Here is a 123,392-nt window from a genome sequence, read left to right as displayed (position 1 = left end):
GTGTGGGCTTCCCACAGGCAGCAGCTCTTCCAGAGCTTCTCCAGATATGGGTCCTTACTGTAGTGGGTTTACGTGGCAACGTTTTGGTAGCAGGGGGCCATAGGGGTGGTTTCTGTGAGAAAGATCTAGAAGCTGCCCCATGTTTGGGAAGGGCCCCATTGTTTTCCAGAGCTGAGCCAATAAGCGATTATTGTTTTGCGCCTCTGTGAGAGCATATTTAAGACAGGGAAAAAAACGTAGCGCCACACAGCAGCCGGGAGAGTGAAGGGAGTGAGGAATGGCACCAAGGTCAGTGCAGAAGGAGGGGGAGAGGTGCTGCAGGCGCCGGAGCAGAAGTCCCCTGTGGCCTGTGGTGAGGACCATGGTGAAGCAGGCTGTCCCCCTGCAGCCCATGGAGTACCATGGTGGAGCAGGGTTCCTCGCTGCAGCCCGTGGAGGAGACCACGGTGGAGCAGGTGGTGCTGCCACCTGTGGAAGACCCCTGCCGGAGCAGATTCCGGGCTGGACCTGTAGCCCGTGGAGAGGAGCCCACGCAGGAGGAGGTAATGGGGCAGGAGCTGCTGCCCGTGGGGGAGCCAGGTTGGAGCAGTTTGCTCCTGAGGGATGGACCCTGTGGTACAGACCCATATCTGGAGCAGCTCTGGAAGAGCTGCTGCCTGTGGGAAGCCCACACCGGATCAGTTCATCAAGGACTGCATCCCGTGGGAGGGACCCCACAGCACAGGGGACGGGAGTGACCGAGAAGGAGCAGCAGAGAAGTGCTGTAGACTGACCATAACCCCCATTCCCTTGTTCCCCTGCGCTGCTTGGGGGGAGGAGGGGGAAGAGGGTGGATGGGGTGGGGGGAAGGTGCGTTTGGTTTCTTTCCTTTGTTTCTCACTTCTCTAGCTTGTTAGTAATGAGCAATAAATCTTCCTATCTATCTTCTTATGCTGAGTCTGTTTTGCCTGTTACAATAATTATTGCGTGATTTTCTCATCCTTATCTCAATCCTTGAGCCCTTTTCACATATTTTCTCCCCATTCCTCTTGAGGAGGGGGAGTGAGAGAGCGGCTGTGGTGGAGCTCGGCTGCCCACTAGAGTGGAACCACGACACTTACCACGGGGTCCATCCCTCAGGAGCAAACTGCTCCAACCTGGCTCCCCCACGGGCAGCAGCTCCTGCCCCATCACCTGCTCCTGCGTGGGCTCCTCTCCACGGGCTACAGGTCCAGCCCGGAATCTGCTCGGGCAGGGGTCTTCCACAGGCTCCGTCGGTGCAGGGCCACCTGCTCCACCGTGGTACTCCATGGGCTGCAGGGGGACAGCCTGCTTCACCATGGGCCTCACCACAGGCCGCAGGGGACTTCTGCTCCGGCGCCTGGAGCACCTCTCCCCCTCCTTCTTCACTGGCCTTGGCGCCTGCAAGGCAGTTCCTCACTCCTCTCACTCTCCCAGCTGCTGTATATATTGCAGCGTTTTTTTCCCTGTCTTAAATATGCTCTCACAGAGGTGCAAAATAACACTGTTGTTGGCTCAGCTTACTGGCTCGGCTCAGGTCAGCAGTGGGGCCCTTCCCAAACATGGGCCCTTCCCAAACATGGGGCAGCTTCTAGATCCTTCTCCCAGAAGCCACCCCTAAGGCCCCCTGCTACTAAAACCTTGCCACGTAAACCCACTACACCAAGTCACAGCTCTCGTGGACACTGGCAAGAAATGGCCAGGTTGGCTGAAACCCCTTGGAGCGGAAGCCAACTGCTGTACTAAACGTGCTTTGATGCGGATTACTGGCAAAGTCTAAATTCATGGTGCTAATTGTTGGGGTGCAGAGGGCTGTGCAGACTGCATTATTGTCTTCATAAATCTGGCCAGTACCAGTTCTTGTCTCTCATCCAGACCTCCAGCTCTTTCTGTTGCTTCGTTAACACAGATTGATCCTGAAAAATCCCTGGCAAGAGCTGAGGCACTGCCACCCAGGGCCAGGCAGTGACACTGGGGGATGCCAGTGCTGGAGAGGAGCTGGGGGAGCAGCCCTGATGGGGGGAGTAGCGGTCCCAACAGAGGGACAGAGGGGAGCAATGGCCCCAACAGTCCTGTGCGGTGCCAGAAAGTTCCTGGCAGGTCCCAATGGCCCTAACAGGAGAGGGAACGTTCCTGACAGGCCCCAACGGCTCTGAAGGGACGAGGAACGTTCCTGACAGGCCCCAGTGGCTTGAGGAGGACACTCACAGACAAAGTGTTTGTTCAAGCAAGACATTTATTGGAATCTTTGCAGAGGCCAAGCTCCCAGTGAAATGGACAGGCCAAGAACCAAGCCCACTTGGTATGAGGAGTCTCTGCGTCAAGCGTCCATGAAGCAGCCTCTGGAGCTGCATGGGGTCCAGCTCCCCACAGGGTGCTAGCAGGTCATCATCTGCCATCAGCAGTGCATGAAGGTCTCTGTCATGTCCGTAGATCAGCAGTCTTTTCAGCTGATCTCGCACCACCTCGAAATTCTGCAGCTTTGGCATATGGGTCCTGCTACAGATGCTGGAAGAGGTTGACCGGGCCAGACAACTGGAAGGCTGGTGGCAGGACAATCACATCGGGCACCATCTCATTGTCAAAGAAGTGGTTGAGACCTTTCCCTTCGAAACAGCAGCAAAGGTACCTTTGCTGCTGTGTGGAATGAGGGAGAGATTTCCAGGATAATTTCGCCAGCTGCTGGAACCAGGAGGAGACTTTACGCACATCCAAGTAGGAGCGAGTGCACATAGTTCGTAGGAGGCTGGGTTCCTGATTTCTTCTCAGCTCCTCCACAGGGTTGTGGAGGAAGCACAGCATATTCCCAAACTCCTGCTCCCTCCAGCACGTGCACTCCAGCTTCACGCGAATACGAGACACCTTTGATGGCAGATTCCATTTGGTGTTCTGCTCCACGTGGAAGGAGTGCCCACGAGGAGCTGTCATGGGAATAAGGCAGCGGTAGACCGTATCACCCTCCCGGGGACTCCAGCCTTCAAAAGCACTGCCCACTCCAATGGGTGTCTGCAGCACTGGAGAGAAAGTGTCCTTAAAGACCCAGTCACAGGCACGGCAAAAGCCACGCACCATTTCCTCCACAAGCCGGTAGTAGTTGGTCAGGTTTACCTGCTGCCGCTGGATGCTCTCTGCAATACAAATGGCTGCATTCGATTCAGCGTTGAGCGCTGCTTCTTCCAAGTCCTCATTGCTGCTGGAGCTCTCCTCATCGCTGCTGTCATCAAACACCTCGAACTTTTTATGAAGCCAAAACAACAGCCAAATTAAGAGGAGAATAAAACCAAGACCGGCCCAGAACTGCCAAGATTGCATGGCAGATGAGAGCAGGGCTCCCATATGCATCGAGCTCTGCTGCTTCTCTAGCGCCTCAATTTCCAACAGGAGCTGCACCATGCGTTGTTGCATCTCCTCCGCATACTGCCGCATGCGCTCATTTGTAGCTTCATCCAATTCATCCCCGACTTCCTTTGGGCTCTCGACTAAGCCCTGCGAGGAGATTATCATTGCTGGCTTGAAGCCCAGCTGGGACCAACACAAACCCAGACACACGGGTGCCGTACCTAGCTGGCCCACGAGGCATTGCCGATGGAGGAGGTGGCTGCAAGCACAGTAGGACACTCTGCTCTCATTTGCCTGGGTGCTACTAGGAGTCCACCTCCGGCTTGGCAGAAACACGCAGAGCTGACTGTGTAATATCGCCCAGCACTGTGTTCCCTCACGTTTGCAGAAGCAACTTGCAGCTGTGAGAAAAATGTTTTTTTCTAATCTGTATTTACACAGAACGGAGATAAAGAAATTCCTCAACAATCACTTAATCTCTCTTTGGGCTGACACCACCATCTTTGCTCAGCCCAGCTCCAAAGCAGCAACACATGCAAACACAGCACATCGCTCTGCAGCCCGGGAAAGGACTATCACGTGAAAAACGAGGGCTGTACCCAAGTCCTCTGCACTGCAAACATCCACTGACGCAGGCAGCGGGATGCTGAGAAGAAGGGCAGCCCCATCTTCTGGAAGCTGGCACATGTTTGAAGCTCTTGTGTGTTTCTGGCATGTGATTTGAAGCAAGAAGCCTGCTCTCAGCTTGCAGACATGTCATCCCTGCCACAAGCCGCCCTGCTCGTGCAAGCAAGCTCTCAGCAAGCTCTGCATGAACTAACCGCCTGGCCCTTAAGGACTGGGAAAACAGGAAGCCCTTTCAAAGGTGTCTATGGATTTGATGTTGACGTTTGAATTTCTCTTTCATATCACGGAAACTTTTTTGCCCACATGCTGTATCCCTGCACTGTGAATTTCCAACAGGAGCTGCATCATGCACTCTTGCAGCTCCTCTGCACACTGCAGCATACATTGTCACGTGTCTGTACCTAATTCATCACTGACATTCTCCAACTTGTAGATTAAAGCCAACACCATCAGGGTGAAAAAAAATGCCAAAATTACAGTCTGAAAGAGGTGAGAGAGAAGCAGGTCAGTGGGCCCTGGTGGGAGCGGGCTGGCGGCTGAGGGAGCTGCGGCAGGAGCCTCAGGCCCCTGGGGTCAGGTAGGAGAGGGGGCGAGGGGGCTGGGAGGCAGCAGGGACTGTGGGCAGTGCCAGCGGGGTCAGCCACGAGCCCTGCCCTGAGCGGCTGGGCCCTGGTGCAGGCTTAGCAAGGCCTCGGGGGGCAGCTTTTGTGTTGCCCAGCCTTCCCCCTGCTGCTGCACTCGCCTCACAGATGGCTCAGGCCAGACTGCAGCATGGCCCTGAGGGGAGCAGGGACATTCCTGACAGGCACCAGGGGCCCTGAGGTGGACAGGGATGTTCCTGACAGACCCCAGCAACCATGATGTGAGGAGGGACATTCCTGACAGACCCCAGAGGCTGCAGTGTACTTTAATGCTGTCAAACTACATAGGGGCAGAACCCATCCGTATTTATGGGGTGACAGGGGGATCCCAGCAGTTAACTGTACTGGAGGATGAAGTGAGTCTAACTGGAAATAAGTGGCAAAAGCAGCGTATTGTGACAGGCCCGGATGCTCCATGCATCCTTGGCGTAGACTATCTCAGGAGAAGATATTTCAAGGACCCAAAATGGTACCGGTGGGCTTTTGGCATAGCTGCCTTAGGGACAGAGGACATTAAACAGTTGTCTACGTTGCCCAGTCTCTGGGAGGACCCTTCTGTTGGGTTGCTGAGCGTCAAAGAACAGCAGGTGCCGATTGCCACCACAGCTGTGCACCGGCAGCAATATGGCACCAACCGAGACCCCCCATTCTCATCCATAAGCTAATTCATCAACTGGAGAGCCACGGGATGATCAGCAAGACTCACTCAACCTTTCATAGTCCCATATGGCCAGTGCGAAGGTCTAATGGTGAGTGGACTGTCGTGGCCTGAATAAAGTCATGCCACTGCTGAGTGCTGCGGTGCCTGACATGCTAGAACTCCAGTACGAACTGGAATCAAAGGCAGCCAAGTGGTACGCTGCAATTGAGATAGCTAATTGATATAGCTAATTGAGATAGCTAATGCATTTTTCTCCATCCCTTTGGCAGCAGAGTGCAGGCCACAGTTTGCTCTTACTTTGAGGGGTGTCTAATACACTGGGAATCGACTGCCCCAGGGGTGGAAACAAAGCCCTACCATACCTAGACTACATGATGTGGACACCGTTTGATTTGCACACCATGGAAGAACTGCCTGTGTTCTGCAGTGTATGAGTGCAAAGAGGAAGGACCCTGGGCTTTTAGAGCACTGGGACATTTATATCTCTCTTGGTATGACAGTTACAGAACACCTCTCAAGTGTTTTCCCATATTGTGTAGGGTGTGGAAAAGGCTCAGAGCCAGCAGAGAGAGGAAGACTGCCACAGACATAGCATGGGGGAGCTGAGAGAGAAGAAGCTTCTTGGATCAGCTCCTCAGCAAAATGCTCCCCGATGCTGTGGCAGCCAAGCTGTCAGCATCTCATGCCTGCCTGTCCTGACCAAGAGTGATACAGACACTCACACACAAATTGTTTGTTTAAGCAAGAAATATATTAGGGTTTTGGAGAGGCCGAGCTCCCGGAGTGAATGGACAATGTGCAAGAGCTAGATGGTCACTGTCCAGCTGGTAACAAAGCCTCTGCTTCAAGCAGCTGCATGGGGTGTGCCTCCCGCAAGGGTGGTTTTGCTGTGGAGAGAACACGGAGGAGCAATTCCCACTGCCAACTGAGCAGCATCTTCTCCATGTCCAGCATGCTCAGCTCTGCAGCACGTGGCAAGCAGTTGTGGTTGTAGCCACCGTAGTCATCAGTGGTTACTACGCTTGGTAGATTGTCCATACGGAGATCTTGCCACACTTGGCAGTGGGTTGCTGCACGGAGTTTTCCCATCCTCTTCTGCGTCCTGCATTCTCCCCTCTTCTTTCTGTGGTGGGAGGTCATTGCCTGCTGTCAGCAGAGTGCCCCGGAGAGCTCTGCATGAAGGCCTCTCTCAGTTCCTAAAGTTCAGCATTTTCATGAGCTGCTCTTGCAGCACACGGAAATCAGTGTGCGCCTGGGTGTATTGATCCGGGTCCTTTGCTAAGTCCTGGAAGAGGTTGGGTGGTCTGGATGTTTGGAAATCCAGAGGCAAGATGAACTCCTCAGGCATTTGCTCGTTTCCTAACCAGAAGTGGTCCAGGCGCTTCTTCCTCAGGCACGAGCGCAGGTACTCCACGATGTCATCCATGCACTGCAAAAACTCCCTCCTGTGCCATCTTTCCAGAGGGATGGTGTTCAGCAGGTGCATGACGACGGTCTTCATCATATAGCTGGTAAAATAACTGTCCATCGCGATACGGGCACAGAGCTGCATGCATCCGAGGTGGAAACTGTCCTGCTGGGCATTCGCGGCTATGTTCCGGAAGAACTTCATCTCTGCCACTGCGCAGCTCTGTGGCCATACTGTGTCCGGGGTAACGGGAGCCTCAGAGTAATCGCTGCTCAGAAAAATGTCCGTATCGCCTTGTTGTACCCCAAACATCATCTCAACGAACACGGTTGATCCGGTGTCATCAATCAAACGAAGCATGCAAGAGCGTCTGGTTTTCAGTACTTTAACTAGCCATGAAGATGAATGAGGCACAGATTTCCAGGATAATTTCGCCAGCTGCTGGAACCAGGAGGAGACTTTACGCACATCCAAGTAGGAGCGAGTGCACATAGTTCGTAGGAGGCTGGGTTCCTGATTTCTTCTCAGCTCCTCCACAGGGTTGTGGAGGAAGCACAGCATATTCCCAAACTCCTGCTCCCTCCAGCACGTGCACTCCAGCTTCACGCGAATACGAGACACCTTTGATGGCAGATTCCATTTGGTGTTCTGCTCCACGTGGAAGGAGTGCCCACGAGGAGCTGTCATGGGAATAAGGCAGCGGTAGACCGTATCACCCTCCCGGGGACTCCAGCCTTCAAAAGCACTGCCCACTCCAATGGGTGTCTGCAGCACTGGAGAGAAAGTGTCCTTAAAGACCCAGTCACAGGCACGGCAAAAGCCACGCACCATTTCCTCCACAAGCCGGCAGTAGTTGGTCAGGTTTATCTGCTGCCGCTGGATGCTCTCTGCAATAAAAATGGCTGCATTCGATTCATCGTTGAGCGCTGGTTCTTCCAAGTCCTCGTCGCTGCTGTCATCAAACACCTCGAACTTTTTACGAAGACAAAACAGCAGCCAAATTAAGAGGAGAACCCCAAGCCAGGCCCAGAACTGCCAAGATTGCATCGCAGATAAGAGCAGGGCTCCCATATGCATCGAGCTCTGCTGCTTCTCTAGCGCCTCAACTTCCACCAGGAGCTGTGCCATGCGTTGTTGCATCTCCTCCGCATACTGCCGCATGCGCTCTTTTGTAGCTTCATCCAATTCATCCCCGACTCCCTGTGGGGTCTCGACTAAGCCCAAGAACGCCAGGAAATTGAAAGTTGCCGAAACCATGGTCTGAAAGAGAGAGAAGCACGTCAGTGGGGCTGGGTGGGAGCTGGATGGCGGCTGAGGGAGCTGCGACAGGAGCCTCAGGCCCCTGGGGTCAGGTAGGAGAGGGGGCGAGGGAGCTGGGAGGCAGCAGGGACTATGGGCAGTGCCAGCGGGGACAGCCACGAGCCCTGCCCTGGCCCAACCCAGTCTTCCCCCTGCTGCTGCACTCACCGATGGCTCAGGCCAAAGTGAAGCAGCGCTGCCCGCGGCTGCCTTTAAAGCCTCCCCCCCATTGTGACACGTCCTCTGTGATGTCACCTGCGCCCACACCGCGTCACAGGACCCCTGCCCCGCCCTCAGCGCCCACCGAACGTCCCACTGCCAACTGAGCAGCATCTTCTCCATGTCCAGCATGCACAGCTTTGGGGCTTGTGGCTAGCAGGGTGTCTGTCAGGCATCTTTGTAGCCGCCACAATCGTCCCTGGCTTTGGGGCTGGAAGTCCCTCCTCTGCATGCTTCTCAAAGGGATGGTGGTCAAGAAGTGCATGACAGCTGTCTTCAAGGCATGGGTGGCAAAGTTGGCGCCTAACATGCTGGAGGTAAAGATGGCCTCTGTCCTCTGGCTGCTCAGAATCGCCTTGCTGCACCCCAAATATTATCTCAACGGAGAAGTTTCTCCTGGCAGCATTTGTCAGCTGGAGCTTCCACGTGTGGGTGGAGGACAGCACTTTTACATTGTAAACCTGCGACTGAGGCATAAGCACCCAGGCTGTTTTCACCAAGTCCTGGAACCACCTTGCAGTCTTCTCCGCATCTAGGTAGGAGTCGGTGCAGAGGGTGCTTAGGAGGCTCGGCTCCTGCTTTTTCAGCTCCTCCTCAGAATGGTGGAGGAAGCACAGCATGTCCCCAAAGTCCTGCTCCCTCTCGCATGTGCACTCCAGCTCCACACGGATAGAGGACTTCCTCGCCAGCAGATCCTCTTCATTGCCCAGCTCCAGGTGGAAGGAGTGCCCACGGGGGGCCGTCATGGGCACAAGTAGGCGGTAGACAGGATCCTTCATGTGGGGATTCCAACCTTCAAAGGCACCGCCCACTCCGATGGCTCGCTGCAGCTTCGTAGAATGACTGAGTCAAAGATATGCAGGAGGTCTCCCACAATCTCCTCCACCAGTGCGCATCTGACGGTCGGATCCGGGAATGGCAAGTAGACGCGCTCAGCTATAAATCTGGGCAGATCTCTTGCATCATTGGGGGGTGGTGGTACTCTCACTTCCTCCTCTTCACTGCTGGAGCTCTCGTCATCACTGTCATGTTTCCGGGTATTTTTAAAGAGCAGGCATACTTTCCAAAAGAGCAGGAGAGCAACACCAACACAGGCCCAGAACTGCCAGTACTGCATGGCAGATAAGAGCAGGGGTCCCACGTGCGCCCATCTCTGTGCCTTCTCCGCCTCCTCAATTTCCAACAGGAGCTGCATCATGCACTCTTGCAGCTCCTCTGCACACTGCAGCATACATTGTCACGTGTCTGCACCTAATTCATCACTGACATTCTCCAACTTGTAGATTAAAGCCAACACCATCAGGGTGAAAAAAAATGCCAAAATTACAGTCTGAAAGAGGTGAGAGAGAAGCGGGTCAGTGGGCCCTGGTGGGAGCGGGCTGGCGGCTGAGGGAGCTGCGGCAGGAGCCTCAGGCCCCTGGGGTCAGGTAGGAGAGGGGGCGAGGGAGCTGGGAGGCAGCAGGGACTGTGGGCAGTGCCAGCGGGGACAGCCACGAGCCCTGCCCTGAGCGGCTGGGCCCTGGCTGCAGGCTTAGCAAGGCCTCGGGGGGCAGCTTTTGTGCCCCAGCCCTGTGCTGCCCAGCCTTCCCCCTGCTGCTGCACTCGCCTCACGGATGGCTCAGGCCAGACTGCAGCATGGCCCTGAGAGGAGCAGGGACATTCCTGACAGGCACCAGGGGCCCTGAGGTGGACAGGGATGTTCCTGACAGGCCCCAGCGACCATGATGTGAGGAGGGACATTCCTGACAGACCCCAGAGGCCGTAATAGCTCTGAGGGGAGCAGCAGTGTACCTGATAGGAGGCACGGCTGCTTTTCTGGGGGTTGTGAGGGCCCAGGTAATGTTCCAGCACATGGCAAAGTGTGGTGTGATTATATCCATTTTGCAGCAAAACAAGCATTTGTTAAAAAAAAATATGGGCCATGGATGGCAAAATGCTGGTATAGAAGATGTAGGGAGAGCATCTGATTTCAGATTTCACTTATGATTCCCAATATAGAACCATAGAATCATAGAATATCCCGAGTTGGAAGGGACCCATAAGGATCATCAAGTCCAACTCCTGGCACCGCTCAGGTCTGTCCAGAAGTTTAGACCATGTGCCTAAGTGCACAGTCCAATCGCTTTTTAATTTCAGACAGGCTTGGTGCAGTGACCACGTCCCTGGGGAGCCTGTTCCAGTGGGCAACCACCCTCTCGGTGAAGAACCTCTTCCTGATGTCCAGCCTAAACTTGCTCTGCCTCAGCTTGACACCATTCCTGCGGGTCCTATCACTGGTGTTTACAATAGGTCACCTGCCTATTCGCTCCCCCTAGTGAGGAAGTTGTAGACGGTGATGAGGTCTCCCTTCAGCCTCCTCTTCTCCAGGCTGGACAGGCCCAGGGCCCTCAGCCGCTCCTCATACATCTTCCCCTCTAGGCCCTTCACCATCTTCGTTGCCCTCCTCTGGACACTCTAACAGTTTAATGTCCTTCTTGTACTGTGGTGCCCAGACCTGCACACAGTGCTCGAGGTGAGGCCGCACCAGCACAGGGTAGAGCGGGACAGTCACCTCCCTCGACTGACTAGCGATGCCGTGCTTGGTGCACCCCAGGGTATGGTTGGCACTCCTGGCTGCCAGGGCACACTGCTGGCTCACGTTCAACTTGCTGTCAACCACAACCCCCAGAGCCCTCTCCGCGGGGCTGCTCTCCAGCGTCTCTTCGCTCAGCCTGTACGTATAGCCAGGGTTGCCCCGTCCCAGGTGCAGGACCCAGCACATCACAGATCCCAGAGTACATCAGAGAATCACATTATTGAAGAGGTTGGAAGGGACCTCGAAAGATCATTGGGTCCAATCCCCCTGCCAAAGCAGGTTTCTTAGAGCAGGCTGCCCACGTAGGCTTCCAGACGAGCCTTGAGTATCTCCAGAGAAGGAGACCCCACAACCTCCCTGGGCAGCCTGTCCCAGTGCTCCGTCACCCTCACTGTGAAGAAGTTCTTTCGCATGTTGGGGCGGAACTTCCTGTGCTCTATCTTCTGACCACTACCCCTTCTCCTGTCCCCGCCAATCACTGAAAAGAGGTTGGCCAAATCCCTCTGCCTCCCACACCTCAGCTATTTATACACATTGACGAGCTTCCCCTCTCAGTCTTCTTTTCTCCAGGCTGAACAGACCCGGGTCTCTCAGCTTCTCCTCACAGGGAAGATGCTGCAGGCCCTGTATCATCTTTGTGGCCCTCCACTGGACTCTTTCCAGGAGCTCCCTGTCTTTTTTGTAGCGGGGAGCCCAGATGATGTGGGCATGATGCGGACACTGTTTGATTTGCACGTCATGGAAGAATTGCCTGTGTTCTGCAGTGTATGACTGCAAAGCGGAAGGACCCTGGGCTTTTAGAGCACTGGAACATTTACAGCTCTCTTGGTATGACAGTTACAGAAGACCTCTCAAGTGTTTGCCCATATTGTGTAGGGTGTGGAAAAGGCTCAGAACCAGCAGAGAGAGGAAGATTGCCACAGCCATTGATTTGCGGAAATCAGACTCTATAACCTTGGAGTAGTTATAAAGCAGGTACGTTTATTTGGCATTGCGCACACATGCCAGGCACAAGGGGGATAACTCTACGTAGCTTGCGCACCAAGGGTTACTGGCAGTGTGCTTGTATTAGTGGGATAAATACATATTCATTTCATTTCCCATGGTTCTCTTGCATATTTGTCAGGTCTCCGAAGTGTCATTAACGCAGGTTCCCGCCCCTATACGCATGCATACTGGAGTCCTTGGATGGTCGTCCGGCATACTCTGGTGGTCTCTTGATGAAGGCCAGAAGTCTTCCTCACTGCTAAACTTCTGACCTTTCCTGTCTTTAACAGACTTCAGCAGCCAAGCCAGTTTATGCTGGTTCCATGATCTATGCATACAGTCTTTTATGCCCTTGTCTTTGGGTTCTTAATTGTGGTAGCTAAGACCTACAGAATCACCATTCTTTATCTTGTTCCCTGTCTCAAGTCCCCCCTTTTCTTTATCCTAAGGCAAATTCTTTTGCTTACAGCACTCACGGATTCAAAGTTTTCATAAAATTCTTACCACTTTCTACATGGTGCTTGACTTGGTTACACTTTCAGGTTTCATAATCATCTAGTCCTTTTATACAGCACCAAATGCACACTGTACTAATAAACAGGTTAAGAATACTAGTAAAAGTGAGAGCGCTATTCCTATAAACAATTGCTTAAGCCATGAAAAGTTGGGTAACCAAGAGATCAGTTTGTTTCATAGTTCTTGAAAACCCCATGAGGTGTCATCTTGAACTACCTTATATAAGATCTCGGTCTTTTCCAAACTTTTTTTTTAACCTTTTTTTTTTTTTTTTTTTTGAGATCAGTCTCAATTTGTCCTGCCTCATTTACATACGTACAGCAATACAGCAACTAATATTTCTTAAAGTGCATCCTCCCTCTTGGGAGACTAATAAAAGGTCTAGTGCCTACAACGTTCTAATTGGTGTTATAAATGAAGTCTCAACTCAATCTGAATTTAGTAATATTTATAAAAGACAAGTAAACGGCACTGGGTGTACGGGGAGTCTATGTACTACCAACACGCACATATGAACATCGAACATTCTAAATATACAGAACATTGCTTTTACATACTAAACCCGATGTCCAATCAGAAAAGGCAACAAACAATGCTTTAAGTCTATTACTATCAATGTCCGTGACTGGGGGAGCACAGTTGGTCTGGTTGAAGTGCTCCCATATCTTCCATGACTTATAACAGTCTCTATTTTCTATTCCTTTTCTTGATTACAAACACCGGAGAATTCCAGGGCTAGTTGTGGGAACAATATGTTGTGCTTTAAGTTGTTAAGTAACTCGGCCTTCAGGTCTCATGCATCCCAGTCTTCCCGGATTGAAGGGAAACAGTTCCAGCTCCCTTTCAAGGCCAATAGGGCCTGGATCAAAAGGCACGTCCAGGTCACCAGAGGGTGTAACAGCAAAGTCATGGCAGTAGCGGTGGGGGAGCCGATGGTGTAGCAGATGGATCTGTGGATGAGCCCGCAGCTCCCTCGCTGTCTGGCAAACCACACGTTTCTGACTGTGGTCCCATGTGTCTCTTTAAGGCCTCAGAGATTGCTCGCCAGGTGCCGAGCAATCCCACCGCAACCTGGTCGATTTTATTAGCAGAGTCCCACACCTTGACCTCAATTTGGTCCCGTGTTTCAGGATCATAAACTGTCTGATTGTTAATAAAGGGAATAAGCTGTAAGGTTACCAGGACAGTCTTTGTTTCTAAGGACGTATGATTCCCCGTAATGCGCAGCTGCTTACCAGCGAGGGGCAGTTGTGTGCTCGGCTCCGCTTCTCTCAGCTCGAGCTTCTTCCCAGCTGCGGTGCGCCCATTTCCAGCGACTTCCTGTACGAGCTTCTTTGAGCGGTTTGCTGAGTTTGGCCAAACCTATCTTCATGAGGCGATCAATGTGCCTGTTCCTGTCTTGGTCCCTGTTCTGCTAGCCTGTCCCTATTCAATCCTTCTTTCTACTTCTTTATTGATGAAATAACTTCATTGTGTTGCCTTCTTCATCTTGAGGACAGGCTCCCCTCTTACACCCTTCACCCCACAGCAGTCCTTTTCAAAACAACTTTTCACTGGTCAAACAACTTTGCCCGGCAACAGCAAACACCCAGCAACTTCCATGCCTTAATGGCTGGAGAACAAGCAACCCGAGAGGGCAAGGCATCTCCCGAATCACCCTTCTTTGTTCCCTCTAAACTCTTTACATTCCTGATGGCCTCATCGTTGAGAGTCTGATGTAATCATCAACCATGTGGCTTGCCGACCCCCATGGCCACACTCCCACATCTCCCCCTTCTTTATTAATATCAACCATCTTCTTGACACAAATCATTACTCCATATATCACATTGATTTGTTCTAGTTGCTTGCCCAAAACTATATGTTGTTGTTGTTGCAAATATTGGTTTCCTGCTTGGGTTAGATCTTCTCCTTTGTATGGCATTTGGTAAGGACTGCCATAGAATATCTCTAAGGGTCTTAGTTTTACCAATACATATTGATTTCTAGACAGATTTTAGCAATCTGCTCTTTTATCAAATGATTCATTTGTTTCCACTTGGCCTTTTGCCTGTGGCCCATACGGAGTGTGTTGTTGCCAGTCAATCCCCAGCACTTCGCTGACTTGTTGGGTCAGTTCTGAACTGAAGTGTGGTCCCCTGTCAGATGACATTACTGAGAGTACACCAACTCTCGGAATAATGTAATTCAACAATACTTTGGACACTTCTCTGGCTTTGTTAGTTCTACATGGGAATGCTCCTGGCCATCTGGAAAAGGTGTCTGTTAGTACCAATAGGCATCTGAACCCCCCTTTCCTTGGGAGTTCTAAGAAACCAATTTGCCACTGTTTCCCAGGAACATATCCCTTCCCTATTGTTCCCATTTGGGGGTTGATTCCCGTCTGTGGATTCTTTTTAAGACATATGACACCTTGTTGCGATACTTGTCTGACAAATGAGGGCCAATCCATTTTCTACTTAAAAACTGTTATAATATTTCAGCTCCCCAGCATGCTTTACTATGTTCTCCGATAACCATCTAATACAACGTGGTATCACAACTCTCCCATTATTTATTTGTGTTAAACCTCTAGGTAACATTTTCCATTTACATCTTCAATTAATTGCTTATAAATCTTAGAGTATCCTACTTCATTTTCTAAGCTTTTGTTAATGCCTCAGAAAATGTGTTAGTTAATGCCTTTGATACTGGGAGAGAAGAAGCTTCTTGGATCAGCTCCTCAGCTAAATGCTCCCCGATGCTGTGGCAGCCAAGCTGTCAGCATCTCATGCCCGCCTGTCCTGACCAAGAGTGATACAGACACTCACACACAAAGCATTGTTCAAATAAGCAATGTATTGGTATTTTTGCAGAGGTCAAAGCTTCGGTGGTGAATGGACGCTTCCCGAGAGGCTGGGTAGTCGCTGTCCAGCTGGTAACAAAGTGTTGTCTTGCTGTACCCCAAGCATCATCTCGATGGAGCGTGAGCTTGCAGAAGCGGGTGGAGGGCAGCACCATTAGCTGGAGTTAGGATGACTGAGGCGCAGCCACCCAGGCTTCTGTCACCAGTTCCTGGAACCACTTTGCTGTCTTCAGTATGTTAAGCAGACAAGGGGAAGCTCCCACTGTCCCAAAATAAGGAGGATCCAAGCCCAGTTGGTATCAGGAGTGGTTGGTGTCAAGCCTCTGGAGCTGCATGAGGTCCGTCTCTCCACAGCATGCTAGCAGTTCATCACTGGCGATCAGCACGACGCCTTCGCCGTGCACGATGTTTTCTTTCATGTCCGTAGGTTATCAGTCTTCTGAGCCGCTCTCGCACCACCTCGAACTTCTGCAGTGCATCAGCTCTGGCATATGGGTTCCGCTTCAGGTACTGGAAGAGGTTGATTGGCTCAGAATTTTGGAAGGATGGTGGCAGGACAATCACATCGGGCACCATCTCATTGCCAAAGAAGAAGTGGTCGAGGCGCTTCTCCCTCACACAGCCATGCAGGCACTGCATTATATTATCCATCCGAAGCAGAAAATCCGTCTTGTGCCACATTGCCATGGGGATGTTGGTCAGGAGGTGCATGACAATAGTCTTGACGACATAGGTGGGAAAGACGGTGCCCTCCACCAAATGGGCACAGACCTGCATGCACTTGAGGTGTATGCTGTTGAACATGCCTTCTCTGGCCACGTGCTGGAAGAACTTCCTTTCTGCAGCTGAACAGCTCTGTGGCCATGTTGTGCTGGGGATGGAGGTGTCCTTTCTCATCTGGCTGCTCAGGAAGATATCGGAATCCTCTTGCTGCACCCCAAATACTATTTCAATTGTGAGTCTTCTCCTGGCAGCACCTGTCAGCTGGAACTTGCACGTGCGGGTGGAAGGCAGCACTTCTACATTGTAAACCTCCGACTGAGGCATAAGCACCCAGGCTGATTTCACAAAGTTCTGGAACCACCTTGCAGTCTTCTCCGCATCGAGGTAGGAGTCGGTGCAGAGGGTGCTTAGGAGGCTCGGCCCCTGCTTTTTCAGCTCCTCCTCAGAATGGTGGAGGAAGCACAGCATGTCCCCAAAGTCCTGCTCCCTCTCGCACGTGCACTCCAGCTCCACACGGATAGAGGACTTCCTCGCCAGCAGATCCTCTTCATTGCCCAGCTCCAGGTGGAAGGAGTGCCCACGGGGGGCCGTCATGGGCACAAGTAGGCGGTAGACAGGATCCTTCATGTGGGGATTCCAACCTTCAAAGGCACTGCCCACTCCGATGGCTCGCTGCAGATTCGGGAAGAAACTACTTAGGACGACTGAGTCAAAGATATGCAGGAGGTCTCCCACAATCTCCTCCACCAGTGCGCATCTGACGGTCGGATCCGGGAATGGCCAGTAGACGCGCTCAGCTATAAATCTGGGCAGATCTCTTGCATCATTGGGGGGTGGTGGTACTCTCAATTCCTCCTCTTCACTGCTGGAGCTCTCCTCCTCACTGCCATGTTCTGGGAGATCTCTAAGGAGCAGCCACACGTTCCAAATAAACAGGAGAGCAACAACAACACCGGCCCAGAACTGCCAGTACTGTGTGGCAGATAAGAGCAGGGCTCCCATATGCATCGAGCTCTGCTGCTTCTCTAGCGCCTCAATTTCCAACAGGAGCTGCGCCATGCGTTGTTGCATCTCCTCCGCATACCGCCGCATGCGCTCATTTGTAGCTTCATCCAATTCATCCCCGACTTTCTGTGGGCTGATGACTAAGCCCAAAAACGCCAGGAAATAGAAAGCTGCCGAAACCATGGTCTGAAAGAGAGAGAAGCACGTCAGTGGGGCTGGGTGGAAGCTGGATGGCGGCTGAGGGAGCTGCGGCACGAGCCTCAGGCCCCTGGGGTCAGGTAGGAGAGGGGGCGAGGGAGCTGGGAGGCAGCAGGGACTGTGGCCAGTGCCAGCGGGGACAGCCACGAGCCCTGCCCTGGCCCAACCCAGTCTTCCCCCTGCTGCTGCACTCACCGATGGCTCAGGCCAAAGTGAAGCAGCGCTGCCCGCGGCTGCCTTTAAAGCCTCCCCCCCATTGTGACACGTCCTCTGTGATGTCACCTGCGCCCACACCGCATCACAGGACCCCCGCCCCGCCCTCGGTGCCCACCGCACGTCCCACGTGGTATAATACCCAATTTGGAAAACAGGCGCAGCAGAGTTGAGATTAAAGCAATCAGCATTATGACAAGTGACTATTAAGCATGTCTAATACTTATACCAATTTTAGTTTAACACACTCTGGTCAGATCTGCCGTTATCTCAACCTTTCGGGCCCCACGTTGGGCACCAAAAAGAATGTCGTGGTTTAACCCGGCCGGCAGCTAAACACCACACAGCCGTTTGCTCCCCCTCCCTCTCTGGGACGGGGGAGAGAAATGGAAAGTGAAGCCCGTGAGTTGAGATAAAGACAGTTTAATAAGACAGGAAAATAATAATAATAATAATAATAATAATAATAATAATAATAATAGTAATAGTAATAATAATAATACAATGACGACGATAGTACTAACACTAATAATATGTACAAACAAGTGATGCACAATGCAATTGTTCACCACCTGCTGACCGATGCTCAGCCTAACCCTGAGCAGTCCGGCCCCCTCCCCCGGCTGCCACCCCTATATATTGTTTAGCATGATGTCAGATGGTATGGAATACCCCTTTGGCTAGTTTGGGTCACCTGTCCTGTCTCTGTCCCCTCCCAGCTCTTACTGCACCCCCAGCCTGCCCGTTGGCAGGACAGAGCGAGAAACTGAGATGTTCTTGGCTTAGTATAAGCACTGCTCTGCAACAATTAAAGCATCGGGGTGTTACCAGCACTCTTCTCATCCTAAGCCAAAACACAGCATTCCACCAGCCCCTAGGAAGAAAATTAATTCTGTTCTAACTGAAACCAGGACATGGGGCCACAGTCAGAAACGTGTGGTTTGCCAGACAGCGAGGGAGCTGCGGGCTCGTCCACAGATCCTTCTGCTACACCATCGGCTCCCCCACTGCTACTGCCATGACTTTGCTGTTACACCCTCTGGTGACCTGGACGTGCCTTTTGATCCAGGCCCTATTGGCCTTGAAAGGGAGCTGGAACTGTTTCCCTTCAATCCGGGAAGACTGGGATGCATGAGACCTGAAGGCCGAGTTACTTAACAACTTAAAGCACAACATATTGTTCCCACAACTAGCCCTGGAATTCTCCGGTGTTTGTAATCAAGAAAAGGAATAGAAAATAGAGACTGTTATAAGTCATGGAAGATATGGGAGCACTTCAACCAGACCAACTGTGCTCCCCCAGTCACGGACATTGATAGTAATAGACTTAAAGCATTGTTTGTTGCCTTTTCTGATTGGACATCGGGTTTAGTATGTAAAAGCAATGTTCTGTATATTTAGAATGTTCGATGTTCATATGTGCGTGTTGGTAGTACATAGACTCCCCGTACACCCAGTGCCGTTTACTTGTCTTTTATAAATATTACTAAATTCAGATTGAGTTGAGACTTCATTTATAACACCAATTAGAACGTTGTAGGCACTAGACCTTTTATTAGTCTCCCAAGAGGGAGGATGCACTTTAAGAAATATTAGTTGCTGTATTGCTGTACGTATGTAAATGAGGCAGGACAAATTGAGACTGATCTCAAAAAAAAAAAAAAAAAAAAAAAAAAGTTTAAAAAAAAAGTTTGGAAAAGACCGAGATCTTATATAAGGTAGTTCAAGATGACACCTCATGGGGTTTTCAAGAACTATGAAACAAACTGATCTCTTGGTTACCCAACTTTTCATGGCTTAAGCAATTGTTTATAGGAATATTGATCTCACTTTTACTAGTATTCTTAACCTGTTTATTAGTACAGTGTGCATTTGGTGCTGTATAAAAGGACTAGATGATTATGAAACCTGAAAGTGTAACCAAGTCAAGCACCATGTAGAAAGTGGTAAGAATTTTATGAAAACTTTGAATCAGTGAGTGCTGTAAGCAAAAGAATTTGCCTTAGGATAAAGAAAAGGGGGGACTTGAGACAGGGAACAAGATAAAGAATGGTGATTCTGTAGGTCTTAGCTACCACAATTAAGAACCCAAAGACAAGGGCATAAAAGACTGTATGCATAGATCATGGAACCAGCAAAAACTGGCTTGGCTGCTGACGTCTGTTAAAGACAGGAAAGGTCAGAAGTTTAGCAGTGAGGAAGACTTCTGGCCTTCATCAAGAGACCACCAGAGTATGCCGGACGACCATCCAAGGACTCCAGTCTGCATGCGTATAGGGGCGGGAACCTGCGTTAATGACTCTTCGGAGACCTGACAAATATGCAAGAGAACCATGGGAAATGAAATGAATATGTATTTATCCCACTAATACAAGCACACTGCCAGGATCATAATTTCAGGATCATAAACTGTCATCCACGTGCTGCAGAGCTGAGCATGCTGGACATGGAGAAGATGCTGCTCAGTTGGCAGTGGGAATTGCTCCTCCGTGTTCTCTCCACAGCAAAACCACCCTTGCGGGAGGCACACCCCATGCAGCTGCTTGAAGCAGAGGCTTTGTTACCAGCTGGACAGTGACCATCTAGCTCTTGCACATTGTCCATTCACTCCGGGAGCTCGGCCTCTCCAAAACCCTAATACATTGCTTGCTTAAACAAACATTTTGTCCATGAGTGTCTGTACCACACTTGGTCAGGAAAGGCAGGCATGAGATGCTGACAGCTTGGCTGCCACAGCATCGGGGAGCATTTTGCTGAGGAGCTGATCCAAGAAGCTTCTTCTCTCTCAACTCCCCCATGCTATGTCTGTGGCAGTCTTCCTCTCTCTGCTGGCTCTGAGCCTTTTCCACACCCTACACAATATGGGAAAACGCTTGAGAGGTGTTCTGTAACTGTCATACCAAGAGAGATATAAATGTCCCAGTGCTCTAAAAGCCCAGGGTCCTTCCTCTTTGCACTCATACACTGCAGAACACAGGCAGTTCTTCCATGGTGTGCAAATCAAACGGTGTCCACATCATGTAGTCTAGGTATGGTAGGGCTTTGTTTCCACCCCTGGGGCAGTTGATTCCCGGTGTATTAGACACCACTCAAAGTAAGAGCAAACTGTGGCCTGCACTCTGCTGCCAAAGGGATGGAGAAAAATGCATTAGCTATCTCAATTAGCTATATCAATTAGCTATCTCAATTGCAGCGTACCACTTGGCTGCCTTTGATTCCAGTTCGTACGGGAGTTCTAGCATGTCAGGCACCGCAGCACTCAGCAGTGGCATGACTTTATTCAGGCCACAACAGTCCACTCACCATTAGACCTTCGCACTGGCCATATGGGACTATGAAAGGGTGAGTGAATCTTGCTGATCATCCCATGGCTCTCCAGTTGATGAATTAGCTTATGGATGAGAATGGGGGGTCTCGGTTGGTGCCATATTGCTGCCGGTGCACAGCTGTGGTGGCAATCGGCACCTGCTGTTCTTTGACGCTCAGCAACCCAACAGAAGGGTCCTCCCAGAGACTGGGCAACGTAGACAACTGTTTAGTGTCCTCTGTCTCTAAGGCAGCTATGCCAAAAGCCCACCGGTACCATTTTGGGTCCTTGAAATATCCTCTCCTGAAATAGTCTACGCCAAGGATGCATGGAGCATCCGGGCCTGTCACAATACGCGGCTTTTGCCACTTATTTCCAGTTAGACTCGCTTCATCCTCCAGTACAGTTAACTGCTGGGATCCCCCTGTCACCCCATAAATATGGGTGGGTTCTGCCCCTATATAGTTTGACGGCATTACAGTACACTGCGGCCTCTGGAGGTTGTCAGGAATGTCCCCCCCTCCCCCCCCAAAGGCCACTGGGGCCTGTCAGGAACATCCCTGTCCACCTCAGGGCCCTTGGTGCCTGTCAGGAATGTCCCTGCTCCCCTCAGGGCCATGCTGCAGTCTGGCCTGAGCCATCTGTGAGGCGAGTGCAGCAGCAGGGGGAAGGCTGGGCAGCACAGGGCTGGGGCACAAAAGCTGCCCCCCGAGGCCTTGCTAAGCCTGCAGCCAGGGCCCAGCTGCTCAGGGCAGGGCAGGTGGCTGTCACCACCAGTCCTGGCCACAGTCCCTGCTGCCAGGGACCCTTGCTGCCACCATCCCCTTCGAAATGTGGCACAGGACGGATTTTCTGCTTCGGCTGGATGATATCAGTTGGTACCTTCGCTGCTGTGTGGAACAGAAATGTCTCAAGCACTTCTTTGGCAACGAGATGGTGCCCGATGTGATTGTCCTGCCACCAGCCTTCCAGTTGTCTGGCCCAGTCAACCTCTTCCAGCATCTGAAGCGGGACCCATATGCTAAAGCTGCAGAAGTTCAAGGTGGTGCGAGATCAGCTGAAAAGACTGCTGATCTACGGACATGACAGAGACCTTCATGCACTGCTGATGGCAGATGATGACCTGCTAGCACCCTGTGGGGAGCTGGACCCCATGCAGCTCCAGAGGCTGCTTCATGGACGCTTGACGCAGAGACTCCTCATACCAAGTGGGCTTGGTTCTTGGCCTGTCCATTTCACTGGGAGCTTGGCCTCTGCAAAGATTCCAATAAATGTCTTGCTTGAACAAACTCTTTGTCTGTGAGTGTCGTCCTCGAGCCACTGGGGCCTGTCAGGAACGTTCCTCGTCCCTTCAGAGCCATTGGGGCCTGTCAGGAACGTTCCCTCTCCTGTTAGGGCCGTTGGGACCTGCCAGGAACTTTCTGGAACCGCTCAGGACTGTTGGGGCCATTGCTCCCCCCTGTCCCTCTGTTGGGACCACTACTCCCCCCATCAGGGCTGCTCCCCCAGCTCCTCTCCAGCTCTGGCATCCCCCAGTGTCACTGCCTGGCCCTGGATGGCAGTGCCTCAGCTCTTGCCAGGGATTTTTCAGGATCAATCTGTGTTAACCAAGCAACAGAAAGAGCTGGAGGTCTGGATGAGAGACAAGAACTGGTACTGGCCAGATTTATGAAGACAATAATGCAGTCTGCACAGCCCTCTGCACCCCAACAATTAGCACCATGAATTTAGACTTTGCCAGTAATCCGCATCAAAGCACGTTTAGTACAGCAGTTGGCTTCCGCTCCAAGGGGTTTCAGCCAACCTGGCCATTTCTTGCCAGTGTCCACGAGAGCTGTGACTTGGTGTAGTGGGTTTACGTGGCAAGATTTTAGTAGCAGGGGGCCTTAGGGGTGGTTTCTGGGAGAAGGATCTAGAAGCTGCCTCATGTTTGGGAAGGGCCCTGTAATATACCAGAAATGTTTGTCCATTGTCTTTTGTATTATAAGAACAAGGATTTGTGTTTGAGGAGCGGGAGTTTCGAAAGCTCCCTGCTGAAACAAGGAGCTGTGTAATAGTTGGCTAGACACAATGAAATTCTTTTGCTTACTGTAACAAAAAGGAGAACCCCCTCCCCTTCCCTCTTTCTGCATCTCCGTTGCCTCTTTCCTTCAAAGACACTGTTGCAAAGCTCATGTAACCACCTCCTGATAAGTTGCTAGTGTATCAACAGCCTGCCTTCCTGTCTCATGCTGGGCCAACATGACCAGATGAAGAAAAGAAGTTGAACCACAGCACTGAGGAAGACTACGGCCTTCATCTTCACGACCACCAGAGGGACAGAGACGACCCCCTAGCAACAGTGTGCCCAGTCGTAGAATTTACCGGGATGTGCTGCGTAATCCCAGAATTAACAAGATATAAAAAGGGACCCTGGCGGGGGTGAGGTGCACGCCATTGGTGGAGCAGAGACTCTTCAGCTGCCCAGCGCTGCTTTGCCTGCTGTTGGCTTACTCAATAAATTCCTTTATATGATTAATACAATGCTCTCTGAAAAATAATTAAGGGGGCAACTTATAACAGGCCCCAGTGCTGACCAGAGGGGAGCCAACAACAATGTTGTTTTGCGCCTCTGTGAGAGCATATTTAAGACAGGGAAAAAAACGCTGCGCCACACAGCAGCTGGGAGAGTGAGAGGAGTGAGGAACAGCCTTGCAGGCACCAGGGTCAGTGCAGAAGGAGGGGGAGAGGTGCTCCAGGCGCCGGAGCAGAAGTCCCCTGCGGCCTGTGGTGAGGCCCATGGTGAAGCAGGCTGTCCCCCTGCAGCCCATGGAGTACCACGGTGGAGCAGGTGGCCCTGCACCGACGGAGCCTGTGGAAGACCCCTGCCGGAGCAGATTCCGGGCCGGACCTGTAGCCCGTGGAGAGGAGCCCACGCAGGAGCAGGTGATGGGGCAGGAGCTGCTGCCCGTGGGGGAGCCAGGTTGGAGCAGTTTGCTCCTGAGGGATGGACCCCGTGGTAAGGACCCATATCTGGAGCAGCTCTGGAAGAGCGGCTGCCTGTGGGAAGCCCACGCCGGATCAGTTCATCAAGGACTGCATCCTGTGGGAGGGACCCCACAGCGCAGGGGACGGGAGTGACCGAGAAGGAGCAGCAGAGAAGTGCTGTAGACTGACCATAACCCCCACTCCCTCGTTCCCCTGCGCCGCTTGGGGGGAGGAGGGGGAAGAGGGTGGATGGGGGGAGGGAAGGTGCGTTTGGTTTCTTTCCTTTGTTTCTCACTTCTCTAGCTTAGTAATAAGTAATAAATCTTACTATCTCCCTATGCAGAGCCTGTTTTGCCCATTATAATAATTACTGCATGATCTGCTTGTCCTTATCTCAAGATTTGAGCCCTTTTCATCGTATTTTCTCCCTGTTCCTCTTTGAGGAGGCAGAGTGAGAGCGCAGCTGTGGTAGAGCTCGGCTGCCCACTTGAGCAGAACCACGACACTTGGACATGCATCATGGAGGACCTGGTGGGAGAAGTCCTGTGTGTCTTCTGATTGCTCTTGATTACTTTCCTTCTGCTGCTGCAGCCAGCTGTCAGGGTGGGCAGTGGTTTTCAAGGCTGGAGACCCCTCGAGGATGATGCTGCTCACCACCTGCTTGTGTCCTTGAAGCCTCCTGCTGGCCACTCCTTCCACCTGGAGCTGGACACTGCAGGGAAGATGCCCACAAGACCTCCTTGTGGAACTGCAGAGCAGCTTGTGGGAGAGGTGCTGTGCTTCTCGCACCACTCTGAGGATGAGCTCCAGCTGATGGATGCCTTCAGTAGAACCATCCTCATTCAGGTGGTTTGGGCTGCAGCAAGGTGACTCAAACATCTTCCTCAGCAGCCAGAAGGCAGAGGCCAGCTTTACCCCCAGCACAAGCTGGCCACAGAGCTGCAGTGTGGCAGAGACGAAGTTCTTTGGGCACGTGGTCAGGCATCCCTGACATGACAGCTTCTCCATCAGATGTCTGCAACTCTGCACCCGTATCCTGGTGGTCACAGGTATTTCTACATATGCCTTCGAGACTCCTGTCATGTACGTCCTACCACGGCCTAGCTAGTACAGGAGACTGGATGATACCATGCAGTACCTGTGCTGCTGTACGGAGGAGAAATGCCTCAACCACTTCCTTTTAGGAAATGAGAACTTGCCAGAGGAGAAGTTTGGGTGCAGCAAGGTGACTCAGATGTCTTCCTGTGCGTTTGGTAGGTCAAGGCTGACTTTACTGGCTTTTACTTTTTTTTTTCTTTTTTTTTTTTTTTCCTCTGATAAGGCTGTGCTTTTCAAGGAGTATTTGGTCATCTCATGATATCATATTCATCCTTCAAAAATTCTTAGGATTTTCAGCTGTATCTTTTGTTTGGGTTGTGTTTAGAATGAGATGTATCACCTAGATTATCTAGAACAAGCATATGGAGGCAGTCTGCCTATCTCTGTCCAGATATTTATCTGATAACCAATTTGGCAATATTTAGAAGCATTCTATTTATGTGGTGTTTCATTTCCCCTCTCTTTATGGCAGAAACCCGTAATCATCATAGCGCGGGACATCCCTCCCCTCCACAGCATATGCCAAGGCACACTGAATTCACCTCTACTTTAACTCTGAAATTACCTTCTCTCTCTGAAAAGGAGAACTGCACTGGTAACTCCTCCAGCTAAGAAATCTTGTTTGAACATAAGGGCTTTGCAGGTACACTTCATGTGGGTTCAGGTGTGGAAGGAAGACACCACTCTTCTGCCAAGAGGCCAGACATAACGCGCAGAGGGTGTCAAGGAAATCTAGCCACATGGTGTCAGATCCCAAAAACTCTGCCGCAAACCCTGCCTGTGATCCAGTTGTAAGAGGGACGATCCCAGTCAGCTCCTGCTGGCTTTCACAGTTGGTATAAACTTATCTGTGTATTTTGGGAGAGGAATGTTGATGGATATAAAGGAAAACAACACTTTCCCCTGGTAGGTAGGGGACGTTTTCACGTCTTTCCTACTTTGCTGGCCTTAGCCACTTGTGCTTGTGACAGGGTGCTTGCATCACACTGACTGGGGCGAGGTGCACTCCCGAGATCCCAGCCCTCCAAAAATTTCAAATAATTTTCATAGCGCTCAAGGAGCTGACTCATCTCTCAGCGTTGGCGTGGACAACTTGTTCTTCCTTTGGGTCTGCCATTTGGATCTCCCTTGTCTCGTAACGCTGCCTTGCCCAACAGAGGGCAGAAACAGGGCTGAAGTGGCTGACCATCAGCCCTCCCTAAGGATGCTGGTCTCTGCTAGGGCACCCAGCTCACCCCACACAGAGAGGCTTGAGCAATACCAGAAGTGTAGCCCAGGAACCACGTCCCACCTGATTCCTTTCCTGCCCAGCTGGGAAGACTGGCCCTGCATTTGTAGGGCTTTACCTTTAACTGAGCAGCCAGAACTTGCGCTTAACTGACGGGACAATAATTCGGTCAAACACGGATCTTGTTTCACAATGTCAAGTAGGGTTAATACATTACGAGGTTCGTTGACTTGATAACATTGGTGGAGGGAAGGGAACATCAGCCCATCTCGTTGCTTGATAGACCAGGAGGAAAATCCTGCTGTCTGGGACAGACAGCATGTGAAAGTCTCTGTGGTCTCTGCCCTTGTCGTTCCTTTTTTCTTCATTATATGTGTTTTCATGCACTTCAATACCGTGCCATATGCTGCTTTCAGGTTAGAAGCCTTGCAGTGAACTAGCCTCTAGCTGGAGCCAGAGATTTGTGTATTCCTCTGTGGTCCTGAAGCAGTCTAACAAGTGAGTGGCTAAAGATGCTCATGCCCCTCTCAAAGCATCAGTCTTCCATGGCCTGTTCTTGGTCCCTGGCCTTGTTAAAAAACATGAGCCCACTGATAGTGGAGAGGAGGGAGAAACAGCCATTTCCAAATGCTTGAATATGTGCTACCCTAAATCACACCTACTGTGGGACAAAAGACATTAATTGCCTATAAACAACTGTCATGAGTTTCTTTCCTTCTCTCCAGCAGCTGTTTCTTTTGTGTGGTTATCGCTTCTCTTGTGTTGCTGATGCAAAATGCAAGAAAACAAGTAGAGCCATCAATCAGGCTACAAGTTAGGTCACTGCAAAGATTAGGGGTTAATCCATTAATCCATGGAAAGGGCAGGGCAGAGTGAAACACGCTTGTGGCGAGAAAGACCTGACTGTCCCAGCACAGGGAAGGAGTAGAGCATACACATGCAATACCAGGGACTTTGGGTCATTCCTTAGTCAGTGCCCCTGGAGGCGTGAATGGCAGGTCCCAAGGACAAGCTTGAACCAGATCAATGCCTCCAAAATTTGGCTAAGTGGCAGAGATGAATCCTGGCCTGAGTGTACCCACTGCGGCTCAAAGCTCTCTCTGTGCAAAGCAGGATATGGAAATGCTCCTCACTGTGATAGACTGAGCTGTCCACAGCATCTGCAGCCTGTGGGCACTAGCCATCCCCACAGGATTAAGATCTGGCCAAACCATCGCCCCAAAGGAGAATGTGTCCTCATATTTCTGCAGGATGCTATTGAAACCAATGGCTGATGACACTGAAGCTTTCCCAGTGAGTTTGGTAAACTCTGGGTGAGAGCTAGACACGTGATAGGGAGCAGGTTTTGTAGAGTCATTTCAGAAAGCCCTTAGTAGGAACTTCACTGATGCTAGAACTTAGGAAGCTCCTTTTCCATGCACTCTCCTCATCTTGATTTCTACCCTTGCTCTCTGGATGGGAGAATAGGTTTTGGTGTGTGTCAGAGATAGTGGGAAAGTCTCATGCTAGGGAATGGTGAGTGGGTTTATTTTTGCCACAGCTAGGCCTTTCTCCAGAAAATGCTGTGATCCCTGTAGTACCTATTCACATGCATCGCCTGCTCCGAGGTAAGAGTTAAAAGCTGCAAGAGGTGTTTGGCCAGTTCAAGGCAGATCACAGAAAACACAGATCTAAAAACAGGGTGAGCGATTGAATGGATAAAGTCACATAGAGCTCTCCTAGCCACATCAATCACAGCCTGTGTTTGCCAAGCAGATTAAAACGACATGTACACAAAACACTGGTAGGGAATGGTGGAAAATTTGCTATTTCCAAACACCATGCTTCCTGGAATCATGCGTGTTTCATGTAATAATTAATGGAAGCTGCTGTGCAAGTGTTATGACTCTGCATTGTTTAGATATTATTATGCAATAGCATTGTTACAATAGCATTTTTATATATTAATATGCATTATTGAAATTACTACAATATTATTTCAATATTGTTTATGCAGGTTGAGGCTTCAACAAGCTGGCCATGGGAGCAGAGGAAGACAGAGACAACCCTGGCACGAAGGGGACTGGAATGTCTGAAGTCCCTTTTGATTTCCACCCTGCCGCCCCACCGCAGCCTTCCGAATTGTTGGCAGAATGAACTTGGGGCAGGATATAGCCCAGATGCTGGCAGCTGTGAGTTGTGAGCAGCCATACAGATGAGTCTTACAGATATGACAGGACACGTCCTTGGTAGTGGTGCTGGCAGCGAACCCGTGGCAGTATGCCACAGCTCGGTTACCCTATTGCACCACCCTGCCTGCTTTCAGGTTAAAGCTGTGGGGTTCAGCTGCTCTCCCAGCCCCTGAGCACAAATCTGAGGAGAGAGAATGGGTGTTACCCATAAATCCCCTTAAAATCACACTCCAAAACAGAGGAAACAGATGGGAGGAGGCACCTTTTTGAGACGAATCTAGGCAGAGACTATAAGAGGAAAAGTCACATCCAAGTTATTGTCAAAATAAACCAATAATAGATGTTTGCAATTTCTGAGATTTATGGCCATGAGAAGCTGTTGCACACTTGTGATGGCCTCTTCCTTGCACGCTGTGCTTCCTCGCCTGTCTCAGAGCTCTGTAAAGGCAGGGGAGGAATTAAACTGTGTCCTCCCTGGCAGACAGGCAGGAGGCTGAAGCATCCTGGAGACTCCCTGGGGAAAGAATGCTGGACCTGCAGCAGCACAGGTAATGTGTATTCAGGCCCTGCTCTGCAACAGGGGATTTGGCTTTCTCTGTAATGAGGGCCTTTAGCTCCATAGTATGTATTTTGTGGAGTTGCTCATCCTGTCATTAGTGGTGTTTTCTCTTTAGCAGTGGAACAAACTAAACACTAGGGCCTGGAGGATGTTTTTTTTTGGCTCTGTCCCTAATAAATAATGTCCCTGTCATCTCTACTGCCTCCCCAGCTACAGGTTTGAGCTGGTCCTGCAGCATACGCAGCACACAGTGCAAGTTGCTATTGCTCTAATGTGTCTCAATAATTGCAGCAGCTGATACAGAGGGCTGCTCTCTGCTGAGTGATACCAGAGCTGTTCAGTGGTGCCTGATTGTAAGGACGTGTTGAGGACAAGGAGAGGATCTAGAGGGCAAATCTAAACAGCAGGGTGGGTGCGTGGACGTCGTAAAGTCACTTCTCACAGGCACTTCGGTTACTTTTGGCAGTGGGGCTCAGTATCTGCTGCCATTCACAGTTGCTTCTGCTGGCACTGCTCAGTTCCATGTTCCCACTACCACAAATGAGATTTGTGGTAGTTTAGTTGGTCTCACGTCCATGCTGAGACACCAGGTGAGACAAAAGGCCTTCTGGGCACCCTGTGCTGTTAGCATTTAGCTGGTGAAAATCAGCCTGCCCCGCATATGAGCCAAGCTTTGACTGGAAGGCTCCAGAGATGCAAAGGCAGAAAGCTGAAACCTAAGCTGTGCTGCTTAGCATCTCGTTGAGCTTGCCTGCCCTCTGTCGTCATTGTTCCTGCCAGTGTAAATCTGGTACAATTAAACAGGGAATTCAGGGTTTGCTGAACGCAAAGGCTAGGGAAGGGCTCTCCCTTGTGCTGGCAGTTGGCAGACCCATGGAGGTGACAGAGCAAGTGGGGATCGCTCAGGTGTAGGGACATGTCTGCAAATCCCTCTATAAAAAAGCTAACCCCCGAACACCTCAATCTAATTCCTGGCTAGCCTAAGGTGGTACACCTCTGCTGGCTTCACAGGGTGGCTGCCAAGCTACACCAGCCCGGAATTTGCTGCTCTGATTGCCTCATGTTTCTCCATGTCTCAGAGGCATGAGTCTTTGTAGACTCATTGTTAATTCAGCTGTAGGTTGGATACAGACTATGCAGTATATTCCACTAAACACCAAGTGCAGGGTTGTGAGGTATTTAACTTTCAGTCAGACATAAATTATCTTTATTAAATCTGTGCTGTAGAAACACTAGTAGTTTTCTAACAAAATGTAATATTCATTCCCTAGACTCCACCCTCTAAATCAGGAGCTCTGGAGACCCAGTCCCAATTCTCCTGTTGCCTCCGTGCACAGAGGTTTTGGCTGAACAAACACACCCCTCTTCTCCAAGGTGTCAAGATAGGAACACCCTCTTCATTTTGGCTAAATACTCACTGACAGACAGATCTTCAGCTCCCTCCTTGGCCCAAAACATCTGCATGTGTTTGTTTTGTGACTTTGAAGAGAATGTAACAGGGCTTGTTTTATTAACAGCTGATGGACACTTCAAAGCAAAAATGTTGCTGAGAAATTAATCATTCTACACCTCCAAAGTGAGATTTATGGCTCCAAAACTAATACAGAAATGAACCAAAGGCTAAATGCATGAATCATTCTTTTAAAATAAAGTCAAGTCTTCAATGTGTGGAGTCTTCAGTATGTGTGCTGGTAAAATGAATTGGAAGGCCATCTGATTTTCTTCCTTTACGGTTAAAATAATGTTAAAGAAACACTTTGGTCCTTAGCTTCTTAGTGGCCTAGGGAAAGTGTTTCACTTCAGCAGAAGAGGTCGCGTCTGATAATACTTTCCCAGATTACCAAAATGGTTTTTGTTTCCCACTCTTCCTTCTTTTGGGGGGGGAGGTTGTCTAAAAATCCAAATGAACTTCCTTTGAGGAAATGCTTACTTTCTGTATTTACCAGGGGAAAGAAGGCCATTGTCTCAGGAATATGGGAATGTGAATGCAGGAACGGGGCATTAATATTTGCTGAGTTGGGTTACAAGTGGGATGGACTTTCACCTAGGGGATTGCATTCATAGACTCCATGCGGAAAGTTTTTTCACAGTTCCTCCCAGTGCACAGTTTGCCTGTAGGAGAATGTGGCCAGCTCCAGATGCAGCATCAAGGGCGCATTTTTAAAAAACTGTTGCTGCCACTTGGTGCTCCAGGAGCTGCCCCTGTCTACAGGATAGATTCTGCCTGCACCCGCAGCCTCCATGGCCACATGCTGGTGGCAAACAGAGCCTGTTTCACAGGTAGGGCTGTGGCTGGAGAGGCCCCCACAGGAAGCCTCCTGAGTTTTATCAACCCGTCTGCTTGCTGCTGGGCCTGGCTAAGCAGGGACGCTGATTTCCCAGTGCTGTGCCATGAAGTCTGTGTTGTCCTCAGTCCCTTTCAACTCTTCTGGGTTATCGTCATGGTGTCATAACTCTGTTCTTACTGATAAGTACGTTATATTATGTCCTCAAACTATATAGCACCAAAATTTTCACTATGCAGAACAGCTTTATCTTTGCTAGGTTATTTGTATACAAGATGTGTTTTCCCCTAAGGGCTGGAAAGGGCTTCTCATACTAAATCCTTGTCTAATGCACTAAAGTGTTTTTGAACATTTCACGTTTCTGTTCTCCTTGGCTTTATTTTCAAAAGCACAAAGTCTCTGACTAGAATTAAATGACAACTTCACAGTGCAGGGATACAGCATGTGGGCAAAAAAAGTTACAGTGATATGACAGGAAAATTCAAACGTCAACATTAAATCCATAGACACCTTTGAAAGGGCTTCCTGTTTTTCCAGTCCTTAAGGGCCAGGCGGTTAGTTCATGCAGAGCTTGCTGAGAGCTTGCTTGCACGAGCAGGGCGGCTTGTGGCAGGGATGACATGTCTGCAAGCTGAGAGCAGGCTTCTTGCTTCAAATCACATGCCAGAAACACACAAGAACTTCAAACACGTGCCAGCTTCCAGAAGATGGGGCTGCCCTCCCTCTCAGCATCCCGCTGCCTGCATCAGTGGATGTTTGCAGTGCAAAGGACTTGGGTACAGCCCTCGTTTTTCACGTGATAGTCCTTCCCCGGGCTGCAGAGCAGCGTGCTGTGTTTGCATGTGTTGCTGCTTTGGAGCTGGGCTGAGCAAAGATGGTGGTGTCAGCCCAAAGAGAGATTAAGTGATTGTTGAGGAATTTCTTTATCTCCGTTCTGTGTAAATACAGATTAGAGAAAAAACATTTTTCTCACAGCTGCAAGTTGCTTCTGCAAACGTGAGGGAACACAGTGCCGGGCAATATTACACAGTCAGCTCTGCGTGTTTCTGCCAAGCCGGAGGTGGACTCCTAGTAGCACCCAGGCAAATGAGAGCAGAGTGTCCTGCTGTGCTTGCAGCCATCTCCTCCATCGGCAATGCCTCGTGGGTCAGCTAGGTACGGCACCCGTGTGTCTGGGTTTGTGTTGGTCCCAGCTGGGCTTCAAGCCAGCAAATAATCTCCTCGCAGGGCTTATCGAGAGCCCAAAGGAAGTCGGGGATGAATTGGATGAAGCTACAAATGAGCGCATGCGGCAGTATGCGGAGGAGATGCAACAACGCATGGCTCAGCTCCTGTTGGAAATTGAGGCGCTAGAGAAGCAGCAGAGCTCGATGCATATGGGAGCCCTGCTCTCATGTGCGATGCGATCTTGGCAGTTCTGGGCCGGTCTTGGTTTTATTCTCCTCTTAATTTGGCTGTTGTTTTGGCTTCGTAAAAAGTTCGAGGTGTTTGATGACAGCAGCGACGAGGAGAGTTCCAGCAGCGATGAGGACTTGGAAGAAGCAGCGCTCAACGCTGAATCGAATACATCCATTTGTATTGCAGAGAGCATCCAGCGGCAGCAGGTAAACCTGACCAACTGCTGCCGGCTTGTGGAGGAAATGGTGCGCAGCTTTTGCCGTGCCTGTGACTGGGTCTTTAAGGACACTTTCTCTCCAGTGCTGCAGACACCCATTGGAGTGGGCAGTGCTTTTGAAGGCTGGAGTCCCCGGGAGGGTGATACGGTCTACCGCTGCCTTATTCCCATGACAGCTCCTCGTGGGCACTCCTTCCACGTGGAGCAGAACACCAAATGGAATCTGCCATCAAAGGTGTCTCGTATTCGCGTGAAGCTGGAGTGCACGTGCTGGAGGGAGCAGGAGTTTGGGAATATGCTGTGCTTCCTCCACAACCCTGTGGAGGAGCTGAGAAGAAATCAGGAACCCAGCCTCCTACGAACTATGTGCACTCGCTCCTACTTGGATGTGCGTAAAGTCTCCTCCTGGTTCCAGCAGCTGGCAAAATTATCCTGGGAATCTGTGCCTCATTCATCTTCATGGCTGGTTAAAGTACTGAAAACCAGACGCTCTTGCATGCTTCGTTTGATTGATGACACCGGATCAACCGTATTCATTGAGATGATGTTTGGGGTACAACAAGGTGATACGGACATTTTTCTGAGCAGCGATTACTCTGAGGGTCCCGTTACCCCGGACACAGTATGGCCACAGAGCTGCGCAGTGGCAGAGATGAAGTTTTTCCGGAACATAGCCGCGAATGCCCAGCAGGACAGTTTCCACCTCGGATGCATGCAGCTCTGTGCCCGTATCACGCTGGGCAGTTATTTTACCAGCTATATGATGAAGACCGTCGTCATGCACCTGCTGAACACCATCCCTCTGGAAAGATGGCACAGGAGGGAGTTTTTGCAGCGCATGGATGACATCGTGGAGTACCTGCGCTCGTGCCTGAGGAAGAAGCGCCTGGACCACTTCTGGTTAGGAAACGAGCAAATGCCTGAGGAGTTCATCTTGCCTCCGGATTTCCAAACATCCAGACCACCCAACCTCTTCCAGGACTTAGCAAAGGACCCGGATCAATACACCCAGGCGCACACTGATTTCCGTGAGCTGCAAGAGCAGCTCATGAAAATGCTGAACTTTAGGAACTGAGAGAGGCCTTCAAGCAGAGCTCTCCGGGGCACTCTGCTGACAGCAGGCGATGACCTCCCACCACAGAAAGAAGAGGGGAGAACGCAGGACGCAGAAGAGGATGGGAAAACTCCGTGCAGCAACCCACTGCCAAGCGTGGCAAGATCCCCGTGTGGACAATCTACCAAGCGTAGTAACCACTGATGACTACGGTGGCTACAACCACAACTGCTTGCCACGTGCTGCAGAGCTGAGCATGCTGGACATGGAGAAGATGCTGCTCAGTTGGCAGTGGGAATTGCTCCTCCGTGTTCTCTCCACAGCAAAACCACCCTTGCGGGAGGCACACCCCATGCAGCTGCTTGAAGCAGAGGCTTTGTTACCAGCTGGACAGTGACCATCTAGCTCTTGCACATTGTCCATTCACTTCGGGAGCTCGGCCTCTCCAAAACCCTAATATATTGCTTGCTTAAACAAACGCTTTGTGTGTGAGCGTCTGTATCACTCTTGGTCAGGACAGGCGGGCATGAGATGCTGACAGCTTGGCTGCCACAGCATCGGGGAGCATTTAGCTGAGGAGCTGATCCAAGAAGCTTCTTCTCTCTCAACTCCCCCATGCTATGTCTGTGGCAGTCTTCCTCTCTCTGCTGGCTCTGAGCCTTTTCCACACCCTACACAATATGGGAAAACGCTTGAGAGGTGTTCTGTAACTGTCATACCAAGAGAGATATAAATGTCCCAGTGCTCTAAAAGCCCAGGGTCCTTCCTCTTTGCACTCATACACTGCAGAACACAGGCAGTTCTTCCATGGTGTGCAAATCAAACGGTGTCCACATCATGTAGTCTAGGTATGGTAGGGCTTTGTTTCCACCCCTGGGGCAGTCGATTCCCGGTGTATTAGACACCCCTCAAAGTAAGAGCAAACTGTGGCCTGCACTCTGCTGCCAAAGGGATGGAGAAAAATGCATTAGCTATCTCAATTAGCTATATCAATTAGCTATCTCAATTGCAGCGTACCACTTGGCTGCCTTTGATTCCAGTTCGTACTGGAGTTCTAGCATGTCAGGCACCGCAGCACTCAGCAGTGGCATGACTTTATTCAGGTCACGATAGTCCACTCACCATTAGACCTTCGCACTGGCCTTATGGGACTATGAAAGGTTGAGTGAATCTTGCTGATCATCCCGTGGCTCTCCAGTTGATGAATTAGCTTATGGATGAGAATGGGGGGTCTCGGTTGGTGCCATATTGCTGCCGGTGCACAGCTGTGGTGGCAATCGGCACCTGCTGTTCTTTGACGCTCAGCAACCCAACAGAAGGGTCCTCCCAGAGACTGGGCAACGTAGACAACTGTTTAGTGTCCTCTGTCTCTAAGGCAGCTATGCCAAAAGCCCTCCGGTACCATTTTGGGTCCTTGAAATATCCTCTCCTGAGATAGTCTACGCCAAGGATGCATGGAGCATCCGGGCCTGTCACAATACGCTGCTTTTGCCACTTATTTCCAGTTAGACTCGCTTCATCCTCCAGTACAGTTAACTGCTGGGATCCCCCTGTCACCCCATAAATACGGGTGGGTTCTGCCCCTATGTAGTTTGACGGCATTACAGTACACTGCAGCCTCTGGGGTCTGTCAGGAACATCCCTGTCCACCTCAGGGCCCTTGGTGCCTGTCAGGAATGTCCCTGCTCCTCTCAGGGCCATGCTGCAGTCTGGCCTGAGCCATCTGTGAGGCAAGTGCAGCAGCAGGGGGAAGGCTGGGCAGCACAGGGCTGGGGCACAAAAGCTGCCCCCCAAGGCCTTGCTAAGCCTGCAGCCAGGGCCCAGCCGCTCAGGGCAGGGCAGGTGGCTGTCACCACCAGTCCTGGCCACAGTCCCTGCTGCCAGGGACCCTTGCTGCCACCATCCCCTTGGAAATGTGGCACGGGACGGATTTTCTGCTTCGGCTGGATGATATCAGTTGGTACCTTCGCTGCTGTGTGGAACAGAAATGTCTCAAGCACTTCTTTGGCAACGAGATGGTGCCCGATGTGATTGTCCTGCCACCAGCCTTCCAGTTGTCTGGCCCGGTCAACCTCTTCCAGCATCTGAAGCAGGACCCATATGCTAAAGCTGCAGAAGTTCAAGGTGGTGCGAGATCAGCTGAAAAGACTGCTGATCTACGGACATGACAGAGACCTTCATGCACTGCTGATGGCAGATGATGACCTGCTAGCACCCTGTGGGGAGCTGGACCCCGTGCAGCTCCAGAGGCTGCTTCATGGACGCTTGACGCAGAGACTCCTCATACCAAGTGGGCTTGGTTCTTGGCCTGTCCATTTCACTGGGAGCTTGGCCTCTGCAAAGATTCCAATAAATGTCTTGCTTGAACAAACTCTTTGTCTGTGAGTGTCGTCCTCGAGCCACTGGGGCCTGTCAGGAACGTTCCTCGTCCCTTCAGAGCCATTGGGGCCTGTCAGGAACGTTCCCTCTCCTGTTAGGGCCGTTGGGACCTGCCAGGAACTTTCTGGAACCGCTCAGGACTGTTGGGGCCATTGCTCCCCCCTGTCCCTCTGTTGGGACCACTACTCCCCCCATCAGGGCTGCTCCCCCAGCTCCTCTCCAGCTCTGGCATCCCCCAGTGTCACTGCCTGGCCCTGGGTGGCAGTGCCTCAGCTCTTGCCAGGGATTTTTCAGGATCAATCTGTGTTAACCAAGCAACAGAAAGAGCTGGAGGTCTGGATGAGAGACAAGAACTGGTACTGGCCAGATTTATGAAGACAATAATGCAGTCTGCACAGCCCTCTGCACCCCAACAATTAGCACCATGAATTTAGACTTTGCCAGTAATCCGCATCAAAGCACGTTTAGTACAGCAGTTGGCTTCCGCTCCAAGGGGTTTCAGCCAACCTGGCCATTTCTTGCCAGTGTCCACGAGAGCTGTGACTTGGTGTAGTGGGTTTACGTGGCAAGGTTTTAGTAGCAGGGGGCATTAGGGGTGGCTTCTGGGAGAAGGATCTAGAAGCTGCCCCATGTTTGGGAAGGGCCCCACTGCTGACCTGAGCCGAGCCAATAAGCCGAGCCAACAATGTTCTTTTGCGCCTCTGTGAGAGCATATTTAAGACAGGGAAAAAAACGCTGTGCCACACAGCAGCTGGGAGAGTGAGAGGAGTGAGGAACAGCCTTGCAGGCGCCAAGGCCAGTGCAGAAGGAGGGGGAGAGCTGCTCCAGGCGCCGGAGCAGAAGTCCCCTGCGTCCTATGGTGAGGCCCACGGTGAAGCAGGCTGTCCCCCTGCAGCCCATGGAGCAAGGCAGGAAAAGGCAACAAACAATGCTTTAAGTCTATTACCATCAATGTCCATGACTGGGGGAGCACAGTTGGTCTGGTTGAAGTGCTCCCATATCTTCCATGACTTATAACAGTCTCTATTTTCTATTCCTTTTCTTGATTACAAACACCGGAGAATTCCAGGGCTAGTTGTGGGAACAATATGTTGTGCTTTAAGTTGTTAAGTAACTCGGCCTTCAGGTCTCATGCATCCCAGTCTTCCCGGATTGAAGGGAAACAGTTCCAGCTCCCTTTCAAGGCCAATAGGGCCTGGATCAAAAGGCACGTCCAGGTCACCAGAGGGTGTAACAGCAAAGTCATGGCAGTAGCGGTGGGGGAGCCGATGGTGTAGCAGAAGGATCTGTGGATGAGCCCGCAGCTCCCTCGCTGTCTGGCAAACCACACGTTTCTGACTGTGGTCCCATGTGTCTCTTTAAGGCCTCAGAGATTGCTCGCCAGGTGCCGAGCAATCCCACCGCAACCTGGTCGATTTTATTAGCAGAGTCCCACACCTTGACCTCAATTTGGTCCCGTGTTTCAGGATCATAAACTGTCTGATTGTTAATAAAGGGAATAAGCTGTAAGGTTACCAGGACAGTCTTTGTTTCTAAGGACGTATGATTCCCCGTAATGCGCAGCTGCTTACCAGCGAGGGGCAGTTGTGTGCTCGGCTCCGCTTCTCTCAGCTCGAGCTTCTTCCCAGCTGCGGTGCGCCCATTTCCAGCGACTTCCTGTACGAGCTTCTTTGAGCGGTTTGCTGAGTTTGGCCAAACCTATCTTCATGAGGCGATCAATGTGCCTGTTCCTGTCTTGGTCCCTGTTCTGCTAGCCTGTCCCTATTCAATCCTTCTTTCTACTTCTTTATTGATGAAATAACTTCATTGTGTTGCCTTCTTCATCTTGAGGACAGGCTCCCCTCTTACACCCTTCACCCCACAGCAGTCCTTTTCAAAACAACTTTTCACTGGTCAAACAACTTTGCCCGGCAACAGCAAACACCCAGCAACTTCCATGCCTTAATGGCTGGAGAACAAGCAACCCGAGGGGGCAAGGCATCTCCCGAATCACCCTTCTTTGTTCCCTCTAAACTCTTTACATTCCTGATGGCCTCATCGTTGAGAGTCTGATGTAATCATCAACCATGTGGCTTGCCGACCCCCATGGCCACACTCCCACATCTCCCCCTTCTTTATTAATATCAACCATCTTCTTGACACAAATCATTACTCCATATATCACATTGATTTGTTCTAGTTGCTTGCCCAAAACTATATGTTGTTGTTGTTGCAAATATTGGTTTCCTGCTTGGGTTAGATCTTCTCCTTTGTATGGCATTTGGTAAGGACTGCCATAGAATATCTCTAAGGGTCTTAGTTTTACCAATACATATTGATTTCTAGACAGATTTTAGCAATCTGCTCTTTTATCAAATGATTCATTTGTTTCCACTTGGCCTTTTGCCTGTGGCCCATACGGAGTGTGTTGTTGCCAGTCAATCCCCAGCACTTCGCTGACTTGTTGGGTCAGTTCTGAACTGAAGTGTGGTCCCCTGTCAGATGACATTACTGAGAGTACACCAACTCTCGGAATAATGTAATTCAACAATACTTTGGACACTTCTCTGGCTTTGTTAGTTCTACATGGGAATGCTCCTGGCCATCTGGAAAAGGTGTCTGTTAGTACCAATAGGCATCTGAACCCCCCTTTCCTTGGGAGTTCTAAGAAACCAATTTGCCACTGTTTCCCAGGAACGTTTCCCTTCCCTATTGTTCCCATTTGGGGGCTGATTCCCGTCTGTGGATTCTTTTTAAGACATATGACACCTTGTTGTGATACTTGTCTGACAAATGAGGGCCAATCCATTTTCTACTTAAAAACTGTTAAAATGTTTCAGCTCCCCAGCATGCTTTACTATGTTCTCCGATAACCATCTAATACAACGTGGTATCACAACTCTCCCATTATTTATTTGTGTTAAACCTCTAGGTAACATTTTCCATTTACATCTTCAATTAATTGCTTATAAATCTTAGAGTATCCTACTTCATTTTCTAAGGCTTTTGTTAATGCCTCAGAAAATGTGTTAGTTAATGCCTTTGATACTGGGAGAGAAGAAGCTTCTTGGATCAGCTCCTCAGCTAAATGCTCCCCGATGCTGTGGCAGCCAAGCTGTCAGCATCTCATGCCCGCCTGTCCTGACCAAGAGTGATACAGACACTCACACACAAAGCATTGTTCAAATAAGCAATGTATTGGTATTTTTGCAGAGGTCAAAGCTTCGGTGGTGAATGGACGCTTCCCGAGAGGCTGGGTAGTCACTGTCCAGCTGGTAACAAAGCCTCTGCTTTCAGCCTCCCGCAAGGGTGGTTTTGCTGTGGAGAGAACACGGAGGAGCAATTCCCGCTGCCAACTGAGCAGCATCTTCTCCATGTCCAGCATACTCAGCTCCGAGGCATGTGGCAAGCAGGATGTCCGTCCACAATCATTGCTGGCTTTGGGGCTGGGAATCCCTCCTGTGCATGCTTCCCAAAGGGATGGTGGTCAGGAGGTGCGTGACAGCTGTCTTCAAGGCATGGGTGGCAAAGTTGGTGCCTAAGAGGATACAGACACGGAGCTGCAGATGTCTGACGTGGAAAGTGTTGTGCCGAGCATGCCTACGTGTGTCCTGAAGAACTGCATGTCTGGCACAGCGCAGCTCTGTGGCCACTTCGTGCTGCTGCTAACAACGCGCTCTGCCTACTCGAAGCTCATGAAGGGGTCTGAGTTGTCTTGCTGTACCCCAAGCATCATCTCGATGGAGCGTGAGCTTGCAGAAGCGGGTGGAGGGCAGCACCATTAGCTGGAGTTAGGATGACTGAGGCGCAGCCACCCAGGCTTCTGTCACCAGTTCCTGGAACCACTTTGCTGTCTTCAGTATGTTAAGCAGACAAGGGGAAGCTCCCACTGTCCCAAAATAAGGAGGATCCAAGCCCAGTTGGTATCAGGAGTGGTTGGTGTCAAGCCTCTGGAGCTGCATGAGGTCCGTCTCTCCACAGCATGCTAGCAGTTCATCACTGGCGATCAGCACGGCGCCTTCGCCGTGCACGATGTTTTCTTTCATGTCCGTAGGTTATCAGTCTTCTGAGCCGCTCTCGCACCACCTCGAACTTCTCCAGTGCATCATCTTCGGCATATGGGTTCTGCTTCAGGTACTGGAAGAGGTTGATTGGCTCAGAATTTTGGAAGGATGGTGGCAGGACAATCACATCGGGCACCATCTCATTGCCAAAGAAGAAGTGGTCGAGGCGCTTCTCCCTCACACAGCCACGCAGGCACTGCATTATATTATCCATCCGAAGCAGAAAATCCGTCTTGTGCCACATTGCCATGGGGATGTTGGTCAGGAGGTGCATGACAATAGTCTTGACGACATAGGTGGGAAAGACGGTGCCCTCCACCAAATGGGCACAGACCTGCATGCACTTGAGGTGTATGCTGTTGAACATGCCTTCTCTGGCCACGTGCCGGAAGAACTTCCTTTCTGCAGCTGAACAGCTCTGTGGCCATGTTGTGCTGGGGATGGAGGTGTCCTTTCTCATCTGGCTGCTCAGGAAGATATCGGAATCCTCTTGCTGCACCCCAAATACTATTTCAGTTGTGAGTCTTCTCCTGGCAGCACCTGTCAGCTGGAACTTGCACGTGCGGGTGGAAGGCAGCACTTCTACATTGTAAACCTCCGACTGAGGCATAAGCACCCAGGCTGTTTTCACAAAGTTCTGGAACCACCTTGCAGTCTTCTCCGCATCTAGGTAGGAGTCCGTGCAGAGGGTGCTTAGGAGGCTCGGCCCCTGCTTTTTCAGCTCCTCCTCAGAATGGTGGAGGAAGCACAGCACGTCCCCAAAGTCCTGCTCCCTCTCGCACGTGCACTCCAGCTCCACACGGATAGAGGACTTCCTCGCCAGCAGATCCTCTTCATTGCCCAGCTCCAGGTGGAAGCAGTGCCCACGGGGGGCCGTCATGGGCACAAGTAGGCGGTAGACAGGATCCTTCATGTGGGGATTCCAACCTTCAAAGGCACCGCCCACTCCGATGGCTCGCTGCAGCTTCATAGAATGACTGAGTCAAAGATATGCAGGAGGTCTCCCACAATCTCCTCCACCAGTGCGCATCTGACGGTCGGATCCAGGAATGGCCAGTAGACGCGCTCAGCTATAAATCTGGGCAGATCTCTTGCATCATTGGGGGGTGGTGGTACTCTCACTTCCTCCTCTTCACTGCTGGAGCTCTGGTCATCACTGTCATGTTTCTGGGTATTTTTAAAGAGCAGGCATACTTTCCAAAAGGGCAGGAGAGCAACACCAACACAGGCCCAGAACTGCCAGTACTGCATGGCAGATAAGAGCAGGGGTCCCACGTGCGCCCATCTCTGTGCCTTCTCCGCCTCCTCAATTTCCAACAGGACCTGCATCATGCACTCTTGCAGCTCCTCTGCACGCTGCAGCATACATTGTCACGTGTCTGCACCTAATTCATCACTGACATTCTCCAACTTGTAGATTAAAGCCAACACCATCAGGGTGAAAAAAAATGCCAAAATTACAGTCTGAAAGAGGTGAGAGAGAAGCGGGTCAGTGGGCCCTGGTGGGAGCGGGCTGGCGGCTGAGGGAGCTGCGGCAGGAGCCTCAGGCCCCTGGGGTCAGGTAGGAGAGGGGGCAAGGGAGCTGGGAGGCAGCAGGGACTGTGGCCAGTGCCAGCGGGGACAGCCACGAGCCCTGCCCTGAGCGGCTGGGCCCTGGCTGCAGGCTTAGCAAGGCCTCGGGGGGCAGCTTTTGTGCCCCAGCCCTGTGCTGCCCAGCCTTCCCCCTGCTGCTGCACTCGCCTCACGGATGGCTCAGGCCAGACTGCAGCATGGCCCTGAGGGGAGCAGGGACATTCCTGACAGGCACCAAGGGCCCTGAGGTGGACAAGGATGTTCCTGACAGGCCCCAGCGACCATGATGTGAGGAGGGACATTCCTGACAGACCCCAGAGGCCGCAGTGTACTGTAATGTTGTCAAACTACATAGGGGCAGAACCCACCCATATTTATGGGGTGACAGGGGGATCCCAGCAGTTAACTGTACTGGAGGATGAAGCGAGTCTAACTGGAAATAAGTGGCAAAAGCCGCGTATTGTGACAGGCCCGGATGCTCCATGCATCCTTGACGTAGACTATCTCAGGAGAAGATATTTCAAGGACCCAAAATGGTACCGGTGGGCTTTTGGCATAGCTGCCTTAGAGACAGAGGACATTAAACAGTTGTCTACGTTGCCCAGTCTCTGGGAGGACCCTTCTGTTGGGTTGCTGAGCGTCAAAGAACAGCAGGTGCCGATTGCCACCACAGCTGTGCACCGGCAGCAATATGGCACCAACCGAGACCCCCCATTCTCATCCATAAGCTAATTCATCAACTGGAGAGCCACGGGATGATCAGCAAGATTCACTCACCCTTTCATAGTCCCATATGGCCAGTGCGAAGGTCTAATGGTGAGTGGACTGTCGTGGCCTGAATAAAGTCATGCCACTGCTGAGTGCTGCGGTGCCTGACATGCTAGAACTCCAGTACGAACTGGAATCAAAGGCAGCCAAGTGGTACGCTGCAATTGAGATAGCTAATTGATATAGCTGTTATAAATGGCTCAGGATTCAAATTAGGATTAAATAAAAAAAATAGGATTTATTAAAAGAATATAAAGGAATAGAGGTAAGCAAACAGCGCTGGGTGCACCGGGAGTCTCCGCTCCACCAGGACGCACACCAGTTACATCAAGCAGCTGATTTTTATGCACCTAGACTAATACATATTCATTACTACTTCTAAAAAAGTAGATTATTATAATTAGCTTCCGGGGTCCAGTTCCTCCTACTGGAGCATGCGCATCAGTCTCCTCTGGGGGTCTCTAGGGGTCTTTCATGCTGAAGGCTCGTAGTCTTCCTCTCACCCTTTGTACTTACTCGGCACTATTCCAAGTTTATGGAACACTCTCTGTACACTCTCCGCAGGTCTTGTCTCCCAACCGTCCTTCAGCTTCTTCTTTCTTCCTCTTAATCTCTTGGCCCCCCCTGGCCAGATACCAAGGATCCCATAACAGCCACCAGCAGTCACCGGTTATTATCAGTTGTTCTGAAACTCCCAAACAGGTTGGCGATTCACAAGCAATTAAAACATTCTTTCCCAGCTATTCACAGTCATCTACATAACATCTATAGCAGTGTTAAATCAATCTCGACAGAGAAGACAGAAAAGAAAAACTGTAACTGTTAGAACTAGAAGTCAGGAATAACAAAAGCAAACAGGTTCATAAATTTAAGGAGTGTTTTCTGAAGACGTGATAAACTGACTGGAATGAGGGGGAGACCGGAGCACACTGCATCTGTGGTTCAAGAATTAAATTGCCAGTGCAGGGCCCAGAGGCAGGCAGGATTCAAACAGAATTATTGCAATTATTACATTATTACAGACTTATTTATTTATGGACACGAATTTATGGACACGAATTGGAATTGTTAAAACATTCCTCACAATCCCTTATCTTCTTTTTAATATCCCCAATTCGTGTCTCTTCTGTTATTAATAATTGGATTTCATCAGTTTGTTCTCGGTTTGTTCTCCAATCCTTAAGCATCATAATTGACATATTCCCTTCCTTTCTTAATGAAGTTATTACCAATGTACTATTTATCACCCGGCGTATTAATAATGTAAAACAAGGTATCATACAAGGTACAAATAATAACGTCATTACACCACATAACAAAAAAAAATAACATTCTTCTAACCCATGGTCCACCAGGCAGCCATGAAAATAAATCCCATTCCATATCCTTCCAGGTTTGTGTTGGGACGTGGGCTAATTTTCTAATTTCCTTGGTTATCTTTTTAACTACTTTTCCATTATCGTCAATTCGTAAGCAACAATTAGAATAATTTAGTTTACCACACACACCCCCTTCTTCTGCTAGTAAATAGTCTAAGACCATTCTATGTTGGAAAATAGCATTCCTCATCTGGGTAGATTGGTCAGCTAAGAGATCCAGAGCTGTTGCTGTTTGATTAGTTATTAATTCGAGAACTGCTTGTAACCTAATTATGCGATTCAAATTATAAATAGGTTCTCGAGCTCCAGATATTACCTCATTTGGATTCCATGTAGCTGGTCCATAATACTGTATGATTCTTTCAGGAGGCCATTCGTTTTCTCTCCATTTTTGAGCACTACCTCCGGCTAAAGAGGTATCAATGTATCGTTTCTCCCTATCAATATCAATATCATCATATAATTTTATTCCCAAGTGATTCCCTTGTATTTGAGATAATAAAAAGAATAAAGGTCTTATGTATCCCACGTAACATACTCCTGACCAATCTTTTGGTAGCCTTTTGTAGGCCCGTTTGCCACATACCCAATAATGTCCTTTTAAAGCCCACACCCCATTTGGAAAAGGACCGTCCCACTCCTTTTTATTCCTTGGGGCATGAAAATACAAGGTGTTCTCATTACCAAGAGGCCCCGTTACAATGTTTGCCTCATTAATGCTTGTATACATACACTTCCAAGCCCCCACACTAGATTCCCACTCACAATTACAACTAATTTCTCCTTCACGATTTGTCATATTACGAGCTGACCAGAAATGTTTAAAAGAAACTTGTGTCCCATTCTCATTTTGCCACCTCCAGCGGTAGACTTTTACCACATGCTGTTCACTGGTGGTGTTATCACGCTGACAACTCAAAATTTGAACGTCAAATTGTCCTTTTGACTGTGCTCTTGCCATGGCTTTACACCCAGGCCCAAAAAATTCCTTAGATGAGCATCTCAGCCAAGTCCCGTTTTTTAGCTGGACATGTGTGGTATTCCATTTCCCTTTACTTGCTGTACAGTTTATAGGTCCACATTCAGGATCAGTACATTCATATCCAGGGGACAGAGTCCATTTACAAATGCTTTCTCCTACTTTTACTGTTCCTGTTCGGTTTAAACAATATATACCTTTTCTTGATGAATGCAATTGCCACGGGTCCTCCTCCTCTTTCCAGAACTGTGTTCCATCATGAACCTCACTCAAATTACTAACCCACCACTTAGGTTCGACTGGGCCAGCTACCCAAGGCCAACTTTCAGCTTCTCCTGGTCCTCCACAGACCCAGCAATTGCTAAGATTAAAAGCCTTAGCCACTTCCTCCCCCAAAATAAAAAAATTATTTCCATGGCTCAATTGCCCTTGTAAGAATAGTACCAGGAAGTATAACATCCTTCTGCGTCGTCCAGCGAGTATCGTAAAGGTGTGAGAAATGCCTTGGGGTTGGATCCACCTCCAGAATCTGTTTAAACTCGTGTCACTGTTCGGCTTTCGAGAGTGATTCAGCTCCTGGAAAACTAATTACAATAGGTTAAAAAAAACAACAAAATTCTTACTATATACATACATTTTCAGTTTGCTCATTTGTTTCTTTCTCTGGGACAGCTTGATTTCAGTGCGGGAGAAGTCCGGTAGAGGCCCTCACACTCGGCAGTCAATACCCATAGGGGTTGCCTCCCTCGGTAGACTATACACACCGCAGTGGAGAATCCTGCCCCGGTCTTGCCTTCTCACCTTTCTTCATTGCGGGCTTGCTTGTCCCCTTCTTCTGGTGTTTCATGTAAAGCATGCCCTATTTCCGGAATATTAGTTCTTTTTAGTTTTAATTTCAGTTCCCCAGGAGCGGACTCAACCCTCCAAGTTTTGGTATTTATTGGTCCTTTTACTCTGGATGCATGGGTCCAACCCCTTTCTGCTGTTCTCACAGCTGTTTCAGTAGTCAGTAAAACAAGGTACAGTCCCTCACACCCATGCCCTTGAGCCAAAAGCAAAAAGTCAATAGCAGCTTGATCCTGTAAGAGCGCATGTCGCAGACTATTTTGATCTGGTAACATCTCCTCAAGTATCTCTGTCATGGCATAGGCTTGCTTCTTGGCCCAGCATACCAATTTTTCTGAGTTGTTACGTGCGGCCGCAGATGCCACTCCAAGCACTAAAATTGCCAATGCTGCTCTAGCTGCAACCCCACACAATTCAACATTATCATTGCTATCCGGTGCAAGCAATGCCCATTTATGTCTGGTGATCTCACGCAACTGTAACAAGCTAGGAGCAAATACCATGAGTTTATCTAAGTAACATGGACATCTGATAGCATTTGCAGGGATACCATGCCAGGCCCCATCCCCACAAATCAGAAGCACATCAGGAGGCAAGGCCAAAGCTGTACAATTGTTCCAAACACTGTAGTTGTTACCCCTTGTCTCCATGCTATAAACTCCTAAACCCTGCTTAGCAGCGTCATTGTAATCACAGGTGTTATTTGTGTTTTTGTACCGGTATGGCCCTTTCCCAGTTCCTGTAGCAGGATTCATCTGATAGCCACGGCTACGTTCACATTTGTAGCCACCTTTCAGATTGATACAGATTTGACTACAGATACCAGGGTTTTGACATTCATCAATTCCACAGTTTCTCTTTTCTACAAAGTCAAACCCAGCTGGACAGTCACATTCATTTATGTTGCATTCCTTCAGGGGCTCATCACCCCAGTCCTTGCAGTCTCTCTGCTGGTTACACACTTTATTGATATCTATGCACACAAAGTCAGATTCAGTACACATCTTCTTCACACAAGCACTCTCATCACTGCCATCTGAGCAGTCTTCACATTTTACTCTAGCACCGTTGGCAGCAGTGCACAGTCAGGTGAAGGCGAGCAGCAGGCAGAGCGCCCTGCACCGTCACCTGTGTCACTTATACTACTCCTATTACCCATGCTGTTAGTGTCAGTGGCATCCTCCTTGTACCGTTTCTGTCTTTGTCTCCCCCCTTTTCTTTTTGTCACTGGCCATTCACCACAAATGGATAAGACACATGATTACTAGTTAGGAAAGAGAGTGTAACGTCTGCTATACGGCTGCAGGCAGTGCCAGCTTCAACCTTAGGTTTGTGAAAGAGCCTGCCGGTGGTCATTTGGCAGTGTAATCTGCGTCTCTGCACTCCTGCCCTGCAATAGAGCTAAGTCGTCATTAGTAATAGTTATAACACCGATCTGGGGACGAATAGTCTTTTTTATATTGCAAGATAAACCTTTTATAAAAAGAATGCTAGAGTGAAGCAGCACAGCCGCTGCTGCCGCTGCCTCCATGGTTATGTCAGACAGGCTGCAGGGTCCTGATGTCCGTCCCTCTGCTCTGTGCCAACTCGCCTCACGGTGAGGGTCAGCTACCGGTGTCCACTGACGCCTCTGGTCTCCCGTAGCAACTCGATCTCGGATGTTCTGCAATTACTTCAATTTCCCCGCGTTTTGCAGCTTCTGTCAGGTCTATTCTGTGTCTCTCAGAGTCGTCCGTGGCTCTGCAGCGTCTCTCAGGGCTCTCTCCGTCCAGCGGTAGTCCCTCCGTAGTGTCTCGGCTCTCCCGGCGCCGCTCCGGTCTCTCGGTGCCGCTCCGGTCTCGGCCTGTGCGGGCCTCATATGTTGCAGGAAGCATGTCATATCATGCTCCTGCCTTTTTCTTGTCACAGTCAAAACATTTAAGAGCAAAAATAGGATACACAAGATACACAAGATACACCGGGCCCATATATTAGGCACCACCACTCAAAACTTGGATAAAACAGCACTTCTTTTCAGTCTGTCAAGCACTTCGTTCGTCTCTGCCCACTCTCTTGCGGAGAGTAAGGAACAACGGATCGGAACTCTGCACTCGCTTTGCAGCAACGCTGCGTCTCACTCACACAGCACACTCGCACACGGAGGCCTCCAGCACATCTCATTCATACCACAGGAATATAATTTAGAATGATAACCAACCAAACAAGTATTGTCTCTGACTGTGTTCTTTGTGAAGTGACTTGTAACACTTTGTTTCAAACCCTTACATTTACACAAATACTTTCAACACAAAATACATACATAAAAACACATACAATTATTAACACTCCAGATAGTATCCCTCCAGCTGAAAACATACCGTTTGTCTGCAGTTTCAGGAGATCTTTGCTCCTGCGGTGAGCAGCTGAGAGTGGAGTCCCCTCCGAGCAAAACGCTCAGGGTGCACCTAGGGGCGTCCGCGCTGCAGCTGATCCCGCAGCCGAGCAGAGTGTCTCCTGCCTGGCTCACCAAAATGACTCTCAGAAAGCTGACTCCACAATCAGTAAGATTGTAAAGTAGGTATGTTTACTCAGTTCCGTGCAGCATGGGGCGGGTAGTCCCCCCAAAGTCGTGCAGGCCTAACGTGACAAATTGCTTTAGTAAAGAGTTACATATACATAAACATTCCTATACATATACATAACCTGTCCCTTTGTGAACAGTCCTCCTTATTTTAGACCCCTTGGTTAAAGTCTGAACCATGAGGTTGTTTTTGATCTGATTCTCAGGGCCTGAGAGGCTCCTGTTATCTGGAGGTATAAGCGCAGCACAGGCACAAATGGAGCACATATTCGTTCTTAATCAATTGCTCTCTAATTTCTAATTCCAATATTTCAGCTTGCTCTTTTCTGGATCCACAGGTATTCTACTATTAATGTTCAAAGCCTGACAGACCCCGTCCTCCGTGGATCAAAATACAGGGGGTCTTAAGGGTTCTTTTGGTCATTCTATCAAATAATACTGGATCATTTTTAATTTACTCTTTAATTTTCTGGGGCCCCTATTGTTCCAATTTCTAATCATTATTCATAATGGACTTTTTGGTCATATATCTGGTAATTTGCTCCCTTTCTGGTCCTTGGTCTTCGATTTTATCTGACCCATCCGGGAATTTTACTAGTGGCAATTCCCACAGCCCTTGGCTGCCCAGTGAGAGTGTCTTGCAGGGGGTTTAGGACCTATCACCCACCCACGTATCCCTCTTCTCACCAGTCCAGCCCCCCCGACAGGAGATTAGAACCAGTGAGAAAACAAAAAGACCTCCACGCTGACTTTAGAAGTCTCAGTTACACTCACACACACAAAAAATGGCAACCGCACCCTTACCCAACCGGACGGTATCTTACGAATCAGTCGTCTTCGTCCAGACTCCAATCAGACGGTATTCACCAGCGTCTCTGCTGTCTTCGTCTGGGATCGAACCAGACGGTATCCAAACGACTGTCGTCTTCATCCGGTTCGATTCCGGACACCGGAATCGAACCGAACGGTATCCAAACGACTCTGTCGTCTTCGTCCGGATCTTCGCGCGCAGAATTACGGGCAAAAAACAGCCGGCAACAAGGGAGCTCAAAAAAAAATTAAATTCTTTGCTTACCTTTATTCAGGTTCAGGATGGCATTAGTCTCGATCTGACTCAAACAGGAGCCACCAAATGGTGGGGCGCCTCTCCTAGATTAAATCAGAATTCAGGAACTATAGCCATCCCGGACGAGCCCCAAATTGTTATAAATGGCTCAGGATTCAAATTAGGATTAAATAAAAAAAATAGGATTTATTAAAAGAATATAAAGGAATAGAGGTAAGCAAACAGCGCTGGGTGCACCGGGAGTCTCCGCTCCACCAGGACGCACACCAGTTACATCAAGCAGCTGATTTTTATGCACCTAGACTAATACATATTCATTACTACTTCTAAAAAAGTAGATTATTATAATTAGCTTCCGGGGTCCAGTTCCTCCTACTGGAGCATGCGCATCAGTCTCCTCTGGGGGTCTCTAGGGGTCTTTCATGCTGAAGGCTCGTAGTCTTCCTCTCACCCTTTGTACTTACTCGGCACTATTCCAAGTTTATGGAACACTCTCTGTACACTCTCCGCAGGTCTTGTCTCCCAACCGTCCTTCAGCTTCTTCTTTCTTCCTCTTAATCTCTTGGCCCCCCCTGGCCAGATACCAAGGATCCCATAACAGCCACCAGCAGTCACCGGTTATTATCAGTTGTTCTGAAACTCCCAAACAGGTTGGCGATTCACAAGCAATTAAAACATTCTTTCCCAGCTATTCACAGTCATCTACATAACATCTATAGCAGTGTTAAATCAATCTCGACAGAGAAGACAGAAAAGAAAAACTGTAACTGTTAGAACTAGAAGTTAGGAATAACAAAAGCAAACAGGTTCATAAATTTAAGGAGTGTTTTCTGAAGACGTGATAAACTGACTGGAATGAGGGGGAGACCGGAGCACACTGCATCTGTGGTTCAAGAATTAAATTGCCAGTGCAGGGCCCAGAGGCAGGCAGGATTCAAACAGAATTATTGCAATTATTACATTATTACAGACTTATTTATTTATGGACACGAATTTATGGACACGAATTGGAATTGTTAAAACATTCCTCACATAGCTAATTGAGATAGCTAATGCATTTTTCTCCATCCCTTTGGCAGCAGAGTGCAGGCCACAGTTTGCTCTTACTTTGAGGGGTGTCTAATACACCGGGAATCGACTGCCCCAGGGGTGGAAACAAAGCCCTACCATACCTAGACTACATGATGTGGACACCGTTTGATTTGCACACCATGGAAGAACTGCCTGTGTTCTGCAGTGTATGAGTGCAAAGAGGAAGGACCCTGGGCTTTTAGAGCACTGGCACATTTATATCTCTCTTGGTATGACAGTTACAGAACACCTCTCAAGCGTTTTCCCATATTGTGTAGGGTGTGGAAAAGGCTCAGAGCCAGCAGAGAGAGGAAGACTGCCACAGACATAGCATGGGGGAGTTGAGAGAGAAGAAGCTTCTTGGATCAGCTCCTCAGCAAAATGCTCCCCGATGCTGTGGCAGCCAAGCTGTCAGCATCTCATGCCCGCCTGTCCTGACCAAGAGTGATACAGACACTCACACACAAAGCGTTTGTTTAAGCAAGCAATATATTAGGGTTTTGGAGAGGCTGAGCTCCCGGAGTGAATGGACAATGTGCAAGAGCTAGATGGTCACTGTCCAGCTGGTAACAAAGCCTCTGCTTCAAGCAGCTGCATGGGGTGTGCCTCCCGCAAGGGTGGTTTTGCTGTGGAGAGAACACGGAGGAGCAATTCCCACTGCCAACTGAGCAGCATCTTCTCCATGTCCAGCATGCTCAGCTCTGCAGCACGTGGCAAGCAGTTGAGTTTGTAGCCACCGTAGTCATCAGTGGTTACTACGCTTGGTAGATTGTCCACACGGGGATCTTGCCACGCTTGGCAGTGGGTTGCTGCACGGAGTTTTCCCATCCTCTTTTGTGTCCTGCATTCTCCCCTCTTCTTTCTGTGGTGGGAGGTCATCGCCTGCTGTCAGCAGAGTGCCCCGGAGAGCTCTGCTTTAAGGCCTCTCTCAGTTCCCAAACGTCAACAGTCTTTTGAGCCGATCTCGCAGCTCCTGGAATTCACGCAGTGCCCGGGCATGGACATTTGGATCCTCTGCCATGTGCTGGAAGAGGTTGAGTGGGCTGGATGTTAGGAAATCTGGGTGCAAAGTGATCTCGTCAGGCACTTCCTTGTTCCCTAAGAAGAAGTGGTCCAGGCGTTTCTCCACTATGCAGCAGTGCAGGCACTGCATGATGTCATCCATGCGCTGCAAAAACTCCGTCCTGCACCATCTTTCCAAAGGGATGGTGTTCAGCAGGTGCATGACGACTGTCTTCAAGACATAGGTGGTAAAATCATTGCCCACCATGATACGGGCACAGAGCTGCATGCATCTGAGGTGGTAGCTGTCCTGCGGGGCATGCGCTTTTATGTACTGGAAGAACTTCATCTCTGCCACTGTGCAGCTCTGTGGCCGTACTGTGTCCAGGGTAAAGATGTCATCAGTGTTCTCGCTGCTGAGAAAAATGTCTGAATCGCCTTGTTGCACTCCAAAAATGAACTCAACAAAGCGGATTTTATCGAAGGCATCAAACACATGGAGCTTGCAGGAGCGTCTGGATGGCAGCACACCAATGTGATGTCTGGCCGACTCAGGCAAAAATTTTAACTTTTTTAAGCTTTAACTGAGCAGCCAGAACTTGCGCTTAACTGACGGAACAATAGTTCGGTCAAACACAGATCCTTGCCACCCATGCCTGGAAGAGAGCTGTCATGCATTTCTTGACCACCATCCCTTTGACAAGCATGCACAGGAGGGATTTCCAACCCCACAGCCAGCGACGATTGTGGCAGCTACAAAGATGCCTGACAGACGCCCTGCTAGCCACAAGCCCCAAAGCTGTGCATGCTGGACATGGAGAAATTGCTGCTCAGTTGGTAGTGGGACGTGCGGTGGGCACCAAGGGTGGGGCGGGGGTCCTGTGATGCGGTGTGGGCACAGGTGACATCAGAGGACGTGTCACAATGGGGGGGGAGGCTTTAAAGGCAGCCGCGGGCAGCGCTGCTTCACTTTGGCCTGAGCCATTGGTGAGTGCAGCAGCAGGGGGAAGACTGGGTTGGGCCAGGGCAGGGCTCGTGGCTGTCCCCGCTGGCACTGCCCACAGTCCCTGCTGCCTCCCAGCTCCCTCGCCCCCTCTCCTACCTGACCCCAGGGGCCTGAGGCTCGTGCCGCAGCTCCCTCAGCCGCCATCCAGCTCCCACCCAGCCCCACTGACGTGCTTCTCTCTCTTTCAGACCATGGTTTCGGCAGCTTTCTATTTCCTGGCATTTTTGGGCTTAGTCAACAGCCCACAGGAAGTCGGGTATCAATTGGATGAAGATGCTGCTCAGTTGACAGTGGGACGTTCGGCGGGCGCTGAGGGCGCAGACTCAATGCAGACTTGGCAGTTCTGGGCCGGTCTTGGGGTTCTCCTCTTAATTTGGCTGTTGTTTTGTCTTCGTAAAAAGTTCGAGGTGTTTGATGACAGCAGCGACGAGGACTTGGAAGAACCAGCGCTCAATGATGAATCGAATGCAGCCATTTTTATTGCAGAGAGCATCCAGCGGCAGCAGGTAAACCTGACCAACTACTGCCGGCTTGTGGAGGAAATGGTGCGCGGCTTTTGCCGTGCCTGTGACTGGGTCTTTAAGGACACTTTCTCTCCAGTGCTGCAGACACCCATTGGAGTGGGCAGTGCTTTTGAAGGCTGGAGTCCCCGGGAGGGTGATACGGTCTACCGCTGCCTTATTCCCATGACAGCTCCTCGTGGGCACTCCTTCCACGTGGAGCAGAACACCAAATGGAATCTGCCATCAAAGGTGTCTCGTATTCGCGTGAAGCTGGAGTGCATGTGCTGGAGGGAGCAGGAGTTTGGGAATATGCTGTGCTTCCTCCACAACCCTGTGGAGGAGCTGAGAAGAAATCAGGAACCCAGCCTCCTACGAACTATGTGCACTCGCTCCTACTTGGATGTGCGTAAAGTCTCCTCCTGGTTCCAGCAGCTGGCAAAATTATCCTGGGAATCTGTGCCTCATTCATCTTCATGGCTGGTTAAAGTACTGAAAACCAGACGGTCTTGCATGCTTCGTTTGATTGATGACACCGGATCAACCGTATTCATTGAGATGATGTTTGGGGTACAACAAGGTGATACGGACATTTTTCTGAGCAGCGATTACTCTGAGGCTCCCGTTACCCCGGACACAGTATGGCCACAGAGCTGCGCAGTGGCAGAGATGAAGTTCTTCCGGAACATAGCCGCGAATGCCCAGCAGGACAGTTTCCACCTCGGATGCATGCAGCTCTGTGCCCGTATCGTGCTGGGCAGTTATTTTACCAGCTATATGATGAAGACCGTCGTCATGCACCTGCTGAACACCATCCCTCTGGAAAGATGGCACAGGAGGGAGTTTTTGCAGCGCATGGATGACGTCGTGGAGTACCTGCGCTCGTGCCTGAGGAAGAAGCGCCTGGACCACTTCTGGTTAGGAAACGAGCAAATGCCTGAGGAGTTCATCTTGCCTCTGGATTTCCAAACATCCAGACCACCCAACCTCTTCCAGGACTTAGCAAAGGACCCAGATCAATACACCCAGGCGCACACTGATTTCCGTGAGCTGCAAGAGCAGCTCATGAAAATGCTGAACTTTGGGAACTGAGAGAGGCCTTCATGCAGAGCTCTCCGGGGTACTCTGCTGACAGCAGGCGATGACCTCCCACCACAGAAAGAAGAGGGGAGAACGCAGGACGCAGAAGAGGATGGGAAAACTCCATGCAGCAACCCACTGCCAAGCGTGGCAAGATCCCCGTATGGACAATCTACCAAGCGTAGTAACCACTGATGACTACGGTGGCTACAACCACAACTGCTTGCCACGTGCTGCAGAGCTGAGCATGCTGGACATGGAGAAGATGCTGCTCAGTTGGCAGTGGGAATTGCTCCTCCGTGTTCTCTCCACAGCAAAACCACCCTTGCGGGAGGCACACCCCATGCAGCTGCTTGAAGCAGAGGCTTTGTTACCAGCTGGACAGTGACCATCTAGCTCTTGCACATTGTCCATTCACTCCGGGAGCTCGGCCTCTCCAAAACCCTAATATATTGCTTGCTTAAACAAATGCTTTGTGTGTGAGCGTCTGTATCACTCTTGGTCAGGACAGGCAGGCATGAGATGCTGACAGCTTGACTGCCACAGCATCGGGGAGCATTTTGCTGAGGAGCTGATCCAAGAAGCTTCTTCTCTCTCAACTCCCCCATGCTATGTCTGTGGCAGTCTTCCTCTCTCTGCTGGCTCTGAGCCTTTTCCACACCCTACACAATATGGGAAAACGCTTGAGAGGTGTTCTGTAACTGTCATACCAAGAGAGATATAAATGTCCCAGTGCTCTAAAAGCCCAGGGTCCTTCCTCTTTGCACTCATACACTGCAGAACACAGGCAGTTCTTCCATGGTGTGCAAATCAAACGGTGTCCACATCATGTAGTCTAGGTATGGTAGGGCTTTGTTTCCACCCCTGGGGCAGTCGATTCCCGGTGTATTAGACACCCCTCAAAGTAAGAGCAAACTGTGGCCTGCACTCTGCTGCCAAAGGGATGGAGAAAAATGCATTAGCTATCTCAATTAGCTATATCAATTAGCTATCTCAATTGCAGCGTACCACTTGGCTGCCTTTGATTCCAGTTCGTACTGGAGTTCTAGCATGTCAGGCACCACAGCACTCAGCAGTGGCAAGACTTTATTCAGGCCACGATAGTCCACTCACCATTAGACCTTCGCACTGGCCTTATGGGACTATGAAAGGTTGAGTGAATCTTGCTGATCATCCCGTGGCTCTCCAGTTGATGAATTAGCTTATGGATGAGAATGGGGGGTCTCGGTTGGTGCCATATTGCTGCCAGTGCACAGCTGTGGTGGCAATCGGCACCTGCTGTTCTTTGACGCTCAGCAACCCAACAGAAGGGTCCTCCCAGAGACTGGGCAACGTAGACAACTGTTTAGTGTCCTCTGTCTCTAAGGCAGCTATGCCAAAAGCCTACCGGTACCATTTTGGGTCCTTGAAATATCCTCTCCTGAGATAGTCTACGCCAAGGATGCATGGAGCATCCGGGCCTGTCACAATACGCTGCTTTTGCCACTTATTTCCAGTTAGACTCGCTTCATCCTCCAGTACAGTTAACTGCTGGGATCCCCCTGTCACCCCATAAATACGGGTGGGTTCTGCCCCTATGTAGTTTGACGGCATTACAGTACACTGCGGCCTCTGGGGTCTGTCAGGAACATCCCTGTCCACCTCAGGGCCCTTGGTGCCTGTCAGGAATGTCCCTGCTCCCCTCAGGGCCATGCTGCAGTCTGGCCTGAGCCATCTGTGGAGGAGTTTTTGCAGCGCATGGATGACATCGTGGAGTACCTGCGCTCATGCCTGAGGAAGAAGCGCCTGGACCACTTCTGGTTAGGAAACGAGCAAATGCCTGAGGAGTTCATCTTGCCTCTGGATTTCCAAACATCCAGACCACCCAACATCTTCCAGGACTTAGCAAAGGACCCGGATCAATACACCCAGGCGCACACTGATTTCCGTGTGCTGCAAGAGCAGCTCATGCAAATGCTGATCCTTAGGAACTGAGAGAGGCCTTCATGCAGAGCTCTCCGGGGCACTCTGCTGACAGCAGGCGATGACCTCCCACCACAGAAAGAAGAGGGGAGAACGCAGGACGCAGAAGAGGATGGGAAAACTCCATGCAGCAACCCACTGCCAAGCGTGGCAAGATCCCCGTATGGACAATCTACCAAGCGTAGTAACCACTGATGACTACGGTGGCTACAATCACAACTGCTTGCCACGTGCTGCAGAGAAATGTTGCTGAGAAATTAATCGTTCTACACCTCCAAAGTGAGATTTATGGCTCCAAAACTAATACAGAAATGAACCAAAGGCTAAATGCATGAATCATTCTTTTAAAATAAAGTCAAGTCTTCAATGTGTGGAGTCTTCAGTATGTGTGCTGGTAAAATGAATTGGAAGGCCATCTGATTTTCTTCCTTTACGGTTAAAATAATGTTAAAGAAACACTTTGGTCCTTAGCTTCTTAGTGGCCTAGGGAAAGTGTTATACTTCAGCAGAAGAGGTCGCGTCTGATAATACTTTCCCAGATTATCAAAATGGTTTTTGTTTCCCACTCTTCCTTCTTTTGGGGGGGGAGGTTGTCTAAAAATCCAATGAACTTCCTTTGAGGAAATGCTTACTTTCTGTATTTACCAGGGGAAAGAAGGCCATTGTCTCAGGAATATGGGAATGTGAATGCAGGAACGGGGCATTAACATTTGCTGAGTTGGGTTACAAGTGGGATGGACTTTCACCTAGGGGATTGCATTCATAGACTCCATGCGGAAAGTTTTTTCACAGTTCCTCCCAGTGCACAGTTTGCCTGTAGGAGAATGTGGCCAGCTCCAGATGCAGCATCAAGGGCGCATTTTTAAAAAACTGTTGCTGCCACTTGGTGCTCCAGGAGCTGCCCCTGTCTACAGGACAGACTCTGCCTGCACCCGCAGCCTCCATGGCCACATGCTGGTGGCAAACAGAGCCTGTTTCACAGGTAGGGCTGTGGCTGGAGAGGCCCCCACAGGAAGCCTCCTGAGTTTTATCAACCCGTCTGCTTGCTGCTGGGCCTGGCTAAGCAGGGACGCTGATTTCCCAGTGCTGTACCATGAAGTCTGTGTTGTCCTCAGTCCCTTTCAACTCTTCTGGGTTATCGTCATGGTGTCATAACTCTGTTCTTACTGATAAGTACTGTGTCATAACTCTGTTCTTACTGATAAGTACGTTATATTATGTCCTCAAACTATATAGCACCAAAATTTTCACTATGCAGAACAGCTTTGTCTTTGCTAGGTTATTTCTATACAAGATATGTTTTCCCCTAAGGGCAGGAAAGGCTCAGCTTCTCATACTATATCCTTGTCTAATGCACTAAAGTGTTTTTGAACATTTCACGTTTCTGTTCTCCTTGGCTTTATTTTCAAAAGCACAAAGTCTCTGACTAGAATTAAACGACAACTTCACAGTGCAGGGATACAGCATGTGGGCAAAAAAGTTACAGTGATATGACAGGGAAATTCAAACGTCAACATCAAATCCATAGACACCTTTGAAAGGGCTTCCTGTTTTTCCAATCCTTAAGGGCCAGGCGGTTAGTTCATGCAGAGCTTGCTGAGAGCTTGCTTGCACGAGCAGGGCGGCTTGTGGCAGGGATGACATGTCTGCAAGCTGAGAGCAGGCTTCTTGCTTCAAATCACATGCCAGAAACACACAAGAGCTTCAAACACGTGCCAGCTTCCAGAAGATGGGGCTGCCCTTCTTCTCAGCATCCCGCTGCCTGCGTCAGTGGATGTTTGCAGTGCAGAGGACTTGGGTACAGCCCTCGTTTTTCACGTGATAGTCCTTTCCCGGGCTGCAGAGCGGCATGCTGTGTTTGCATGTGTTGCTGCTTTGGAGCTGGGCTGAGCAAAGATGGTGGTGTCAGCCCAAAGAGAGATTAAGTGATTGTTGAGGAATTTCTTTATCTCCGTTCTGTGTAAATACAGATTAGAGAAAAAACATTTTCCTTACAGCTGCAAGTTGCTTCTGCAAACGTGAGGGAACACAGTGCTGGGCGATATTACACAGTCAGCTCTGCGTGTTTCTGCCAAGCAGGAGGTGGACTCCTAGTAGCACCCAGGCAAATGAGAGCAGAGTGTCCTACTGTGCTTGCAGCCACCTCCTCCATCGGCAATGCCTCGTGGGCCAGCTAGGTACGGCACCCGTGTGTCTGGGTTTGTGTTGGTCCCAGCTGGGCTTCAAGCCAGCAAATAATCTCCTCGCAGGGCTTAGTCGAGAGCCCAAAGGAAGTCGGGGATGAATTGGAAGAAGCTACAAATGAGCGCATGCGGCAGTATGCGGAGGAGATGCAACAACGCATGGCTCAGCTCCTGTTGGAAATTGAGGCGCTAGAGAAGCAGCAGAGCTCGATGCATATGGGAGGCCTGCTCTCATCTGCGATGCGATCTTGGCAGTTCTGGGCCGGTCTTGGTTTTATTCTCCTCTTAATTTGGCTGTTGTTTTGGCTTCATAAAAAGTTCAAGGTGTTTGATGACAGCAGCGACGAGGAGAGTTCCAGCAGCGATGAGACTTGGAAGAACCAGCACTCAACGCTGAATCGAATACATCCATTTGTATTGCAGAGAGCATCCAGCGGCAGCAGGTAAACCTGACCAACTGCTGCCGGCTTGTGGAGGAAATGGTGCGCGGCTTTTGCCGTGCCTGTGACTGGGTCTTTAAGGACACTTTCTCTCCAGTGCTGCAGACACCCATTGGAGTGGGCAGTGCTTTTGAAGGCTGGAGTCCCCGGGAGGGTGATACGGTCTACCGCTGCCTTATTCCCATGACAGCTCCTCGTGGGCACTCCTTCCACGTGGAGCAGAACACCAAATGGAATCTGCCATCAAAGGTGTCTCGTATTCGCGTGAAGCTGGAGTGCACGTGCTGGAGGGAGCAGGAGTTTGGGAATATGCTGTGCTTCCTCCACAACCCTGTGGAGGAGCTGAGAAGAAATCAGGAACCCAGCCTCCTACGAACTATGTGCACTCGCTCCTACTTGGATGTGCGTAAAGTCTCCTCCTGGTTCCAGCAGCTGGCGAAATTATCCTGGAAATCTGTGCCTCATTCATCTTCATGGCTGGTTAAAGTACTGAAAACCAGACGCTCTTGCATGCTTCGTTTGATTGATGACACCGGATCAACCGTGTTCGTTGAGATGATGTTTGGGGTACAACAAGGTGATACGGACATTTTTCTGAGCAGCGATTACTCCGAGGCTCCCGTTACCCCGGACACAGTATGGCCACAGAGCTGCGCAGTGGCAGAGATGAAGTTCTTCCGGAACATAGCCGCGAATGCCCAGCAGGACAGTTTCCACCTCGGATGCATGCAGCTCTGTGCCCGTATCGCGATGGACAGTTATTTTACCAGCTATATGATAAAGACCGTCGTCATGCACCTGCTGAACACCATCCCTCTGGAAAGATGGCACAGGAGGGAGTTTTTGCAGCGCATGGATGACATCGTGGAGTACCTGCGCTCGTGCCTGAGGAAGAAGCGCCTGGACCACTTCTGGTTAGGAAACGAGCAAATGCCTGAGGAGTTCATCTTGCCTCTGGATTTCCAAACATCCAGACCACCCAACCTCTTCCAGGACTTAGCAAAGGACCCGGATCAATACACCCAGGCGCACACTGATTTCCGTGAGCTGCAAGAGCAGCTCATGAAAATGCTGAACTTTAGGAACTGAGAGAGGCCTTCAAGCAGAGCTCTCCGGGGCACTCTGCTGACAGCAGGCGATGACCTCCCACCACAGAAAGAAGAGGGGAGAATGCAGGACGCAGAAGAGGATGGGAAAACTCCGTGCAGCAACCCACTGCCAAGCGTGGCAAGATCTCCGTATGGACAATCTACCCAGCGTAGTAACCACTGGTGACTACGGTGGCTACAACCACAACTGCTTGCCACGTGCTGCAGAGCTGAGCATGCTGGACATGGAGAAGATGCTGCTCAGTTGGCAGTGGGAATTGCTCCTCCGTGTTCTCTCCACAGAAAAACCACCCTTGTGGGAGGCACACCCCATGCAGCTGCTTGAAACAGAGGCTTTGTTACCAGCTGGACAGTGACCATCTAGCTCTTGCACATTGTCCATTCACTCGGGGAGCGCAGCCTCCCCAAAACCCTAATATATTGCTTGCTTAAACAAACGCTTTGTGTGTGAGCGTCTGTATCACTCTTGGTCAGGACAGGCAGGCATGAGATGCTGACAGCTTGGCTGCCACAGCATCGGGGAGCATTTAGCTGAGTAGCTGATCCAAGAAGCTTCTTCTCTCTCAACTCCCCCATGCTATGTCTGTGGCAGTCTTCCTCTCTCTGCTGGCTCTGAGCCTTTTCCACACCCTACACAATATGGGAAAACGCTTGAGAGGTCTTCTGTAACTGTCATACGAAGAGAGATATAAATGTGCCAGTGCTCTAAAAGCCCAGGGTCCTTCCTCTTTGCACTCATACACTGCAGAACACAGGCAGTTCTTCCATGGTGTTCAAATCAAACGGTGTCCACATCATGTAGCCTAGGTATGGTAGGGCTTTGTTTCCACCCCTGGGGCAGTCAATTCCCGGTGTATTAGACACCCCTCAAAGTAAGAGCAAACTGTGGCCTGCACTCTGCTGCCAAAGGGATGGAGAAAAATGCATTAGCTATCTCAATTAGCTATATCAATTAGCTATCTCAATTGCAGCGTACCACTTGGCTGCCTTTGATTCCAGTTCGTACTGGAGTTCTAGCATGTCAGGCACCGCAGCACTCAGCAGTGGCATGACTTTATTCAGGCCACGACAGTCCACTCACCATTAGACCTTTGCACTGGCCATATGGGACTATGAAAGGGTGAGTGAATCTTGCTGATCATCCCATGGCTCTCCAGTTGATGAATTAGCTTATGGATGAGAATGGGGGGTCTCGGTTGGTGCCATATTGCTGCCGGTGCACAGCTGTGGTGGCAATTGGCACCTGCTGTTCTTTGACGCTCAGCAACCCAACAGAAGGGTCCTCCCAGAGACTGGGCAACGTAGACAACTGTTTAGTGTCCTCTGTCTCTAAGGCAGCTATGCCAAAAGCCCACCGGTACCATTTTGGGTCCTTGAAATATCCTCTCCTGACATAGTCTACGTCAAGGATGCATGGAGCATCCGGGCCTTTCACAATACGCTGCTTTTGCCACTTATTTCCAGTTAGACTCGCTTCATCCTCCAGTACAGTTAACTGCTGGGATCCCCCTGTCACCCCATAAATACAGATGGGTTCTGCCCCTATATAGTTTGACGGCATTACAGTACACTGCGGCCTCTGGGGTCTGTCAGGAATGTCCCGCCCCCCCCCCAAAGGCCGCTGGGGCCTGTCAGGAACATCCCTGTCCACCTCAGGGCCCCTGGTGCCTGTCAGGAATGTCCCTGCTCCCCTCAGGGCCATGCTGCAGTCTGGCCTGAGCCATCTGTGAGGCGAGTGCAGCAGCAGGGGGAAGGCTGGGCAGCACAGGGCTGGGGCACAAAAGCTGCCCCCCGAGGCCTTGCTAAGCCTGCAGCCAGGGCCCAGCCGCTCAGGGCAGGGCAGGTGGCTGTCACCACCAGTCCTGGCCACAGTCCCTGCTGCCAGGGACCCTTGCTGCCACCATCCCCTTGGAAATGTGGTACGGGACGGATTTTCTGCTTCGGCTGGATGATATCAGTTGGTACCTTTGCTGCTGTGTGGAAGAGAAATGTCTCAAGCACTTCTATGGCAACAAGATGGTGCCCGATGTGATTGTCCTGCCACCAGCCTTCAGACTCTGTGAGCCCAGAGGAAGTCGGGGATGAATTGGATGAAGCTACAAATGAGCGCATGCGGCAGTATGCGGAGGAGATGCAACAACGCATGGCTCAGCTCCTGTTGGAAATTGAGGCGCTAGAGAAGCAGCAGAGCTCGATGCATATGGGAGGCCTGCTCTCATGTGCGATGCGATCTTGGCAGTTCTGGGCCGGACTTGGTTTTATTCTCCTCTTAATTTGGCTGTTGTTTTGGCTTCGTAAAAAGTTCGAGGTGTTTGATGACAGCAGCGACGAGGAGAGCTCCAGCAGCGATGAGGACTTGGAAGAAGCAGCGCTCAACGCTGAATCGAATACATCCATTTGTATTGCAGAGAGCATCCAGCGGCAGCAGGTAAACCTGACCAACTACTGCCGGCTTGTGGAGGAAATGGTGCGCGGCTTTTGCCGTGCCTGTGACTGGGTCTTTAAGGACACTTTCTCTCCAGTGCTGCAGACACCCATTGGAGTGGGCAGTGCTTTTGAAGGCTGGAGTCCCCGGGAGGGTGATACGGTCTACCGCTGCCTTATTCCCATGACAGCTCCTCGTGGAGCAGAACACCAAATGGCATCTGCCATCAAAGGTGTCTCGTATTCGCGTGAAGCTGGAGTGCACGTGCTGGAGGGAGCAGGAGTTTGGGAATATGCTGTGCTTCCTCCACAACCCTGTGGAGGAGCTGAGAAGAAATCAGGAACCCAGCCTCCTACGAACTATGTGCACTCGCTCCTACTTGGATGTGCGTAGTCTCCTCCTGGTTCCAGCAGCTGGCGAAATTATCCTGGAAATCTCTCCCTCATTCCACACAGCAGCAAAGGTACCTTTGCTGCTGTTTGGAAGGGAAATGTCTCAACCACTTCTTTGGCAACGAGATGGTGCCCGATGTGATTGTCCTGCCACCAGCCTTCCAGTTGTCTGGCCCGGTCAACCTCTTCCAGCATCTGAAGCGGGACCCATATGCTAAAGCTACAGAAGTTCGAGGTGGTGCGAGATCAGCTGAAAAGACTGCTGATCTACGGACATGACAGAGACCTTCATGCACAACGAGAGCGCTCTGCTGATGGCAGATGATGACCTGCTAGCACCCTGTGGGGAACTGGACCCCATGCAGCTCCAGAGGCTGCTTCATGGACGCTTGACGCAGAGACTCCTCATACCAAGTGGGCTTGGTTCTTGGCCTGTCCATTTCACTGGGAGCTTGGCCTCTGCAAAGATTCCAATAAATGTCTTGCTTGAACAAACACTTTGTCTGTGAGTGTCGTCCTCGAGCCGCTGGGGCCTGTCAGGAACGTTCCTCATCCCTTCAGAGCCGTTGGGGCCTGTCAGGAACGTTCCCTCTCCTGTTAGGGCCGTTGGGACCTGCCAGGAACTTTCTGGCACCGCTCAGGACTGTTGGGGCCATTGCTCCCCCCTGTCCCTCTGTTGGGACCACTACTCCCCCCATCAGGGCTGCTCCCCCAGCTCCTCTCCAGCACTGGCATCCCCCAGTGTCACTGCCTGGCCCTGGGTGGCAGTGCCTCAGCTCTTGCCAGGGATTTTTCAGGATCAATCTGTGTTAACCAAGCAACAGAAAGAGCTGGAGGTCTGGATGAGAGACAAGAACTGGTACTGGCCAGATTTATGAAGACAATAATGCAGTCTGCACAGCCCTCTGCACCCCAACAATTAGCACCATGAATTTAGACTTTGCCAGTAATCCGCATCAAAGCACGTTTAGTACAGCAGTTGGCTTCCGCTCCAAGGGGTTTCAGCCAACCTGGCCATTTCTTGCCAGTGTCCACGAGGGCTGTGACTTGGTGTAGTGGGTTTACGTGGCAAGGTTTTAGTAGCAGGGGGCCTTAGGGGTGGCTTCTGGGAGAAGGATCTAGAAGCTGCCCCATGTTTGGGAAGGGCCCATGTTTGGGAAGTGACCCACTTATGACCTGAGCTGAGCCAATAAGCCGAGCCAACAATGTTCTTTTGTGCCTCTGTGAGAGTATATTTAAGACAGGGAAAAAAACGCTGCAATATATACAGCAGCTGGGAGAGTGAGAGGAGTGAGGAACAGCCTTGCAGGCGCCAGGGTCAGTGCAGAAGGAGGGGGAGAGGTGCTGCAGGCGCCAGAGCAGAAGTCCCCTGCGGCCTGTGGTGAGGCCCATGGTGAAGCAGGCTGTCCCCCTGCAGCCCATGGAGTACCACGGTGGAGCAGGTGGCCCTGCACCGACGGAGCCTGTGGAAGACCCCTGCCGGAGCAGATTCCGGGCCGGACCTGTAGCCCGTGGAGAGGAGCCCACGCAGGAGCAGGTGATGGGGCAGGAGCTGCTGCCCGTGGGGGAGCCAGGTTGGAGCAGTTTGCTCCTGAGGGATGGACCCCGTGGTAAGGACCCATATCTGGAGCAGCTCTGGAAGAGCGGCTGCCTGTGGGAAGCCCACGCCGGATCAGTTCATCAAGGACTGCATCCTGTGGGAGGGACCCCACAGCACAGGGGACGGAAGTGACCGAGAAGGAGCGGCAGAGAAGCCCTGTAGACTGACCATAACCCCCATTCCCTTGTTCCCCTGCGCTGCTTGGGCGTGAGAGGGGGGAAGAGGGAAGAGGGTGGATGGAAATTCTGCGGTGTTTGTAATCAAGAAAAGGAATGGAAAATGGAGACTGTTGTATGGAAGATATGGGAGCATCAACCAGGATTACCAACTCCAACTATGCTCCCCCAGTCATAGACATTAATAGTAATAGACTTAAAGGATTGCTTGTTAAACACTTGCCAGAATTCGGAAAACTTAGATACGTTTATGCTTCGATTGATACCTTTTCTGGTTCTACATATCTATAGGCATACTTGGGTTTCTTATGAATATGTAAAAACAATGTTCTATATATTTAGAAAGTTTGATGTTAGTGTGTGCATGTTGGTAGAGCGTAGACTCCCCGCACACCTAGGCTGTTTACTTGCCTTTTATATATATTAGTAAATTCAGATTGAGTTGTATCTTCATTTATAACAAGAGCGTGACCTCTGCATCCCCGTGGTCATCCTGGGCAATGCCATTGGACTCCCAGGGCATGGTTTGCCTCAGGTCCCATAAGTCCCCCCTTTAGACTCCACACAGCACACCAGCAACAGACGGCTTTGTGGAGGGTCCTGAGCTATTCTCATTGCCCTGCTGGAGGACCAAAGACAGGCAGCAGTGCTTTAGCTCCAGGAGCGCATTTGGAGCCCACGGAATCAGCTCCACAGCAAAATGCTTCCCGATGCTGTGGCACCTCATGCCTGCCTTTCCTGACCAAGTGTGGTACAGACACTCACGGACAAAATGTTTGTTTAAGCAAGCAATATATTAGGATTTTTGGAGAGGCCGAGCTCCCAGAGGGAATGGACAATGTGCAAGAGCTAGATGGTCACTGTCCAGCTGGTAACAAAGCCTCTGCTTCAAGCAGCTGCATGGGGTGTGCCTCCCGCAAGGGTGGTTTTGCTGTGGAGAGACCATGGAGGAGCAATTCCCACTGCCAACTGAGCAGCATCTTCTCCATGTCCAGCATGCTCAGATCTGCAGCACGTGGATGACAATTTATGATCCTGAAATTATGATCCTGGCAGTGTGCTTGTATTAGTGGGATAAATACATATTCATTTCATTTCCCATGGTTCTCTTGCATATTTTTCAGGTCTCCGTATGGTGGACCAAGGGAAACCAGCTGATGTGATTTTTTTGGACTTCAGCAAGGCTTTTGACACAGTTTCCCATAGGATCCTACTGGACAAAATGTCCACCATACAGGTAAATAAAAACATCATACGATGGGTGAGCAATTGGCTAACGGGCAGGGCCCAAAGAGTTATGGTAAATGGGGTTGCGTCAGGCTGGCGGGCGGTCACCAGTGGGGTCCCTCAAGGCTCCATTTTAGGGCTGGTACTTTTCAATATTTTTATAAACGATCTGGATGTAGGAATAGAAGGCATTTTGAGCAAATTTGCTGATGACACCAAACTTGGAGGAGTTGTGGACTCGAATGAGGGTGGAAAGGCCTTGCAGAGGGATCTGGATAGGTTGGAGAGCTGGGCGATCACCAACCGCATGAAGTTCAATAAGAGCAAGTGCTGGGTCCTGCACCTGGGACGGGGAAACCCTGGCTGCACATACAGACTGGGCGACGAGACGCTGGAGAGCAGCCTAGAAGAGAGGGATCTGGGGGTCGTGGTAGACAACAAGTTGAATATGAGCCGGCAGTGTGCCCTGGCAGCCAGGAGGGCCAACCGTGTCCTGGGGTGCATCAAGCACGGCATCGCTAGTAGGTCGAGGGAGGTGATTGTCCCGCTCTACTCTGCGCTGGTGCGGCCTCACCTCGAGTACTGTGTGCAGTTCTGGGCACCACAGTATAAAAAGGACATGAAACTGTTGGAGAGTGTCCAGAGGAGGGCTACGAAGATGGTGAAAGGCCTGGAGGGGAAGACGTATGAGGAACGGCTGAGGGCACTGGGCCTGTTCAGCCTGGAGAAGAGGAGGCTGAGGGGAGACCTCATCGCAGTCTACAACTTCCTCGTAAGGGGGTGTCGAGAGGCAGGAGACCTTTTCTCCATTAACACCAGCGACAGGACCCGCGGGAACGGAGTTAAGCTGAGGCAGGGGAAGTTTAGGCTGGACATCAGGAAGGGGTTCTTCACAGAGAGAGTGGTTGCACACTGGAACAGGCTCCCCAGGGAAGTGGTCACTGCACCGAGCCTGACTGAATTTAAGAATAGATTGCACTGTGCACTTAGTCACATGGTCTGAACTTGGGTAGACCTGTGCGGTGTCAAGAGTTGGACTTGATGATACTTAAGGGTCCCTTCCAACTCAGGATATTCTATGATTCTATGATTCTATGATTAACGCAGGTTCCCGCCCCTATACGCATGCATACTGGAGTCCTATAGGGGCAGAACCCACCCGTATTTATGGGGTGACAGGGGGATCCCAGCAGTTAACTGTACTGGAGGATGAAGCGAGTCTAACTGGAAATAAGTGGCAAAAGCAGCGTATTGTGACAGGCCCGGATGCTCCATGCATCCTTGGCGTAGACTATCTCAGGAGAGGATATTTCAAGGACCCAAAATGGTACCGGTAGGCTTTTGGCATAGCTGCCTTAGAGACAGAGGACACTAAACAGTTGTCTACGTTGCCCAGTCTCTGGGAGGACCCTTCTGTTGGGTTGCTGAGCGTCAAAGAACAGCAGGTGCCAATTGCCACCACAGCTGTGCACCGGCAGCAATATGGCACCAACCGAGACCCCCCATTCTCATCCATAAGCTAATTCATCAACTGGAGAGCCACGGGATGATCAGCAAGATTCACTCACCCTTTCATAGTCCCATATGGCCAGTGCGAAGGTCTAATGGTGAGTGGACTGTTGTGGCCTGAATAAAGTCATGCCACTGCTGAGTGCTGCGGTGCCTGACATGCTAGAACTCCAGTACGAACTGGAATCAAAGGCAGCCAAGTGGTACGCTGCAATTGAGATAGCTAATTGATATAGCTAATTGAGATAGCTAATGCATTTTTCTCCATCCCTTTGGCAGCAGAGTGCAGGCCACAGTTTGCTCTTACTTTGAGGGGTGTCTAATACACTGGGAATCGACTGCCCCAGGGGTGGAAACAAAGCCCTACCATACCTAGACTACATGATGTGGACACCGTTTGATTTGCACACCATGGAAGAACTGCCTGTGTTCTGCAGTGTATGAGTGCAAAGAGGAAGGACCCTGGGCTTTTAGAGCACTGGGACATTTATATCTCTCTTGGTATGACAGTTACAGAAGACCTCTCAAGCGTTTTCCCATATTGTGTAGGGTGTGGAAAAGGCTCAGAGCCAGCAGAGAGAGGAAGACTGCCACAGACATAGCATGGGGGAGTTGAGAGAGAAGAAGCTTCTTGGATCAGCTCCTCAGCTAAATGCTCCCCGATGCTGTGGCAGTCAAGCTGTCAGCATCTCATGCCTGCCTGTCCTGACCAAGAGTGATACAGACACTCACGGACAAAGCATTTGTTTAAGCAAGCAATATATTAGGGTTTTGGAGAGGCCGAGCTCCCGGAGTGAATGGACAATGTGCAAGAGCTAGATGGTCACTGTCCAGCTGGTAACAAAGCCTCTGCTTCAAGCAGCTGCATGGGGTGTGCCTCCCGCAAGGGTGGTTTTGCTGTGGAGAGAACACGGAGGAGCAATTCCCACTGCCAACTGAGCAGCATCTTCTCCATGTCCAGCATGCTCAGCTCTGCAGCACGTGGCAAGCAGTTGTGGTTGTAGCCACCGTAGTCATCAGTGGTTACTACGCTTGGTAGATTGTCCATACGGGGATCTTGCCACGCTTGGCAGTGGGTTGCTGCATGGAGTTTTCCCATCCTCTTCTGCGTCCTGCGTTCTCCCCTCTTCTTTCTGTGGTGGGAGGTCATCGCCTGCTGTCAGCAGAGTGCCCCGGAGAGCTCTGCATGAAGGCCTCTCTCAGTTCCCAAAGTTCAGCATTTTCATGAGCTGCTCTTGCAGCTCACGGAAATCAGTGTGCGCCTGGGTGTATTGATCCGGGTCCTTTGCTAAGTCCTGGAAGAGGTTGGGTGGTCTGGATGTTTGGAAATCCAGAGGCAAGATGAACTCCTCAGGCATTTGCTCGTTTCCTAACCAGAAGTGGTCCAGGCGCTTCTTCCTCAGGCACGAGCGCAGGTACTCCACGATGTCATCCATGCGCTGCAAAAACTCCCTCCTGTGCCATCTTTCCAGAGGGATGGTGTTCAGCAGGTGCATGACGACGGTCTTCATCATATAGCTGGTAAAATAACTGCCCAGCACGATACGGGCACAGAGCTGCATGCATCCGAGGTGGAAACTGTCCTGCTGGGCATTCGCGGCTATGTTCCGGAAGAACTTCATCTCTGCCACTGCGCAGCTCTGTGGCCATACTGTGTCTGGGGTAACGGGAGCCTCAGAGTAATCGCTGCTCAGAAAAATGTCCGTATCACCTTGTTGTACCCCAAACATCATCTCAATGAATACGGTTGATCCGGTGTCATCAATCAAACGAAGCATGCAAGAGCGTCTGGTTTTCAGTACTTTAACCAGCCATGAAGATGAATGAGGCACAGATTCCCAGGATAATTTTGCCAGCTGCTGGAACCAGGAGGAGACTTTACGCACATCCAAGTAGGAGCGAGTGCACATAGTTCGTAGGAGGCTGGGTTCCTGATTTCTTCTCAGCTCCTCCACAGGGTTGTGGAGGAAGCACAGCATATTCCCAAACTCCTGCTCCCTCCAGCACGTGCACTCCAGCTTCACGCGAATACGAGACACCTTTGATGGCAGATTCCATTTGGTGTTCTGCTCCACGTGGAAGGAGTGCCCACGAGGAGCTGTCATGGGAATAAGGCAGCGGTAGACCGTATCACCCTCCCGGGGACTCCAGCCTTCAAAAGCACTGCCCACTCCAATGGGTGTCTGCAGCACTGGAGAGAAAGTGTCCTTAAAGACCCAGTCACAGGCACGGCAAAAGCCGCGCACCATTTCCTCCACAAGCCGGCAGTAGTTGGTCAGGTTTATCTGCTGCCGCTGGATGCTCTCTGCAATAAAAATGGCTGCATTCGATTCATCATTGAGCGCTGGTTCTTCCAAGTCCTCGTCGCTGCTGTCATCAAACACCTCGAACTTTTTACGAAGACAAAACAACAGCCAAATTAAGAGGAGAACCCCAAGACCGGCCCAGAACTGCCAAGTCTGCATTGAGTCTGCGCCCTCAGCGCCCGCCGAACGTCCCACTGTCAACTGAGCAGCATCTTCATCCAATTGATACCCGACTTCCTGTGGGCTGTTGACTAAGCCCAAAAATGCCAGGAAATAGAAAGCTGCCGAAACCATGGTCTGAAAGAGAGAGAAGCACGTCAGTGGGGCTGGGTGGGAGCTGGATGGCGGCTGAGGGAGCTGCGGCACGAGCCTCAGGCCCCTGGGGTCAGGTAGGAGAGGGGGCGAGGGAGCTGGGAGGCAGCAGGGACTGTGGCCAGTGCCAGCGGGGACAGCCACGAGCCCTGCCCTGGCCCAACCCAGTCTTCCCCCTGCTGCTGCACTCACCGATGGCTCAGGCCAAAGTGAAGCAGTGCTGCCCGCGGCTGCCTTTAAAGCCTCCCCCCCCATTGTGACACGTCCTCTGATGTCACCTGCGCCCACACCGCATCACAGGACCCCCGCCCCACCCTTGGTGCCCACCGCACGTCCCACTACCAACTGAGCAGCAATTTCTCCATGTCCAGCATGCACAGCTTTGGGGCTTGTGGCTAGCAGGGCGTCTGTCAGGCATCTTTGTAGCTGCCACAATCGTCGCTGGCTGTGGGGTTGGAAATCCCTCCTGTGCATGCTTGTCAAAGGGTGGTGGTCAAGAAATGCATGACAGCTCTCTTCCAGGCATGGGTGGCAAAGATCTGTGTTTGACCGAACTATTGTCCCGTCAGTTAAGCGCAAGTTCTGGCTGCTCACTTAAAGCTTAAAAAAGTTAAAATTTTTGCCTGAGTCTGCCAGACATCACGTTGCTGTGCTGCCATCCAGACGCTCCTGCAAGCTCCATGTGTTTGATGCCTTCGATAAAATCCACTTTGTTGAGTTCATTTTTGGAGTGCAACAAGGCGATTCAGACATTTTTCTCAGCAGCGAGAACACTGATGCTATCTTTACCCCGGACACAGTACGGCCACAGAGCTGCACAGTGGCAGAGATGAAGTTCTTCCAGTATAAAAGCGCATGCCCCGCAGGACAGCTACCACCTCAGATGCATGCAGCTCTGTGCCCGTATCATGGTGGGCAATGATTTTACCCCCTATGTCTTGAAGACAGTCGTCATGCACCTGCTGAACACCATCCCTTTGGAAAGATGGTGCAGGAGGGAGTTTTTGCAGCGCATGGATGACATCATGCAGTGCCTGCACTGCTGCATAGTGGAGAAACGCCTGGACCACTTCTTCTTAGGGAACAAGGAAGTGCCTGACGAGGTCACCTTGCACCCAGATTTCCTAACATCCAGCCCACTCAACCTCTTCCAGCACATGGCAGAGGATCCAAATGTCCATGCCCGGGCACTGTGTGAATTCCAGGAGCTGCGAGATCAGCTCAAAAGACTGTTGACGTTTGGGAACTGAGCGAGGCCTTCATGCAGAGCTCTCCGGGGCACTCTGCTGACAGCAGGCGATGACCTCCCACCACAGAAAGAAGAGGGGAGAACGCAGGACACAAAAGAGGATGGGAAAACTCCGTGCAGCAACCCACTGCCAAGCGTGGCAAGATCCCCGTGTGGACAATCTACCAAGCGTAGTAACCACTGATGACTACGGTGGCTACAACCACAACTGCTTGCCACGTGCTGCAGAGCTGAGCATGCTGGACATGGAGAAGATGCTGCTCAGTTGGCAGTGGGAATTGCTCCTCCGTGTTCTCTCCACAGCAAAACCACCCTTGCGGGAGGCACACCCCATGCAGCTGCTTGAAGCAGAGGCTTTGTTACCAGCTGGACAGTGACCATCTAGCTCTTGCACATTGTCCATTCACTCCGGGAGCTCGGCCTCTCCAAAACCCTAATATATTGCTTGCTTAAACAAATGCTTTGTCCGTGAGTGTCTGTATCACTCTTGGTCAGGACAGGCAGGCATGAGATGCTGACAGCTTGGCTGCCACAGCATCGGGGAGCATTTAGCTGAAGAGCTGATCCAAGAAGCTTCTTCTCTCTCAACTCCCCCATGCTATGTCTGTGGCAGTCTTCCTCTCTCTGCTGGCTCTGAGCCTTTTCCACACCCTACACAATATGGGAAAACGCTTGAGAGGTGTTCTGTAACTGTCATACCAAGAGAGATATAAATGTGCCAGTGCTCTAAAAGCCCAGGGTCCTTCCTCTTTGCACTCATACACTGCAGAACACAGGCAGTTCTTCCATGGTGTGCAAATCAAACGGTGTCCACATCATGTAGTCTAGGTATGGTAGGGCTTTGTTTCCACCCCTGGGGCAGTTGATTCCCGGTGTATTAGACACCCCTCAAAGTAAGAGCAAACTGTGGCCTGCACTCTGCTGCCAAAGGGATGGAGAAAAATGCATTAGCTATCTCAATTAGCTATATCAATTAGCTATCTCAATTGCAGCGTACCACTTGGCTGCCTTTGATTCCAGTTCGTACTGGAGTTCTAGCATGTCAGGCACCACAGCACTCAGCAGTGGCATGACTTTATTCAGGCCACAACAGTCCACTCACCATTAGACCTTCGCACTGGCCATATGGGACTATGAAAGGGTGAGTGAATCTTGCTGATCATCCCATGGCTCTCCAGTTGATGAATTAGCTTATGGATGAGAATGGGGGGTCTCGGTTGGTGCCATATTGCTGCCGGTGCACAGCTGTGGTGGCAATTGGCACCTGCTGTTCTTTGACGCTCAGCAACCCAACAGAAGGGTCCTCCCAGAGACTGGGCAACGTAGACAACTGTTTAGTGTCCTCTGTCTCTAAGGCAACTATGCCAAAAGCCCTCCGGTACCATTTTGGGTCCTTGAAATATCCTCTCCTGAAATAGTCTACGTCAAGGATGCATGGAGCATCCGGGCCTTTCACAATACGCTGCTTTTGCCACTTATTTCCAGTTAGACTCGCTTCATCCTCCAGTACAGTTAACTGCTGGGATCCCCCTGTCACCCCATAAATACGGGTGGGTTCTGCCCCTATATAGTTTGGCAGCATTACAGTACACTGCGGCCTCTGGGGTCTGTCAGGAATGTCCCGCCCCCCCCCCAAAGGCCACTGGGGCCTGTCAGGAACATCCCTGTCCACCTCAGGGCCCTTGGTGCCTGTCAGGAATGTCCCTGCTCCCCTCAGGGCCATGCTGCAGTCTGGCCTGAGCCATCCGTGAGGCGAGTGCAGCAGCAGGGGGAAGGCTGGGCAGCACAGGGCTGGGGCACAAAAGCTGCCCCCCGAGGCCTTGCTAAGCCTGCAGCCAGGGCCCAGCCGCTCAGGGCAGGGCAGGTGGCTGTCACCACCAGTCCTGGCCACAGTCCCTGCTGCCAGGGACCCTTGCTGCCACCATCCCCTTGGAAATGTGGTACGGGACGGATTTTCTGCTTCGGCTGGATGATATCAGTTGGTACCTTCGCTGTTGTGTGGAACAGAAATGTCTCAAGCACTTCTTTGGCAACGAGGTGGTGCCCGATGTGATTGTCCTGCCACCAGCCTTCCAGTTGTCTGGCCCGGTCAACCTCTTCCAGCATCTGAAGCAGGACCCATATGCCAAAGCTGTTGCGCTGCAGAAGTTCGAGGTGGTGCGAGATCAGCTGAAAAGACTGCTGATCTACGGACATGGCAGAGACCTTCATGCACTGCTGATGGCAGATGATGACCTGCTAGCACCCTGTGGGGAACTGGACCCCATGCAGCTCCAGAGGCTGCTTCATGGACGCTTGACGCAGAGACTCCTCATACCAAGTGGGCTTGGTTCTTGGCCTGTCCATTTCACTGGGAGCTTGGCCTCTGCAAAGATTCCAATAAATGTCTTGCTTGAACAAACTCTTTGTCTGTGAGTGTTGTCCTCGAGCCGCTGGGGCCTGTCAGGAACGTTCCTCGTCCCTTCAGAGCCGTTGGGGCCTGTCAGGAACGTTCCCTCTCCTGTTAGGGCCGTTGGGACCTGTCAGGAACCTTCTGGAACCGCTCAGGACTGTTGGGGCCATTGCTCCCCCCTGTCCCTCTGTTGGGACCACTACTCCCCCCATCAGGGCTGCTCCCCAGCTCCTCTCCAGCTCTGGCATCCCCCAGTGTCACTGCCTGGCCCTGGGTGGCAGTGCCTCAGCTCTTGCCAGGGATTTTTCAGGATCAATCTGTGTTAACCAAGCAACAGAAAGAGCTGGAGGTCTGGATGAGAGACAAGAACTGGTACTGGCCAGATTTATGAAGACAATAATGCAGTCTGCACAGCCCTCTGCACCCCAACAATTAGCACCATGAATTTAGACTTTGCCAGTAATCCGCATCAAAGCACGTTTAGTACAGCAGTTGGCTTCCGCTCCAAGGGGTTTCAGCCAACCTGGCCATTTCTTGCCAGTGTCCACGAGGGCTGTGACTTGGTGTAGTGGGTTTACGTGGCAAGGTTTTAGTAGCAGGGGGCCTTACGGGTGGCTTCTGGGAGAAGGATCTAGAAGCTGCCCCATGTTTGGGAAGGGCCCCACTGCTGACCTGAGCCGAGCCAGTAAGCCGAGCCAACAATGTTCTTTTGCGCCTCTGTGAGAGCATATTTAAGACAGGGAAAAAAACGCTGTGCCACACAGCAGCTGGGAGAGTGAGAGGAGTGAGGAACAGCCTTGCAGGCGCCAGGGTCAGTGCAGAAGGAGGGGGAGAGGTGCTCCAGGCGCCGGAGCAGAAGTCCCCTGCGGCCTGTGGTGAGGCCCATGGTGAAGCAGGCTGTCCCCCTGCAGCCCATGGAGCAAGGCAGGAAAAGGCAACAAACAATGCTTTAAGTCTATTACCATCAATGTCCATGACTGGGGGAGCACAGTTGGTCTGGTTGAAGTGCTCCCATATCTTCCATGACTTATAACAGTCTCTATTTTCTATTCCTTTTCTTGATTACAAACACCGGAGAATTCCAGGGCTAGTTGTGGGAACAATATGTTGTGCTTTAAGTTGTTAAGTAACTCGGCCTTCAGGTCTCATGCATCCCAGTCTTCCCGGATTGAAGGGAAACAGTTCCCTTTCAAGGCCAATAGGGCCTGGATCAAAAGGCACGTCCAGGTCACCAGAGGGTGTAACAGCAAAGTCATGGCAGTAGCGGTGGGGGAGCCGATGGTGTAGCAGAAGGATCTGTGGACGAGCCCGCAGCTCCCTCGCTGTCTGGCAAACCACACGTTTCTGACTGTGGCCCCATGTCCTGGTTTCAGTTAGAACAGAATTAATTTTCTTCCTAGGAGCTGGTGGAATGCTGTGTTTTGGCTTAGGATGAGAAGAGTGCTGATAACACCCCGATGCTTTAATTGTTGCAGAGCAGTGCTTATACTAAGCCAAGGACATCTCAGTTTCTTGCTCTGTCCTGCCAACGGGCAGGCTGGGGGTGCAGTAAGAGCTGGGAGGGGACAGAGCCAGGACAGGTGACCCAAACTAGCCAAAGGGGTATTCCATACCATCTGACGTCATGCTAAACAATATATAGGGGTGGCAGCCGGGGGAGGGGGCCGGACTGCTCAGGGTTAGGCTGAGCATCGGTCAGCAGGTGGTGAACAATTGCATTGTGCATCACTTGTTTGTACATATTATTAGTGTTAGTGCTATTGTCATCATTGTATTATTATTATTATTATTGTTGTTGTTGTTGTTATTATTATTTTCCTGTCTTATTAAACTGTCTTTATCTCAACTCACGGGCTTCACTTTCCATTTCTCTCCCCCGTCCCAGAGAGGGAGGGGGAGCAAACGGCTGTGTGGTGTTTAGCTGCCGGCTGGGTTAAACCACGACATTCTTTTTGGTGCCCAACGTGGGGCCCGAAAGGTTGAGATAACGGCAGATCTGACCAGAGTGTGTTAAACTAAAATTGGTATAAGTATTAGACATGCTTAATAGTCACTTGTCATAATGCTGATTGCTTTAATCTCAACTCTGCTGCGCCTGTTTTCCAAATTGGGTATTATACCACGTGGGACGTGCGGTGGGCACCGAGGGCGGGGCGGGGGTCCTGTGATGCGGTGTGGGCGCAGGTGACATCACAGAGGACGTGTCACAATGGGGGGGAGGCTTTAAAGGCAGCCGCGGGCAGCGCTGCTTCACTTTGGCCTGAGCCATCGGTGAGTGCAGCAGCAGGGGGAAGACTGGGTTGGGCCAGGGCAGGGCTCGTGGCTGTCCCCGCTGGCACTGCCCACAGTCCCTGCTGCCTCCCAGCTCCCTCGCCCCCTCTCCTACCTGACCCCAGGGGCCTGAGGCTCGTGCCGCAGCTCCCTCAGCCGCCATCCAGTTCCCACCCAGCCCCACTGACGTGCTTCTCTCTCTTTCAGACCATGTTTTCGGCAATTTTCAATTTCCTGGCGTTCTTGGGCTTAGTCGAGTGCCCACAGGAAGTCGGGGATGAATTGGATGAAGCTACAAATGAGCGCATGCGGCGGTATGCGGAGGAGATGCAACAACGCATGGCGCAGCTCCTGTTGGAAATTGAGGCGCTAGAGAAGCAGCAGAGCTCGATGCATATGGGAGCCCTGCTCTTATCTGCCACACAGTACTGGCAGTTCTGGGCCGGTGTTGTTGTTGCTCTCCTGTTTATTTGGAACGTGTGGCTGCTCCTTAGAGATATCCCAGAACATGGCAGTGAGGAGGAGAGCTCCAGCAGTGAAGAGGAGGAAGTGAGAGTACCACCACCCCCCAATGATGCAAGAGATCTGCCCAGATTTATAGCTGAGCGCGTCTACTGGCCATTCCCGGATCCGACCATCAGATGCGCACTGGTGGAGGAGATTGTGGGAGACCTCCTGCATATCTTTGACTCAGTCGTCCTAAGTAGTTTCTTCCCGAATCTGCAGCGAGCCATCGGAGTGGGCAGTGCCTTTGAAGGTTGGAATCCCCACATGAAGGATCCTGTCTACCGCCTACTTGTGCCCATGACGGCCCCCCGTGGGCACTGCTTCCACCTGGAGCTGGGCAATGAAGAGGATCTGCTGGCGAGGAAGTCCTCTATCCGTGTGGAGCTGGAGTGCACGTGCGAGAGGGAGCAGGACTTTGGGGACATGCTGTGCTTCCTCCACCATTCTGAGGAGGAGCTGAAAAAGCAGGGGCCGAGCCTCCTAAGCACCCTCTGCACCGACTCCTACCTCGATGCGGAGAAGACTGCAAGGTGGTTCCAGAACTTTGTGAAATCAGCCTGGGTGCTTATGCCTCAGTCGGAGGTTTACAATGTAGAAGTGCTGCCTTCCACCCGCACGTGCAAGTTCCAGCTGACAGGTGCTGCCAGGAGAAGACTCACAATTGAAATAGTATTTGGGGTGCAGCAAGAGGATTCCGATATCTTCCTGAGCAGCCAGATGAGAAAGGACACCTCCATCCCCAGCACAACATGGCCACAGAGCTGTTCAGTTGCAGAAAGGAAGTTCTTCCGGCACGTGGCCAGAGAAGGCATGTTCAACAGCATACACCTCAAGTGCATGCAGGTCTGTGCCCATTTGGTGGAGGGCACCATCTTTCCCACCTATGTCGTCAAGACTATTGTCATGCACCTCCTGACCAACATCCCCATGGCAATGTGGCACAAGACGGATTTTCTGCTTCGGATGGATAATATAATGCAGTGCCTGCGTGGCTGTGTGAGGGAGAAGCGCCTCGACCACTTCTTCTTTGGCAATGAGATGGTGCCCGATGTGATTGTCCTGCCACCATCCTTCCAAAATTCTGAGCCAATCAACCTCTTCCAGTACCTGAAGCAGAACCCATATGCCGAAGATGATGCACTGGAGAAGTTCGAGGTGGTGCGAGAGCGGCTCAGAAGACTGATAACCTACGGACATGAAAGAAAACATCGTGCACGGCGAAGGCGCCGTGCTGATCGCCAGTGATGAACTGCTAGCATGCTGTGGAGAGACGGACCTCATGCAGCTCCAGAGGCTTGACACCAACCACTCCTGATACCAACTGGGCTTGGATCCTCCTTATTTTGGGACAGTGGGAGCTTCCCCTTGTCTGCTTAACATACTGAAGACAGCAAAGTGGTTCCAGGAACTGGTGACAGAAGCCTGGGTGGCTGCGCCTCAGTCATCCTAACTCCAGCTAATGGTGCTGCCCTCCACCCGCTTCTGCAAGCTCACGCTCCATCGAGATGATGCTTGGGGTACAGCAAGACAACTCAGACCCCTTCATGAGCTTCGAGTAGGCAGAGCGCGTTGTTAGCAGCAGCACGAAGTGGCCACAGAGCTGCGCTGTGCCAGACATGCAGTTCTTCAGGACACACGTAGGCATGCTCGGCACAACACTTTCCACGTCAGACATCTGCAGCTCCGTGTCTGTATCCTCTTAGGCACCAACTTTGCCACCCATGCCTTGAAGACAGCTGTCACGCACCTCCTGACCACCATCCCTTTGGGAAGCATGCACAGGAGGGATTCCCAGCCCCAAAGCCAGCAATGATTGTGGACGGACATCCTGCTTGCCACATGCCTCGGAGCTGAGTATGCTGGACATGGAGAAGATGCTGCTCAGTTGGCAGCGGGAATTGCTCCTCCGTGTTCTCTCCACAGCAAAACCACCCTTGCGGGAGGCTGAAAGCAGAGGCTTTGTTACCAGCTGGACAGCGACTATCCAGCCTCTCGGGAAGCGTCCATTCACCACCGAAGCTTTGACCTCTGCAAAAATACCAATACATTGCTTATTTGAACAATGCTTTGTGTGTGAGTGTCTGTATCACTCTTGGTCAGGACAGGCGGGCATGAGATGCTGACAGCTTGGCTGCCACAGCATCGGGGAGCATTTAGCTGAGGAGCTGATCCAAGAAGCTTCTTCTCTCCCAGTATCAAAGGCATTAACTAACACATTTTCTGAGGCATTAACAAAAGCCTTAGAAAATGAAGTAGAATACTCTAAGATTTATAAGCAATTAATTGAAGATGTAAATGGAAAATGTTACCTAGAGGTTTAACACAAATAAATAATGGGAGAGTTGTGATACCACGTTGTATTAGATGGTTATCGGAGAACATAGTAAAGCATGCTGGGGAGCTGAAACATTATAACAGTTTTTAAGTAGAAAATGGATTGGCCCTCATTTGTCAGACAAGTATCACAACAAGGTGTCATATGTCTTAAAAAGAATCCACAGACGGGAATCAGCCCCCAAATGGGAACAATAGGGAAGGGAAACGTTCCTGGGAAACAGTGGCAAATTGGTTTCTTAGAACTCCCAAGGAAAGGGGGGTTCAGATGCCTATTGGTACTAACAGACACCTTTTCCAGATGGCCAGGAGCATTCCCATGTAGAACTAACAAAGCCAGAGAAGTGTCCAAAGTATTGTTGAATTACATTATTCCGAGAGTTGGTGTACTCTCAGTAATGTCATCTGACAGGGGACCACACTTCAGTTCAGAACTGACCCAACAAGTCAGCGAAGTGCTGGGGATTGACTGGCAACAACACACTCCGTATGGGCCACAGGCAAAAGGCCAAGTGGAAACAAATGAATCATTTGATAAAAGAGCAGATTGCTAAAATCTGTCTAGAAATCAATATGTATTGGTAAAACTAAGACCCTTAGAGATATTCTATGGCAGTCCTTACCAAATGCCATACAAAGGAGAAGATCTAACCCAAGCAGGAAACCAATATTTGCAACAACAACAACATATAGTTTTGGGCAAGCAACTAGAACAAATCAATGTGATATATGGAGTAATGATTTGTGTCAAGAAGATGGTTGATATTAATAAAGAAGGGGGAGATGTGGGAGTGTGGCCATGGGGGTCGGCAAGCCACATGGTTGATGATTACATCAGACTCTCAACGATGAGGCCATCAGGAATGTAAAGAGTTTAGAGGGAACAAAGAAGGGTGATTCGGGAGATGCCTTGCCCTCTCGGGTTGCTTGTTCTCCAGCCATTAAGGCATGGAAGTTGCTGGGTGTTTGCTGTTGCCGGGCAAAGTTGTTTGACCAGTGAAAAGTTGTTTTGAAAAGGACTGCTGTGGGGTGAAGGGTGTAAGAGGGGAGCCTGTCCTCAAGATGAAGAAGGCAACACAATGAAGTTATTTCATCAATAAAGAAGTAGAAAGAAGGATTGAATAGGGACAGGCTAGCAGAACAGGGACCAAGACAGGAACAGGCACATTGATCGCCTCATGAAGATAGGTTTGGCCAAACTCAGCAAACCGCTCAAAGAAGCTCGTACAGGAAGTCGCTGGAAATGGGCGCACCGCAGCTGGGAAGAAGCTCGAGCTGAGAGAAGCGGAGCCGAGCACACAACTGCCCCTCGCTGGTAAGCAGCTGCGCATTACGGGGAATCATACGTCCTTAGAAACAAAGACTGTCCTGGTAACCTTACAGCTTATTCCCTTTATTAACAATCAGACAGTTTATGATCCTGAAACACGGGACCAAATTGAGGTCAAGGTGTGGGACTCTGCTAATAAAATCGACCAGGTTGCGGTGGGATTGCTCGGCACCTGGCGAGCAATCTCTGAGGCCTTAAAGAGCCACGTGGGACCACAGTCAGAAACGTGTGGTTTGCCAGACAGCGAGGGAGCTGCGGGCTCATCCACAGATCCTTCTGCTACACCATCGGCTCCCCCACCGCTACTGCCATGACTTTGCTGTTACACCCTCTGGTGACCTGGACGTGCCTTTTGATCCAGGCCCTATTGGCCTTGAAAGGGAGCTGGAACTGTTTCCCTTCAATCCGGGAAGACTGGGATGCATGAGACCTGAAGGCCGAGTTACTTAACAACTTAAAGCACAACATATTGTTCCCACAACTAGCCCTGGAATTCTCCGGTGTTTGTAATCAAGAAAAGGAATAGAAAATAGAGACTGTTATAAGTCATGGAAGATATGGGAGCACTTCAACCAGACCAACTGTGCTCCCCCAGTCATGGACATTGATGGTAATAGACTTAAAGCATTGTTTGTTGCCTTTTCCTGCCTTGCTCCATGGGCTGCAGGGGGACAGCCTGCTTCACCGTGGGCCTCACCGTAGGACGCAGGGGACTTCTGCTCCGGCGCCTGGAGCACCTCTCCCCCTCCTTCTGCACTGACCCTGGCGCCTGCAAGGCTGTTCCTCACTCCTCTCACTCTCCCAGCTGCTGTGTGGCACAGCGTTTTTTTCCCTGTCTTAAATATGCTCTCACAGAGGCGCAAAAGAACATTGTTGGCTCGGCTTATTGGCTCGGCTCAGGTCAGCAGTGGGGCCCTTCCCAAACATGGGGCAGCTTCTAGATCCTTCTCCCAGAAGCCACCCGTAAGGCCCCCTGCTACTAAAACCTTGCCACGTAAACCCAATACACCAAGTCACAGCCCTCGTGGACACTGGCAAGAAATGGCCAGGTTGGCTGAAACCCCTTGGAGCGGAAGCCAACTGCTGTACTAAACGTGCTTTGATGCGGATTACTGGCAAAGTCTAAATTCATGGTGCTAATTGTTGGGGTGCAGAGGGCTGTGCAGACTGCATTATTGTCTTCATAAATCTGGCCAGTACCAGTTCTTGTCTCTCATCCAGACCTCCAGCTCTTTCTGTTGCTTGGTTAACACAGATTGATCCTGAAAAATCCCTGGCAAGAGCTGAGGCACTGCCATCCAGGGCCAGGCAGTGACACTGGGGGATGCCAGAGCTGGAGAGGAGCTGGGGGAGCAGCCCTGATGGGGGGAGTAGTGGTCCCAACAGAGGGACAGGGGGGAGCAATGGCCCCAACAGTCCTGAGCGGTTCCAGAAAGTTCCTGGCAGGTCCCAACGGCCCTAACAGGAGAGGGAACGTTCCTGACAGGCCCCAATGGCTCTGAAGGGACGAGGAACGTTCCTGACAGGCCCCAGTGGCTCGAGGACGACACTCACAGACAAAGAGTTTGTTCAAGCAAGACATTTATTGGAATCTTTGCAGAGGCCAAGCTCCCAGTGAAATGGACAGGCCAAGAACCAAGCCCACTTGGTATGAGGAGTCTCTGCGTCAAGCGTCCATGAAGCAGCCTCTGGAGCTGCACGGGGTCCAGCTCCCCACAGGGTGCTAGCAGGTCATCATCTGCCATCAGCAGTGCATGAAGGTCTCTGTCATGTCCGTAGATCAGCAGTCTTTTCAGCTGATCTCGCACCACCTTGAACTTCTGCAGCTTTAGCATATGGGTCCCGCTTCAGATGCTGGAAGAGGTTGACCGGGCCAGACAACTGGAAGGCTGGTGGCAGGACAATCACATCGGGCACCATCTCGTTGCCAAAGAAGTGCTTGAGACATTTCTGTTCCACACAACAGCGAAGGTACCAACTGATATCATCCAGCCGAAGCAGAAAATCCGTCCCGTGCCACATTTCCAAGGGGATGGTGGCAGCAAGGGTCCCTGGCAGCAGGGACTGTGGCCAGGACTGGTGGTGACAGCCACCTGCCCTGCCCTGAGCAGCTGGGCCCTGGCTGCAGGCTTAGCAAGGCCTTGGGGGGCAGCTTTTGTGCCCCAGCCCTGTGCTGCCCAGCCTTCCCCCTGCTGCTGCACTTGCCTCACAGATGGCTCAGACCAGACTGCAGCATGGCCCTGAGGGGAGCAGGGACATTCCTGACAGGCACCAAGGGCCCTGAGGTGGATAGGGATGTTCCTGACAGACCCCAGAGGCTGCAGTGTACTGTAATGCCGTCAAACTACATAGGGGCAGAACCCACCCGTATTTATGGGGTGACAGGGGGATCCCAGCAGTTAACTGTACTGGAGGATGAAGCGAGTCTAACTGGAAATAAGTGGCAAAAGCAGCGTATTGTGACAGGCCCGGATGCTCCATGCATGCTTGGCGTAGACTATCTCAGGAGAGGATATTTCAAGGACCCAAAATGGTACCGGAGGGCTTTTGGCATAGCTGCCTTAGAGACAGAGGACACTAAACAGTTGTCTACGTTGCCCAGTCTCTGGGAGGACCCTTCTGTTGGGTTGCTGAGCGTCAAAGAACAGCAGGTGCCGATTGCCACCACAGCTGTGCACCGGCAGCAATATGGCACCAACCGAGACCCCCCATTCTCATCCATAAGCTAATTCATCAACTGGAGAGCCACGGGATGATCAGCAAGATTCACTCACCCTTTCATAGTCCCATATGGCCAGTGCAAAGGTCTAATGGTGAGTGGACTGTTGTGGCCTGAATAAAGTCATGCCACTGCTGAGTGCTGCGGTGCCTGACATGCTAGAACTCCCGTACGAACTGGAATCAAAGGCAGCCAAGTGGTACGCTGCAATTGAGATAGCTAATTGATATAGCTAATTGAGATAGCTAATGCATTTTTCTCCATCCCTTTGGCAGCAGAGTGCAGGCCACAGTTTGCTCTTACTTTGAGGGGTGTCTAATACACCGGGAATCGACTGCCCCAGGGGTGGAAACAAAGCCCTACCATACCTAGACTACCTGATGTGGACACCGTTTGATTTGCACACCATGGAAGAACTGCCTGTGTTCTGCAGTGTATGAGTGCAAAGAGGAAGGACCCTGGGCTTTTAGAGCACTGGGACATTTATATCTCTCTTGGTATGACAGTTACAGAAGACCTCTCAAGCGTTTTCCCATATTGTGTAGGGTGTGGAAAAGGCTCATAGCGAGCAGAGAGAGGAAGATTGCCACAGACATAGCATGGGGGAGTTGAGAGAGAAGAAGCTTCTTGGATCAGCTCCTCAGCTAAATGCTCCCCGATGCTGTGGCAGCCAAGCTGTCAGCATCTCATGCCCGCCTGTCCTGACCAAGAGTGATACAGACACTCACACACAAAGCGTTTGTTTAAGCAAGCAATATATTAGGGTTTTGGAGAGGCCGAGCTCCCGAAGTGAATGGACAATGTGCAAGAGCTAGATGGTCACTGTCCAGCTGGTAACAAAGCCTCTGCTTCAAGCAGCTGCATGGGGTGTGCCTCCCGCAAGGGTGGTTTTGCTGTGGAGAGAACACGGAGGAGCAATTCCCACTGCCAACTGAGCAGCATCTTCTCCATGTCCAGCATGCTCAGCTCTGCAGCACGTGGCAAGCAGTTGTGGTTGTAGCCACCGTAGTCATCAGTGGTTACTACGCTTGGTAGATTGTCCACACGGGGATCTTGCCACGCTTGGCAGTGGGTTGCTGCACGGAGTTTTCCCATCCTCTTCTGCGTCCTGCATTCTCCCCTCTTCTTTCTGTGGTGGGAGGTCATCGCCTGCTGTCAGCAGAGTGCCCCGGAGAGCTCTGCTTGAAGGCCTCTCTCAGTTCCTAAAGTTCAGCATTTTCATGAGCTGCTCTTGCAGCTCACGGAAATCAGTGTGCGCCTGGGTGTATTGATCCGGGTCCTTTGCTAAGTCCTGGAAGAGGTTGGGTGGTCTGGATGTTTGGAAATCCAGAGGCAAGATGAACTCCTCAGGCATTTGCTCGTTTCCTAACCAGAAGTGGTCCAGGCACTTCTTCCTCAGGCACGAGCGCAGGTACTCCACGATGTCATCCATGCGCTGCAAAAACTCCCTCCTGTGCCATCTTTCCAGAGGGATGGTGTTCAGCAGGTGCATGACGACGGTCTTTATCATATAGCTGGTAAAATAACTGTCCATCGCGATACGGGCACAGAGCTGCATGCATCCGAGGTGGAAACTGTCCTGCTGGGCATTCGCGGCTATGTTCCGGAAGAACTTCATCTCTGCCACTGCGCAGCTCTGTGGCCATACTGTGTCCGGGGTAACGGGAGCCTCGGAGTAATCGCTGCTCAGAAAAATGTCCGTATCACCTTGTTGTACCCCAAACATCATCTCAACGAACACGGTTGATCCGGTGTCATCAATCAAACGAAGCATGCAAGAGCGTCTGGTTTTCAGTACTTTAACCAGCCATGAAGATGAATGAGGCACAGATTTCCAGGATAATTTCGCCAGCTGCTGGAACCAGGAGGAGACTTTACGCACATCCAAGCAGGAGCGAGTGCACATAGTTCGTAGGAGGCTGGGTTCCTGATTTCTTCTCAGCTCCTCCACAGGGTTGTGGAGGAAGCACAGCATATTCCCAAACTCCTGCTCCCTCCAGCACGTGCACTCCAGCTTCACGCGAATACGAGACACCTTTGATGGCAGATTCCATTTGGTGTTCTGCTCCACGTGGAAGGAGTGCCCACGAGGAGCTGTCATGGGAATAAGGCAGCGGTAGACCGTATCACCCTCCCAGGGACTCCAGCCTTCAAAAGCACTGCCCACTCCAATGGGTGTCTGCAGCACTGGAGAGAAAGTGTCCTTAAAGACCCAGTCACAGGCACGGCAAAAGCTGCGCACCATTTCCTCCACAAGCCGGCAGCAGTTGGTCAGGTTTACCTGCTGCCGCTGGATGCTCTCTGCAATACAAATGGATGTATTCGATTCAGCGTTGAGCGCTGCTTCTTCCAAGTCCTCATCGCTGCTGGAACTCTCCTCGTCGCTGCTGTCATCAAACACCTTGAACTTTTTACGAAGCCAAAACAACAGCCAAATTAAGAGGAGAATAAAACCAAGACCGGCCCAGAACTGCCAAGATCGCATCGCACATGAGAGCAGGGCTCCCATATGCATCGAGCTCTGCTGCTTCTCTAGCGCCTCAATTTCCAACAGGAGCTGAGCCATGCGTTGTTGCATCTCCTCCGCATACCGCCGCATGCGCTCATTTGTAGCTTCTTCCAATTCATCCCCGACTTCCTTTGGGCTCTCGACTAAGCCCTGCGAGGAGATTATTTGCTGGCTTGAAGCCCAGCTGGGACCAACACAAACCCAGACACACGGGTGCCGTACCTAGCTGGCCCACGAGGCATTGCCGATGGAGGAGATGGCTGCAAGCACAGCAGGACACTCTGCTCTCATTTGCCTGGGTGCTACTAGGAGTCCACCTCCGGCTTGGCAGAAACACGCAGAGCTGACTGTGTAATATTGCCCAGCACTGTGTTCCCTCACGTTTGCAGAAGCAACTTGCAGCTGTGAGAAAAATGTTTTTTCTCTAATCTGTATTTACACAGAACGGAGATAAAGAAATTCCTCAACAATCACTTAATCTCTCTTTGGGCTGACACCACCATCTTTGCTCAGCCCAGCTCCAAAGCAGCAACACATGCAAACACAGCACGCTGCTCTGCAGCCCGGGGAAGGACTATCACGTGAAAAACGAGGGCTGTACCCAAGTCCTTTGCACTGCAAACATCCACTGATGCAGGCAGCGGGATGCTGAGAGGAAGGGCAGCCCCATCTTCTGGAAGCTGGCACGTGTTTGAAGTTCTTGTGTGTTTCTGGCATGTGATTTGAAGCAAGAAGCCTGCTCTCAGCTTGCAGACATGTCATCCCTGCCACAAGCCGCCCTGCTCATGCAAGCAAGCTCTCAGCAAGCTCTGCATGAACTAACCGCCTGGCCCTTAAGGACTGGAAAAACAGGAAGCCCTTTCAAAGGTATCTATGGATTTAATGTTGACGTTTGAATTTCCCTGTCATATCACTGTAACTTTTTTTGCCCACATGCTGTATCCCTGCACTGTGAAGTTGTCATTTAATTCTAGTCAGAGACTTTGTGCTTTTGAAAATAAAGCCAAGGAGAACAGAAACGTGAAATGTTCAAAAACACTTTAGTGCATTAGACAAGGATTTAGTATGAGAAGCCCTTTCCAGCCCTTAGGGGAAAACACAGCTTGTATACAAATAACCTAGCAAAGATAAAGCTGTTCTGCATAGTGAAAATTTTGGTGCTATATAGTTTGAGGACATAATATAACGTACTTATCAGTAAAAACAGAGTTATGACACCATGACGATAACCCAGAAGAGTTGAAAGGGACTGAGGACAACACAGACTTCATGGCACAGCACTGGGAAATCAGCGTCCCTGCTTAGCCAGGCCCAGCAGCAAGCAGACGGGTTGATAAAACTCAGGAGGCTTCCTGTGGGGGCCTCTCCAGCCACAGCCCTACCTGTGAAACAGGCTCTGTTTGCCACCAGCATGTGGCCATGGAGGCTGCGGGTGCAGGCAGAATCTATCCTGTAGACAGGGGCAGCTCCTGGAGCACCAAGTGGCAGCAACAGTTTTTTAAAAATGCGCCCTTGATGCTGCATCTGGAGCTGGCCACATTCTCCTACAGGCAAACTGTGCACTGGGAGGAACTGTGAAAAAACTTTCCGCATGGAGTCTATGAATGCAATCCCCTAGGTGAAAGTCCATCCCACTTGTAACCCAACTCAGCAAATATTAATGCCCCGTTCCTGCATTCACATTCCCATATTCCTGAGACAATGGCCTTCTTTCCCCTGGTAAATACAGAAAGTAAGCATTTCCTCAAAGGAAGTTCATTTGGATTTTTAGACAACCTCCCCCCCCAAAAGAAGGAAGAGTGGGAAACAAAAACCATTTTGGTAATCTGGGAAAGTATTATCAGACGCGACCTCTTCTGCTGAAGTGAAACACTTTCCCTAGGCCACTAAGAAGCTAAGGACCAAAGTGTTTCTTTAACATTATTTTAACCGTAAAGGAAGAAAATCAGATGGCCTTCCAATTCATTTTACCAGCACACATACTGAAGACTCCACACATTGAAGACTTGACTTTATTTTAAAAGAATGATTCATGCATTTAGCCTTTGGTTCATTTCTGTATTAGTTTTGGAGCCATAAATCTCACTTTGGAGGTGTAGAATGATTAATTTCTCAGCAACATTTTTGCTTTGAAGTGTCCATCAGCTGTTAATAAAACAAGCCCTGTTACATTCTCTTCAAAGTCACAAAACAAACACATGCAGATGTTTTGGGCCAAGGAGGGAGCTGAAGATCTGTCTGTCAGTGAGTATTTAGCCAAAATGAAGAGGGTGTTCCTATCTTGACACCTTGGAGAAGAGGGGTGTGTTTGTTCAGCCAAAACCTCTGTGCACGGAGGCAACAGGAGAATTGGGACTGGGTCTCCAGAGCTCCTGATTTAGAGGGTGGAGTCTAGGGAATGAATATTACATTTTGTTAGAAAACTACTAGTGTTTCTACAGCACAGATTTAATAAAGATAATTTATGTCTGACTGAAAGTTAAATACCTCACAACCCTGCACTTGGTGTTTAGTGGAATATACTGCATAGTCTGTATCCAACCTACAGCTGAATTAACAATGAGTCTACAAAGACTCATGCCTCTGAGACATGGAGAAACATGAGGCAATCAGAGCAGCAAATTCTGGGCTGGTGTAGCTTGGCAGCCACCCTGTGAAGCCAGCAGAGGTGTACCACCTTAGGCTAGCCAGGAATTAGATTGAGGTGTTCGGGGGTTAGCTTTTTTATAGAGGGATTTGCAGACATGTCCCTACACCTGAGCGATCCCCACTTGCTCTGTCACCTCCATGGGTCTGCCAACTGCCAGCACAAGGGAGAGCCCTTCCCTAGCCTTTGCGTTCAGCAAACCCTGAATTCCCTGTTTAATTGTACCAGATTTACACTGGCAGGAACAATGACGACAGAGGGCAGGCAAGCTCAACGAGATGCTAAGCAGCACAGCTTAGGTTTCAGCTTTCTGCCTTTGCATCTCTGGAGCCTTCCAGTCAAAGCTTGGCTCATATGCGGGGCAGGCTGATTTTCACCAGCTAAATGCTAACAGCACAGGGTGCCCAGAAGGCCTTTTGTCTCACCTGGTGTCTCAGCATGGACGTGAGACCAACTAAACTACCACAAATCTCATTTGTGGTAGTGGGAACATGGAACTGAGCAGTGCCAGCAGAAGCAACTGTGAATGGCAGCAGATACTGAGCCCCACTGCCAAAAGTAACCGAAGTGCCTGTGAGAAGTGACTTTACGACGTCCACGCACCCACCCTGCTGTTTAGATTTGCCCTCTAGATCCTCTCCTTGTCCTCAACACGTCCTTACAATCAGGCACCACTGAACAGCTCTGGTATCACTCAGCAGAGAGCAGCCCTCTGTATCAGCTGCTGCAATTATTGAGACACATTAGAGCAATAGCAACTTGCACTGTGTGCTGCGTGTGCTGCAGGACCAGCTCAAACCTGTAGCTGGGGAGGCAGTAGAGATGACAGGGACATTATTTATTAGGGACAGAGCCAAAAAAAAAACATCCTCCAGGCCCTAGTGTTTAGTTTGTTCCACTGCTAAAGAGAAAACACCACTAATGACAGGATGAGCAACTCCACAAAATACATACTATGGAGCTAAAGGCCCTCATTACAGAGAAAGCCAAATCCCCTGTTGCAGAGCAGGGCCTGAATACACATTACCTGTGCTGCTGCAGGTCCAGCATTCTTTCCCCAGGGAGTCTCCAGGATGCTTCAGCCTCCTGCCTGTCTGCCAGGGAGGACACAGTTTAATTCCTCCCCTGCCTTTACAGAGCTCTGAGACAGGCGAGGAAGCACAGCGTGCAAGGAAGAGGCCATCACAAGTGTGCAACAGCTTCTCATGGCCATAAATCTCAGAAATTGCAAACATCTATTATTGGTTTATTTTGACAATAACTTGGATGTGACTTTTCCTCTTATAGTCTCTGCCTAGATTCGTCTCAAAAAGGTGCCTCCTCCCATCTGTTTCCTCTGTTTTGGAGTGTGATTTTAAGGGGATTTATGGGTAACACCCATTCTCTCTCCTCAGATTTGTGCTCAGGGGTTGGGAGAGCAGCTGAACCCCACAGCTTTAACCTGAAAGCAGGCAGGGTGGTGCAATAGGGTAACCGAGCTGTGGCATACTGCCACGGGTTCGCTGCCAGCACCACTACCAAGGACGTGTCCTGTCATATCTGTAAGACTCATCTGTATGGCTGCTCACAACTCACAGCTGCCAGCATCTGGGCTATATCCTGCCCCAAGTTCATTCTGCCAACAATTCGGAAGGCTGCAGTGGGGCGGCAGGGTGGAAATCAAAAGGGACTTCAGACATTCAAGTCCCCTTCGTGCCAGGGTTGTCTCTGTCTTCCTCTGCTCCCATGGCCAGCTTGTTGAAGCCTCAACCTGCATAAACAATATTGAAATAATATTGTAGTAATTTCAATAATGCATATTAATATATAAAAATGCTATTGTAACAATGCTATTGCATAATAATATCTAAACAATGCAGAGTCATAACACTTGCACAGCAGCTTCCATTAATTATTACATGAAACACGCATGATTCCAGGAAGCATGGTGTTTGGAAATAGCAAATTTTCCACCATTCCCTACCAGTGTTTTGTGTACATGTCGTTTTAATCTGCTTGGCAAACACAGGCTGTGATTGATGTGGCTAGGAGAGCTCTATGTGACTTTATCCATTCAATCGCTCACCCTGTTTTTAGATCTGTGTTTTCTGTGATCTGCCTTGAACTGGCCAAACACCTCTTGCAGCTTTTAACTCTTACCTCGGAGCAGGCGATGCATGTGAATAGGTACTACAGGGATCACAGCATTTTCTGGAGAAAGGCCTAGCTGTGGCAAAAATAAACCCACTCACCATTCCCTAGCATGAGACTTTCCCACTATCTCTGACACACACCAAAACCTATTCTCCCATCCAGAGAGCAAGGGTAGAAATCAAGATGAGGAGAGTGCATGGAAAAGGAGCTTCCTAAGTTCTAGCATCAGTGAAGTTCCTACTAAGGGCTTTCTGAAATGACTCTACAAAACCTGCTCCCTATCACGTGTCTAGCTCTCACCCAGAGTTTACCAAACTCACTGGGAAAGCTTCAGTGTCATCAGCCATTGGTTTCAATAGCATCCTGCAGAAATATGAGGACACATTCTCCTTTGGGGCGATGGTTTGGCCAGATCTTAATCCTGTGGGGATGGCTAGTGCCCACAGGCTGCAGATGCTGTGGACAGCTCAGTCTATCACAGTGAGGAGCATTTCCATATCCTGCTTTGCACAGAGAGAGCTTTGAGCCGCAGTGGGTACACTCAGGCCAGGATTCATCTCTGCCACTTAGCCAAATTTTGGAGGCATTGATCTGGTTCAAGCTTGTCCTTGGGACCTGCCATTCACGCCTCCAGGGGCACTGACTAAGGAATGACCCAAAGTCCCTGGTATTGCATGTGTATGCTCTACTCCTTCCCTGTGCTGGGACAGTCAGGTCTTTCTCGCCACAAGCGTGTTTCACTCTGCCCTGCCCTTTCCATGGATTAATGGATTAACCCCTAATCTTTGCAGTGACCTAACTTGTAGCCTGATTGATGGCTCTACTTGTTTTCTTGCATTTTGCATCAGCAACACAAGAGAAGCGATAACCACACAAAAGAAACAGCTGCTGGAGAGAAGGAAAGAAACTCAAGACAGTTGTTTATAGGCAATTAATGTCTTTTGTCCCACAGTAGGTGTGATTTAGGGTAGCACATATTCAAGCATTTGGAAATGGCTGTTTCTCCCTCCTCTCCACTATCAGTGGGCTCATGTTTTTTAACAAGGCCAGGGACCAAGAACAGGCCATGGAAGACTGATGCTTTGAGAGGGGCATGAGCATCTTTAGCCACTCACTTGTTAGACTGCTTCAGGACCACAGAGGAATACACAAATCTCTGGCTCCAGCTAGAGGCTAGTTCACTGCAAGGCTTCTAACCTGAAAGCAGCATATGGCACGGTATTGAAGTGCATGAAAACACATATAATGAAGAAAAAAGGAACGACAAGGGCAGAGACCACAGAGACTTTCACATGCTGTCTGTCCCAGACAGCAGGATTTTCCTCCTGGTCTATCAAGCAACGAGATGGGCTGATGTTCCCTTCCCTCCACCAATGTTATCAAGTCAACGAACCTCGTAATGTATTAACCCTACTTGACATTGTGAAACAAGATCCGTGTTTGACCGAACTATTGTCCCGTCAGTTAAGCGCAAGTTCTGGCTGCTCAGTTAAAGGTAAAGCCCTACAAATGCAGGGCCAGTCTTCCCAGCTGGGCAGGAAAGGAATCAGGTGGGACGTGGTTCCTGGGCTACACTTCTGGTATTGCTCAAGCCTCTCTGTGTGGGGTGAGCTGGGTGCCCTAGCAGAGACCAGCATCCTTAGGGAGGGCTGATGGTCAGCCACTTCAGCCCTGTTTCTGCCCTCTGTTGGGCAAGGCAGCGTTACGAGACAAGGGAGATCCAAATGGCAGACCCAAAGGAAGAACAAGTTGTCCACGCCAACGCTGAGAGATGAGTCAGCTCCTTGAGCGCTATGAAAATTATTTGAAATTTTTGGAGGGCTGGGATCTCGGGAGTGCACCTCGCCCCAGTCAGTGTGATGCAAGCACCCTGTCACAAGCACAGGTGGCTAAGGCCAGCAAAGTAGGAAAGACGTGAAAACGTCCCCTACCTACCAGGGGAAAGTGTTGTTTTCCTTTATATCCATCAACATTCCTCTCCCAAAATACACAGATAAGTTTATACCAACTGTGAAAGCCAGCAGGAGCTGACTGGGATCGTCCCTCTTACAACTGGATCACAGGCAGGGTTTGCGGCAGAGTTTTTGGGATCTGACACCATGTGGCTAGATTTCCTTGACACCCTCTGCGCGTTATGTCTGGCCTCTTGGCAGAAGAGTGGTGTCTTCCTTCCACACCTGAACCCACATGAAGTGTACCTGCAAAGCCCTTATGTTCAAACAAGATTTCTTAGCTGGAGGAGTTACCAGTGCAGTTCTCCTTTTCAGAGAGAGAAGGTAATTTCAGAGTTAAAGTAGAGGTGAATTCAGTGTGCCTTGGCATATGCTGTGGAGGGGAGGGATGTCCCGCGCTATGATGATTACGGGTTTCTGCCATAAAGAGAGGGGAAATGAAACACCACATAAATAGAATGCTTCTAAATATTGCCAAATTGGTTATCAGATAAATATCTGGACAGAGATAGGCAGACTGCCTCCATATGCTTGTTCTAGATAATCTAGGTGATACATCTCATTCTAAACACAACCCAAACAAAAGATACAGCTGAAAATCCTAAGAATTTTTGAAGGATGAATATGATATCATGAGATGACCAAATACTCCTTGAAAAGCACAGCCTTATCAGAGGAAAAAAAAAAAAAAAGAAAAAAAAAAGTAAAAGCCAGTAAAGTCAGCCTTGACCTACCAAACGCACAGGAAGACATCTGAGTCACCTTGCTGCACCCAAACTTCTCCTCTGGCAAGTTCTCATTTCCTAAAAGGAAGTGGTTGAGGCATTTCTCCTCCGTACAGCAGCACAGGTACTGCATGGTATCATCCAGTCTCCTGTACTAGCTAGGCCGTGGTAGGACGTACATGACAGGAGTCTCGAAGGCATATGTAGAAATACCTGTGACCACCAGGATACGGGTGCAGAGTTGCAGACATCTGATGGAGAAGCTGTCATGTCAGGGATGCCTGACCACGTGCCCAAAGAACTTCGTCTCTGCCACACTGCAGCTCTGTGGCCAGCTTGTGCTGGGGGTAAAGCTGGCCTCTGCCTTCTGGCTGCTGAGGAAGATGTTTGAGTCACCTTGCTGCAGCCCAAACCACCTGAATGAGGATGGTTCTACTGAAGGCATCCATCAGCTGGAGCTCATCCTCAGAGTGGTGCGAGAAGCACAGCACCTCTCCCACAAGCTGCTCTGCAGTTCCACAAGGAGGTCTTGTGGGCATCTTCCCTGCAGTGTCCAGCTCCAGGTGGAAGGAGTGGCCAGCAGGAGGCTTCAAGGACACAAGCAGGTGGTGAGCAGCATCATCCTCGAGGGGTCTCCAGCCTTGAAAACCACTGCCCACCCTGACAGCTGGCTGCAGCAGCAGAAGGAAAGTAATCAAGAGCAATCAGAAGACACACAGGACTTCTCCCACCAGGTCCTCCATGATGCATGTCCAAGTGTCGTGGTTCTGCTCAAGTGGGCAGCCGAGCTCCACCACAGCCGCTCTCTCAGTCCCCCTCCTCAAAGACGAACGGGGAGAAAATACGATGAAAAGGGCTCAAATCTTGAGATAAGGACAAGCAGATCACGCAGTAATTATTATAACGGGCAAAACAGACTCTGCATAGGGAGATAGTAAGATTTATTACTTATTACTAAGCTAGAGAAGTGAGAAACGAAAGAAACCAAACGCACCTTCCCTCCCCCCATCCACCCTCTTCCCCCTCCTCCCCCCAAGCAGCGCAGGGCAATGGGTGAATGGGGGTTATGGTCAGTCTACAGCGCTTCTCTGCTGCTCCTTCTCGGTCACTCCCGTCCCCTGTGCTGTGGGGTCCCTCCCACGGGATGCAGTCCTTGATGAACTGATCCGGTGTGGGCTTCCCACAGGCAGCAGCTCTTCCAGAGCTGCTCCAGATATGGGTCCTTACTGTAGTGGGTTTACGTGGCAACGTTTTGGTAGCAGGGGGCCATAGGGGTGGTTTCTGTGAGAAAGATCTAGAAGCTGCCCCATGTTTGGGAAGGGCCCCATTGTTTTCCAGAGCTGAGCCAATAAGCGATTATTGTTTTGCGCCTCTGTGAGAGCATATTTAAGACAGGGAAAAAAACGTAGCGCCACACAGCAGCCGGGAGAGTGAAGGGAGTGAGGAATGGCACCAAGGTCAGTGCAGAAGGAGGGGGAGAGGTGCTGCAGGCGCCGGAGCAGAAGTCCCCTGTGGCCTGTGGTGAGGACCATGGTGAAGCAGGCTGTCCCCCTGCAGCCCATGGAGTACCACGGTGGAGCAGGGTTCCTCGCTGCAGCCCGTGGAGGAGACCACGGTGGAGCAGGTGGTGCTGCCGCCTGTGGAAGACCCCTGCCGGAGCAGATTCCGGGCTGGACCTGTAGCCCGTGGAGAGGAGCCCACGCAGGAGGAGGTAATGGGGCAGGAGCTGCTGCCCGTAGGGGAGCCAGGTTGGAGCAGTTTGCTCCTGAGGGATGGACCCTGTGGTACGGACCCATATCTGGAGCAGCTCTGGAAGAGCGGCTGCCTGTGGGAAGCCCACACTGGATCAGTTCATCAAGGACTGCATCCCGTGGGAGGGACCCCACAGCACAGGGGACGGGAGTGACCGAGAAGGAGCAGCAGAGAAGTGCTGTAGACTGACCATAACCCCCATTCCCTTGTTCCCCTGCGCTGCTTGGGGGGAGGAGGGGGAAGAGGGTGGATGGGGTGGGGGGAAGGTGCGTTTGGTTTCTTTCCTTTGTTTCTCACTTCTCTAGCTTGTTAGTAATGAGCAATAAATCTTCCTATCTATCTTCTTATGCTGAGTCTGTTTTGCCTGTTACAATAATTATTGCGTGATTTTCTCATCCTTATCTCAATCCTTGAGCCCTTTTCACATATTTTCTCCCCATTCCTCTTGAGGAGGGGGAGTGAGAGAGCGGCTGTGGTGGAGCTCGGCTGTCCACTAGAGTGGAACCACGACACTTACCACGGGGTCCATCCCTCAGGAGCAAACTGCTCCAACCTGGCTCCCCCACGGGCAGCAGCTCCTGCCCCATCACCTGCTCCTGCGTGGGCTCCTCTCCACGGGCTACAGGTCCAGCCCGGAATCTGCTCCGGCAGGGGTCTTCCACAGGCTCCGTCGGTGCAGGGCCACCTGCTCCACCGTGGTACTCCATGGGCTGCAGGGGGACAGCCTGCTTCACCATGGGCCTCACCACAGGCCGCAGGGGACTTCTGCTCCGGCGCCTGGAGCACCTCTCCCCCTCCTTCTGCACTGACCCTGGCACCTGCAAGGCTGTTCCTCACTCCTCTCACTCTCCCAGCTGCTGTATATATTGCAGCGTTTTTTTCCCTGTCTTAAATATGCTCTCACAGAGGTGCAAAATAACACTGTTGTTGGCTCAGCTTACTGGCTCGGCTCAGGTCAGCAGTGGGGCCCTTCCCAAACATGGGGCAGCTTCTAGATCCTTCTCCCAGAAGCCACCCCTAATGCCCCCTGCTACTAAAACCTTGCCACGTAAACCCACTACACCAAGTCACAGCCCTCGTGGACACTGGCAAGAAATGGCCAGGTTGGCTGAAACCCCTTGGAGCGGAAGCCAACTGCTGTACTAAACGTGCTTTGATGCGGATTACTGGCAAAGTCTAAATTCATGGTGCTAATTGTTGGGGTGCAGAGGGCTGTGCAGACTGCATTATTGTCTTCATAAATCTGGCCAGTACCAGTTCTTGTCTCTCATCCAGACCTCCAGCTCTTTCTGTTGCTTGGTTAACACAGATTGATCCTGAAAAATCCCTGGCAAGAGCTGAGGCACTGCCACCCAGGGCCAGGCAGTGACACTGGGGGATGCCAGAGCTGGAGAGGAGCTGGGGGAGCAGCCCTGATGGGGGGAGTAGCGGTCCCAACAGAGGGACAGAGGGGAGCAATGGCCCCAACAGTCCTGAGCGGTTCCAGAAAGTTCCTGACAGGTCCCAATGGCCCTAACAGGAGAGGGAACGTTCCTGACAGGCCCCAACGGCTCTGAAGGGACGAGGAACGTTCCTGACAGGCCCCAGCAGCTTGAGGAGGACACTCACAGACAAAGTGTTTGTTCAAGCAAGACATTTATTGGAATCTTTGCAGAGGCCAAGCTCCCAGTGAAATGGACAGGCCAAGAACCAAGCCCACTTGGTATGAGGAGTCTCTGCGTCAAGCGTCCATGAAGCAGCCTCTGGAGCTGCATGGGGTCCAGCTCCCCACAGGGTGCTAGCAGGTCATCATCTGCCATCAGCAGTGCATGAAGGTCTCTGTCATGTCCGTAGATCAGCAGTCTTTTCAGCTGATCTCGCACCACCTCGAAATTCTGCAGCTTTGGCATATGGGTCCTGCTACAGATGCTGGAAGAGGTTGACCGGGCCAGACAACTGGAAGGCTGGTGGCAGGACAATCACATCGGGCACCATCTCATTGTCAAAGAAGTGGTTGAGACATTTCCCTTCCAAACAGCAGCAAAGGTACCTTTGCAGCTGTGTGGAATGAGGGAGAGATTTCCAGGATAATTTCGCCAGCTGCTGGAACCAGGAGGAGACTTTACGCACATCCAAGTAGGAGCGAGTGCACATAGTTCGTAGGAGGCTGGGTTCCTGATTTCTTCTCAGCTCCTCCACAGGGTTGTGGAGGAAGCACAGCATATTCCCAAACTCCTGCTCCCTCCAGCACGTGCACTCCAGCTTCACGCGAATACGAGACACCTTTGATGGCAGATTCCATTTGGTGTTCTGCTCCACGTGGAAGGAGTGCCCACGAGGAGCTGTCATGGGAATAAGGCAGCGGTAGACTGTATCACCCTCCCGGGGACTCCAGCCTTCAAAAGCACTGCCCACTCCAATGGGTGTCTGCAGCACTGGAGAGAAAGTGTCCTTAAAGACCCAGTCACAGGCACGGCAAAAGCCGCGCACCATTTCCTCCACAAGCCGGTAGTAGTTGGTCAGGTTTACCTGCTGCCGCTGGATGCTCTCTGCAATAAAAATGGCTGCATTCGATTCATTGTTGAGCTCTGGTTCTTCCAAGTCCTCATTGCTGCTGGAGCTCTCCTCATCGCTGCTGTCATCAAACACCTCGAACTTTTTATGAAGCCAAAACAACAGCCAAATTAAGAGGAGAATAAAACCAAGACCGGCCCAGAACTGCCAAGATTGCATGGCAGATGAGAGCAGGGCTCCCATATGCATCGAGCTCTGCTGCTTCTCTAGCGCCTCAATTTCCAACAGGAGCTGCACCATGCGTTGTTGCATCTCCTCCGCATACTGCCGCATGCGCTCATTCATAGCTTCATCCAATTCATCCCCGACTTCCTTTGGGCTCTCGACTAAGCCCTGCGAGGAGATTATCATTGCTGGCTTGAAGCCCAGCTGGGACCAACACAAACCCAGACACACGGGTGCCGTACCTAGCTGGCCCACGAGGCATTGCCGATGGAGGAGGTGGCTGCAAGCACAGTAGGACACTCTGCTCTCATTTGCCTGGGTGCTACTAGGAGTCCACCTCCGGCTTGGCAGAAACACGCAGAGCTGACTGTGTAATATCGCCCAGCACTGTGTTCCCTCACGTTTGCAGAAGCAACTTGCAGCTGTGAGAAAAATGTTTTTTTCTAATCTGTATTTACACAGAACGGAGATAAAGAAATTCCTCAACAATCACTTAATCTCTCTTTGGGCTGACACCACCATCTTTGCTCAGCCCAGCTCCAAAGCAGCAACACATGCAAACACAGCACGTCGCTCTGCAGCCCGGGAAAGGACTATCACGTGAAATACGAGGGCTGTACCCAAGTCCTCTGCACTGCAAACATCCACTGACGCAGGCAGCGGGATGCTGAGAAGAAGGGCAGCCCCATCTTCTGGAAGCTGGCACATGTTTGAAGCTCTTGTGTGTTTCTGGCATGTGATTTGAAGCAAGAAGCCTGCTCTCAGCTTGCAGACATGTCATCCCTGCCACAAGCCGCCCTGCTCGTGCAAGCAAGCTCTCAGCAAGCTCTGCATGAACTAACCGCCTGGCCCTTAAGGACTGGAAAAACAGGAAGCCCTTTCAAAGGTGTCTATGGATTTGATGTTGACGTTTGAATTTCTCTTTCATATCACGGAAACTTTTTTGCCCACATGCTGTATCCCTGCACTGTGAATTTCCAACAGGAGCTGCATCATGCACTCTTGCAGCTCCTCTGCACACTGCAGCATACATTGTCACGTGTCTGTACCTAATTCATCACTGACATTCTCCAACTTGTAGATTAAAGCCAACACCATCAGGGTGAAAAAAAATGCCAAAATTACAGTCTGAAAGAGGTGAGAGAGAAGCGGGTCAGTGGGCCCTGGTGGGAGCGGGCTGGCGGCTGAGGGAGCTGCGGCAGGAGCCTCAGGCCCCTGGGGTCAGGTAGGAGAGGGGGCGAGGGGGCTGGGAGGCAGCAGGGACTGTGGGCAGTGCCAGCGGGGTCAGCCACGAGCCCTGCCCCGAGCGGCTGGGCCCTGGTGCAGGCTTAGCAAGGCCTCGGGGGGCAGCTTTTGTGCTGCCCAGCCTTCCCCCTGCTGCTGCACTCGCCTCACGGATGGCTCAGGCCAGACTGCAGCATGGCCCTGAGGGGAGCAGGGACATTCCTGACAGGCACCAGGGGCCCTGAGGTGGACAGGGATGTTCCTGACAGACCCCAGCGACCATGATGTGAGGAGGGACATTCCTGACAGACCCCAGAGGCTGCAGTGTACTTTAATGCTGTCAAACTACATAGGGGCAGAACCCATCTGTATTTATGGGGTGACAGGGGGATCCCAGCAGTTAACTGTACTGGAGGATGAAGTGAGTCTAACTGGAAATAAGTGGCAAAAGCAGCGTATTGTGACAGGCCCGGATGCTCCATGCATCCTTGGCGTAGACTATCTCAGGAGAAGATATTTCAAGGACCCAAAATGGTACCGGTGGGCTTTTGGCATAGCTGCCTTAGGGACAGAGGACATTAAACAGTTGTCTACGTTGCCCAGTCTCTGGGAGGACCCTTCTGTTGGGTTGCTGAGCGTCAAAGAACAGCAGGTGCCGATTGCCACCACAGCTGTGCACCGGCAGCAATATGGCACCAACCGAGACCCCCCATTCTCATCCATAAGCTAATTCATCAACTGGAGAGAAATGGGATGATCAGCAAGATTCACTCACCCTTTCATAGTCCCATATGGCCAGTGCGAAGGTCTATTGGTGAGTGGACTGTCGTGGCCTGAATAAAGTCATGCCACTGCTGAGTGCTGCGGTGCCTGACATGCTAGAACTCCAGTACGAACTGGAATCAAAGGCAGCCAAGTGGTACGCTGCAATTGAGATAGCTAATTGATATAGCTAATTGAGATAGCTAATGCATTTTTCTCCATCCCTTTGGCAGCAGAGTGCAGGCCACAGTTTGCTCTTACTTTGAGGGGTGTCTAATACACCGGGAATCGACTGCCCCAGGGGTGGAAACAAAGCCCTACCATACCTAGACTACATGATGTGGACACCGTTTGATTTGCACACCATGGAAGAACTGCCTGTGTTCTGCAGTGTATGAGTGCAAAGAGGAAGGACCCTGGGCTTTTAGAGCACTGGGACATTTATATCTCTCTTGGTATGACAGTTACAGAACACCTCTCAAGTGTTTTCCCATATTGTGTAGGGTGTGGAAAAGGCTCAGAGCCAGCAGAGAGAGGAAGACTGCCACAGACATAGCATGGGGGAGTTGAGAGAGAAGAAGCTTCTTGGATCAGCTCCTCAGCAAAATGCTCCCCGATGCTGTGGCAGCCAAGCTGTCAGCATCTCATGCCTGCCTGTCCTGACCAAGAGTGATACAGACACTCACACACAAATTGTTTGTTTAAGCAAGAAATATATTAGGGTTTTGGAGAGGCCGAGCTCCCGGAGTGAATGGACAATGTGCAAGAGCTAGATGGTCACTGTCCAGCTGGTAACAAAGCCTCTGCTTCAAGCAGCTGCATGGGGTGTGCCTCCCGCAAGGGTGGTTTTGCTGTGGAGAGAACACGGAGGAGCAATTCCCACTGCCAACTGAGCAGCATCTTCTCCATGTCCAGCATGCTCAGCTCTGCAGCACGTGGCAAGCAGTTGTGGTTGTAGCCACCGTAGTCATCAGTGGTTACTACGCTTGGTAGATTGTCCATACGGAGATCTTGCCACACTTGGCAGTGGGTTGCTGCACGGAGTTTTCCCATCCTCTTCTGCGTCCTGCATTCTCCCCTCTTCTTTCTGTGGTGGGAGGTCATTGCCTGCTGTCAGCAGAGTGCCCCGGAGAGCTCTGCATGAAGGCCTCTCTCAGTTCCTAAAGTTCAGCATTTTCATGAGCTGCTCTTGCAGCACACGGAAATCAGTGTGCGCCTGGGTGTATTGATCCGGGTCCTTTGCTAAGTCCTGGAAGAGGTTGGGTGGTCTGGATGTTTGGAAATCCAGAGGCAAGATGAACTCCTCAGGCATTTGCTCGTTTCCTAACCAGAAGTGGTCCAGGCGCTTCTTCCTCAGGCACGAGCGCAGGTACTCCACGATGTCATCCATGCGCTGCAAAAACTCCCTCCTGTGCCATCTTTCCAGAGGGATGGTGTTCAGCAGGTGCATGACGACGGTCTTCATCATATAGCTGGTAAAATAACTGTCCATCGCGATACGGGCACAGAGCTGCATGCATCCGAGGTGGAAACTGTCCTGCTGGGCATTCGCGGCTATGTTCCGGAAGAACTTCATCTCTGCCACTGCGCAGCTCTGTGGCCATACTGTGTCCGGGGTAACGGGAGCCTCAGAGTAATCGCTGCTCAGAAAAATGTCCGTATCACCTTGTTGTACCCCAAACATCATCTCAACGAACACGGTTGATCCGGTGTCATCAATCAAACGAAGCATGCAAGAGCGTCTGGTTTTCAGTACTTTAACTAGCCATGAAGATGAATGAGGCACAGATTTCCAGGATAATTTCGCCAGCTGCTGGAACCAGGAGGAGACTTTACGCACATCCAAGTAGGAGCGAGTGCACATAGTTCGTAGGAGGCTGGGTTCCTGATTTCTTCTCAGCTCCTCCACAGGGTTGTGGAGGAAGCACAGCATATTCCCAAACTCCTGCTCCCTCCAGCACGTGCACTCCAGCTTCACGCGAATACGAGACACCTTTGATGGCAGATTCCATTTGGTGTTCTGCTCCACGTGGAAGGAGTGCCCACGAGGAGCTGTCATGGGAATAAGGCAGCGGTAGACCGTATCACCCTCCCGGGGACTCCAGCCTTCAAAAGCACTGCCCACTCCAATGGGTGTCTGCAGCACTGGAGAGAAAGTGTCCTTAAAGACCCAGTCACAGGCACGGCAAAAGCCACGCACCATTTCCTCCACAAGCCGGCAGTAGTTGGTCAGGTTTACCTGCTGCCGCTGGATGCTCTCTGCAATAAAAATGGCTGCATTTGATTCATCGTTGAGCTCTGGTTCTTCCAAGTCCTCGTCGCTGCTGTCATCAAACACCTCGAACTTTTTACGAAGACAAAACAGCAGCCAAATTAAGAGGAGAACCCCAAGACCGGCCCAGAACTGCCAAGTCTGCATTGAGTCTGCGCCCTCAGCGCCCGCCGAACGTCCCACTGTCAACTGAGCAGCATCTTCATCCAATTGATACCCGACTTCCTGTGGGCTGTTGACTAAGCCCAAAAATGCCAGGAAATAGAAAGCTGCCGAAACCATGGTCTGAAAGAGAGAGAAGCACGTCAGTGGGGCTGGGTGGGAGCTGGATGGCGGCTGAGGGAGCTGCGGCACGAGCCTCAGGCCCCTGGGGTCAGGTAGGAGAGGAGGCGAGGGAGCTGGGAGGCAGCAGGGACTGTGGCCAGTGCCAGCGGGGACAGCCACGAGCCCTGCCCTGGCCCAACCCAGTCTTCCCCCTGCTGCTGCACTCACCGATGGCTCAGGCCAAAGTGAAGCAGTGCTGCCCGCGGCTGCCTTTAAAGCCTCCCCCCCCATTGTGACACGTCCTCTGATGTCACCTGCGCCCACACCGCATCACAGGACCCCCGCCCCACCCTTGGTGCCCACCGCACGTCCCACTACCAACTGAGCAGCAATTTCTCCATGTCCAGCATGCACAGCTTTGGGGCTTGTGGCTAGCAGGGCGTCTGTCAGGCATCTTTGTAGCTGCCACAATCGTCGCTGGCTGTGGGGTTGGAAATCCCTCCTGTGCATGCTTGTCAAAGGGTGGTGGTCAAGAAATGCATGACAGCTCTCTTCCAGGCATGGGTGGCAAAGATCTGTGTTTGACCGAACTATTGTCCCATCAGTTAAGCGCAAGTTCTGGCTGCTCACTTAAAGCTTAAAAAAGTTAAAATTTTTGCCTGAGTCGGCCAGACATCACATTGGTGTGCTGCCATCCAGACGCTCCTGCAAGCTCCATGTGTTTGATGCCTTCGATAAAATCCATTTTGTTGAGTTCATTTTTGGAGTGCAACAAGGCGATTCAGACATTTTTCTCAGCAGCGAGAACACTGATGACATCTTTACCCTGGACACAGTACGGCCACAGAGCTGCACAGTGGCAGAGATGAAGTTCTTCCAGTATAAAAGCGCATGCCCCGCAGGACAGCTACCACCTCAGATGCATGCAGCTCTGTGCCCGTATCATGGTGGGCAATGATTTTACCCCCTATGTCTTGAAGACAGTCGTCATGCACCTGCTGAACACCATCCCTTTGGAAAGATGGTGCAGGAGGGAGTTTTTGCAGCGCATGGATGACATCATGCAGTGCCTGCACTGCTGCATAGTGGAGAAACGCCTGGACCACTTCTTCTTAGGGAACAAGGAAGTGCCTGACGAGGTCACCTTGCACCCAGATTTCCTAACATCCAGCCCACTCAACCTCTTCCAGCACATGGCAGAGGATCCAAATGTCCATGCCCGGGCACTGCGTGAATTCCAGGAGCTGCGAGATCGGCTCAAAAGACTGTTGACGTTTGGGAACTGAGAGAGGCCTTAAAGCAGAGCTCTCCGGGGCACTCTGCTGACAGCAGGCGATGACCTCCCACCACAGAAAGAAGAGGGGAGAATGCAGGACACAAAAGAGGATGGGAAAACTCCGTGCAGCAACCCACTGCCAAGCGTGGCAAGATCCCCGTGTGGACAATCTACCAAGCGTAGTAACCACTGATGACTACGGTGGCTACAACCTCAACTGCTTGCCACGTGCTGCAGAGCTGAGCATGCTGGACATGGAGAAGATGCTGCTCAGTTGGCAGTGGGAATTGCTCCTCCGTGTTCTCTCCACAGCAAAACCACCCTTGCGGGAGGCACACCCCATGCAGCTGCTTGAAGCAGAGGCTTTGTTACCAGCTGGACAGTGACCATCTAGCTCTTGCACATTGTCCATTCACTCCGGGAGCTCGGCCTCTCCAAAACCCTAATATATTGCTTGCTTAAACAAACGCTTTGTGTGTGAGTGTCTGTATCACTCTTGGTCAGGACAGGCGGGCATGAGATGCTGACAGCTTGGCTGCCACAGCATCGGGGAGCATTTTGCTGAGGAGCTGATCCAAGAAGCTTCTTCTCTCTCAACTCCCCCATGCTATGTCTGTGGCAGTCTTCCTCTCTCTGCTGGCTCTGAGCCTTTTCCACACCCTACACAATATGGGAAAACGCTTGAGAGGTCTTCTGTAACTGTCATACCAAGAGAGATATAAATGTCCCAGTGCTCTAAAAGCCCAGGGTCCTTCCTCTTTGCACTCATACACTGCAGAACACAGGCAGTTCTTCCATGGTGTGCAAATCAAACGGTGTCCACATCATGTAGTCTAGGTATGGTAGGGCTTTGTTTCCACCCCTGGGGCAGTCGATTCCCGGTGTATTAGACACCCCTCAAAGTAAGAGCAAACTGTGGCCTGCACTCTGCTGCCAAAGGGATGGAGAAAAATGCATTAGCTATCTCAATTAGCTATATCAATTAGCTATCTCAATTGCAGCGTACCACTTGGCTGCCTTTGATTCCAGTTCGTACTGGAGTTCTAGCATGTCAGGCACCGCAGCACTCAGCAGTGGCATGACTTTATTCAGGCCACAACAGTCCACTCACCATTAGACCTTCGCACTGGCCATATGGGACTATGAAAGGGTGAGTGAATCTTGCTGATCATCCCATGGCTCTCCAGTTGATGAATTAGCTTATGGATGAGAATGGGGGGTCTCGGTTGGTGCCATATTGCTGCCGGTGCACAGCTGTGGTGGCAATCGGCACCTGCTGTTCTTTGACGCTCAGCAACCCAACAGAAGGGTCCTCCCAGAGACTGGGCAACGTAGACAACTGTTTAGTGTCCTCTGTCTCTAAGGCAGCTATGCCAAAAGCCCTCCGGTACCATTTTGGGTCCTTGAAATATCCTCTCCTGAAATAGTCTACGTCAAGGATGCATGGAGCATCCGGGCCTGTCACAATACGCGGCTTTTGCCACTTATTTCCAGTTAGACTCGCTTCATCCTCCAGTACAGTTAACTGCTGGGATCCCCCTGTCACCCCATAAATAGGGGTGGGTTCTGCCCATATATAGTTTGGCAGCATTACAGTACACTGCGGCCTCTGGAGGTTGTCAGGAATGTCCCCCCCTCCCCCCCCAAAGGCCACTGGGGCCTGTCAGGAACATCCCTGTCCACGTCAGGGCCCTTGGTGCCTGTCAGGAATGTCCCTGCTCCCCTCAGGGCCATGCTGCAGTCTGGCCTGAGCCATCTGTGAGGCGAGTGCAGCAGCAGGGGGAAGGCTGGGCAGCACAGGGCTGGGGCACAAAAGCTGCCCCCCAAGGCCTTGCTAAGCCTGCAGCCAGGGCCCAGCCGCTCAGGGCAGGGCAGGTGGCTGTCACCACCAGTCCTGGCCACAGTCCCTGCTGCCAGGGACCCTTGCTGCCACAATCCCCTTGGAAATGTGGCACAGGATGGATTTTCTGCTTCGGCTGGATGATATCAGTTGGTACCTTCGCTGTTGTGTGGAACAGAAATGTCTCAAGCACTTCTTTGGCAACGAGGTGGTGCCCGATGTGATTGTCCTGCCACCAGCCTTCCAGTTGTCTGGCCCGGTCAACCTCTTCCAGCATCTGAAGCGGGACCCATATGCCAAAGCTGTTGCGCTGCAGAAGTTCGAGGTGGTGCGAGATCAGCTGAAAAGACTGCTGATCTACGGACATGGCAGAGACCTTCATGCACTGCTGATGGCAGATGATGACCTGCTAGCACCCTGTGGGGAGCTGGACCCCATGCAGCTCCAGAGGCTGCTTCATGGACGCTTGACGCAGAGACTCCTCATACCAAGTGGGCTTGGTTCTTGGCCTGTCCATTTCACTGGGAGCTTGGCCTCTGCAAAGATTCCAATAAATGTCTTGCTTGAACAAACTCTTTGTCTGTGAGTGTTGTCCTCAAGCTGCTGGGGCCTGTCAGGAACGTTCCTCGTCCCTTCAGAGCCATTGGGGCCTGTCAGGAACGTTCCCTCTCCTGTTAGGGCCGTTGGGACCTGTCAGGAACTTTCTGGAACCGCTCAGGACTGTTGGGGCCATTGCTCCCCCCTGTCCCTCTGTTGGGACCACTACTCCCCCCATCAGGGCTGCTCCCCCAGCTCCTCTCCAGCACTGGCATCCCCCAGTGTCACTGCCTGGCCCTGGGTGGCAGTGCCTCAGCTCTTGCCAGGGATTTTTCAGGATCAATCTGTGTTAACCAAGCAACAGAAAGAGCTGGAGGTCTGGATGAGAGACAAGAACTGGTACTGGCCAGATTTATGAAGACAATAATGCAGTCTGCACAGCCCTCTGCACCCCAACAATTAGCACCATGAATTTAGACTTTGCCAGTAATCCGCATCAAAGCACGTTTAGTACAGCAGTTGGCTTCCGCTCCAAGGGGTTTCAGCCAACCTGGCCATTTCTTGCCAGTGTCCACGAGGGCTGTGACTTGGTGTAGTGGGTTTACGTGGCAAGGTTTTAGTAGCAGGGGGCCTTAAGGGTGGCTTCTGGGAGAAGGATCTAGAAGCTGCCCCATGTTTGGGAAGGGCCCATGTTTGGGAAGGGCCCCACTGCTGACCTGAGCCGAGCCAGTAAGCTGAGCCAACAACAGTGTTATTTTGCACCTCTGTGAGAGCATATTTAAGACAGGGAAAATAACGCTGCAATATATACAGCAGCTGGGAGAGTGAGAGGAGTGAGGAACAGCCTTGCAGGCACCAAGGCCAGTGAAGAAGGAGGGGGAGAGGTGCTCCAGGCGCCGGAGCAGAAGTCCCCTGCGGCCTGTGGTGAGGCCCATGGTGAAGCAGGCTGTCCCCCTGCAGCCCATGGAGTACCACGGTGGAGCAGGTGGCCCTGCACCGACGGGGCCTGTGGAAGACCCCTGCCGGAGCAGATTCCGGGCTGGACCTGTAGCCCGTGGAGAGGAGCCCACGCAGGAGCAGGTGATGGGGCAGGAGCTGCTGCCCGTGGGGGAGCCAGGTTGGAGCAGTTTGCTCCTGAGGGATGGACCCCGTGGTAAGGACCCATATCTGGAGCAGCTCTGGAAGAGCGGCTGCCTGTGGGAAGCCCACGCCGGATCAGTTCATCAAGGACTGCATCCCGTGGGAGGGACCCCACAGCACAGGGGACGGGAGTGACCGAGAAGGAGCGGCAGAGAAGCCCTGTAGACTGACCATAACCCCCATTCCCTTGTTCCCCTGCGCTGCTTGGGCGTGAGAGGGGGGAAGAGGGAAGAGGGTGGATGGAAATTCTGCGGTGTTTTTAATCAAGAAAAGGAATGGAAAATGGAGACTGTTGTATGGAAGATATGGGAGCATCAGCCAGGATTACCAACTCCAACTATGCTCCCCCAGTCATAGACATTAATAGTAATAGACTTAAAGGATTGCTTGTTAAACACTTGCCAGAATTCGGAAAACTTAGATACGTTTATGCTTCGATTGATACCTTTTCTGGTTCTACATATCTATAGGCATACTTGGGTTTCTTATGAATATGTAAAAACAATGTTCTATATATTTAGAAAGTTTGATGTTAGTGTGTGCATGTTGGTAGAGCGTAGACTCCCCGCACACCTAGGCTGTTTACTTGCCTTTTATATATATTAGTAAATTCAGATTGAGTTGTATCTTCATTTATAACAAGAGCGTGACCTCTGCATCCCCGTGGTCATCCTGGGCAATGCCATTGGACTCCCAGGGCATGTTTGCCTCAGGTCCTGTAAGTCCCCCCTTTAGACTCCACACAGCACACCAGCAACAGACGGCTTTGTGGAGGGTCCTGAGCTGTTCTCATTGCCCTGCTGGAGGACCAAAGACAGGCAGCAGTGCTTTAGCTCCAGAAGGAGCGCATTTGGAGCCCACGGAATCAGCTCCACAGCAAAATGCTTCCCGATGCTGTGGCACCTCATGCCTGCCTTTCCTGACCAAGTGTGGTACATACACTCATGGACAAAATGTTTGTTTAAGCAAGCAATGTATTAGGGTTTTGGAGAGGCCGAGCTCCCGGAGTGAATGGACAATGTGCAAGAGCTAGATGGTCACTGTCCAGCTGGTAACAAAGCCTCTGCTTCAAGCAGCTGCATGGGGTGTGCCTCCCGCAAGGGTGGTTTTGCTGTGGAGAGAACATGGAGGAGCAATTCCCACTGCCAACTGAGCAGCATCTTCTCCATGTCCAGCATGCTCAGCTCTGCAGCACGTGGATGACAGTTTATGATCCTGAAATTATGATCCTGGCAGTGTGCTTGTATTAGTGGGATAAATACATATTCATTTCATTTCCCATGGTTCTCTTGCATATTTGTCAGGTCTCCGAAGTGTCATTAACGCAGGTTCCCGCCCCTATACGCATGCATACTGGAGTCCTTGGATGGTCGTCCGGCATACTCTGGTGGTCTCTTGATGAAGGCCAGAAGTCTTCCTCACTGCTAAACTTCTGACCTTTCCTGTCTTTAACAGACGTCAGCAGCCAAGCCAGTTTTTGCTGGTTCCATGATCTATGCATACAGTCTTTTATGCCCTTGTCTTTGGGTTCTTAATTGTGGTAGCTAAGACCTACAGAATCACCATTCTTTATCTTGTTCCCTGTCTCAAGTCCCCCCTTTTCTTTATCCTAAGGCAAATTCTTTTGCTTACAGCACTCACTGATTCAAAGTTTTCATAAAATTCTTACCACTTTCTACATGGTGCTTGACTTGGTTACACTTTCAGGTTTCATAATCATCTACTCCTTTTATACAGCACCAAATGCACACTGTACTAATAAACAGGTTAAGAATACTAGTAAAAGTGAGATCAATATTCCTATAAACAATTGCTTAAGCCATGAAAAGTTGGGTAATCAAGAGATCAGTTTGTTTCATAGTTCTTGAAAACCCCATGAGGTGTCATCTTGAACTACCTTATATAAGATCTCGGTCTTTTCCAAACTTTTTTTTTAAACTTTTTTTTTTTTTTTTTTTTTTTTTTTTTTTGAGATCAGTCTCAATTTGTCCTGCCTCATTTACATACGTACAGCAATACAGCAACTAATATTTCTTAAAGTGCATCCTCCCTCTTGGGAGACTAATAAAAGGTCTAGTGCCTACAACGTTCTAATTGGTGTTATAAATGAAGTCTCAACTCAATCTGAATTTAGTAATATTTATAAAAGACAAGTAAACGGCACTGGGTGTACAGGGAGTCTATGTACTACCAACACGCACATATGAACATCGAACATTCTAAATATACAGAACATTGCTTTTACATACTAAACCCGATGTCCAATCAGAAAAGGCAACAAACAATGCTTTAAGTCTATTACTATCAATGTCCATGACTGGGGGAGCACAGTTGGTCTGGTTGAAGTGCTCCCATATCTTCCATGACTTATAACAGTCTCTATTTTCTATTCCTTTTCTTGATTACAAACACCGGAGAATTCCAGGGCTAGTTGTGGGAACAATATGTTGTGCTTTAAGTTGTTAAGTAACTCGGCCTTCAGGTCTCATGCATCCCAGTCTTCCCGGATTGAAGGGAAACAGTTCCAGCTCCCTTTCAAGGCCAATAGGGCCTGGATCAAAAGGCACGTCCAGGTCACCAGAGGGTGTAACAGCAAAGTCATGGCAGTAGCGGTGGGGGAGCCGATGGTGTAGCAGAAGGATCTGTGGATGAGCCCACAGCTCCCTCGCTGTCTGGCAAACCACACGTTTCTGACTGTGGTCCCACGTGGCTCTTTAAGGTCTCAGAGATTGCTCGCCAGGTGCCGAGCAATCCCACCGCAACCTGGTCGATTTTATTAGCAGAGTCCCACACCTTGACCTCAATTTGGTCCCGTGTTTCAGGATCATAAACTGTCTGATTGTTAATAAAGGGAATAAGCTGTAAGGTTACCAGGACAGTCTTTGTTTCTAAGGATGTATGATTCCCCATAATGCACAGCTGCTTACCAGCGAGGGGCAGTTGTGTGCTCGGCTCCGCTTCTCTCAGCTCGAGCTTCTTCCCAGCTGCGGTGCGCCCATTTCCAGCGACTTCCTGTACGAGCTTCTTTGAGCGGTTTGCTGAGTTTGGCCAAACCTATCTTCATGAGGCGATCAATGTGCCTGTTCCTGTCTTGGTCCCTGTTCTGCTAGCCTGTCCCTATTCAATCCTTCTTTCTACTTCTTTATTGATGAAATAACTTCATTGTGTTGCCTTCTTTATCTTGAGGACAGGCTCCCCTCTTACACCCTTCACCCCACAGCAGTCCTTTTCAAAACAACTTTTCACTGGTCAAACAACTTTGCCCGGCAACAGCAAACACCCAGCAACTTCCATGCCTTAATGGCTGGAGAACAAGCAACCCAAGAGGGCAAGGCATCTCCCGAATCACCCTTCTTTGTTCCCTCTAAACTCTTTACATTCCTGATGGCCTCATCGTTGAGAGTCTGATGTAATCATCAACCATGTGGCTTGCCGACCCCCATGGCCACACTCCCACATCTCCCCCTTCTTTATTAATATCAACCATCTTCTTGACACAAATCATTACTCCATATATCACATTGATTTGTTCTAGTTGCTTGCCCAAAACTATATGTTGTTGTTGTTGCAAATATTGGTTTCCTGCTTGGGTTAGATCTTCTCCTTTGTATGGCATTTGGTAAGGACTGCCATAGAATATCTCTAAGGGTCTTAGTTTTACCAATACATATTGATTTCTAGACAGATTTTAGCAATCTGCTCTTTTATCAAATGATTCATTTGTTTCCACTTGGCCTTTTGCCTGTGGCCCATACGGAGTGTGTTGTTGCCAGTCAATCCCCAGCACTTCGCTGACTTGTTGGGTCAGTTCTGAACTGAAGTGTGGTCCCCTGTCAGATGACATTACTGAGAGTACACCAACTCTCGGAATAATGTAATTCAACAATACTTTGGACACTTCTCTGGCTTTGTTAGTTCTACATGGGAATGCTCCTGGCCATCTGGAAAAGGTGTCTGTTAGTACCAATAGGCATCTGAACCCCCCTTTCCTTGGGAGTTCTAAGAAACCAATTTGCCACTGTTTCCCAGGAACATTTCCCTTCCCTATTGTTCCCATTTGGGGGTTGATTCCCGTCTGTGGATTCTTTTTAAGACATATGACACCTTGTTGCGATACTTGTCTGACAAATGAGGGCCAATCCATTTTCTACTTAAAAACTGTTATAATATTTCAGCTCCCCAGCATGCTTTACTATGTTCTCCAATAACCATCTAATACAACGTGGTATCACAACTCTCCCATTATTTATTTGTGTTAAACCTCTAGGTAACATTTTCCATTTACATCTTCAATTAATTGCTTATAAATCTTAGAGTATTCTACTTCATTTTCTAAGGCTTTTGTTAATGCCTCAGAAAATGTGTTAGTTAATGCCTTTGATACTGGGAGAGAAGAAGCTTCTTGGATCAGCTCCTCAGCTAAATGCTCCCCGATGCTGTGGCAGCCAAGCTGTCAGCATCTCATGCCCGCCTGTCCTGACCAAGAGTGATACAGACACTCACACACAAAGCATTGTTCAAATAAGCAATGTATTGGTATTTTTGCAGAGGTCAAAGCTTCGGTGGTGAATGGACGCTTCCCGAGAGGCTGGGTAGTCGCTGTCCAGCTGGTAACAAAGTGTTGTCTTGCTGTACCCCAAGCATCATCTCGATGGAGCGTGAGCTTGCAGAAGCGGGTGGAGGGCAGCACCATTAGCTGGAGTTAGGATGACTGAGGCGCAGCCACCCAGGCTTCTGTCACCAGTTCCTGGAACCACTTTGCTGTCTTCAGTATGTTAAGCAGACAAGGGGAAGCTCCCACTGTCCCAAAATAAGGAGGATCCAAGCCCAGTTGGTATCAGGAGTGGTTGGTGTCAAGCCTCTGGAGCTGCATGAGGTCCGTCTCTCCACAGCATGCTAGCAGTTCATCACTGGCGATCAGCACGGCGCCTTCGCCGTGCACGATGTTTTCTTTCATGTCCGTAGGTTATCAGTCTTCTGAGCCGCTCTCGCACCACCTCGAACTTCTGCAGTGCATCAGCTCTGGCATATGGGTTCTGCTTCAGGTACTGGAAGAGGTTGATTGGCTCAGAATTTTGGAAGGATGGTGGCAGGACAATCACATCGGGCACCATCTCATTGCCAAAGAAGAAGTGGTCGAGGCGCTTCTCCCTCACACAGCCATGCAGGCACTGCATTATATTATCCATCCGAAGCAGAAAATCCGTCTTGTGCCACATTGCCATGGGGATGTTGGTCAGGAGGTGCATGACAATAGTCTTGACGACATAGGTGGGAAAGACGGTGCCCTCCACCAAATGGGCACAGACCTGCATGCACTTGAGGTGTATGCTGTTGAACATGCCTTCTCTGGCCACGTGCTGGAAGAACTTCCTTTCTGCAACTGAACAGCTCTGTGGCCATGTTGTGCTGGGGATGGAGGTGTCCTTTCTCATCTGGCTGCTCAGGAAGATATCGGAATCCTCTTGCTGCACCCCAAATACTATTTCAATTGTGAGTCTTCTCCTGGCAGCACCTGTCAGCTGGAACTTGCACGTGCGGGTGGAAGGCAGCACTTCTACATTGTAAACCTCCGACTGAGGCATAAGCACCCAGGCTGATTTCACAAAGTTCTGGAACCACCTTGCAGTCTTCTCCGCATCGAGGTAGGAGTCGGTGCAGAGGGTGCTTAGGAGGCTCGGCCCCTGCTTTTTCAGCTCCTCCTCAGAATGGTGGAGGAAGCACAGCATGTCCCCAAAGTCCTGCTCCCTCTCGCACGTGCACTCCAGCTCCACACGGATAGAGGACTTCCTCGCCAGCAGATCCTCTTCATTGCCCAGCTCCAGGTGGAAGCAGTGCCCACGGGGGGCCGTCATGGGCACAAGTAGGCGGTAGACAGGATCCTTCATGTGGGGATTCCAACCTTCAAAGGCACTGCCCACTCCGATGGCTCGCTGCAGATTCGGGAAGAAACTACTTAGGACGACTGAGTCAAAGATATGCAGGAGGTCTCCCACAATCTCCTCCACCAGTGCGGATCTGACGGTCGGATCCGGGAATGGCCAGTAGACGCGCTCAGCTATAAATCTGGGCAGATCTCTTGCATCATTGGGGGGTGGTGGTACTCTCAATTCCTCCTCTTCACTGCTGGAGCTCTCCTCCTCACTGCCATGTTCTGGGATATCTCTAAGGAGCAGCCACACGTTCCAAATAAACAGGAGAGCAACAACAACACCGGCCCAGAACTGCCAGTACTGTGTGGCAGATAAGAGCAGGGCTCCCATATGCATCGAGCTCTGCTGCTTCTCTAGCGCCTCAATTTCCAACAGGAGCTGCGCCATGCGTTGTTGCATCTCCTCCGCATACCGCCGCATGCGCTCATTTGTAGCTTCATCCAATTCATCCCCGACTTTCTGTGGGCTGATGACTAAGCCCAAAAACGCCAGGAAATAGAAAGCTGCCGAAACCATGGTCTGAAAGAGAGAGAAGCACGTCAGTGGGGCTGCGTGGAAGCTGGATGGCGGCTGAGGGAGCTGCGGCACGAGCCTCAGGCCCCTGGGGTCAGGTAGGAGAGGGGGCGAGGGAGCTGGGAGGCAGCAGGGACTGTGGGCAGTGCCAGCGGGGACAGCCACGAGCCCTGCCCTGGCCCAACCCAGTCTTCCCCCTGCTGCTGCACTCACCGATGGCTCAGGCCAAAGTGAAGCAGTGCTGCCCGCGGCTGCCTTTAAAGCCTCCCCCCCATTGTGACACGTCCTCTGTGATGCCACCTGCGCCCACACCGCATCACAGGACCCCCGCCCCGCCCTCGGTGCCCACCGCACGTCCCACGTGGTATAATACCCAATTTGGAAAACAGGCGCAGCAGAGTTGAGATTAAAGCAATCAGCATTATGACAAGTGACTATTATGCATGTCTAATACTTATACCAATTTTAGTTTAACACACTCTGGTCAGATCTGCCGTTATCTCAACCTTTCGGGCCCCACGTTGGGCACCAAAAAGAATGTCGTGGTTTAACCCGGCCGGCAGCTAAACACCACACAGCCGTTTGCTCCCCCTCCCTCTCTGGGACGGGGGAGAGAAATGGAAAGTGAAGCCCGTGAGTTGAGATAAAGACAGTTTAATAAGACAGGAAAATAATAATAATAATAATAATAATAATAATAATAATAATAATAATAATAATAATAATAATAATAATAATAATAATAATAGTAATAATAATAATACAATGACGACGATAGTACTAACACTAATAATATGTACAAACAAGTGATGCACAATGCAATTGTTCACCACCTGCTGACCGATGCTCAGCCTAACCCTGAGCAGTCCGGCCCCCTCCCCCGGCTGCCACCCCTATATATTGTTTAGCATGATGTCAGATGGTATGGAATACCCCTTTGGCTAGTTTGGGTCACCTGTCCTGTCTCTGTCCCCTCCCAGCTCTTACTGCACCCACAGCCTGCCCGTTGGCAGGACAGAGCGAGAAACTGAGATGTTCTTGGCTTAGTATAAGCACTGCTCTGCAACAATTAAAGCATCGGGGTGTTACCAGCACTCTTCTCATCCTAAGCCAAAACACAGCATTCCACCAGCCCCTAGGAAGAAAATTAATTCTGTTCTAACTGAAACCAGGACATGGGGCCACAGTCAGAAACGTGTGGTTTGCCAGACAGCGAGGGAGCTGCGGGCTCGTCCACAGATCCTTCTGCTACACCATCGGCTCCCCCACTGCTACTGCCATGACTTTGCTGTTACACCCTCTGGTGACCTGGACGTGCCTTTTGATCCAGGCCCTATTGGCCTTGAAAGGGAGCTGGAACTGTTTCCCTTCAATCCGGGAAGACTGGGATGCATGAGACCTGAAGGCCGAGTTACTTAACAACTTAAAGCACAACATATTGTTCCCACAACTAGCCCTGGAATTCTCCGGTGTTTGTAATCAAGAAAAGGAATAGAAAATAGAGACTGTTATAAGTCATGGAAGATATGGGAGCACTTCAACCAGACCAACTGTGCTCCCCCAGTCACGGACATTGATAGTAATAGACTTAAAGCATTGTTTGTTGCCTTTTCTGATTGGACATCGGGTTTAGTATGTAAAAGCAATGTTCTGTATATTTAGAATGTTCGATGTTCATATGTGCGTGTTGGTAGTACATAGACTCCCCGTACACCCAGTGCCGTTTACTTGTCTTTTATAAATATTACTAAATTCAGATTGAGTTGAGACTTCATTTATAACACCAATTAGAACGTTGTAGGCACTAGACCTTTTATTAGTCTCCCAAGAGGGAGGATGCACTTTAAGAAATATTAGTTGCTGTATTGCTGTACGTATGTAAATGAGGCAGGACAAATTGAGACTGATCTCAAAAAAAAAAAAAAAAAAAAAAAAAAGTTTAAAAAAAAAGTTTGGAAAAGACCGAGATCTTATATAAGGTAGTTCAAGATGACACCTCATGGGGTTTTCAAGAACTATGAAACAAACTGATCTCTTGGTTACCCAACTTTTCATGGCTTAAGCAATTGTTTATAGGAATATTGATCTCACTTTTACTAGTATTCTTAACCTGTTTATTAGTACAGTGTGCATTTGGTGCTGTATAAAAGGAGTAGATGATTATGAAACCTGAAAGTGTAACCAAGTCAAGCACCATGTAGAAAGTGGTAAGAATTTTATGAAAACTTTGAATCAGTGAGTGCTGTAAGCAAAAGAATTTGCCTTAGGATAAAGAAAAGGGGGGACTTGAGACAGGGAACAAGATAAAGAATGGTGATTCTGTAGGTCTTAGCTACCACAATTAAGAACCCAAAGACAAGGGCATAAAAGACTGTATGCATAGATCATGGAACCAGCAAAAACTGGCTTGGCTGCTGACGTCTGTTAAAGACAGGAAAGGTCAGAAGTTTAGCAGTGAGGAAGACTTCTGGCCTTCATCAAGAGACCACCAGAGTATGCCGGACGACCATCCAAGGACTCCAGTCTGCATGCGTATAGGGGCGGGAACCTGCGTTAATGACTCTTCGGAGACCTGACAAATATGCAAGAGAACCATGGGAAATGAAATGAATATGTATTTATCCCACTAATACAAGCACACTGCCAGGATCATAATTTCAGGATCATAAACTGTCATCCACGTGCTGCAGAGCTGAGCATGCTGGACATGGAGAAGATGCTGCTCAGTTGGCAGTGGGAATTGCTCCTCCGTGTTCTCTCCACAGCAAAACCACCCTTGCGGGAGGCACACCCCATGCAGCTGCTTGAAGCAGAGGCTTTGTTACCAGCTGGACAGTGACCATCTAGCTCTTGCACATTGTCCATTCACTCCGGGAGCTCGGCCTCTCCAAAACCCTAATACATTGCTTGCTTAAACAAACATTTTGTCCATGAGTGTCTGTACCACACTTGGTCAGGAAAGGCAGGCATGAGATGCTGACAGCTTGGCTGCCACAGCATCAGGGAGCATTTTGCTGAGGAGCTGATCCAAGAAGCTTCTTCTCTCTCAACTCCCCCATGCTGTGTCTGTGGTAGTCTTCCTCTCTCTGCTGGTTCTGAGCCTTTTCCACACCCTACACAATATGGGAAAACGCTTGAGAGGTGTTCTGTAACTGTCATACCAAGAGAGATATAAATGTGCCAGTGCTCTAAAAGCCCAGGGTCCTTCCTCTTTGCACTCATACACTGCAGAACACAGGCAGTTCTTCCATGGTGTGCAAATCAAACGGTGTCCACATCATGTAGTCTAGGTATGGTAGGGCTTTGTTTCCACCCCTGGGGCAGTTGATTCCCGGTGTATTAGACACCCCTCAAAGTAAGAGCAAACTGTGGCCTGCACTCTGCTGCCAAAGGGATGGAGAAAAATGCATTAGCTATCTCAATTAGCTATATCAATTAGCTATCTCAATTGCAGCGTACCACTTGGCTGCCTTTGATTCCAGTTCGTACTGGAGTTCTAGCATGTCAGGCACCGCAGCACTCAGCAGTGGCATGACTTTATTCAGGCCACGACAGTCCACTCACCATTAGACCTTCGCACTGGCCATATGGGACTATGAAAGGGTGAGTGAATCTTGCTGATCATCCCATGGCTCTCCAGTTGATGAATTAGCTTATGGATGAGAATGGGGGGTGTCGGTTGGTGCCATATTGCTGCCGGTGCACAGCTGTGGTGGCAATTGGCACCTGCTGTTCTTTGACGCTCAGCAACCCAACAGAAGGGTCCTCCCAGAGACTGGGCAACGTAGACAACTGTTTAGTATCCTCTGTCTCTAAGGCAGCTATGCCAAAAGCCCACCGGTACCATTTTGGGTCCTTGAAATATCCTCTCCTGAGATAGTCTACGCCAAGGATGCATGGAGCATCCGGGCCTGTCACAATACGCGGCTTTTGCCACTTATTTCCAGTTAGACTCGCTTCATCCTCCAGTACAGTTAACTGCTGGGATCCCCCTGTCACCCCATAAATAGGGGTGGGTTCTGCCCCTATATAGTTTGACGGCATTACAGTACACTGCGGCCTCTGGAGGTTGTCAGGAATGTCCCCCCCTCCCCCCCCAAAGGCCACTGGGGCCTGTCAGGAACATCCCTGTCCACGTCAGGGCCCTTGGTGCCTGTCAGGAATGTCCCTGCTCCCCTCAGGGCCATGCTGCAGTCTGGCCTGAGCCATCTGTGAGGCGAGTGCAGCAGCAGGGGGAAGGCTGGGCAGCACAGGGCTGGGGCACAAAAGCTGCCCCCCGAGGCCTTGCTAAGCCTGCAGCCAGGGCCCAGCTGCTCAGGGCAGGGCAGGTGGCTGTCACCACCAGTCCTGGCCACAGTCCCTGCTGCCAGGGACCCTTGCTGCCACCATCCCCTTGGAAATGTGGCACAGGACGGATTTTCTGCTTCGGCTGGATGATATCAGTTGGTACCTTCGCTGCTGTGTGGAACAGAAATGTCTCAAGCACTTCTTTGGCAATGAGATGGTGCCCGATGTGATTGTCCTGCCACCAGCCTTCCAGTTGTCTGGCCCGGTCAACCTCTTCCAGCATCTGAAGCGGGACCCATATGCTAAAGCTGCAGAAGTTCAAGGTGGTGCGAGATCAGCTGAAAAGACTGCTGATCTACGGACATGACAGAGACCTTCATGCACTGCTGATGGCAGATGATGACCTGCTAGCACCCTGTGGGGAGCTGGACCCCATGCAGCTCCAGAGGCTGCTTCATGGACGCTTGACGCAGAGACTCCTCATACCAAGTGGGCTTGGTTCTTGGCCTGTCCATTTCACTGGGAGCTTGGCCTCTGCAAAGATTCCAATAAATGTCTTGCTTGAACAAACTCTTTGTCTGTGAGTGTCGTCCTCGAGCCGCTGGGGCCTGTCAGGAACGTTCCTCGTCCCTTCAGAGCCATTGGGGCCTGTCAGGAACGTTCCCTCTCCTGTTAGGGCCGTTGGGACCTGTCAGGAACTTTCTGGAACCGCTCAGGACTGTTGGGGCCATTGCTCCCCTCTGTCCCTCTGTTGGGACCACTACTCCCCCCATCAGGGCTGCTCCCCCAGCTCCTCTCCAGCTCTGGCATCCCCCAGTGTCACTGCCTGGCCCTGCACGGCAGTGCCTCAGCTCTTGCCAGGGATTTTTCAGGATCAATCTGTGTTAACCAAGCAACAGAAAGAGCTGGAGGTCTGGATGAGAGACAAGAACTGGTACTGGCCAGATTTATGAAGACAATAATGCAGTCTGCACAGCCCTCTGCACCCCAACAATTAGCACCATGAATTTAGACTTTGCCAGTAATCCGCATCAAAGCACGTTTAGTACAGCAGTTGGCTTCCGCTCCAAGGGGTTTCAGCCAACCTGGCCATTTCTTGCCAGTGTCCACGAGGGCTGTGACTTGGTGTAGTGGGTTTACGTGGCAAGATTTTAGTAGCAGGGGGCCTTAGGGGTGGTTTCTGGGAGAAGGATCTAGAAGCTGCCTCATGTTTGGGAAGGGCCCTGTAATATACCAGAAATGTTTGTCCATTGTCTTTTGTATTATAAGAACAAGGATTTGTGTTTGAGGAGCGGGAGTTTCGAAAGCTCCCTGCTGAAACAAGGAGCTGTGTAATAGTTGGCTAGACACAATGAAATTCTTTTGCTTACTGTAACAAAAAGGAGAACCCCCTCACCTTCCCTCTTTCTGCATCTCCGTTGCCTCTTTCCTTCAAAGACACTGTTGCAAAGCTCATGTAACCACCTCCTGATAAGTTGCTAGTGTATCAACAGCCTGCCTTCCTGTCTCATGCTGGGCCAACATGACCAGATGAAGAAAAGAAGTTGAACCACAGCACTGAGGAAGACTACGGCCTTCATCTTCACGACCACCAGAGGGACAGAGACGACCCCCTAGCAACAGTGTGCCCAGTCGTAGAATTTACCGGGATGTGCTGCGTAATCCCAGAATTAACAAGATATAAAAAGGGACCCTGGCGGGGGTGAGGTGCACGCCATTGGTGGAGCAGAGACTCTTCAGCTGCCCAGCGCTGCTTTGCCTGCTGTTGGCTTACTCAATAAATTCCTTTATATGATTAATACAATGCTCTCTGAAAAATAATTAAGGGGGCAACTTATAACAGGCCCCAGTGCTGACCAGAGGGGAGCCAACAACAATGTTGTTTTGCGCCTCTGTGAGAGCATATTTAAGACAGGGAAAAAAACGCTGCGCCACACAGCAGCTGGGAGAGTGAGAGGAGTGAGGAACAGCCTTGCAGGCACCAGGGTCAGTGCAGAAGGAGGGGGAGAGGTGCTCCAGGCGCCGGAGCAGAAGTCCCCTGCGGCCTGTGGTGAGGCCCATGGTGAAGCAGGCTGTCCCCCTGCAGCCCATGGAGTACCACGGTGGAGCAGGTGGCCCTGCACCGACGGAGCCTGTGGAAGACCCCTGCCGGAGCAGATTCCGGGCCGGACCTGTAGCCCGTGGAGAGGAGCCCACGCAGGAGCAGGTGATGGGGCAGGAGCTGCTGCCCGTGGGGGAGCCAGGTTGGAGCAGTTTGCTCCTGAGGGATGGACCCCGTGGTAAGGACCCATATCTGGAGCAGCTCTGGAAGAGCGGCTGCCTGTGGGAAGCCCACGCCGGATCAGTTCATCAAGGACTGCATCCTGTGGGAGGGACCCCACAGCGCAGGGGACGGGAGTGACCGAGAAGGAGCAGCAGAGAAGTGCTGTAGACTGACCATAACCCCCACTCCCTCGTTCCCCTGCGCCGCTTGGGGGGAGGAGGGGGAAGAGGGTGGATGGGGGGAGGGAAGGTGCGTTTGGTTTCTTTCCTTTGTTTCTCACTTCTCTAGCTTAGTAATAAGTAATAAATCTTACTATCTCCCTATGCAGAGCCTGTTTTGCCCATTATAATAATTACTGCATGATCTGCTTGTCCTTATCTCAAGATTTGAGCCCTTTTCATCGTATTTTCTCCCTGTTCCTCTTTGAGGAGGCAGAGTGAGAGCGCAGCTGTGGTAGAGCTCGCCTGCCCACTTGAGCAGAACCACGACACTTGGACATGCATCATGGAGGACCTGGTGGGAGAAGTCCTGTGTGTCTTCTGATTGCTCTTGATTACTTTCCTTCTGCTGCTGCAGCCAGCTGTCAGGGTGGGCAGTGGTTTTCAAGGCTGGAGACCCCTCGAGGATGATGCTGCTCACCACCTGCTTGTGTCCTTGAAGCCTCCTGCTGGCCACTCCTTCCACCTGGAGCTGGACACTGCAGGGAAGATGCCCACAAGACCTCCTTGTGGAACTGCAGAGCAGCTTGTGGGAGAGGTGCTGTGCTTCTCGCACCACTCTGAGGATGAGCTCCAGCTGATGGATGCCTTCAGTAGAACCATCCTCATTCAGGTGGTTTGGGCTGCAGCAAGGTGACTCAAACATCTTCCTCAGCAGCCAGAAGGCAGAGGCCAGCTTTACCCCCAGCACAAGCTGGCCACAGAGCTGCAGTGTGGCAGAGACGAAGTTCTTTGGGCACGTGGTCAGGCATCCCTGACATGACAGCTTCTCCATCAGATGTCTGCAACTCTGCACCCGTATCCTGGTGGTCACAGGTATTTCTACATATGCCTTCGAGACTCCTGTCATGTACGTCCTACCACGGCCTAGCTAGTACAGGAGACTGGATGATACCATGCAGTACCTATGCTGCTGTACGGAGGAGAAATGCCTCAACCACTTCCTTTTAGGAAATGAGAACTTGCCAGAGGAGAAGTTTGGGTGCAGCAAGGTGACTCAGATGTCTTCCTGTGCGTTTGGTAGGTCAAGGCTGACTTTACTGGCTTTTACTTTTTTTTTTCTTTTTTTTTTTTTTTCCTCTGATAAGGCTGTGCTTTTCAAGGAGTATTTGGTCATCTCATGATATCATATTCATCCTTCAAAAATTCTTAGGATTTTCAGCTGTATCTTTTGTTTGGGTTGTGTTTAGAATGAGATGTATCACCTAGATTATCTAGAACAAGCATATGGAGGCAGTCTGCCTATCTCTGTCCAGATATTTATCTGATAACCAATTTGGCAATATTTAGAAGCATTCTATTTATGTGGTGTTTCATTTCCCCTCTCTTTATGGCAGAAACCCGTAATCATCATAGCGCGGGACATCCCTCCCCTCCACAGCATATGCCAAGGCACACTGAATTCACCTCTACTTTAACTCTGAAATTACCTTCTCTCTCTGAAAAGGAGAACTGCACTGGTAACTCCTCCAGCTAAGAAATCTTGTTTGAACATAAGGGCTTTGCAGGTACACTTCATGTGGGTTCAGGTGTGGAAGGAAGACACCACTCTTCTGCCAAGAGGCCAGACATAACGCGCAGAGGGTGTCAAGGAAATCTAGCCACATGGTGTCAGATCCCAAAAACTCTGCCGCAAACCCTGCCTGTGATCCAGTTGTAAGAGGGACGATCCCAGTCAGCTCCTGCTGGCTTTCACAGTTGGTATAAACTTATCTGTGTATTTTGGGAGAGGAATGTTGATGGATATAAAGGAAAACAACACTTTCCCCTGGTAGGTAGGGGACGTTTTCACGTCTTTCCTACTTTGCTGGCCTTAGCCACCTGTGCTTGTGACAGGGTGCTTGCATCACACTGACTGGGGCGAGGTGCACTCCCGAGATCCCAGCCCTCCAAAAATTTCAAATAATTTTCATAGCGCTCAAGGAGCTGACTCATCTCTCAGCGTTGGCGTGGACAACTTGTTCTTCCTTTGGGTCTGCCATTTGGATCTCCCTTGTCTCGTAACGCTGCCTTGCCCAACAGAGGGCAGAAACAGGGCTGAAGTGGCTGACCATCAGCCCTCCCTAAGGATGCTGGTCTCTGCTAGGGCACCCAGCTCACCCCACACAGAGAGGCTTGAGCAATACCAGAAGTGTAGCCCAGGAACCACGTCCCACCTGATTCCTTTCCTGCCCAGCTGGGAAGACTGGCCCTGCATTTGTAGGGCTTTACCTTTAACTGAGCAGCCAGAACTTGCGCTTAACTGACGGGACAATAGTTCGGTCAAACACGGATCTTGTTTCACAATGTCAAGTAGGGTTAATACATTACGAGGTTCGTTGACTTGATAACATTGGTGGAGGGAAGGGAACATCAGCCCATCTCGTTGCTTGATAGACCAGGAGGAAAATCCTGCTGTCTGGGACAGACAGCATGTGAAAGTCTCTGTGGTCTCTGCCCTTGTCGTTCCTTTTTTCTTCATTATATGTGTTTTCATGCACTTCAATACCGTGCCATATGCTGCTTTCAGGTTAGAAGCCTTGCAGTGAACTAGCCTCTAGCTGGAGCCAGAGATTTGTGTATTCCTCTGTGGTCCTGAAGCAGTCTAACAAGTGAGTGGCTAAAGATGCTCATGCCCCTCTCAAAGCATCAGTCTTCCATGGCCTGTTCTTGGTCCCTGGCCTTGTTAAAAAACATGAGCCCACTGATAGTGGAGAGGAGGGAGAAACAGCCATTTCCAAATGCTTGAATATGTGCTACCCTAAATCACACCTACTGTGGGACAAAAGACATTAATTGCCTATAAACAACTGTCATGAGTTTCTTTCCTTCTCTCCAGCAGCTGTTTCTTTTGTGTGGTTATCGCTTCTCTTGTGTTGCTGATGCAAAATGCAAGAAAACAAGTAGAGCCATCAATCAGGCTACAAGTTAGGTCACTGCAAAGATTAGGGGTTAATCCATTAATCCATGGAAAGGGCAGGGCAGAGTGAAACACGCTTGTGGCGAGAAAGACCTGACTGTCCCAGCACAGGGAAGGAGTAGAGCATACACATGCAATACCAGGGACTTTGGGTCATTCCTTAGTCAGTGCCCCTGGAGGCGTGAATGGCAGGTCCCAAGGACAAGCTTGAACCAGATCAATGCCTCCAAAATTTGGCTAAGTGGCAGAGATGAATCCTGGCCTGAGTGTACCCACTGCGGCTCAAAGCTCTCTCTGTGCAAAGCAGGATATGGAAATGCTCCTCACTGTGATAGACTGAGCTGTCCACAGCATCTGCAGCCTGTGGGCACTAGCCATCCCCACAGGATTAAGATCTGGCCAAACCATCGCCCCAAAGGAGAATGTGTCCTCATATTTCTGCAGGATGCTATTGAAACCAATGGCTGATGACACTGAAGCTTTCCCAGTGAGTTTGGTAAACTCTGGGTGAGAGCTAGACACGTGATAGGGAGCAGGTTTTGTAGAGTCATTTCAGAAAGCCCTTAGTAGGAACTTCACTGATGCTAGAACTTAGGAAGCTCCTTTTCCATGCACTCTCCTCATCTTGATTTCTACCCTTGCTCTCTGGATGGGAGAATAGGTTTTGATGTGTGTCAGAGATAGTGGGAAAGTCTCATGCTAGGGAATGGTGAGTGGGTTTATTTTTGCCACAGCTAGGCCTTTCTCCAGAAAATGCTGTGATCCCTGTAGTACCTATTCACATGCATCGCCTGCTCCGAGGTAAGAGTTAAAAGCTGCAAGAGGTGTTTGGCCAGTTCAAGGCAGATCACAGAAAACACAGATCTAAAAACAGGGTGAGCGATTGAATGGATAAAGTCACATAGAGCTCTCCTAGCCACATCAATCACAGCCTGTGTTTGCCAAGCAGATTAAAACGACATGTACACAAAACACTGGTAGGGAATGGTGGAAAATTTGCTATTTCCAAACACCATGCTTCCTGGAATCATGCGTGTTTCATGTAATAATTAATGGAAGCTGCTGTGCAAGTGTTATGACTCTGCATTGTTTAGATATTATTATGCAATAGCATTGTTACAATAGCATTTTTATATATTAATATGCATTATTGAAATTACTACAATATTATTTCAATATTGTTTATGCAGGTTGAGGCTTCAACAAGCTGGCCATGGGAGCAGAGGAAGACAGAGACAACCCTGGCACGAAGGGGACTTGAATGTCTGAAGTCCCTTTTGATTTCCACCCTGCC

The 123,392-nt window shown here is 50.7% G+C and overlaps 12 protein-coding genes and 1 pseudogene across 13 annotated transcripts; 5 read left to right on the top strand and 8 right to left on the bottom strand.

Annotated features, from left to right (window-relative positions):
* Positions 1 to 6,382: 6,382 nt before the first annotated feature.
* Positions 6,383 to 8,973, bottom strand: LOC137857192 (inositol 1,4,5-trisphosphate receptor-interacting protein-like 1). Its single transcript, XM_068683401.1, has 2 exons — positions 8,503 to 8,973; positions 6,383 to 7,936 (listed from the first exon to the last, which is right to left on the bottom strand). Exons 1-2 carry the CDS (start codon positions 8,971 to 8,973, stop codon positions 6,458 to 6,460), a joined length of 1,950 nt encoding a protein of 649 aa, XP_068539502.1. The 3' UTR covers positions 6,383 to 6,457.
* Positions 8,974 to 15,205: 6,232 nt separating this feature from the next.
* LOC137858139 (inositol 1,4,5-trisphosphate receptor-interacting protein-like 1) lies at positions 15,206 to 17,028 on the bottom strand. Its single transcript, XM_068685597.1, has one exon. The coding sequence runs from the start codon at positions 17,026 to 17,028 to the stop codon at positions 15,487 to 15,489; it is 1,542 nt and encodes a 513-aa protein (XP_068541698.1). The 3' UTR covers positions 15,206 to 15,486.
* Positions 17,029 to 32,157: 15,129 nt separating this feature from the next.
* On the top strand, positions 32,158 to 33,561 carry LOC137857191 (inositol 1,4,5-trisphosphate receptor-interacting protein-like 1). The gene has a single exon (XM_068683399.1). The coding sequence runs from the start codon at positions 32,158 to 32,160 to the stop codon at positions 33,559 to 33,561; it is 1,404 nt and encodes a 467-aa protein (XP_068539500.1).
* A 5,381-nt stretch (positions 33,562 to 38,942) lies between these two features.
* LOC137857190 (inositol 1,4,5-trisphosphate receptor-interacting protein-like 1) lies at positions 38,943 to 40,932 on the bottom strand. The gene has a single exon (XM_068683398.1). The coding sequence runs from the start codon at positions 40,930 to 40,932 to the stop codon at positions 39,895 to 39,897; it is 1,038 nt and encodes a 345-aa protein (XP_068539499.1). The 3' UTR covers positions 38,943 to 39,894.
* Positions 40,933 to 42,927: 1,995 nt separating this feature from the next.
* Positions 42,928 to 49,696, bottom strand: LOC137856744 (uncharacterized). 2 transcript variants are annotated; one of them, XR_011096757.1, is made up of 2 exons: positions 48,865 to 49,696; positions 42,928 to 45,244 (listed from the first exon to the last, which is right to left on the bottom strand). XR_011096757.1 is itself a non-coding variant. In XM_068682438.1 (2 exons), exons 1-2 carry the CDS (start codon positions 46,508 to 46,510, stop codon positions 45,205 to 45,207), a joined length of 1,089 nt encoding a protein of 362 aa, XP_068538539.1. In that variant the 5' UTR covers positions 46,511 to 47,340; the 3' UTR covers positions 42,943 to 45,204. The 2 variants fall into 2 exon arrangements, 1 of the variants encoding a protein (XP_068538539.1); XM_068682438.1 differs by lacking the exon at positions 48,865 to 49,696 and adding an exon at positions 45,462 to 47,340 and having other exon boundaries at positions 42,943 to 45,244.
* Positions 49,697 to 52,402: 2,706 nt separating this feature from the next.
* LOC137857183 (inositol 1,4,5-trisphosphate receptor-interacting protein-like 1) lies at positions 52,403 to 53,803 on the top strand. Its single transcript, XM_068683385.1, has one exon. The coding sequence runs from the start codon at positions 52,403 to 52,405 to the stop codon at positions 53,801 to 53,803; it is 1,401 nt and encodes a 466-aa protein (XP_068539486.1).
* Positions 53,804 to 58,415: 4,612 nt separating this feature from the next.
* LOC137857180 (inositol 1,4,5-trisphosphate receptor-interacting protein-like 1) lies at positions 58,416 to 59,465 on the top strand. Its single transcript, XM_068683373.1, has one exon. It carries the CDS (start codon positions 58,416 to 58,418, stop codon positions 59,463 to 59,465), a length of 1,050 nt encoding a protein of 349 aa, XP_068539474.1.
* An 8,464-nt stretch (positions 59,466 to 67,929) lies between these two features.
* Positions 67,930 to 69,414, bottom strand: LOC137857166 (inositol 1,4,5-trisphosphate receptor-interacting protein-like 1). The gene has a single exon (XM_068683351.1). The coding sequence runs from the start codon at positions 69,412 to 69,414 to the stop codon at positions 68,014 to 68,016; it is 1,401 nt and encodes a 466-aa protein (XP_068539452.1). The 3' UTR covers positions 67,930 to 68,013.
* Positions 69,415 to 69,626: 212 nt separating this feature from the next.
* On the top strand, positions 69,627 to 70,682 carry LOC137857161 (inositol 1,4,5-trisphosphate receptor-interacting protein-like 1; annotated as a pseudogene).
* Positions 70,683 to 72,616: 1,934 nt separating this feature from the next.
* LOC137857159 (inositol 1,4,5-trisphosphate receptor-interacting protein-like 1) lies at positions 72,617 to 78,185 on the top strand. Its single transcript, XM_068683339.1, has 3 exons — positions 72,617 to 73,001; positions 73,384 to 73,445; positions 75,552 to 78,185. Exons 1-3 carry the CDS (start codon positions 72,617 to 72,619, stop codon positions 77,094 to 77,096), a joined length of 1,992 nt encoding a protein of 663 aa, XP_068539440.1. The 3' UTR covers positions 77,097 to 78,185.
* A 5,244-nt stretch (positions 78,186 to 83,429) lies between these two features.
* On the bottom strand, positions 83,430 to 84,833 carry LOC137857154 (inositol 1,4,5-trisphosphate receptor-interacting protein-like 1). The gene has a single exon (XM_068683317.1). It carries the CDS (start codon positions 84,831 to 84,833, stop codon positions 83,430 to 83,432), a length of 1,404 nt encoding a protein of 467 aa, XP_068539418.1.
* A 14,976-nt stretch (positions 84,834 to 99,809) lies between these two features.
* LOC137857151 (inositol 1,4,5-trisphosphate receptor-interacting protein-like 1) lies at positions 99,810 to 101,210 on the bottom strand. The gene has a single exon (XM_068683312.1). The coding sequence runs from the start codon at positions 101,208 to 101,210 to the stop codon at positions 99,810 to 99,812; it is 1,401 nt and encodes a 466-aa protein (XP_068539413.1).
* Positions 101,211 to 110,611: 9,401 nt separating this feature from the next.
* Positions 110,612 to 112,434, bottom strand: LOC137858138 (inositol 1,4,5-trisphosphate receptor-interacting protein-like 1). The gene has a single exon (XM_068685596.1). The coding sequence runs from the start codon at positions 112,432 to 112,434 to the stop codon at positions 110,893 to 110,895; it is 1,542 nt and encodes a 513-aa protein (XP_068541697.1). The 3' UTR covers positions 110,612 to 110,892.
* Between the last annotated feature and the right edge of the window lie 10,958 nt (positions 112,435 to 123,392).

Source organism: Anas acuta, chromosome 5 (genome assembly GCF_963932015.1).
Source record: "Anas acuta chromosome 5, bAnaAcu1.1, whole genome shotgun sequence".
In the NCBI taxonomy this organism is placed as follows: Eukaryota; Metazoa; Chordata; class Aves; order Anseriformes; family Anatidae; genus Anas; species Anas acuta.
The sequence above is the reverse complement of the archived record's forward strand: the minus strand, read 5'-3'. Positions and strand labels throughout refer to the sequence as shown.

Coding starts and splice junctions, on each gene's coding strand:
- LOC137857192 (XM_068683401.1), bottom strand. CDS start 8,973: ATGAAGGATCCTGTCTACCGCCTACTTGTGCCCATGACGGCCCCCCGT. Junction 7,937..8,502: donor GCCATCTTTACCTCCAGCAT/GTTAGGCGCCAA, acceptor TCTCTCTTTCAG/ACCATGGTTTCGGCAACTTT.
- LOC137858139 (XM_068685597.1), bottom strand. CDS start 17,028: ATGGTTTCGGCAGCTTTCTATTTCCTGGCGTTTTTGGGCTTAGTCATC.
- LOC137857191 (XM_068683399.1), top strand. CDS start 32,158: ATGCGGCAGTATGCGGAGGAGATGCAACAACGCATGGCTCAGCTCCTG.
- LOC137857190 (XM_068683398.1), bottom strand. CDS start 40,932: ATGAAGCTGCAGCGAGCCATCGGAGTGGGCGGTGCCTTTGAAGGTTGG.
- LOC137856744 (XM_068682438.1), bottom strand. CDS start 46,510: ATGTGTACTGAATCTGACTTTGTGTGCATAGATATCAATAAAGTGTGT. Junction 45,245..45,461: donor CAAGCCCGCAATGAAGAAAG/GTGAGAAGGCAA, acceptor TATTGTAATTAG/TTTTCCAGGAGCTGAATCAC.
- LOC137857183 (XM_068683385.1), top strand. CDS start 52,403: ATGGTTTCGGCAGCTTTCTATTTCCTGGCATTTTTGGGCTTAGTCAAC.
- LOC137857180 (XM_068683373.1), top strand. CDS start 58,416: ATGGTGCGCGGCTTTTGCCGTGCCTGTGACTGGGTCTTTAAGGACACT.
- LOC137857166 (XM_068683351.1), bottom strand. CDS start 69,414: ATGGTTTCGGCAGCTTTCTATTTCCTGGCATTTTTGGGCTTAGTCAAC.
- LOC137857159 (XM_068683339.1), top strand. CDS start 72,617: ATGTGGTACGGGACGGATTTTCTGCTTCGGCTGGATGATATCAGTTGG. Junction 73,002..73,383: donor GCAGAGACTCCTCATACCAA/GTGGGCTTGGTT, acceptor GGGATTTTTCAG/GATCAATCTGTGTTAACCAA. Junction 73,446..75,551: donor TGGATGAGAGACAAGAACTG/GTACTGGCCAGA, acceptor TCTCTCTTTCAG/ACCATGTTTTCGGCAATTTT.
- LOC137857154 (XM_068683317.1), bottom strand. CDS start 84,833: ATGCGGCGGTATGCGGAGGAGATGCAACAACGCATGGCTCAGCTCCTG.
- LOC137857151 (XM_068683312.1), bottom strand. CDS start 101,210: ATGGTTTCGGCAGCTTTCTATTTCCTGGCATTTTTGGGCTTAGTCAAC.
- LOC137858138 (XM_068685596.1), bottom strand. CDS start 112,434: ATGGTTTCGGCAGCTTTCTATTTCCTGGCGTTTTTGGGCTTAGTCATC.